Source organism: Astatotilapia calliptera, chromosome 13 (genome assembly GCF_964374335.1).
Source record: "Astatotilapia calliptera chromosome 13, fAstCal68.1, whole genome shotgun sequence".
NCBI lineage: Eukaryota > Metazoa > Chordata > Actinopteri > Cichliformes > Cichlidae > Astatotilapia > Astatotilapia calliptera.
In genome coordinates, this window is record NC_137434.1 from 15305174 (window position 1) to 15447101 (window position 141928).

Consider the following 141928-nt stretch of genomic DNA (forward strand, 5'->3'; position numbering starts at 1 on the left):
TTCAGGGCCTGTGGGGGAATTCCTGGCCCCTCCAGTAGACACAGCCTTTCCCCTGCTTACTTTATGGGAACAAGGGGGCAGGGCAAGTCAGATGGTTTTCCTCAGAAACTATTATGTGTTGATTCACTGTGAGGGGGCGTGTTTTACACTCCCACTGCTTCCTTCTTACTGGGAAGTGACTGTCGGGCTTACCGTACAGAGGGAGTGTATGAAAAACAGAGAGGAGGGAGGCTGATGGGTGATGTGAAAGGTGGCAAGATATTTAAGTGCTTCTTTCTGTGAATGTCAGACAGTGTGCTGCATCCATCCCTGGGACCTGGAGGACATTGGGGAGCGAGCAGAATGTGCAGGTGATTTGAGGAGGAATGTATATTTGCCGAGTTTGAAGAAGCCTGCTGCTTTCTTTCTGGTGAGATGGGACTGCGAAAGTGTGTTGTTTTTAAAGCTTGACTATGAAATAATCCTGGGAGGCCTTTATGAGGAGGTTTGTTTATGACATAACCAGGATCAGGAAAGGAAATCAATGAAACCGAGGTAAGTATATTAAAAGAAAACTCTCAGTATGGTCAAATCGAGTGTGTGGTTTTCAAAAAGCTTATACAAAATGACATGTGTTTTTTGGGTGTGTGGGGGGGGGTTGAACATTTTTTAATTAGGTCAAAGAAATGCTAACTTCTTCATTCTTTGAGCAAAAAGCAAATGAAGGCTTTTAAACCTGCCACACTGTGAATTTTTTTTGATGTAGACTTTGAAGAAACAGTTAATGATCTCATAGGGGATTGGCCTTGTCTAGTGATAGGCCGTAGAACCGGTTGTTTCCCAGTCCAACTGCCGGAAAGATATGAGTTTCCTGAACATACTCAGGTGTGGCCTTCCTTCGAAAGTTCATCGTGCTGTACTGTACCTTAAAAGAATGCACCATCATAATGGATAAACTTGGATTGAGATAACACAGACAAATTATCTTCACTGTATCTTCACTGTCAACATTGACTCCAGGCCTTGAATGAGGTGTGGGGTGGTGGGGGGTTTCTTTCTTTTTCTCTTGTTAAATAAAAGAGGCGAGTCTATCACAGTCAGTTAATAGCATACTTACTTTGCAGGGTTCAAAGATACGTCGACTAACTGTATGTCACTAATCACACAGTCCTAAAGCGCTTTTACTGGGAGTGTACTGCTGTAACTGATGAGTCATTTCATGCCTTGACCAGAGTACTATCACCACGATCTGATTCAGTGCTTCCAGTGGACAGACTTGCATTTCAGTAGTTTTGAAGCATTTCCAGGAACACAGATGAAAAAAAAAAAAAAGTTGGATTGCTCAAATGATCCTGAAACTCTCCATATGTTCTCTAACCACAGAATCGTTTCCGTTCTTGGGAGCTTGTTTCCCACTTTACTTTCATTTTCAACGTATAAAAAAACACCTCTTAACCCCTGCAAATTAACAGCATTTTTTTTTTTCAACGACTTCATACACCACTTTGTTAAGCAAATGTTAAATGTGACTAATCCCTTCAGTTGCCACAGTAATGACCTCTTGCTCAATCTTACTCTGGAAGAAGTACAGCTGACGTTATCATTTCATCATTACCCAGCCTTTCTTCAGAAATTGGGATCGGTAACCTAACCCCAACATGCTTCTCAACATGTGTCACTTAACTGCAGCCCACATTTATTGTGAAGTTTTTAGAGTTTACTAATTTTATTATTCTTATAGTTGGCTTTTTTTTTCATTATTTAATGGGAGATTTAATGAGATGTGAAAAGAGTTAGTATTGAAGTATGAGCTGTGTAAATCGATAAAGCCAAGGATCCAGAAGTGCCCGAAGAACAGATTTTAATGTGTGCTCTACTATGAGAACTGAATTCCATAGATGGTGACATCTTCAGGTGTCATCTATGGGCTCAGTTCTTTTGGCATGGTACTAGTTTGTCAGCCGTACGGCGCAGCACCAGAATGCCGAAGTTACCACCGTGTGAAATCAATAAAATAATGCTTGGTGTTAAGTTTGTATGGAGATTCCTGTGAATGAGGAGTTAATTTTTAATTGCACATATTATTGCTGTGAATAAAGCATACATTTTGAAATGACTAATGTGTTTCTCAGTATTATTATAAAGTGTCATTATGTATTGTTAATAAACCCAATCAAAAGTCAACCATATTTGTGGGGATTTAATTAATTAATAGCAATTTTTTAAAAGGAAAAATTATGGTAAAAAGTACGTCAGAAAGTTCAAGAGCTGCTCTGCTACGTATTTAATGCTGACATAATTTTACCAGCTCTTGCAGCATTTCGGCATTATTAAGCTATAGCCATGCTAAAGTTAAAAATGTTAAACACACACCCACACACACATATGTGTGTGTGTGTGCGTGTGTGTGTGTGCGTATGTTGCCTCTCATAAATGTTATTTTATTTTTTAACATTTTTAACTCCAACATGGCTATAGCTTAATAATTCCAAAATGCTGCAAGAGCTGGTAAAAGTATGTCAGTATTAAATACGTGCTTTCTTTTTGACTTAATTAATCGGTAATGTAAGTTTTGCCTTCAGTGCAAAAATCTGACGTACAACTTACAAAACACCACGTTTTTGTATAGTCATTCAGGACGGGAATGCTCACCTACATATATTGTAGTTATGTAGTTATGACACACCAGAACAGGTTTAAAGCAACTCATTTCTGGTATCAGCGTTGGCAACTCAAGTTAAATTAAGCAGTGTAGTGTTACACTTGGTGGGAATGAAAGACGTATGCAATTTCTATAATACTGTTATCACTAAATGACATTATGATGTGGGTCTTTGTAACCAGCACTGAAACAGTAAATATCAAGTGAATCATAGTGCTCACAGGGCTGCCACATCATTACATCTAAGCTACATTCAAAATGAAAGTGTATTAGCTATCTTTTCCTCTTCTTATCTACGCCCCGCATAAACCATGTCCCCTTTTGTTAATGCACCGTCCTTTTTAGTTTTAATTTGTGCCATTTGCAGTGGAGGCGTTCTCTCAAAACAGCTCCTAGATGTGTCTCTGAAAGTCAGTCTGGAAAAAGCCATGCACTGTACACAAAGTCCTTTGATAATGTCTGGAAGCGTCATGACAGGACAATACATCATTTCCAACCTCAACTAAGAAATCTCCCATTTTGGTGTGTGTGTGTGTGTGTGTGTGGGGGGGGGGGGGGTCCTTCAGGCTATACTCTTTTCTGGGACTTGTGCCACAGTGGTTAGAGTGGGACTGAAATCACAGAGAACATACTATACTACATTTGAACCAAATTTCACTTGGATAAACAGCATCACAGGATATAGTTCTTTAGGTTGTTATATAATATATAGCAGTAGTTACAAGTGTGCCACTGCATGTGTAGACTAAAGTGTGTAATAAGTCACAAAGAACATATGTGCAAAACAAGGTTGCCACCTCTTAGTGATGAGGAATCTTATATACAGCATTACTATGCTGTAACACTGTGTTTTGTTATTCATGCATTCACTCTATTGAAAGAAATGATTGTGTAGTAAACTTAGGGTCTCTTTAGAAATGTAATAGCTCTTTGGATTCATACTTTTCTCTAAAACAAATAATACTTCCCTCCCTTCTTGTTATCATTCATTTAGAATCCAAGAAAGCTTCTGCAATGAGAAAAATCTTGAATAAACTTTAATTACTATTCGCTGTTTGCATTTTTATTCAAAACATGGAACACACAGTGTAGTGTCTTAGTGACTGCTCAGTCATGGTCACATCTTGACTTGTTGACCTTTTCAAAGGAATAACGTTTCAGGCTGGTTTTGATTGAACTCTCTGACTCTAACTGATAAAGTAAATAAATAAAGTCTAAACAGTGGGTGGATGGTTATTGCATGGGAGTAAAGCGAGTAAGTACTTTAAACAAGTAAGTTGATTTTAATAGCATGTCAGTATTTCTATTATATGATGTGTTTTACCTTACTATAGTTCACACAAAGCTATTTACTTTTGGAGACTATCATTTTAAAGGACATACAGATTAAACAGTAAAAAAACCAAACAAACCCCCCCCCCCCCAAAAACGTTTGAATTATTTCCATTTAACACATTTAACGGCAAGTGAAAAAATCCTAAAATTTAATGCAAGACTTTATACAAGTAACAGACATTACATACTCTATTTGAAAGATTTTTTGCTGGTTATATTCTGTACATACACGTCACACGGGAGTTAAAAGATTTTTTCTCAGCAATGTATTTGAAAGAGTTTCTACTTTTTTGTTGGCTGTTTTTTGTTTTTTTGTCTTTTTAACTACCTAGCCATAATTTGCCTGCTTAAAAACATTAATACCCCAACCCTGAAAGTGCTTGTCCCCTTAACTATTTCATAAGCATCATTTCAGCCAATTACATTTATCCACAAATTCACACAACCGTTATCTTTATTTTCATTGGCTACAATATGCTGCCAGTCACTGACGCAATGGCCTTTCGCCAACCAATGGTAAGGTAGTTTCTTTGTAAAGGATGAGCAACAGGCGACTACCGAGTGGGGCAACAGAAAAGAGTTTATCGTTTGTTATTACACAGCAGTACTTGTCTGAAGCTTTTATGGTTTAGTTTAGCCTAATTTTGAACAAGTGGTAGTTGCCAACGGTAACTGTATATACGTTGTTTCTATAGAGTAACCCGGTTTATTCGAGGTCGTGGCATGGATGAGGTACGGCCTACCAGTGGTGCACAAGCCCACGGGCTGGTGCCGCTGTTTCCTCCTGGGCTGCAGGCTATCTATGGGGAATGTCGGCGACTTTATCCCGAGCAGGCAAACCCGCTTCAAGTAACAGCTATTGTAAAATATTGGTAAGTAACCCATGTTGCTGTTGCTCGTCTGACATGCGTGCGGGCATTATATTTGTACAATATATTTAATCTAAAAATAGCTAAATATTAGCCCAGAACTAGTTTAGCTTCCAAGCTAACATTGTAGCTAACCCAACATCCAGAAGCCATACTGTAGTTACTGTTATTCGGAAAGTTTGAGAATGTCTCTTCTAAGCCATACTGGCTTAAATCCAGCTTTTGAAATGTCTCTCACCACGTTTACACGTATAAATGACTTCCATTGTAACCCAGATGTCTTTACATTGGGGTGTCTACTCACAACAATAACAAAACTGTACATGGTTCTCATTCTTTGCTTCTCATAGGCTCGGTGGACCAGATCCGCTAGACTACATCAGTATGTATAGAAACGTAGGCTGTCCAGCTCAGGACGTCCAGGAGCATTGGCACTATGTGAGCTTTGGACTCAGTGACCTGTATGGGGATAACCGTGTTCATGAGTAAGTACTGTGTCAGTAACACAAATCTTGGTTTTTAAACGCCCCTCTGTGTGACCGTTTATTGAATGTGGGAAGTCATTTTGACCCATACAATATTTTAGTTTTCAGCCCTTTACTAAATGTCCCCTCCTGACCAACTGTGAACTCTGAATAGTTCGTTCATCTCAATAAGTATTTGGCTTTTCACAGCCCTCATGCATATACAAATAACACAAAAGTATAAGTGCTGACATTTTGTCAGTCCATTTTCTCATAAAGTTTGTTTGTCAGATTTACAGGGCCAGATGGACCAAGTGGGTTTGGCTTTGAGCTCACTTTTAGACTCAAAAGAGAGGTGGGGGAGACCGCACCTCCAACATGGCCAGCTGAGCTAATGCAAGGTTTGGCTCGCTATGTCTTCCAGTCAGGTAAGGGCACAAAGCAGTTCTGCAATTTATAAAAATGTTTGCATGGATAAAGGTCATATTAAAAGACAATCAAACAAAAGAATTGGAAGAGGTCAAAAACTTTATTGTGGGTAGTTTTGCAGCAAAAATATTTGTAGTAGTGCAGTAGCAAAGGGCTGATACAAGAGACAACCATTCATTTCATGCTAACATTCATGCTTAGGGCACCGCCATGCTGCCATCTTAAACAACAGAAACAAACTATATTAAGTTGTGATAATTCATCAAATTGAATGCCTTTCAGACTAAAAATAAATTTATTTTCATAAATAAATTTTGTTTTATTTTTGTTGATTTAAACATTGTATGGAAAATAACTCAGTACTCAGCAAAAGACTGGTTAAGTGGTTAAAAAAATAAATAGATCGTTGTACTGTGATGTCATAATTTTATTTTGACGTGGGTGATGTCTTTTGGGATATCTTCTCCATTCATAGAGCACCAGGTGTCACTCAAAGAGAATGGGAATAACGTTACTGTTATACTATTCCTTTCACTATTACCATATCTCAAACCAGTGTAGCGTCTGTGGGAGATTTTTAGACTGATGTGTTTCGCCTCTTTCAGACATGCATACCCTTCCATTAATCTGATAGCGTCATGTTGGCTTCATATATGAATGTGCACCCTGGTCAGTTCGCCATGAAGATTCAAACTGCAGGCTTACTGCAGATCAAGTTAAGTTTATGTATTGTGGACATGACACAGTCTAAATTGTGAGTTGCATTAACACGCACAAGGTTATGACTGTGCATGTCGCTGCAGTTAATACATTCTATCTAGATGATACATTTCTGGTCAGATCAATGTGCAAGAGTTTGAAATAGCCACTGGAGCCTTGTACAGTGGACAAAGAGCAAAGATGGCTGGAACTGAACCACCAACCTTTCACTTGCCACTGCACTGTGGGGCTGATATCATGGTTCTCTTATTACTGATCTGAATAAACAGTATCAAGACAGCCACTGAAACAGAAAGGTAAAGTTATTCCCGAAAGAGGGGATAGCTTGTTAAAAGAAATGCATATCATGCCTCTAGCAGTGTTCCAGAGATTTGAAGAATCTACGCAATGGTGCACTGATACTGGTTGGTGGCACATGGTGGCCCAAAATCTGACAGTTTGCTGTTTTGTTTTGTTTTGGTTTTTTTTCCATTTTGCAGCCATCTGTAAATTCTTGGTCATTCACTTAAAAATTTGTAACACAGTGTACTTATTTGTCACACGTTGTTTGTGGTCTAGCAAATGATTTAACTGCAAAGTTTTAATGTGATAACTCTCTATTGGCCAAGCAAAAACATGGTGGTGTGCCAAAGAATGTGTTCTTTGTAAAGGTAGCTTGAAATCCCAGTGATGCATGTAAACAAGCTTAACTAGAGGAGTCTGCTCTAGCTACAACACACATTTATGTGTGTTGTAGCTCTGGGTATTGAAAGGACATCTAATTTCCCTTTTGTTATCTTTTGCTGTTTTTAGTAGGATTGTTTTCACAAGTTACAAACAAGACAGTTGTGGTAGTGTGAATATATGTACTCTGCATGGGTGTATACACTGTTGCTAAGCTCCTTTGAATCCAAAATTTGTGTAAATAATGTAATTCGATAGACAAGAAGGGAGCATGCAGAAAGAGAAGACTTTTTACTCCAGACTCACCTCTACTCAGTCCTTCTCTGCTTTCCAGCTGGGGTCAATTTGTGTGTGGGTGGGCTAGGCCCCTAAGCTAAACGAATGCTGATTCCTGGCCATCTACCCCCCTCTCGTTTCTCCTGAAGCAAGTCTGGCGTGGGCGCGTGTTACCTCGCAAACAGTCAGATTAGCTTCTGCGGAAAAGTAGTTTTTATGGCTTTCTTTCCATATTTGGGTCTCATTTTGACTGTTTTTCCTCTTACTCATGCTACCTCTTTTTCTGATCTGCCTCCCCTCTTCTCATGTTGCTGGACCATTCCGTCAATGTTTATGTACAGTCAGATGATGAAATGTAGGATTGTTTGAGCAGCCATGACAGGGTGTCTGCTAGACAAATTATAATCCCATGATTTGTTTTTATTTTAAAAAATAATGTATTTTCTTTCTCTTCACTCATGCAGAAAACACATTTTGTAGTGGTGACCATGTATCGTGGCACAGTCCACTAGACAACAGTGAATCGCGTATCCAGCATATGTTGCTTACAGAAGACCCACAGATGCAACCGGTTCAGACGCCATTTGGCACAGTGAGTTTTCTCCAGGTGAGTTTTTAATGTCACTTGTCACTAGTGTAATCCACTTGACAGTAGGCTCAAAACGATTCTGTGTTGAGCTAATTAATGTAAGATTTGAGGTATTGTGTTTGTGTCTCTTTGAGTAGGTTTTTGCCTATGCTGGATTATGCAACCTATGTAAAAATTGTGTTGTGAAGTCCTTCAAAAGTCCAACAGCAGAGGATAGCGGTGACTGTAGCTCAGGGGGTAGAGCAGGTCATTTACTAATCAGAAGGTTGGTGGTTCGACTGGCTGTTCCAGTCTGCATGCCAAATATCCTTGGGCAAGATGCTAACCTCAAGTTGCTCTCAGATGCATCGGATTGAAAATGAATGTCTGTGAATGTTAGCTAGAAAGCACTTCCATGTGCTTGTGTGAATGGGTGAATGAGGAAAGTTGTATAAAGGGCTTTGAGTGCTCAGGCAGAGTAGAAATGGGCTATATAAGAACCAGTCCATTTACATTTTACATAGCTTAATGTCGATGATGCTGTTCATGGCTCACATAGTTGTTGGCTTAAAAGTGGCAGCAGAGTTCAGGTTGAACAGGAGAAGCGCAGAAATCAAAGATTTAAAAAAAAAGCCACAGACAGGTGGCTACAATGGATGCTTTTTATTCTTTTGTTTTTTTAGCTGATATAACTGTGTTTTATGGCTGAAGGACCAACAACGAAGAGTAGCTTGCAGACCTGTTGTTTGCGACACTGCCCCCTTGTGACTTTAAACGGCTGCAACAGTTGACTGTAGGCAAATGAGGAGAGGAACGCAGTATCAAAAATCCATCTTGAATTGTCAGATGATATTTTGGCATTTATTCAATATTATGTAATGTTACCCAATATTAATAAAATAGGTATGGGGTGTCTTACAACAGTTGGTGTAAAAACCATAAAATATGTGTCTCGTAGATTGTGGGAGTATGTACAGAGGAGCTGCAGGCGGCCCAACAGTGGAATGGACAGGGTATCCTGGAGCTGATGCGTGGAGTCAGAGTGTGAGTAGAACTGTGTAGCAGGTGATCTGGTCAAAGCTAGTTTTACTTTTTATTCTGTTGCTTAGCTTGGATTTACACGTAGGTGTTGATTAGTCAAACCTGCGTGTCATTTTTGTGTAGAACTCTCATGAAAGTCATCATTTGAAGTGGAAAGCATAACTTGACTTAAGCGTTACACACATATTTTTTCCCTTTTTAGTGCACTCCATATCTGGCGGATAAAATCGAAATGATTTACCTGCTCAGTCACAGTATTTTTCTCTTGTTTTTCTGTCTTTCCTTTTTTTTTTACAGTTGCCTGTAAATGGTCAATCAACTTGTAGGAACTGAGTTGAATAGAAAACACCATTATGTGAATGCCACTTTGTGCTCAGTTTGAGTACATTGTGAGCAGCAAGTGAGGAGCATAGTTACTAGTTAATTTATTAACTTGGTGTGTTTAACTTGAAGTTAATGCTGACCTGAACTAATGGTGATGCTTTTCCTGTGCACAGAGCCGGTGGCCCCTGGCTAATCACTGACATGAGGAGAGGAGAGACCATTTTTGAAATTGATCCACAGCTACAAGTAAGCTTTACTCAATTCTGCACCATGTTGCTTTTATACAGTATGACATAAAGAGGCATTTTTATGGTCTTTAATGATTTATTTATTTTGTGTTCTGTTTTTGGAAACATTTGTCATCGAAACTTAAGCATGATCAAAATCTACTGTTTTATATTTCTTTTAACTCTTCTGTAAAGAGTTAAGCTTAGTGTGACTCAAACGAAACCTGTTGCCACGCTATAGAAGATTAGAACAAGTAGCACTGTCTTGTGTCCTGTGGCTCTAGAGCAGGGATGTCAAACTCACTGTTGGGTAGACTCTGGCCCCCCAGGCCTTATGTTTGGCACGCCTTATCTACAGAAAGCATACAATAGGGTGTGAGCAGAGAAACTGTGGTACTGTGTCAGGTTGTCAGCAGAGGAGAAGTATTTGAGGGTAGTGCAGGACATTTATGAAGACAATGAGACAGGGGTGAGGTGTGCAGTAGGAGTGATAGATGGGTTCAAGAGACCCACTCTGTTGGTGGAGAGGTAGTGGCCCTAACAAAAAGACAAGGGGCTGAACTGGAGGTAGGAGACCTGAACATGCAAAGGTTTTCTTTGAGCGTGACCAGAAATGAGCATATCCTATGAGCATTGGATTAGAAATGAGCATATAAGAGCAGTTTCAAGACAAAGTTAGTGAGGCAACGAGATGGTTTGGACATGTGCAGAGGCGGGATAGTGGATGTATTGGACAAAGGATTTTAAATATAGAGCTGGCAGGCAGTAGGAAAATGGGAAGACCACCGAGAAGGTTAATGGATGTAGTGAAGGAGGACATGCAGAGGGTTGGTGTGACAAAGGAAGATGCTAGTGATAGGGTGAGATATTGGTAGATGGTCGTTGTGGCGGCCCCTAAAGGGAGCAGCCAAAAGAAGTAGTAGTGGTTGAAAAGAAACCATTTGAAGAGCTAATTGGTCCTGGTCAATGATTTGTTGATATTGGAAGCGAAATCTTCTACAAAGCACTTTAAAGGGAACCTTTTCTTCATTGATATTATTGTTTTTGGTTTGTTTTGCTGTCACAAGTTTTATCACCTCTTTTTTGCCTGTAGATATTTATGCATCGTTTTCATTTCTGAAGAAGTTGACGTTGTGTTTTATGTGAGCTTGTATTGACAATTTGTGTATATTTCTTGCCTATCTAAGCAGGAGAGAGTGGACCAGGGTATCGAGACAGAAGGCTCGAACCTGAGTGGGGTCAGCGCCAAGTGTGTGTGGGACGATCTGAGTCGGCCGCCAGAGGATGAGGAGGACAGTCGATCAATCTGCATTGGATCACAGCCACGCAGGCTCTCAGACAAAGGTATGCCAGCTTCCAAAGAAGCGCATACGATAGATACTCAAGCTGAGCAGAAATGCCTAACCTAATGAAATAATACTTGTTTCTGTCTTTGTTTGTGGGCTGACAGACACAGAGCAGATCAGGGAGACTCTGAGAAAAGGACTGGAGTTTAACAGCAAAGCAGCCCTACCACCTATCAACAGCCAGAAACAGAGCCACGAGAGACCGCAGTGAGTGTTCCTCCTACACTCCAGCACTCACAATCTTAACATGGGTTCAGCTCAGCACAAGGGTTGCGCCAGGATAACTCCCTCCCTCTTGTGCTGTGACTCAAATCCCCAGTGACATCTGAACTATCATCATCGTTCTTTCTTAGCTACCAGCATATTATGTTGCTGTGTTGCTATTCTGTTGCTGCTTTTCTGTGGAAGTTTGGGTCTTCTGCTGTATCAGGTAACTGCTTCATGAAAGGAGTTGCGAAATCTGTTTGTGTGCATGCGCACGTGTGTGTGTGTGTGTGTGTGTGTGTGCGTGTGTGTGCGTGTGTGTGCGTGTGTGTGTGTGTGCGTGCGCACGTGTGTGTGTGTGCGTGAGCCAAAAAGCTGCCTTTCCCTTCTTAGTTGTTTTCTAACAGACTCATCAGTGAACATACCATTTTCTGCTTCCTCACTGAAATTATTTTCTTCTTCTTTCTGTGTTTATCAGGAGTCGAAAGGACAGTTTGGAGAGTGAGAGCTCAGCAGCTATTGTTCCTCATGAGTTGGTCCGAACACGGCAGTTGGAGAGTGTCCATTTGAAATTCAACCAAGAGTCAGGCACACTGTTGCCCCTCTGCTTGCGGTAAAGCACCATTCTTCTTCTCCTACAACCGCTGGGCAAATTAACCCTTTCTGAATGTATGTGAGACCGAAAGGATACCCCAGATATTTATTTTGAACAGGTGTGGCCGAATATAATGGCATGTAGGACCACTAGTTCCTCAGGGGTGAATGAGGAGGTTTTCTGAAAGGCACCCTCAAATATCAGTTGAACTTCCTCCCACATGTACTTTGATATCACTTCAAAGTCTGAAGAAAATAACAAGTTAGCTGCTTTTTAGTGGGCCTAGTGTTATCATAAGTGAGCAGAATGTGAAACGGCTTAAAGTCGATATTAATGTTACCTGTAACATCAAAGAAGTGACATTCAGGAATTTAGTATTTGTTAACAGTGGACTGTTGGACGTAGACTCTGATCCTCTAGATTTGTCTAACATGTTTTGGTGTTTTTACATCTATTTCCTAGCTTTTCTTAAACAGAGAAGTCAACGAAGGTTATTAGTGTACATTGACAGAGCAACTGAATCAGTGCTGTCAACACAGCATGTGGAGCATGTCTGGCTCTCCTTCCTGCTCGCCTACACAGCAAGAAGTGTATCAAACAGCAGGAAGAGGATTTAGGACAAAGATAGTACATTAATACAGATTAGCAGATATAAATTCAATGTTAAAGTTACCTCCATATGTTCATGACAGTCACATGGTCTATAAATCCTTACCATTTCAGCCATCTTACATTGAAGAGAAAAAAAAATGTTAATCTTAAAATGAGAAAGAGAAGAGAGCCTGCACTTGGTGAAAGGAGTCCGTTATTGACAAAAAGAATGCAGCTATTGCCTCTAACGTGAGTTTTGGAAATCACAGTCCAGTAATATCTGGATTTTGTTTACTTTTTACTGGGGATGTAGGTGACATTTATAGGAATGTGTATAACCAAAGAAAATGCCATTTAAGCGGACTATCCGGTCGAAAGTCTCCTTTGTACCATTTCCCTCTAATGCTGAAGTGACAAATGGCAAACTTGCAATAGCAAACAATAAGATTTCTGATATACTCTGTAACTTGTGGAATTTACAATCCGTCTGGATTTTTTTTTTTTTTTTGTGGGAGGGGGGCATAGGTGACATTTATAGGAATGTGTGTAACCAAACAAAATGCCAACTGAGCGGACTATCCAATAGGAAGTCTCTTTCCCACCAGTTTCAACCTGCTTTATTTTTAAACTCATTTTTAGGAGAGAACAAGCTTAGAGTTACTGTACAGAGAGAGCTCTGTGTAAAAGGAGGAGAAATGTGTTGAGAACACAGTGTTATGTCCCAGTTATATGATACCGCAATGAAGGGCGATTATGTCATATTTCCTACAAACTGTCCTCTGTGATATTAATGAAACAAATCTTTTGGATCTTTTTTCTATTCCTCCCATTGAAAACTGCAGAACATAGTGTTTCTCTTAATTTAAATTCATTTAAATAATTAACTGACTTTAAATGTTTACGGTTATTTCTCTGAATTAGAAAGCACTCAACTCCTCAGCATCGACTAACAGATTTAGTTTAATTCTCGTGGTTATTTCAAGCATTTTGACCTTGATTTATTATCTTCAACAGGTCAGTTCTTTAAGGCTTCCTCTGATGCAAAATGGCAAACTGCCTTTCCTCAGTCACCACAAAAAAATTGTTCAGAAGATAAAAGGTTAAAGCTTATAAATTTTAAACGCTTACTAGCAATTTCTTTATGACATAAGAAATCTTGTTTTATGGCAAACATAAATGAAAACAAACACAACTTATGAGTGTAATCATGTGGTTAGTTCATAATGGATTGTGTTTGATCTTTTACAGGGGGCGGTTGCTCCACGGGAGACACTTCACATATAAAAGTATCAACGGAGACACGGCCATCACTTTTGTGTCTACAGGAGTTGAAGGTGCTTTTGCTACTGAAGAGCATCCCTATGCAGCCCATGGCCCCTGGCTTCAGGTACCCACACGGAAACTCTGACCTCTGGCTGTTGCGTTCCTGTTTAATGAGTTCATTTTCTAAATTCTGTTCTCCTTTCATAGATTTTGTTGACTGAAGAGTTTGTGGAGCAGATGCTCGGGGATTTACAGGAACTCAACACTCGTGATGAGGCAAGCAAAAACCCCTTGCAGGTTACCTTTTACTTTCAGTTTTAGGCACTGTGACTACATGCCTGGTATACCTTGCATGTGTTTTCTCTTTCTGCAGACAAAGTTGCCAAAGGAGTACAGCTGGCCAGAAAAGAAGCTAAAAATCTCTGTTCTACCAGACTCTGTGTTTGATAATCCACTCCAGTGAGACTGACACAGAGACACTTGCTCTTTTGAAAATGCCAAGAAAAAGACGTGTAAACATTTCCAGAGTGGACCATCAGAAACAGCAGACCTCCCTGGACTCTGAGAGGCTGTCAGAGCTTATAGATACGTTGTTCCCACTGTGGCTGGCCTCAACTGTTTCACTCAAAAAGATAATCTGAGGGATGAACTAAACATTTCTGACTGTTACCGCATTCTCAGACTAGCACCATTGTTTACAATATCTGTATGAGGCTTTTGAGACTATCAGACCAGCCAGTCCAGATGGTTGGCTTGTTAGAACAATCCTGTTGGTCAAACTGGATGCTGTCAGTCCTCCAGGTAGTTCAAAATATACATCACTAATGTAGTTGAGCATACATCCTGTGATCTCCTGACATGCTGTCTAAAGCAATAACTGAGCAGCAGTTCTCAAAAACACTTCTATTTATTCCAGTGGCCTTCGAAAGGGAAGAAGAATAACCAGTTTAAACATTTTTTATCAGTGTTGTTTTTAAACTGAGCTGATATGTATAGTATTTACAAATGCTGGACATTTTTCTCTGATATGTTTGTGGTCACGCCAAAGTTTGAACCATTTCTGTCTCAAATGTTTCATGTTTCAGGAACACTAGTCTGACAGTTAATCATTGTCTCATAGCCTGTTATTAACTGTCACTTTTTAAGTACCTGGCAAATGCTGCAGGTATAACCACCTCGATTGCTCCTCTGTGCCAAGATTATAACTCCAGTAATGAGTTAGGTTTTCTCACACAACACCCATGTGTAGTGTCACTGTTGTAGATGTTAATAGACTGTAATCTGTGATCATGGCCTCCTCAAGTGCAGTTTCCAGTGCCTACATATATGTAACATATGATTTGGATCAGTGGACCTGTTTAAAAATGAGTAAACCTCCACAGTGCCTTTCCCTCCAGCCGAAGGGGGGAAAAAATCCCAACATTTTTTCCGTGATTGTCAATGCAGCCTGAAGCTCCTGGATTGTTTGGACACATCATTTTGAATCGAGCCTGCTGCATTCACTCCCTTTTTCTGATACTGTTATTTCACTCCATATTCATGCCAAAAAAAGAAGACTACTTTTACTACAGCATTTTCCTACAGAAATGTACTCATAAAACATGATGTTACCGTTTTCTTTTTTTATTCAGAATGACAAATAAAATTTAGATTTTTTTTTGTACTGAATTTTTTAAGCACTATCTTATTGACTGAACTGGCTGATTGTAATCCCAAGTGCATTAAAGTGTGTATGTATGTATGTATTTACACAAATAAAGCTGGAACACTAATTCAGAAGTACTGTGGAACATTATTTTTGAATTTTTATTTATAATTTTTTTCTATTTTATTGTGATTTCCTGTAACGTGCAAAACAACAGTATTACACTTTTTCTGAAAGTAATTAAGTAAATTTATTATTTATGGCTATGTCTAGGTTTCGATTTTCAAACTTTCAGACTCCCAGAAGAGTAAAAAGCTCTGGTGGTCTACTTCAGGTGTGTCAAACGTGGATTGGTGGCACGGTGGTTAGCACTGTTGCCTAATTGGACAGACTGGACTCTTTGGAGTTCTGATCTGGCCCCTGAGTTCAATTCTTTCTGTGTGGAGTTTGCATGTTCTCCCTGTGTTTGCGTGGGTTCTCTCCGGGTACTCCGGCTTCCTCCCACCGTCCAAAGACATGCAGCTTGTGTGGATAGGTTAATTGGATAATCCAAATTGCCACTAGGTGTGAATGTGCGAGTGAATGTGAGTGTGAATGATTGTCTGTCCCTGTGTGTTGGCCCTGCGACAGACTGGCGAACTGTCCAGGGTGTACCCCGCCTTTCGCCCTATGACAGCTGGGATAGGCTCCAGCGCCCCCCGCGACCCTGAAAAAGATAAGCGGAAGCGAATGGATGGATGGATGGATAGTCGGGCTGGGATTCTTACTTCCAAATAAGCTTTACAGTCTGATGTTATTAAAATATACTTTTAAATAGATTGTTAATATTTGTGCAAACTCTTCTTAAGAAGTCTAATCTTATTAGTCAACCTAGGGCTGCCTCTGGCCCCCACGCTCACTTCATATTACACTTTTACAGGATGTCTGCGTCACTGCATAGTTTTAACACTCATCACTGTACATTTCACAACGCTATGTAAGAAAAAAAAAGACTAAAATTTATTTATTTATTTATTTTTTACCTAAAAAGAGTGACTAATTTGAAATCTACTCCACATTACCTTCCCATGTTTTCCACTCTTTTCCTCCCCACATGCACCAACCCTGTCACGGGCCCCTGGGGCTGGGGGTGTCGGGCTCTGCTTTGTCCCAGCCAGAGACTCTTCTTCTGCTTCAAAGCATGAAGAGCCACACAAACGCCTCCTGGTCTTTTACAGTCTGTCCGGTAGAGTTTGCTGTGGCCGTTCATTCGCCTTCCTCCTACCGGCTCCTCCCCGCCTGTGTATCAACTCCGTGACGGGTCACGTTATTGGAGGTCGGCAGTCGGTCGGTGTGGAAGCACTGCACTCTCTTCCGACGAGTGACTATCCTGCCTGTACTTACCATAAAATATTACTCAGAAGAGTTGACGGGAAAGCGAAACCAGACGAGAAAACCAGAGGGGGACTCTTATAAAATCCCGGCTTTGAGCGCTGCGACCGACAGAAGGCTGTAATCTGAAGCAAGAGGAGCGAGGATCTCACCGCGGACTGGATGACAAGCTCCACGGTATTATAGGTGCACCGGAGTCTGCCGACGACATGGAAGAGAAATAGTTGGTAACGTTACGCCTTTTCTTTTAAGAATACATCTGTTATGTTTCTGTGGGTTGCTGTGAGAAAAGCCGAGGAGTGCCTTCGCGTAATAAAATGTCAGTGTAACAGTTTATTTGACAAGAGTCACATTTGTTGTTCAGTGTCAAGTTCCCACTCGCTCTCAAAACGCCACAGCTTGTGTCGTCCTGTTCCCCAGCGAAGCCAAACATTACCCTGAAATATGAAGAAATGTAATTTATATATATTTATATATATTTGGTGTTGGGTTTCAGTGTAATGGCACTCTTTTGCTCTGAAAAGCAGGTTGTTACTACTTACTTTAAGCTTCATTTGTTAATTGCTGTGCCACTGTAATGCACTCCTAATAAGCCTGTAACTCAGTGCCCTGTGTGTTGGTTTGGCCTGTTTCCAATCTGTGCCATTTTAGTTGAATATAAGTGCAGTAAAAATTAAACTGTAATAGGCTCATTTTTTTAAAAAGCAGTGGTTCATTTAAACCAGTTCTTAAGCCTTTCCTTTGTTTTGTTTTGTTTTTCATCAGTTTGGATTCAGCCGAGGTCATGGATGCAAGCTGGAAAAACTGCTTCGAAGAGGAACTTCTGTGTCCCATTTGCCTGAATGTTTTCGACGAGCCCATCCAGCTGCCGTGCAAGCACAACTTCTGCAAGGGTTGCATCTCTGAGGCTTGGGCCAAAGACACCGCCGCGGTCCGCTGTCCAGAGTGCAACCATGACTACGACCAGAAGCCCACACTGGAGAAGAACTTCAAGCTCGCCAACATAGTGAAGCGCTTCAATGCTTTGAACACTGAGAAAGCCCCCCCTGTGCTGCACTGTGTCCTCTGCAGACGAGGGCCCCCGCTGCCCGTGCGGAAAGTCTGTCTGCGTTGTAAGGAGCCCTGCTGCCAAACTCATATCCAGACGCACCTACAGCAGCCGTGTGCGGCGCCGGGACACCTGTTAGTCGATGCTGAGGAGCTGAGCGCTTGGACCTGTCCCAGTCACGAGGAGTACAGGCTGCTCCACTGTGAGGAAGAGCAGGTGGCTCTGTGTCCGTTCTGCTGCATCTCTCACTGCACTAACCAAAGACACACAGTCTGCGATGTTGATACGCAACGCATACAAATGCAGGTACAAATGCGCACACGCACACACATACACACACACTCTCCTACAGGGCAATGAAAAGATTTCATTTGGTGCACACAATTCATGGGTAATTCTTTCAGTTCGCTAGTCTATAAAGGCCTTCTCTCTTTCCCTCCTCTTTAATCTGATGTAAAAGGACTGGACAGGTGAAAGCCACCCCTCTGGGTACATGGATAGCACACAAACACACATATATAGGCATACTTCACACACACACACACACGCTGCTTTTAACCTTGATCATACCACCCACTCTTTACCGCCACGCCTTCCCATTAGCAGCGCTGTGCCCTTCGGATAAGTGCTGTGATGCAATCTGCATCCACCGGAAACGATGACCTATGTGCGGTGAGGGGCGGAAACGCGTGTAGTTTGTTTATGTTAGCTGATCAGTTTCAGGGTTCCAGGGTTGGAATGCTATTTTAGGGACATTTAGCAGGGAGGAAGAGGTGGAAATGAATTGAGAGTAAGAGCAAAATAGATCCTAATCTGGTTACGAATTGGCAACAATTAAATAATGAGCGTGTCTTGGCAGCCTTGACCTCAGGATGCGTAAAGAAACGAGGGCCAGCATGCCATGGCTGCCACCGCCATGTGGGGTTTTCCTCACTTTATTTCTGTTTCTTTGCTTTTCTCAAGACTAACGCAAGTAGCAAGGTGTAAAAACAGCCACCCACACCTTAAACACATTCCTTCCCTTCTCCTCCCTATCTATGGAAGCAATCAGAAGCAGATTTGTTTTACAGTTTGCCCTCTCGTCGTCTTTTTGATACTATTTAGTGAAGGCATTATTCCACTTGGGGAAAGTTACACATATTTCTTTCCAGGGTAAGTTCTAAATCAGTTGACCCTGGTTCAGAGCTATTATTGGGACAAAAGATGTCTGTTCAGCCCTTTCCACAGCTGCTCTCTGTGCACACTCATATGCACACACCCAGCCATCTTTCTGTTCTTTCACAACTGTATTTTCACAGAGCATATTGCACTGTGGAGTCACACTGTCCATCCCTGGACCTTCAGGCATATAATACACAGTGATTTATTGAGAAAAAAAAGTGTTAATAGCAAAAACTGTTGTGCTCCGTGTGCTGGGTCATTTGTTAAAGTAATACGAGACCACAGTGTCTTCTCGTCATTATTTGCTGAGAGGTCGTTCTCCTTCGCAGAGCTGTGGTCTATTTTGGTCTTAAATTCCCCGGGCAGCACTCTTGTTGCTTTTGGGATAAACAAAGACACAAAACCGACGTAGCAATGTTTGTATCTTTTAGTTATCTTTGGCTCTCAAAGGAGACTTTTACATTAACCTTTTGCAGACATGCTGGTAATTTCGAGATGAGAAAAGAAGCGTAATATAATAGTAATGTTCTCCCTGGGACAAGCGGAGGAGGAGCCCTCCCACACAACCTCACCTTGGCTTTCTCAGGCACCTCAGCAGGAAACCGTCGCTCATGGAAGCTCTGCTGTTTGAAGCTTCGTGTATCTGGGCTGGAGTGAGTCAGATACCCAGAATACTGAGGGCAGGCCACTGACATCAGAAGTAGGGAATAGTTGTCAGTTGATTGTGAAAGAGGCTCTCTGTTCATTGAGCCTGAGGCTCCTCATTTAAACATGAGCTTCCTGGCAACCTGTGGGTGTCTGGATGCCTAAATAGGACAGTGGGGAAAGTGATCATTGGCGGGCTTAAGCTTGATAAAGGTAGGCTTTCATGCTGCTACACTGCCCCAGCCCCTCTGTGCTATTTCAAACACACAAGACAAAAAAAAGGAATTGGAGGAAACACGACAAAAAGAGGAAGACAGAGTTGCTGAGCAGAAGCATCAAGACACAGAAAAGCTGCTGCTATAATGTGAAGCCAGCTCACATAAAGCAGCTCACGCACCATTTACGATACTAATAACCCAACAAAGTGCTCTTTCCTGTTTTGTCAATGCAGCATTCACACTGAGCTCGTGTGCGCCGTGTTACCAAAGTGATGAATAATACCAGTGCACCGTCTTAAGTTCAAAGGCACTGAGGAGGCAGGACATGAAAAAGTGAAGGAAAGAAGAAACACAGGCAGCCAACTGACACAAGTCCACCAGTTTGCAGGGTAGTGTCAGCTGTTACGGTTACTATCAGGTTGTTTGAAGAGGAGTGTTTAACTAAACTGCCTCTTGTGTAAGCAAGATGTGGTGTTGAGATGGAGTACAGGTGTAGGATGTGTTACAACTGTGCGAAACAGGATTAAAGACTACGCTGCTGATTTTCAACGTAAAGCCCTGCCAATTACACGAGAAGTGTTCGCGCTCAGTGCTAGCTGCATCTGAGAAAAACACTCAAAACAACATTTCATTAGTGAACATGTAAAATCCACTAACTGAACACATCACAGTGTGCTCGTGGTTTCTATATGTGATCTCATTGTTGGTGCACAAAGCAGAACTTGATATGTTATGGTGAAACCACCAAAAGCTTTAGATAACGACTCTGACAAGTCATTTGGAACATGAACCAACACGAGGCATTAATAATGCTTAAACTGTAAAGTCCTTAATAGAAATGTGCCTCAACTTTAATTGGGAGAATTAAGAAGAATAGTCTTCGAGGTGTGTGGTACAGGGCTTGCTGCAGCCCTTGCTGAACTTATTGTTGTTCTTTCCATGAATGATATGAAAACCTCTGCAAGTGCAGCTGTTAATTACATTCACCCGCATGGCTGTATGATATAGGGCTTACTTCAACAGTTCACTTTATTTCTGCACACACACTCTATAGGTGTCAGTATAACAGCCCATTAAGCTGTACTCATAAAAATGTATTCTTGATTTCACTTGTGGGACCAATTTTTTAAAAACATAGTCAGCACTGCAGGGTGATGCAGCAGTTAATTCACGAACGAAATGCAGTGTTTTTCCTTCTCAGCACTTAAAGCTTCCCTCATCGATAGTTTTATAGCTACCGTGGATCAGAAACTGTGTAATGTTAGAGATGTCGCTGATAGAAATGACTCCGAAGCTCAAGTGTCAGTGGCAGTTCCCTCAGTTCAGCTGAGCTTTTGAGCATCTTTCAGTTAATTGATCCGGTTTTACTTATTTGGGTCACTCCCATCCACTACTTTTCCAGCTGTAGGAGACAGCTGTAGACAGCTTTGAGAAACCAGCTGTCCACTGCCTGCTCAGCATCAAATAGCAGAGTATCTCAGTCACATTAAAGTTTACAAATGTAGAGACTAGCTAACAGTAACAAGCAGTTAGAAGACAAATAGGGGTTGGAGTACACTAAAAACAGAGCAAAATTGGTGGCTAGTAATATTTTTAAACCTTTATTTAACCAAGAATGAAGTCTCGAGAGTTAGCATGTTTTGGAAGTGTCCTGGGCCAGTATAGGCGGCGTTAACTTCGGGTGCAGAGCTAAAGCTCCCAGAGAAAAGCTGCACAAGCACAGGAAGAGCATGTAAACTCCACACACAAGGGCCCTGCCCCAGGTTCAAATCCAGAACCCTCTTGGTTTGAGGCAATAGTGCTAACCACCAGACTACTACGCTGTCCCAAAATGAGTGCCTGGATAGAAATTTTGTCAGTTTTTGTGGCCAGCCTTAAAATATACTGAAGCAGTAGAAATACCACTTTTGGGTCTTTCCCATGTCAGTGCATTTACTCTCAGCTGCCCAAAATACATGTCATATAATCCACTCTGCTTCCTTTGAGTGTTAGGGGAGATAAACGTATTCCTGCTGTTTCCTAGGTGGACAAATCAGTAGTCTTCTTCACTCAAAAGAACTGTTCTGATAACAAGCATAAGTGAGTTATTATGGTACATTTGGCTACTATTTTATGCCATTTAGAGTCTTTCTTTGTTATTTTGTTGAAACTATATACACTGTTGAAAGTGTTCACTGTGGTAAACTATAGTGGCCAGCCTGTGGATGTCCATTAGACAGCACAACGTGAGTGTTGCAAGCAGCTGAAGAGGCCTGTTGCTGTGATACCACAATGTGACTACCCTGAGACTCACTCACTCGAGACCACAGGAATGTCCTCATTCTCCCTATCTCTCTCTCTTTTGGGCGAAACTTTTTTTTCTCCTTTTTCTTTTGGTTTCGCTCTCTTTTTGTATGTCTTTCTCACTCTCTTTCTATCCGTTCTTGGCATGTGCAAGCATCGCCTTTCCTCTCGTCCCCTTTCTCGGGTGCATGCTCATTGGGAGGGAGGGAGGAGACCTCGGCGCTGTGCACACAGACATGACAATCTGTCACTGACACACAGGCCAATGCAAACAATGGGAGCAATGCATGTGGCAAAATGAGAAAGTGCGGGGGGGTAGTGAGGCACCCCCGCTCCCTACATACACATGAGATTTCACATATGACTACATACACAAGACTTTGTTGCCATGACAGCAGGTTTTCTCTTATTTGGGTACGCGGCCTTTCCAATGCAGAAACAGTTCATTAAAAAGTCTACCTGCCCTCCCCTGTTTCTAGTTAGTTGTCAGTCTGTGACAGCAGATTGATTCCCAGCCTCTGCAGTAAATGGGGAAGGATTATGTTCAGTGGATTTTTTTAACTGGCTCTTGGCTCTTGTGTACCCACAGAGGAAGTAAGCTTGTCCCAACAATGGAGCTCATTTGACACAGCAGGGTCAGCGTCAAACTTTGGAGCAGTCAGAGAATGATTTGTGCAGCCATGTTTGCCTTTGCTCTCCGAATGCCTAAATGCATGTTCATGTCGCTGGCAGCTGACTGTGGAGAAAGTTGTCTCGATGCCTCGTGAAAAGCAGCTAGGTATGCTGCGGTCACAGCCGAGGCCCAAGTTTTTCAGAGTTTCTAAATGTATGGGTATCTTTGTTTTTAATTTTCAGGGCATCTTGTTGTGGTTCGCCTATCTAATCCATCCTATCTGTCATTCCTCCACAGGCCATGCTAATGAGGCAGCAAGACAGACTGGAAGGTCGTGTTCAGAACATCGATGAGCACCTCAACAAGCTGGAGTCAGACAAGACACTGATGAAGGTGCATTTTCAATTCCGAATGTTATGTGAATGTTATCAGCATGGGGGTTTGTGCTATAATTTTGTCTGCTGTAATGAAATTACTCTACCGTTTCTCACTCTTGGGAAATCAAAGGTAAATGTAACTTTAACTATGACTGGCAGGTGCAGCAAAGTGAAAATGGATTTAACAAACGACTTTCCCACTTTCATATTGAACAAGAACAGCATAGATTCCATAAAATTGTGTGTCTGTTAATAAAAATTGTAGTATCTGTTTGTTAACATCAGTACTTTTAGTCATTTAAAAATGCATTTCTGCGTGTAAACGTGCATACTTGTGTATCCTGTGACCACAGGATGCAGTGTCTGAACTGAAAGAGCGTGCAAGAGCCCAGTATCAGCGGATGCATGCGCTGCTAGAAGCAAACCAGGCTGAAACCATGCAGATGCTGGAGAGCACCTACAACTCGTACGTGAGGAAGAACTCCCAGCAGGTGCTGCAGCTCAACGAGAGGCGCCACGAAGCAGAAAAACTCCTGAGCTCAGTGCAAACATTCTTCCAAAAAGCAGGCAGTTTGAATTTCATGAAGGTACAACAAATCTGCAAATTGTTTTTTCTATTTATCGAACATGAACCTTTATCTCTATGACCCCTTTTCACAGTTCTTGCATCTGCATCAGACAGTGATACTTTTGAGGGATATAAAATGATGTTGTGATATGAAAGCATGCGCAGTAAACCCTGATGCATCTTATAATAACTGTTAGTGAGACATTTGAAGGTGTGTGGGAATGACCCGTGAAACTTTTGTTTTTTCGTTTCAGAATACAAAACCTTATCAGCTCCTCATGGACAGGTAAGAAGTTATTCTAAGATATTCATTTCTTTGGACTAACTCAGTGATGTTTTCATGCAAGCTTTTTAGTGCACTGATCATCATCTTTATTCATTGTGAGAAAAACAGCCAAACTATCAAATATGTCCTTGTACAACATTCAACTGTTGCGTTGTTTTCAGTGGAATTAGCTAAATGTAGCTTTAGCGGGTGTACTGGTAATAAAAGCAGGCAAAAAACAACAACAACTCCAACAGAGGTCAAGCAAGCGAAATATAAGCAAAGGTCAGAGAAAACAGCAGTAGAACAGATAAACCCATGTGTTTCCCCTATGATGTATAAATGGAAAATACTCTGTGATGAATTATTTCAAAAACCTGATCATAAGCAGGAGGGGTTGTCTCCTTGCCACATGTTATTTGCTTGTTTAATGGTGGGACTGGGTGAGCCTCACAGTTTTCTAACATGCTGCAGTGATTTTAACTATTCATTTGTCACTCCTGGCCTCAACAACTTTTTTTTAGCACTATGCATAGTGTTTTTAGCAAGTTAAACTTTGACCCTGCACACTACAGCCAATGGATCTACAGTCCCCTGGACAGCATGATTTTGGTGTGGATGTCCAGTCTGAGGTGGATGGGTTCACCTCAGACGTTCACTTGGCTGCAAAGTTTTTCCCGATAGTCTTCTTTCTGCCATATGGTGACATTTATCTTTGGCTGTCGGGGACTTTCAGTATATAGTCTTATTCACAACAATTTAGGCCTCATCTTACATCTTCCTAATATGCTAATATTAGCCTAACCATAGCGCTGTAGCTAGCTACCTCATGGCTAGCTACAGGTAGCAGGTAGGGTTGCCAACCGTCCCTTAAAATACGGAATCGTCCCGTATTTCGAAACAAAAGTACACGTCCCGTATTAAGCTAATAAGGGACGCACTTTGTCCCGTAATACAGTGAGAATCAAAAGTAGTCTATAAATGTTTATGGAATTAACGCTTTGTTTGAAAACATAATTCCCAGCCTCTCTCCTGCTTTGTGACCAATGAGCTGACAGCACACTTATGACAATTCGAGTATGACAATTCAGATTACCGCTCATCTCATTGGTCGAGGAAAGGTCGCTTGCGGCGAAAATACCGGAAGACAACAGATGACCACAACAAGAAGCATGGCCAACAGGGGAACAAACGCCGACTCTGCGGTGCAAGTCTCGGATGACAGTACACCTAAAGCTGGGCAGACACTGTGCGATTTTTTTCAGTCACGTTATTCAGCTCCTGCTCAAACTGCACGATTGACTCGCAGGGATTAGAAGTTGGTAGGTCACGATGTACTCTCACACTATACCGCCCGATGCTCTGATGCGACCTGAGTGCTCACACTGTGCCTCCATAACATGAAGGTTATAACAGAAAATCTGTCGCTCGCTCTCTCTCTCTGTCTTTCACTCACACAGACACACCACTACCATCAACTTTGCTAAATTGCTAATGAAAAACATTGATCAGGCAGCTGTGATTGAGCAGCAGTGTAAATCCAACTATTTTCACGGTTGTTGTGGTCGTGATCATTTTGTGATGCCACATCGAAAAGGCTCGGATGAGCTTTCCAAAGTTCTACAAGTTGTGCCTCCATCGCTTGTGTCCAGATCACACGCTGCACAGCCGTGCTGCGCCGTCTTTTTCACCAACGTTTACGTTTGCGCGCGAGCAGTGTGAGCGGCTGTGGTGAGAACCTCACGAGCGATTGATGATCGGGAGCTGGTCGTGAGGTGTTAATCACTTCTCGTTACCCCACGTATACTACACGACGCACGATGAAGGCCAAAATCGGTCCGATCACTCAAAAATCGGCTCAAAATGGGCCAAAAATCGCACAGTGTGAGCCCAGCATTAGAGCAGCAATGTTTGTTCCCCTCAGAGAAAGGGAAGAATGGGGAAAAGGAAAACACCTGGCTGGAAAACGTTAATATGGGCATGTGCAGTGAATATCAGCGCTATGTGGCCAGAAGTGTGATAATATAATTTATTTTGTGTAATAAACAACTGCAAGGATAGATGATTACAACAAATTGATGACTAATACATAAAAGTAATACATAGATGAATAATGATGATGAGTTATGATGCGTAATCATGGGAACAAGCGGGTTTACAAACAGGAGCAGCTGATTAGCATTAGAAAAGCTGAAATAATACCTCAACTGAAGCCAATTGTACTAAATGCACTAAATGTGCACTGTTACAAGAATGTTTTTCTTTCTATTGTTTTCTATTATTTTAAGTTAAGCAGGACAGAGTTCTTTTAAAGAAAGATTTACTTATATTCTCAAAAGTTAAGCATGACAGGCTTCTGTTTAAGAAAGAGACCTGTTTTATCGTGTTAATGTTGTCATTTTGAGCTAAAAATAAATGGCTAAATGATCATTTGTTTCACATGTGTTCATATCACAAAGAATAGAATATGCATCTACTTAAATCAACTTCAAGTCAAATGGTTAAAAAAATAATTTCACACACAAAAAAAGAGCTAGAAAATTCACCACACTGGGAAGGGTGAAGACAACTGGGTCGCCCGGCCCTGGCCACGAGGTGTCCCTTATTTATTTTTCAGGGAGTTGGCAACCCTAGTAGCAGGTCAATTGATGGTTTATTCATGTATAGGTTTATTTATGTAAATCACAACAACAGTTGTCTCAAGAAAGTATTCAACAATGAAGGAACCCCCTATTAGTAAGCACTTTGCAACAGTAAGAAGGAAAAACTTCCTTTTAACAGGAAGAAACTTTAGGCAGAACCAGGCTAAGGGAGGGGCAGCCATCTGCTACAAGTGGTTACGACTAAACATTCAAACATCCGTTATTAAGTTTGCAGTTTGTATTATGTCAAGAGGTATAGCATGGCTGTACTTTTTTTTTTCGTACTTCAGTAAAAACATGTTATCTCATTTGTAGGTGTCAGCTAGTTCACATCTAAAGCTGCATCTACACAGGAAGTGATTAGCACTTAAAGCTGATGGTTGATTGCTAGCAGACATGCCAGGTTCCGGTTGCATAGCTAACCGACCGATGTATTTACTGAGCTCTCACATGTCAATAACCACCATTCTGTGCAGTAATTGGTAGTGACCTCCCCTCAAAGTAGAAAATTGTTTTATCTTGACTTCACATCACCAGTGGTTAGTCAGGTGAAGTTGACAAACTTTCTAAGGTCTGTGCTCAACATGTCGATTCACAAATCTTGTGTTGAGGCAGATTAGCTTCTAACTCTGCTAGACCTTATTACTGGGAGAAAAGTCACACTAGTCATTTTATTGTTGAAAGAAGTTGGACTATTTTTAACTTAAGCATTTCAACATGTTATCGTTAGGGGTGAGTCGGTGCTTGTTTGCTTTTGGGAACTGATGGAGCATTTAGACTTGAAAGTCACTGGTTTTCAGACTCAACAAGGGGATATTTCCAAAAAGTTCTTACAATGGCCACTTCAAACTGGGTTTTAAAATGCCCAACCTTTGGCACCAGAACTTTTACAGTCTGTTGTAAAAACAGGTTTGTCTGTTTAGCCAATTTTGTAGCTGTATCAGTTTTAATAATGATTAAACTGGTGCAATGATTACAGTCAAACTTTGCATCCTATTTAATCATGCAGTGAGCTACCAATGGAAATAACCAAGCTAGCTAAGGTAGTGTTGATAACTTCGCAGCACTATCATCTTGTCCAAATTTAATCACAGCCAACTTTAAAAAAGAATATTTATATTTTTTAAATCTCAAAGTGCAGAGTGTCTCTAACAATTCGATACTAATGATTTTACTGTTGTGTTTCTTTTTACAGGTCAAACTCACATCTGAATAGCATTATCCCTCCAGTCAGAGTGGGCCAGCTCCACTCTCATCATTTGCTGTCCGACCTGTCAACAAAAGAGAAGAACTTGCGAAAAATGCTGGAGGGTAGGATTAAATTACAGAAAAATAACTATAGATGAGTTTTTCAGAGATGTATTATCATTAGAATTAGCACTCATCTCTCTGTCCTACCTCTACTTGTCATTCTCAGAACCGTTCAATGAGTCGCCTCTTCTGGAGATTGTGCAGTCTCACAGCAGCTCTGCTAGCTCCCAGTTGGGGACTAGTTCAGGAATACAGAAGAGGAAATACAGCATGGCGTTCCTGGAGGCTAACCCAGAAAACTCCCAGAATCCTCCACCTTTGCTCTACAGCAGCAAAAAACCCTTCCTGGCCAACCAAGGTCACCGGGCATCATCTGTATATGCCTCTGAAGTCCTCTCACAGAATCCTCACACTGGCCCTGGTCATAGTCGGCTCCTAGATACTTCAGCCCATCACATGGTGGGTCTAGGGTCCAGCTCTAGCCACCACTCAGGAACCATATTCCCATCCTCCCACTTCTCAAGTGTTGGTGCCTCACAACAAGCCGTGTACGAAGGGAGGAAAGTACTGATGTGTACTTGCTGCTCCAGGGCCCCTGCTGCTTGCGCCCGGCCTCCGTACCCAGCGTCGGACACCTTCCCCTCTGTGACCTCTCAGGAGTTTGCCCCACATGCCCCTCTACCTGCAAGTCAGCCACTGCAGCATTTTCCCATGAGGGGACTGATGGAAACATCGCAGACAGCCAGACATGCTGAATTCTATGGGCTGTACGGCCAGTCTTCAACCAAGCATTACGGGACCAAATAATAAACCCAAATCAGCATCCGTTCTGTTTTATTAGATCACGTTTGGCATCAAGAAGTTCCATGTTTGCTTTTTTTTTTCTCCTTTCCATTTTGATTCAGAGACGCAACCCCAGATTATATCTCCACACACCTTTATGACAATCACTCTTGACATTTATTTGAAACCATTTGGGGAGAACATGCCCTGTTAACTTGTGTAGCTCTGTTTACTCCCCGAATCACAGTGACAGTACTAATGATCTAATTTGAAAGCATTATTTATTGTCTGTTTCAGTTCGACTGGAAGTGCTAATGTGAATAATGTAGTCTTAAATCCATTCAAACTTAAGAAATGACATATTCTTCAGGGGTCCTGGCATGGGACTCCAGAGACTCCAGTGCCTAAAGAGACTGTTAACACACTTGTATTGTACTTGCAATTTCCTAACTCTTGATTAATTCCTGTTTGCAGCTGAAAGCATGCAGGGAGCCTCTCCATGCACTCCAAAGTCCATGTGGCTTTAGAAAAAAACAACAAAAAAAAAAACACTGGACTGCAAATGTTTTGTTTTTTTCCAGATTCAGGTTTTTCCATTAGTTTTTTTTTTTTTATAGAAGATTATGAATAAACCAAAATCTTTTGAATAAATAAAAAAGCATATTACATGACCTTTCATTGTATTTTGAGCACTGGTTTTCAAAAGTAATCCGCTGGGTATGCTAGTGTGTACTTTAAATCAGGTGACGCGCTGGTTATTTTAAACGCCGTGTCTGATTATAGTTTGAGGTCTATTTGTCCTAAGAAGCAAATTGTGCGATTTGTTTGGGTAAAGAGCTTTTCCAGGGTGACTCACTGAGTTACACATGAAAACAAAAAATAAAGAGAAGGTGTTACAGTGGTACATCCGACCCTGCTGCTGACCAGCAAAGCTTGTAAAACAGAGAGAGGGAAAAAAAGACACTGAAAGGCGGAGGAGGTTACAGAGCGGCCCACAGCAGGCCCATTATCTGCCAATTTAGGACAGTTCACTTCCTTGTCAGCATCCTGGTCTCTGGCAAAAATCTCTGTGTCATCCCTCTTTGTCTTGTTATTGGAGCTGGTTGTCAAGTTAGGTCAGAGAACAGGAATAACCAATGAGCAGCACCTTCCCTCTCCTCTCTCCCTTCCTCTATCATTTTCCAGAGCTCGATGCAGAGGAGGAGAGGAGGGTTAGAGCGGAGGATGATATAAGCGCAGAGTTTTAATGAGGATCTACTTATCTGTCACTCATACTCCTTTCATTGTTCCCCTCCCCCATTTAGCGAGATAGCAGGAGCGAGCTTGGGATGGTGGGGGCAGCAAAGTCAGGGTCGAGGGGGGAGTAGCAATGGTAAGGCACATCACTTATTTATAGGTTATAAAACCTTGCTCCCTCCTATATGGTCCAGTCTGCTTTTAGTTTTTTTAGTTGTTGTTTTTTTGTCTTCTTTGAAATCTGTTTCACTTCCATGATAACTCGGCCTCCCTTTAGCAGCAAATGCACGAGGGAGAGGAGTGAGAGGAGCTGAGGTTTAGTTACAGTGTGGCAATCTGACAATGTGCGTATGTGTGTGTTTGTGTGTAAGCCAATTAGCATTCCCCTTGTTCACTGTCCCTTCTCGCTCTGTGTGTGTGTGTGTGTTATTAATAAAACATACAGCAGATGTTCCAAAGGAGCATTTTATCCATATGATCATTTTTATTTATAGAGCCCTATTAAATCAACGATCCATTCTATAGAGCGGGGTTTGCATGTGCTGTTTTTCTTTTTTTGTTAGGTCTCATAAAAGAATTGGAAATTTTGTTGAATCGTTTTCTCGTGCATTGTGTTGCCCTGTCCTAACTACAGGCACAAACACGGGGCTGGACGAAAAGCCTCTATGGTATGCTTGTTCTTGGTTTGCGTTGCCTTGTGTGCGGGCTCTGTGCAGACGAGTTGAATCCTGTTTTATAAGTGAATGTGTGCTCAGGTGTCGCCACACAATCAGGCGGTTAGTGCGTTGCATCGTATATGTGCATAATTAGGCTTGTGTGAGAGCTCCGCGAGGTCACGTATAGGGTAAAGGCTGATGCGCTGACAGCTGTGCTCTGTTGTGGCAGGTGTGTCGGGGCTGTATATGTATGAGAACAACACGCCCGTGCCTGCAGCAGGACATGAGCCTGCAGTACGTGTGCTCAGTGTGCAGGAAACTGTGCAGCTGTTGTTTGTATGCTTTTGCCAGTGACTAGAGATATTGGAGTCAAGGTAGGAACTGTTTCTCTCTTTTTCTCCCCTGACATTTATTACTAATTCTGATCTTCAGGGTCTGTTTACCTATGATATGATCTTGATACTCTGACAAATGTTTGCAACCTCTAATGCCAGTAATAACTGCAATATTTGCATCACAGCCCGAGCTGAAAGTGAGACAGTGATTTGGAAAGTATTCAGGCACCCTTTTCTGTGTCAAGCCACACTAAACCACACGTTTCAGAGTGGTTAGTGAATGTATTACTGACTAAAAATCATTCATATAAGTAGTGTTCAGTTCTTTATACTTTTTACTTGTCCTTTGGCAATAATTGGAGCTTCTAGGCTACAATCTTTGCACACCTGGCTTAAGATAGTTTATTTTATTCTCTGTGACAGCTCTGTCAAAGTGGATAACAAACGTGTACAAACTGACAAGTTCAGATCTTGCCAAAGATGTTTTAAACGGTTTAATTCTGCTCCACTAGTTACAGTCTGAGACTTGTTTCGAAACCACTTTTCTTTTGGGTGTAATACAGATGTCAGCTTAAGGGATGCCGAAGTGACCTCTGTGATGACGAGTCAAAGAAATCTACAACCTCCCCAGTTTGTCTGGTAAGAGCAAGAGGATTGTGATGACAATAAATCCATGTCAGTAAACATATATCTGTTGATCATTCATTTATTAGAAGGAGGTACTCTTCCATGAATGTGCATACATAACTTAGTGTTTGTGTGTGTGTGTGGTTTCTGACCCACCCAGGACCAGAGAGAGTCTTTGCTGAGCTTCACAGATACTCCCACTGTAATCCAGAAACACCAGTATAACTGTCCCGAGAAAAGGAAATAGCACAGCAGTTCAGTCATCCCCAGAATGGCTGACCTTCCTCCCCTTGGCTTAAGACTTCCTTGTATTCCCAGCATTTTATTATATGTTTGGGGCTATTCCTCATCATCGATTGGGAGCAGTACAGAGAATTGATGGGGGGATGGATGACCTTTTGAACACTGGGTGACTGTTGTCATGAAAGGCGACTCCCACTCTCCCAAAGCCGATGCACTCTGGCGATGGTATCTTGCAAGACCTACATGCATTTAGCCAGAATCCTTTTCCTCATCCTTCCTGTCGGGCTTTCTGACCCCAGCTGCAAAGAAGACCATCCAACAGCAGTGCCTGTGTCCCACAAACACGATTCTACATGTTTGCTGAGTTTTTATTTTCAGACATCCTTTACATGTGATTTGAAACACATGAAGCAGACTGTTATGTGTCTTTTACTCAGAACTGCTCGCGTCTGGTGGCGGTCAAACTTCCTGCAGGTTCTCCGATCTCTACAGAAAACATCTGAAGTCTTCTTGCAATAAATGCTGAATTCTTGGTCACATACCAGACCAATTAAATATTTACTCAGACATCCTACTTAGTCTGGCTGACTCTAAGAAGAGCCCTGGTCATTCCGTTACTTGGGTGTTTCTCCTAATAACCACTCAAACCTTTATAAATGGATTTAGAACCAGCACCTCAATGCAGTTTCCAGTCATAATGGCTGCTATTGTCTTCCTGTGCAGTGTGAATTGTAGAAGCTTTATATACACAGGTGTGTGCCTTTCTAAACTATGGCTAATCAGTTTGCCAGTTTGCCACAGGTGGATTCCAGCAGAGCTCAAGGACAGTTAAAGTAAACAGGATGCACCTGACCACAATTTGGATTCCCACACAAAGGGTGCAATGACGTTCGTAAAGGAGAAAATGTTCTAAAATGATTTTACGTTATGTTCACAGTGAACACAATGGAGTGTGCAACAGCTGAACAGATCTAGTGAATTTTTTCAGCTGGGTACGGTTTGACTTCCTCTGTTACTCAGACCTTTGATTAGTATTATTGACATAGTCAGAAATGCATTTGCGCAGCTTCCAGCTTGTGTAACCGCCCTGCCTGTTCCAGTTCAGCGGTGGATATTAGAGGTGGCTGACATGGATGCATTATGTACTAACTTACAGTATGGCAGAAATGCATTTGTCACACAAAGCTTTAACAGTCCTTCCATTAACACTGACAGGAACATGAACATGCCCAGCTGAATGCATACGGAGCAGCCATTCATCAACCAAGCAGAATTCTAACCTTCATCTGATAAGACCTTTGAAATCTGTGCCAAAACTCTAATCCAGGATAGCAGTGCATACACACACACACACACAAGTGCACAAACATCAAAGACAAAAATCTGTAGCCAATGTTTATTGATCTGCAGGTCTATTTTTGCTCGGGGAAATCATTCTAACATAAACCAGCCCTCTGTCAAATTTGAGCTGCAGGGAAACAGGCAACATTCATGCAATGCATGTTAGAGTGAAGCAGTGAAAATAAGCAAAGGAAGATGTATAAATGCAGGTTAGCAGAATCAGTGGATGTGCATATATGTGTGTATATTTGTGTTTTTGGCTGTGTATATATGAAGACATGTGAGATCAGTGCTTTTGAACGTGTCAGAGATCTTTCACGGAGACAAGCTGGATTAATTAGAGACAGTACAAAGTGATGTCAGTCGTTGCCATAGGAACTTTGTGCTACACTAGTGACACACTCAAGTGTCAGAGGTGCAAACTATTAAAGTGTCTTTACTCTTGTACTCTTGGAGTGAACCATTGCGGGGGGGTTAAAGGTTGGTTTGGAAATGATCAAAATAAGAACTGTACTGAAATTTTACTTGAATGAAAACCTTTTTAAAGTCAAACTTGAACATCATTGTTGCAAATGGCAGCATTAAATGTGAGCTTTGTGGATTTCACTTTCAATTTGAGTTTCAGCCAAGTATTTACCAAACAAGCATCAGTTGCACTTTACCGTACATGCTGGTTTCTCAGGAAGACATGCAGTTACCTACTACTTCGTTAGCTATACCTCGCTAGTGACGTCTTGCTCCCCTTTTAATAGACAACACATATGAAAGGTGCTTATTGGATGGAGATCTGGTTACAGTGGAGGCAATTTTAGTGAACTCACTGTCATGTTCAAGAAGCCACTTGAGATGATTTAAGCTTTGTCACATGGTGTATTACCTAACTGGAAGCAGCCATCAGAAGATCGATACAGTGTGGTCATAAAAGGGTGGATGCACTGGCAGCAGTAATGCTCAGGTCGGCTGTGGTGTTTAAATTAAGCTCAGTTGTGTGCCCAGAAGACATCCATCACACCATTACACCATGAGCCTTAACCACTGAAGGCAGGATGGATTTATACCAGATTCTGAACCTATCCTGTGAATATTGCAGCTGAAACCTTGAATCTTGTTCCTGGCTAACAGGAGAAGCACCCAGTGTGGTCTTCTGCTGCTGCTTCACTGATGTTCATCTGCACAGCATGATTGTAACAAGTGGTTATTTGAATTACAGTTGCCTTCCTATCAACTCAAACCAGTCTGGCCATTCTCCTCTCACCTCTGACATCAACAAGGCACTTCCCCCCAGAGAATCTTACTATATATCCATTTTTATTTGACAGTGAAATATACTTTAGCTATGTTTTATGTTTTAAGCTATGATCTATGCATATATAACACAACATATGATAAATATATTATATATAATACAGAAAAAACAGGAAAACTCATAAATATAAGGAACTTGATACAGTTTCTGATTTAAATATTTATTCATTATTAGTGTTTGTTTTACAGGAGAATATATTTTAGATAGGATTAGGCTACAGATGTTAGTCATTAATGCCATGTTTACATAGTTCTCACTACAGTGGTTTTGGAAAACAAGCCAAACTGTTTAGCCCTCCTTGGCCTGTTGCTTTGTGTCCTGATTCACAACCCCAAAAAATAATTAACATTTTCTGATAGCATATGGTTCAGATTTGGCCTGGGTTATCATCCTAGATGAATGAGCCTTCGTAGGGTTAATAATCGTCCAGTTCATGCAGGATCGGGTCAGAGAAATGGTGAACAGCTGTGGGCTGACAAATGACACTTCCTTCATTACCAGCACAGCTGAACTTTGACCTCGCCGGTCGATGCATGTCAGACATGGTTTGTCCAGGACCTCCAAGTTCAGCAGGGTCTAGAGCTACGATCCAAACTGCACGTTTGCAGGATATAGTCATATTTTAAAGAGTCCTGTTCTGGCAGTGAAGACTGATGCTATGTTGTGTGATCTCTTCATATGCCATTGGTTCTCAGATGCGTTTTGCATGCCCATCTTCATATGCAGAAAAAAGCTAATAATGCCAAAAGAATTAATGTTAAATTTTAGCGAAGTAAATGTCATCACAATAACATTTTTGTCCTTTTTTCTTTTTAAATTTGCCCTATAAAAATCCTTTTCATTAAACTTAGTCAAATTACATATTTAACCTGCTCAGTCCCAACACGTATCAGTGCCTCTTTTCCCCACCCGTGAGGCCCAGCATCATCCACCAGCAGCTTTCTGTTTCGTTAGCTTTCAATGAGCTAATGAAAGAAATTAGTGACTCAGTATCAGTCATTTCTATGGTGAGCTAAGCTTTGGCAAAGATCAAGCTGGATGCTTTCTCCATTGTACTTCATGGTACTTTCCACTCACTGGTGACTAACAATGAATAAAATCACAAATCAACCATGTGGCTTACACATTTACCTGGGAGGAGACAGAAAATCCTCTGGATTTACATCAGGAAGAGCATCTGGCATAAAAAAGAAATCTGTCAAACTAAACATGCAGAGCTACTTGGTGTGGCAACACGGGTGTGGTGATCCCTTGTGAAAGTGTTTCAGTGAAAAAAAATGATGATATACTTCCACTGTCCCTCAAATGTCTGTGACGGTAAGGAGGGTTTCAGCAGTAGATTTGGCCTCCCTGTGTTAGTCAGTATATTGTCACAGACCCAAGCGCTGCTCTGGACACAGCTGTAACCTCTACTTGAAAGTGAGCGTTTAATGCCCCACGCAGATGCTGGACCATAAAACCCTGATAAGCAATAAAAGTGCTGCAAAGGTTCACAAAACTCCCACTCAGCACCGACCAGTTGGATGTGGTTTATGAGTCAGAAAATAAGAAGCAGCACCACCTGCTCCGAGTGAAGGTGACATTAACTAGTTGGAAGACTGTTACACGCTGATTTGCTGTGTGACGCATCACTGAGGTTTTTAAACTGTAGTGGTGTGGAATCTGGTGAATCTTCCCAAAAGGTGTGACACATACACTCATCCAAAATCCAGAGCAGGTAATGTAACGTCATGTGGGGTTAGTGCATGTGTTGTTTTTTCCCCTCACGGACTAGAGAAAAAGATGGCTTTACTGGTCTGCAGGTAGCAGAAAGCTGCCGTCAAGGGGTCAGGTGCCCATTTCTCAAGTCACCGTAGTGGCAGCATAGCTTGTGGTGGTGTTAGGCTTTTTCGGACATCTGGCAGTGCTGCTTGTAAGCAATCGCTCCCTCAGCTTTTCTTCTGTGGGACTGCTGCCCATCACTGTGAAGAGATGATCAGTATAGATGTCTGTGTTTAAAAGGATTTTACAATTTCCAACTCACTATAAAAAAAAATAAGTTGGCAAAACTTTGGACAGCAGTTTATGTATTTTGCAAGTAACCACTCGGTATGCATGGCTGTGTAGGTTCTCCAGTTCATGGTAGTCTTAAAGGCTTGAAAAAAGAAGGCAAACGGACTTCTTTAAGTGTGTGAAGACATTTCACCTCTCATCCAAGAGGCTTCTTCAATTCTAAAAACAAAAGGTGGAGAGTCTCAGGTATTTAACCCTTAGTGGGGGTTGTCCCCTTTGGAGGTGGTTGTTGACCTGCTGTTGATCATGTGTGTCATCACATGAATCAAGGTGTGGAAAAAGGCGTTGGTGATTACCATCACTGGGGTTAAGTGTGAAACCACTGTGAACCTTGCCCTACTATATAATGTGACCTTTGAGGTCACCTGAGGCTAAGTCTGAATCGGGTTTGAAGTGCGTGGGAAGGGTTCTCAAAGACTGCGTTGTAGGCGGCTGACAGTTGGTGTCTTGAAACACCACCACTGTTCAATGATGGTCGTTCACAGTAAAGGAGGACATGGATGACCTTTATGCTTTAAGTGCAGGTGTACAGCTGAGCTTCTATGATGAGCCATGTGTTTGTGGGGTGGCTGTCTGGTCTCTCCTGTGTAGCAATCCAAGTACTCCTCACTGCACTGCACAGCATACAGTCTTATTTAGCTTGTATTTGGGAGTTTTTTTCTCGGGATATAGTGTTTATTTCTAAAGATATGGCTGGATTTGAAGGGCATTGGTGGGTCATTCTTGGAGAAAATTCTCATGAGCTTCTCTGGTAAACCTGCTACCTGGGACTCTCCACCTTTTGTTCTTAGAACTGAAGACGCCTCTTTTATGAGAGGTGAAACATACTTAAGTCCAGGTACCTTTTCTGTTTAAAGCTCTTAAGAACCACACCCATCTAGTTAGAAAAACTAGATAGGTGTGTTGATGATGTGGCACATGGTATTACAAATCATAGGAACGAAGTAACATCCAGTGGCAAATACCAGGCTGTAAGTGGTTTCAGTTGGATATTTTAACCAGTAAGTCTGTGAGTATTTAATACATTAAAAAAAAAACTACAGACATACAAGTGGCCAAATTGGGAGTGCAGGTTTTTGCACTCATATTTCATCCTCAGAGGTGCTGCTCGGCTTGATAAAGTGAACAAAGCACGTCCAGCTGACAGTTGAGTCGGGTTCACCAATGATGTCCTTTTCCTCTTGTCTTATCTTTATGCACGCTGACTGACAACTTTTGAATGGACTTTGAATGGTTTACTGGCAAACGGCCGTTATCATTCAGATAAACTCTTATACAGTGAAGCATTTTAAGAAACACATTCAAAAGTGCATTATGTGTGATGAGGAAGCTCTCAAAGGCTGTATATTCAGATACATTCTAAGCACAATGGACATCAGTGAGGTTGAGTGAGGTGGCTCTGACCTGCAGGTTCAACAGTTCGCTCCAGCTACCCTGCAAAGATCGTGCCTTTACACAAAAGTACTCTTGCAGATAATATGAAGCTAATTCAGGATGCAAGCTGACTGTATCTGCCTTCATAAAACTTTTACTGTCCTCACTATTTTCATTCTCACCCTTCAAACACCCCGATCTCTCTATTGTTGGTGGTTTATGGACAACCTGGCGAGTACTGTTGCGCAGGCTAGTTAACTGCAGTTGGACGAATTTTTATGGACCCGTCTTTTTGCTTGTGGTTCTATTTTGTATCTCTCTGCTGCTTGTTTGTTGCTTTTACTTCCTTTCTGCCAAATTGAGTTTTGGATCTGATCATTTTGAAAATCTTTTATTACAGTTAAAGAGATATACTTTGGAACTGAATATGCACTGTCCGGCAAAATAAATGCCAACATGTTTCTTTTTACTGGAGAGTGCAGATAAGAGCCTCCCATTAGACTTGAGGTCTAGCTTCCGCTGCCTGAATATTTGGGATTGACCTTTTTTCTTTCTTTCCTGACAGCATTGGGCATATTCCAAGATGACAATGTTGAGATTTATCAGGCTTAAATTGTAAAAGGCTGGATCAGGAAGCTGATCCAGCCTTTTACATCACAATCATCCTTAGTGGAAGTCCCCTGGAGAGAGCTGAACCTGACTACCAAGATCCAACTGTTCAACTCCAGCTATAAAGTCAGTACTGCTCTACGGGGCTGAAACCTGGAAGACAAATAAAACCTCAAAAAGAGAAATCCAGACATTCCTCAACAGCCGTCTCAGGTTTCTCCACGTTCGCTGGCCAGACCCAATCAGTAACACCAAACTATGGAAAGGAACCTGTCAACTCTCAGTAGGAAATCAGGAAGAGAAGATGGTGCTGGGTAGGGTATGCTTTACGCCACAGGTGTTGAACTCCAGGCCTCGAGGGCCGGCAAAAAAGATGGGCTACAGCTGGAAAGAATGGCCCAGGACAGAAATCTCTGGAGACCTACCTTTGGCAGCGGTGACGGGCAGCAGTAGTAGTAGGATCGGTAACCATGAGACACAGACTGGACCACAGATGCTGACCACACTGAGAATCTTTAGGATGTGCTAGACAAGACTTTGAGCAGAGGTTCAGCTCTGAGCTAAATAAGAATATTTCAGATGGCTGTAGTTTCAGGAGCTTTAACAAAGACACTTGAGAAAAAACAAACAAACATCTTGATGCATACTCAATCATCCAGGTAAGTAAAGCTCCAAAAGTTGATTCTGTTAATCTGGACGTAGCGTTTTCAGTGGGAGAAATGTTTTGTCACTCATCCAAGTGACTTCTTCAGTCTCAGCCGACTGCTTCTTTTCGGTTTCTCCCACTGAAAACGCTACGTCCAGATGAACAGAATCAACTTTTGGAGAACAACAACAAAAAAAAAAAGCAGCGCTGGCCTAAATTGTACAAATTTTGCGAGCTAACAGAAAGCAAACCACAAACAGACAAACTGTGGATTTTATTTATTGTGCTGGGATTTCTCATTTATTTGGACAAAATTGCTTTCTTGTTCTGACTTTAAGTACAAATCTTCACATTTAGGATTGAAACATCACGTAGAAAAACAGTATTCTGATATTACAACTGGCAGGATGACACTCCTACGAATCAAGACGTGCGCACATCATCATCCGTCTGCACCACTCGGTTTGAGCTGGAACGCATTTTCTTTCCCGTCTGATAAGTGGACGACAACGTTTTTATTTATTTATTTTTTTACCAGATCGGCCTTTTTAAACAATACCGGGATCCGCTGGTGGTAAAAAGACACCTCTTCCACTACCTTCAGTGGTGACTGAATTATATACAGTATAAAACTGTGGGTAGCAAAAAAAACAAAAAAAACAAACAAAACAAAACAGTTCTTCTACAAGCGAGTTACACTGCTGCAATGCTCGCAGTGAGAAACAGAGGAGAGGCGAGAACATCAGAGCCAGTCGTGATTCCTCCGACTGCACCATTAGCTGCCACCACACACAGCGTTCTCGCGGCTGGTGTGGAAGAAGTGGGAACTTTGTAAAATGTGTCCGTCTGGTACAAAAAAAAGTGTTATTTCTTAAAATGCATCAGAGAGTGAGCCATTTCAGAAAAACAAAACAAAACCATCGGTGAACCCTCCACCTATTGCTTCTGCTTCTTCTTTGCTGGTTTGATAGCAGGCAGCTCTTCCTCTTCTTCTTCCTCCTCCTCCTCTTCTTCCTCAGACAAATTGGAGTCTTCGACCTGTGTGGCTGAGAAGATCAGGAGAAAATGTCAGCTCACCGTGTTACACCGAATCCTGGTACCACCATCTCGACTGCGTGTGCGAGACTTGGCCCTTAAATGTTCTGTTATTTTGTTTCATATTAAAAGAACAAAAGAATAAAAAAAAAAACAAAAAAAAAAAACATAGAAAATGGTGAACTCTTTAAGGGCCAGAAAGGTCGCTTTACTGAATGTGCCCTCACAGTTGACCCTCACGCACACACTAACTTGAAACAGCAGAAGAAATAAAATTGTAAGGTGTAAGTTGCAGATTTCTTTTACAAAGTTTTATTGCCCAGAGACATATTTAACCTTTTGTCTAGCAGGGTGAGGGAGCACCAAGGTTACTCCAGGTGTTTCACTATACAGGACGTTCATAGCATTCATCTGTATTGAAAATTAAATGCGTTTGGATCCCAAAGCCGCCGCTTTAGACTGTCGTTTTTCAAAGGCTGTGAGGTACAAAAGATCTTTTTCAAAATATCATAGGTGTTAAGCACTTAAGCCGAAGGCAACTAAGCTTGATTTTCAGGTTCACGTAGAAGTGTCAGGACCGCCTCCAAGGTGATAACCCCAGTGGAGGTTAAATACCTGGGATTCCCAATCAGCTTGTAGAACTGAAGAAGGCTCTTGTATGAGAGGGGGAACGTCTCGGGGTAGGGGGACTTAATTTGAGTAAACGTTCTTTTAAAAGTACGATGAATAAGCTGGAGCTGCTTATAAAACAAAATGAATGGGTTTGCATCAGAAGTTAGTGAGGGTCGTCTCTGATTATGTAGCTACACACACAAAAAAAAAGGGAAACTACTGTTACAGTCTTCAAATGACGATAGCGATACATGCTGAGAGGTCAAAACTCTTTGTTAAAGTTACGGAGGAATTGTTAAACATCTTCGTGGGGGGAAGAGTTTTAGGCAAACTAAACAAGCCCTGCCTCCCAGCAAATAAATAAGAATGAGGATCCATATTTATAGATGTTGTTCGGCACTGCTTTCACTTGTGTGCAAATCATTTCCCCCCAGTTATTAATTACAACGCCTTCACTTAAAATATAGAAAATTAAAAGCTGACACAGGATTTCAGCAGATTGTTTTATCCAAACTTTCTAGAAGAAAGCTCTTGATTTTTGAAACAAGGACATTATTCTTACATGTTATACCTACCAAAATTCATGCAGTTTAGAGTAATTCAGGGTTAGGGGTGACATATTGGAACTCAGAGGTTTGAATGTCTGGCTCTTTGCTTTATTTATTACGTCACACTGCGAAAAACTGTTGCCCATCCCTAATATAGACCAATAAGTCAACCAATCAACTACAGCCAAGCATTACTCTAATTAACTTCCTTAAATGTCAAGCAGAGCAATTTTTTTATAATCAGCTACAAATAAAAATACAAAATTCCTGCTGCATGTTTATTTGGGTCAGCCAACTCAGTTTGAAAAGCAGAGTACCTGCACTGGATCAGTTCCTATTATTCACTGATTACTATCATTTTGATATAAATACAATGAAGGGGCTGAAAACAGATGAGATATTGTCAGTGAGCTTCTTAGAATGTCAGTACTGGCAGTGTTAAAGTGTTAAAGCACAAAGAAAGTAGAGTATTACCAATAAGGTGTAGCCCACTGACAGAAACTGGCCCTGTGCCGGCCTTGAGTCGGATGGTGACTGGGGCTTTCAGCTCAAACTCTCCCAGACTCACCTGTCGACAGAAAGCATCAAAGTTAAGACAGATCAAACTTCAGCTGTGTGGCACATCAGCCTCAGTTTACACACCATGGGGAGACACTTGATGTGAAGGTTGGCAACGGGCACCGAGATCGTCTTTCCTTGGTGGTTCATGGCTGTCACCTCCACCACATTGCTCTCCTCCTTGGCACCGTTACCCAAGCAAACCTGCAGCAATCACAACACCGAACATCACTGTTGCGGACAGACTAAAGTGTGACTGACTGGTGTGTTCGTGCCGCTGGTAAATCCCAATGACGGTAACAAAACTGTACATACTGTTCTGAGTTCAAGGAAGTGCTCCAGGTCCTCCTCCTCATCTCCTTGGAAAGTGTAGAAAGGTACTTTGGAGGACAGCTCGCAACCTGGAATAACAGTAAGACCGGCAATTAAATGACAACGGATTTTATTAACCCCCCCCAAAAACAAAAAAACAAAAAACAAAACAACCCAAAACAAAATCCCCAGTAAAACAAGGAGGAAGAAATTTCTGTAGGAACATCACAGCAGAAACCCACGTGTGCGCCTACAGAACATCTCTGACAGACTGTTTAACAGGCCCTTACTGAACAGGAAGCTCTCCAGCCTGGATTGACCGCTCGGTCCCACGTCCGAGGATTCATCGTCGTGGAAAGACATTTTTCAGAAGCGGTAAAAGTTAAGTATTCTGCTGGGCTTTCCTGTCTAATGAGCTCTCCACGATAAATAACAAGCACGTCGCAGCCTACACGCGTGCCTGATACGTCATCAGTGCGCGCCCGTGCCTCCTTTTACAGAAATCAGGCGCTGCCGCTGCCTGAGTAAAGCACGTGATGAACTTCTCATTTACCTGAGCTGATTCACAGCGGTGGCTAATAAACTTAAAAACTATTGAACTTAATGTAAAATACAGTGAAATATAGAATATTACAGGTGAACAATACTATCTGCTAATGCTAATAATATCTGCTTAAACTTAGTCCCTTCAGAGCTGTCTTCGTGACATAGATTCACCCAGGGGGAAACCTTCCTCAGAGACTTTTGTCCATATTGACATTACAGCACCACACAGTTGCTGCACATCCATGATGGGAATCTCATGTTCCGTCACATCCCAGAGGTGCTCTGTTGTTGAAATCTGGTGACTGTGGAGGCCATTTAAGTGCAGTGAACTCAGTGTCATGTTCAAGATACCAGTTTGAGATGATTTGAGCTTTGTGACATTGAGTGTTATCCTGTTGGAAGCAGACATCAAAAATGGACATACTGTGGTCATAAAAGGATGGACATGGTCAGCAACAATACTCAGACTGGTGTTTAAATGATGCTCAGTTGGTACTAAGGGGCCCAAAGTGTGCAGAGAAAACACTCGTCACACCATTACCACCAGGAGCCTGAATCTTTGATACAAGGCAGGAATGAGCTCGTGCTTTCAGCTTTTTAACGCCAAATTCTGATCATACCATTACAAATGTTGCAGCAGAAATCCAGAATGTTTTTTCCAGTTCTGGCAATCTCATGTAACTTGCAGCCTTGGGTTCCTGCCCTTACTTGACATGAGTGGCACCCCAGCATGGTCTTCTGCTGCTGTAAGCCATCTGCTTCAGTGTTCAGAGATGCTCTTGTGCACACATTGGTTGTAAATCAGTGGTTATGGTTGTTTTCATATCAGCTCAAAAGCAGTCTGGCTATTCTCCTCTGACCTCAAGTCATTTCTACGTTTAAAAAAAAAACAAAAACAAACTGCTACTCACTGATTTTGATTTTTAAAACCACTTTCTATAAACCCTAGAAATTACTTTGGGAAAAATCCCAGTAGATAATCAGCTTCTGAATACTCAGTCCAGCCTGTCTGGCATCACAGATTGCACATTTCAAGTACTTTAAAAAAAATAAATAAATAAATAAATCACCTTTTAGCTCCATTCTGATGCTTGGTTTGATTTTGAGCAGGTATGTTGACCATGTCTACATGCCTAAAGGCACTGAGTTGCTGCCATGTGATTGGCCGATTAGATATTTGCCTTAATGACTAGTTGAACAGGTGTACCTAACCACTGGCTGTTGATTATTACATAATTGTTTGCAATAAAGATTCTTTTAACAAGGACATTAAACCAAAGGTCACTTCGACCCATCTGAACAGGTCAATATTCCTTTATGTAAAGATATTACTTTCCCTTTACTTCTAAAAACCTTACATGAAATCTTTCACTGCAGACAGGTATTAAAAAAATATTTCTAGATAAATAGTGGCGCACAGGACAAAGCAACAGTCACTTATCGTTTATTAGTTTTTCCATTTTATATACTTTACATACAAACTTTACAATGGAAAACTCACTTTAATGATCCCCCCACCCCTTAACTGAAAATCTACCACTGGAGCCCTTTCTCTTTCACAGCCAAGTATTAATCAAATCTAGTTGGCAGAGGAGAAAGCTCAAGCATCAGCAAACTGCAAAATGAACCATTTAAGACAAGTGTGAAAATTATACTGCTGTTTCAGCAGACAGATAGCAGATCCCGTGGGCGAGTTTCACACCTGGCTGACAGGTAAAACGGCTGTACAGGACAAGAGATTAACTAAACCAGCATCAGTTTCAATATAGAAAACAAAACAACACTTTATGATCGACAGAGTTTACAGACTCTCTGAGAACAACAGTATTATATTCATAGGGTTGAGTGGCATGCTTCTTCCTCTATGTAGCATGAAGATGAGTTTTTTTTTTCCCCCCCAGCATCTGCCACAACAAATCCATTACAACTCATGCACATTATGAATGCACAGTTTCAAAACATCACATTGGCAGGCAGCTACTGAGTAACAACCACAGATCCTCAGTTAACCGGTTAAACACTCCTATGAGTGACAGTGCTTTTTAAAAGAAAAGAAAAAATTCATAAAAGCAAATTATAGCTTTGACTTAAAAACACATTCAATGAAGAGCTTGTGAGGGAGGAAGGGTATGAATTTCGGCTCCAAACCACGTCAACTGAACTAAACAGTGTTGAAACCATTGCCATTTTCACATTTGGTGACAGGATTCAACAACCTCAGTGATCCCAAGAGCGCCTCGCTGAAACGCAGCTGAAAATACATGTACTGGTATGCAACGCTGAAACAAAGCATTAAGGGATGACATGAGTGAATTTGCCCGTCAGGTCTGGTGAAATGAGCAGTTTCATATTAGTGGAGGAACAGAAGATTTCGGATTCTTCATCATTTCAACCAAAAAGAAAAAAAACAAAACAAAAAAAACAAAGCAACGCAAAAAGCCTAACACATTTTGGTCCCGTGGTGTACTACTCTCAGGAAGTGTCGATTTAAACATTCGTGCTTTCAAACAGGAACGAAACAAACTGTGGTAAATTTGACATTTTAACTACGCAAAGTTAGAAAGACAAACATTTCAACAATATTAGATAAACATAGAATTTAACTTAACTAAAAATGGTACAATATCAGCTTAGTTTACTGAAGGGTTTCTGTGCTTGCGTTATGGATCTGGTAGAGCAAAAACCAAGACGCTTTACTGTGAGTGTGAGGCTACATCTCTGGAATTTGAAAAACAACAAGGTCAACGTGCCATCTCTAGCTGTGTTTGAAATTATAAGCTAAAATGATAAGGCAAGGAACAAAAAGGCAATGGCTGAAAAACATGTTAATGAACACATGAAAGCTTTTATTGCTTTCCAAATGTCTACTACTAGAACAGAAATTCAAAAGGACCTCTTTGACGTTTGCTTTGTTGGCCTGTGGCAACAATTTAATTCAGGGCTTGGCAAAACCTTAAAAAGCTACAACTGTTCACCCTTCATGTGTACACACACACACGGTGCTTCAGATCAATTTTGTCAGAAACACACTACCTAAAAAGGCATCCATCTCCAAGTATGTGGTGGAGCGACCGAAAATACCACGATGTGAAAACGAAAGGCAAACTCTCAAACAGCACTTCACATCCTGCATAAAGATGTTTCACCTAAGCCAACGACTATACCATTTCTCCATGTCACATCTGGGAAAGCAGGATGTAGCGGTAGTTACGACACTAGATGCGGGCTACCCTCATTTCACAGCTCAGCCTTCAGATACAGATGCCGATTTCAGGCATGCGGGTAAAATTCATGTAATGGCCACTGGATTTATTTAAAAAAAAAAAAAAAAAAAAAAAAAAAGGGAGGGGGGGGGGGGGAGGGGGGTTAAGAAGGTCTCAAGGAGTCATCTCTTCCTTCCTCCTAGGAAGGAATAGTGGGATCAGAGAAGGGGTTCCACTTATGTGTTACTGAGTGAAAGAGATTACAGATCACTCCTTGGCCTTCGACGTGCTGAATCCAGTAGAGCCAAAACATCTAAGGGGGGGAGGGGGGGGCACAGGCATCCGCTGTGCTGCCACACAAATCCTAAAAAGAGCCCAGATTGGTAACGTGATATAAAAATCACCATGAAAGTTTTCTCATGAAGGTAGCAAACACGTTTAAACTATGTCAACTCGCTCTGTCCGTCATTGTTGCAGGATGTTTCTTCAAAGGCTACGGCCCATAATGATGACGTCTTTAGGAAAGCCCTCCATTTTGGCCACTTCAAAGCATCCCAGCTTACTATAGAAGTCCAACATTCGCTTATCAGTCTGTCGAACCTTACAGAACGAGCCGTGGGATCCTGAGAGAGAAAGGACACAGAAAAGAGAACCAAAGTTCACTACCCTTGGTTTATTTACAGTAAATCTAAAAGGGGTAAAGAAGCCTTTATGATAAAAAACAGTCATCTAGGCTTCTAATCTTGTCGTTTTGGACTTTGGCCTCATGCACACATTACATGTAGATAAGTGAACCTTTGTTTTCCACTTTACTAAAACTTGAAAAATAAACTTAATGAATCAATACTTCTATGGAGTGGTTATGAGGCAGGGGGCTAAAGACACGATTGGCTGCTACCTACCGTTGGCCTTAAGAGAAGATAACAGACAGCCCATCATGCTTTTGGCCACACTGGGGTCAGTGACTTTGGCGTGAACGTCAACCTTGATGAGAGAGGGAAAGTTGGAGAGGAAAGAGTCCGGCAGACCCTCCTCCTCTTCATGGAAACTCAGTATCATCTTCTACAATAATGAAAGAGTGCTTTAGTAATCTTAATAAAAGGACGCACAATCATAACGCTCAATATTACGATAGAAAGAAATGGATTATAAGCATACCTCAGCCTCTGTGAGGTCCTTATCACAGTCAGGTTTGTGGTATTTCTCTTGCATGAAGGGAATCCAGCTCAACTTGCATTTCTTGATAAAGGGTTTAACATCTGCGGTGCCGAGAGCATAACCACAGATCCCTTCATCATCCTCCAACACAAACCCATAGTCCGAACTGAGTGTCAGGAGACCTCCTACTAACCTGTGAACACAGATCAAAGCCTTAATAAGGGGAATGGGGAAATGTGTGGACTGCAAACAAATGCATGTGCCTTTTCTTACCTGTCTCCTATGAGGTCAGGATCGTCATCAGAGAATGGTACATCCTCCGTGCCTTCACAGTACATCTCTTTACATATTTTATAGACTGCAGTCTGCATAATGAGACAGATAACAGCTGTTAATGAAACCGTTGCGTTCACACCAAGTTTAGCAACTTTAACTCTACTTGAATAAGTGACTCATAAGTTATATGGATTCTGCGAATTACTCAGCTTGCAGTTTACATTAATATTGGTCCAGACTTGTAGCTTTTCACTACAATCAATATAAAGACAAAAATCCATTATTTATAATAAATCCCACATTTTTTTATTTTATTTTTAAATTTAAACATCCCCTGTGAATGCAATGTTACAGTCTCATTTTTTGTTTCATTTGTTTTAATGTGTTCAACGCATGTCGGCAATACGCAGCTTCATGGTCATCAAAATTTGAAAAAGTGCTGAAGGCCTGGCAAAAACTGCTTATAGGGTGGGGTTTTTTTTTGCTAGATAATGTAATAAAGACTCAGAGGAACTAAATAAGTGACGAAATACAAAATATGGTCACATATTAGTTAGAAGGGATTTTCCAGAAGTAAATCAGTTTCATACAAAACATGTGGATGTCCAAGACAGACATGTTGCAGCTTCATCATTTTGTCACTTATGTGAAATGAGGGGAAGACGACAGGATACTTATACAAATATCTGAGGTCTGGTGACAAACTGTTTTGTGACATTTAATGAGCAAACCTAATCAATTAACAAGTAAACGTGCCAAAGCTAAAGAAATTCCTTCAAGACAAGACAATTTTGCCGTGCTTGACAACGGTTATAAAAAGGACTACAGGAGTGTGGCTTAACTAAAAAAAAACAAAACAAACAAAAACAACAAGTATCTCACCTCATCTTTGGGAAAGTACGGCCTTATGGTATAGATTTTTGAGGATGGCAATGAAGGTGGAGGTTGGTAGAAAAGATCGTTTGCCCCATCTATTGGCAACAATCGCTGTGGATATCAAAATAAGGAGGGTCAGTTTCACAGGGAAAAGGTGTCGTGCTAGTCTGGCTGACTGCCTCACTGTGTGTTTGCCAAGTTGAACCACTATCAACCCAAAAGGAACTAAAGACAGAAAAGTGCTTTGGAGTCTGAAGACAACTTGAGTATATAAACTGTTGTTCCTTGTTGACCTGACAGTGGACAACAAGAGCAAACCTCACTTCTTTCTCATTTTCGCTAAAGAAACAGCACCAACTACAAACAGACATTTGCAAACATAACAAAAAGAAAAAAAGGCTCGCGTTTTGGTCTGACTAAGGTTTTACTGGCTGAAGGAGATGCTCCTTTCCCTTTTGTAAGGCATCGCAATACTTCGCTGCGCAGGACCCTCCTGTTGAGAAAAATAATGATGCTAGCGCAGAAAGACCGAGAGAACTCCAAGCAACAAAAAACCAAAACGGGGAATTAAATGATTGCCAACTGAGTCACTCAACAGCATTTTGGTTGCCATTGGGAGTCTGGGCTGGAAACACCACTTTAGACTGGACTGATGTGTTTAATCATGGAATTCTCTCATCGCGTACATGCTTGCGTTCTCGCTGGCGCTGCGATGCTTGCGCGTGCGCTCGCAAAGGGCTGGCTTTGAGCGCTGTGCTTTCCTGCAAAGAAATGATATGTCATGAAAATAAAACCTAACCATACTCGCTTGCGCTGCATGCGCCAGGGAAAAGCAGCATCTCCTTCAGCAGTTGCTGAAAGAAACCAAAATTGATCAGAAGCAGCAACACAATCAGAAGATGCCACGCCAAACACTGGCTTTAAGTTTGTTTGTCTTTTTCCCCTCCCAGCATGGAATTCAGGTCACCCACTCCCCTCACAGATATTGCCAATATCCCAAAGTAATGCCAGGGCACAAACATATTTGGAGATCAAGTGGAGGGGATGGAGCCTGGATGTCGTGAGCATAACTCACTGCAATCAGCTCACCTTTGACAGACCAAACCCCTTCATACCTATGCACATAATACCATCGTCGCCTTTGCTCACAGCACTCTTTTTTCTCTCTTTCTCTTTTTTTTTTTTCCATTTGATTGCTGTAAATTCGGTGCATTAGATACCTGGAACTCTCCTGCTAGACCTCCCCTAAAGGCCCATGGCTCTTGGTCTCCTCTAAGGAACTGTGCTGAGGACTGACTACGACACCCTGTTAGGAGCAGAGCCAAGCGGACATTGTTACCACAGGATGGGGCTCTCTGATACAGATGAAGGGAGTGGGGAGATGAGAATGAAGGGGGTCATATATCTAATAGCAAAATATTTATGAATTTTTATTTTTTTTAATCATTAAAACATAAAAAAAGGACCCAATTTGGAATTATATGTAGAGAATATATTTTACAATCAAATGGGGCTCAAGCATCTAAAGCTTATATATGCTAGAAGGAATCTGGTGCAAGATGCACATTACTTTTACAAAAAACTGCTCTGCACCTTTGTAAATGCAAAACGTTACCCAAAAGCTCCATGTGACATGGTGTCCACGTGGCAAGTTATTTGATGCAGGTCTTTCATTTTCAGTGTTTCAGGAGGGTAATTCTCATTTGAGAAGCTGACAGACTTCATGACCAATACAGAGGGCGGGGGGGGGGGGGGGGGGGGGGATAAAAATAAAATAAAATCCGTCTATGGGCTACCAAAGTAAGCTTTAGCTGCCGTCACCCCACTGATATTAGCACCTTGTGTGAAGTCACATTCTCATTTTATCTGCCTTGTCACATGACGGGGGGGGGGGGGGGGGGGGGGTAGCACAAGTCATTAAAAACCAGGAAGACGAGAGGCAGCATGATCAGCATTTCCAGACTTAAAGGACCTCTCAGCTTATTATTAAAACCCAATCAATATAAAGACAAATGAGCAAGCTTCTGATTCAAGTTGCTAATAAAAACCAACCCCTGGTTGACAAGAAGCCCTGTCATGTGACCAGACAAATGCAGCGCGCGTGCAGGACACCTAACAGTGCTTTACATGTAAATCTCTCCCTGATACCTAAAACATTTCCTTTGATGAACTGACAACACAGCATACAGATGCAGCCACAGGAAGGAACTGGGAACCTGGATATCCAGATTAAAAACCACAAAGGGTACCGCAAAAGACTAGCCGATTATGTAGTGCAACGGCACCGATCCAGCACTGTGACATTTATGCAGAATAACATGGAACATTTGTTCTTTTGTCTTTCTGCCCCCCCCCCCCCCCTTTTTTTTTTAGGGTGAGTCCACTCAAATATTACATATTAAATATAAATAAAACCAAGTGTAAGGTCCCTTGAGTGAGTGCATCTGGCTGGTCTGAGCCAATTCTACAGGCCTACTGACAGAAACAAAAAAACAAGTTAGAGAAATGCTGCCAAAGAGAAATTTGGGAGTTAACACTTAGTATTCAGACTTTAAAATCGCTGCGCAAAATGTGACTTCATCCAGAGGGCAGCTTGCTTTCCTCCAAATCTTTCCTTTACTTTTAAATTTTTAGCTTTAAAATAAAACTACAAAGATCAATTTGATACATGAACATAAGAGACAACGCCTGCATATGCATACATCGGCCACTGTCGATCCAATAGCAGTAGAAACTTGTACTGTGGATTCTTCCATCTGTACATAGTGAAGGGAGAAAACAGTAGAAAATAGTTATTAGTAAGTGTTCTCAGTGCAATAACCAGGGAGGTTGTGACTAAGTGCCGGCTGCACAGCTTCCACTAGGGGGGAAAATATGGGGACTGATGAAATGAATGCTGATAGCAAAAGCAGAAGTCAATATTTGGGAACTTCATGCAGGTAACTATATTTATGGGGCTTTAACTTCTTTGGTGAGGCTTGAGCGTTTAAGACCATTTACTGAAGCATCAAGCCGGCAGTGTGGACTTTTAATGTGGATTTGCCAGTGTGGGTATGCTGCCTGCTGTGTACTGTGGGCCAGAGACCTCAGCTTTACCATATAGCCAGACAGGACAGAAACCTGTGAATGAAACTGGGTTACAGGGAGTAACCTACAGGCCATGCTGGTGCTTCAGACTAACAAACAAACACTCCATGAAAAGATGGAGATGTCATGAGAAGACTCCATGTCACTCATGCTGTATCACAGGACATCACCTGAAAGACTAATTTAAGAGAGAGATGAAAGTGGGAGGGAAAGAAAGAATATCCTCTTTTACAATGTGATGCATTCTCCTCTGATACAGAGTGAGCACATGATTCAGTAGCTTAAAAATCCAACAACCTTCTTGTAATATATGCATGCGATTCATATTAAGGACAATTTAGATATTTCTGATTCCTTGTTTATGCACCAGAATGGCCTTCCACAGTGAGTCAGTCAACTTGCTCTCCAAGCTCGCGTGCGCGCTAGGGCATGGAGGAAGGGAGGGGGGTTGGGATTTCCCCTGTGCCCATCCCCACAGACGGAGAAATGGAAGCAAGTGTCTGTGTGGGAACGCAGCAGTGATGTTACTGGATACACAGCAAGCAGCAGTAACCCTGCTGGGACATTTTCTCCACAGATACTCAGTTTAGACAAACATGGAGCAAATTGTTGTGGAATAAAAAGGGAGCACAGCAGCAGTGCAAGCAGCATTCAGTCAGATTAGAAAAAAGAAGAAAAAAATCAACAAATTAAAGCGCAATTAATAGATTTATATCCATTTAAATGTGATGCATTTGACCTAACCCATTTCTAAACTAATCAAATAACCTGCTACCAATTTCAGCTGGGGATATTTGCCAAAAACTAATCCTACATTAACTGATGCAGAAGATTAGAAATATTACTGTTATTCAGATTGTTGTCTCATATCATTCTTAAAAATAACATAGTCCAGGTCTAGAATGGAAACCATGCAGCTAAATGAGCCATCATTACACTGTTTGTTCTTTCATATTTTTTTTTTTTTTTTTTTTTTTAAAATGATGTGCTTTAGTAATTTGTATGCAACTGTGTTCCTGAGAATGGTAAAGGATTACAACACTTGAATGGACTCTACGCTAAACTACTGCTCTCTAAGAATAAGGACCCCGTGGTTCCCTTTATACATACCGAGCCACTGGACAAAAGACTTGACCATAGAAATGATGCTCTTGATGTCCCAGAGGTAAGAGTAGAGGTCATACAGGATGGTGCGGTTAGCTGTATTAGATAGCCGTGTGAACATCTGGATGACTGAGCAGCACATCTCCTCAAACTTTTCTGCCCGTGACTGCCATTCGGTCACCTGTGTTCAACACAATGTTTGAAAAAGATAAATACTGGTGGAAAACGCAAGCATTAAACCACTTAAGAGTTGTGGTAGCAGGAAGAACCCCCCCCCCCCCCCCAAAAAAAACCAAAAAAAAAAAACCCCCACTCATGTCACTTATGACATATCATATACAAGTGTCCCAATAGGCCATGAGTGTTGAAATTATTTACAACTGTACTTTTCCACTGTGACGTGTGAATATGTAACTAAAAGCAAAACAAGCTGCATAGAAAGGGAAGCCATAGTTTACACAAAAAGCACAGCACTAAACTGTAGTCCAAGCACACCATTTGCCGTCATAACCACACCACCCAATGGGCAGAATGGGTACTACACAGCCACCATTTTGTTTTCTGCACCATGAACAGCGTGGTTAGTTGATAACAGACTAGCCATCTAATGGACCTCCTTCTCTGAACACACTCCATGTGCGTGTTTCAGTAAAATCACCCACCTTTTCAGATTCTCTCCTCTTGCAGTTGACACTAACGACGCTGCTGTTGGCTCTTAGCCAGTTGAACTCCTTTAACATTTGCATGGCCTTGGGTCCATGTTCGTAAGGCAGATAAAAGAGCTCTGCCAGCAAGCACAGGTCCTCCAGGGTAAGAGGCTCTGCTGTGAACAGTGCCTTTTCGTTGGGCCCTGGTACAAACACTTCCTGTGGACCCAAATCAGCAATGAGACTTTGCAAGCATTTTAATTTGGTTTTTGCCTTCAAATGCAGATATAAAGGAGAAATGACTCACTAATGTTTGCAGCACCTGTTTGAGCTGATCATCTGTCTGCATAGGGGCGATATCATTACCAGAGTCCTCTTGAATTGACTCCTCAGGAGATTTGGACTCTGCCAGACTCTCTTTGTCTGTATCCATAGGTTTGAGGTCCTCGGCCATCTTGTCAGCTAAAATAGGACCTGCATGCTTCTCTTCTGGGTCGACTTCGGCTTCTGGCTCTGCCTCATCTTGCTTCTCAACCACCATCTCCATGGGCTCCTCATCTGAATCCTTCTTTTCCACCTCCACCTGCACATGCCCAGTAAAAAGTTAAAGTACCTGTAGATAGTCTGGTACAATCCTCTGTCTGGATTGTACCAGACTATAAAGAGAGGACAATTACTTTCATTATTAGCCCTTTAATCAATGACCCAATGGTTATTTTACTGGGTGATGAGCTGCATGAACAGAAAACAAGTACTTTTAGCAATTGAGTTAAGGTCACACAAGTGCTACAACTGTGTCATAATGCAAACTCCACCTCCTCTTCCTCCTGAGGTCTTTTTGCCAAAGGAAGTGAGATTGGATCCAGGCACAGAGCAGGCATTGCTGGAGACATGATGGGCTGCTGGAACACAGTTGTGACCGTTGTTGAGGAGCAAAGAGAGGGAGCAGTCATGGATGACACATCTATGCCCGTGCCTTTGGCACCACTCTGAGGCACCTGCCGGCCTGTGAGAACAGAGTGTCAGTGCATACGGTATGGTTTTTAGGCATTTCAGGTGATGCTGCTAAAAACTCTATTAACAAAAAAAATTAATGGAGATTAAACTTACTGTTGTATTGGTGAGGCACACCAAACTCCCCAAGCCATTCTGTGAGAGCCAGTTTTAGAGCAAGTTGTGGGCTATAGAGCATGTCTGTCTCAAGTTCTTCATCACTGCCTTCATTCTCCAACTTAATCTGGATAGAAACGGTGCTGTCCTCACCATCAGCTGGTAAAGGGGCAAGGTGGGGAGAGAAAAAACAGAGAAGTACATCCATTAATAATCTGGATTTCAGTGCAAGATGACAGTAACTTCATACTGAGAGTATACTGCATCAACACAAAATAAGCATTATACTGATAATGACACTTTTGGAAACTTTAAAATCCTTGTAACTAAAGATTGTGTACCTACCCATGACTTCAGACTTTGATATGAGGAGCTGAGGCCTAAACTTAATGAAAGGCGTTTAAGAAATCCAATGCTCAGGATTCTTTTCACTCCATGTGCGCTTGTATAAGCATTACTTAGCTTAAATAGATGTATAGTATATTAAAACCAGACTGCGGAAATGTTTTCCTAGTTTCGATAAACCTTACATCGGGTGTTACATTTCCCCAGCTAACTATAAGTACACCCCCACCCAAATTTTCAAAACCCTGTGTGTTTTATTTTTGTTAAATTACCCCTTTGCCTCAAAGGCATAAAGGGTTTTGATAAAATTATTTGATACTGATCTTCATTTTTCCCCTCCTTCCTTATTGCTTAATGAAGTACATTTTACCCACTCATTTCAAGCTGGATCTTTTCTGTCTGTGGTATGCTTTGAAATTTGCAGAATAACTAAACAAACAAAAGAAAGAAGTCTCTGTTGCTTACTCATGACCACATCCTTGCGCACACCGTTCATATTAGACTTGTACCAGGTGGCCAAAGTGTGGATTGCTACAAAGTTGGATTCAAACTCGCAGTTTGGATTGGTGAGGACTCCCTTCAGTCTGGGGATGAGCTCTGTGGAGCGGCCCTTGTAGGGACCCAAGAAAAGTCTCTTCTGGTCATAATCATTGGCATGAATATTGTCCCAGATTACTGGGGCTCTTCTCAGGATTTTTGACACCTCTTCAATAGACTCCACTGTGATGTCTTTGGAAACCACTTTGGGGCCTACAGAAAAGTCAACATATCCAAATAATTATTCTTTTTAAGTCTTCAACATAGACATGTATGAATAGGTTTGCAATTTCAAGGAAAACTGTTAGACTTGCCTGTCCATAGCACATCAATGTCAGGCAGGAGCTTCTCCCCTACTGTGTGGAGGTAAGGGGACTGAGGGACACTTGGGTAGCAAAATGTTCCACAGTACTCTGAATTTGACGGTGAGAAAAATAAGTGAGCAAGTAGCGCAAACACACACAAAATGAGCAAATAAGGCAGGTACAAAAAACAAGGAAAACAAGTTACCTGTGGGACAGAAGAGGAAGGTTTCAGGCTCGCCAAGATATTGGTAGATTTCATTGGTGATAGAAACCTGAGCGTGTGCAAAAGAACTGAACACTTCTTTATCAGCAGGGCACATGTTGTGGTCAATATCATCAAAAAGTAAGGCAAAGGACTTGCAGCCAAAGTGTGAAACCTGAAAGGGAAGAAATGACATAGTAAAATACAGAAAACTGCTGTAGATATCCATCAAGAAGGATTTCAATGTGTTCTTCATAAAAATGCTGCAATACCTGATCAAGTTTCCTCTTGAGTGCAGAAACCTCTTTTTGGTTGGAGAAGGTAATATCTAATCCAGGGGAAATGGCATAGATGAACTCTATCCCATGCTCATTAGCAGCACCGATTAAAGTCATGAGTTGCTCTAGGAGACAGGAGAAAGACAAAAGTGTAAATTATTGTGCATTTATAATTAATATGCAATTGGCTCACTTTAAAAGTATCATACAATCATTCCCCCGTCTCCCCAACGACATTCTTGGTAATCACCTGCTTCCTCCACTGAATACAGCTCCCTCCAGAACATTCTGTGTTTGCAGTCATCTTTGGGTGCGTAAAGGTATGTATTCAGTCCCCATTTCTGCTGCCTGTGAAAATCATTTTTTTCAGACTCATTAAAACAATCCGAGTTACCCTGCTATAATGCTGTCAACATGCAGTCTTAAATGATCCACAGTACCTCCTGAACAGCTCTTTCCTCTGTTCCATTGTCCATGGCCGCCCATAAAAGCCTGCGTTAGAAAACACGACATTCAGTTTCCACGCACCCTGCAGTCCTAATGTGCGTTTCCTGCATGCACAGCGAGCTGCTTAGTCGCTTCGACAGTTTGCCCCTTGGTGCCGACGTGCTTGAATCTGCTTAATACTGATCTTCTGAATTACTCAGGAATGTGCCCAAATAAAGACGTCCCTTTTAAATTCATGAAGTGTAGCACTGTGTTCATCATGTACAGACGGACAGCGGAATTACTGCAGCATTTCGACGCCTAGCTTCTGATTGTATGCGATTAACTAGATCGTGTTGTATATACACGTAAGCCTATGAAATTTTAAAGGGTAATTTTTTTTTATTAACCAGCATATTTGCATTTGAAGATACAAATTTATTATTTATTTATATATGTGACGATACCAAACTACATACATAATCTTTCTCCAACATTACCTTCCACGACTCCGCTTATAAATTTTCTGAGGCCCGTCGTTTCGACTCCGATCACAGTCTCTTCCACCGGGCCAGGGACCTCTGCACAAGGCTCTCCGGAGACTGGGCTGGGGCTCGGCTCACCATCCACTTGAGGAGTCTCTAACGTATTTTCTTTTTGAACCATTTTTCGACGTTTCGCTCGATACAAAAGTCACGAAATTTGCGACGAACCCAGGGAATATTTTCAAAATGTAGGTCAGCAGGCGAATGCTGCCAGGCAAACCTGGTGGAAATAAACCGCGTCACTCTGAGCCTAATGTTAGCTAACGCAAGGAATCTATCGAGTTTTCGAAACAAAGACCCTGACTGGTTTTACAAGCTGTGATATAAATTACTATCAGGTGATACAAATCATCATTTAGTTTGGCTAATATGTAAACAAAAACCAAACACTCGCTCGTGGCTGTCCGTGCATTTTCTCTTCTTTATGGGTGGATTTGACCTACTTTACGTCGTTTCTTCCTGTTTACACCAAGTGCGCATGCTCACGAAACCAGTTCAAACCAGTCACAACTAGATGTACGTGACAAAACACCGCAAAGATTTTACACAGTTAAAGATATAGCCTACACCTCAGTTCACGGCATGATAGGATTAGCCTCCTTTGTAACCAGTTGTGGGCAAAATGTACATCAAAATTATAACGACATCCGTTTTTTTTACTCAATACACTTAATAGTAGTCAGATATGTAGCAATAATGAAGCTAAATAACAGATTGGTTTATGCGTGATTACCCACAACATCATCAATCTCTCTCATTTATCAATGAGCGGGGATACAAAGTGTGCACGTATTTATCAAATACACAAGAGGGTGGCAATTATTCGCTCTGTTGGTCGACTGCGTTGAACATCTCGCCGGCTGTGTAATATCTTTAAATTCCAGCCCATATTAGGAATGCAGCTAAGCTCCAACACCACTTTCAAACAGGGGAGGTGCTGCTCATCTGTTTATGATCTGTGTCAGCAAAATGCGCATGCTTTGTTCCAAATCGTCAAGATAATCCAGTTATACTTTTCCACAGTACACAGCGCGCTTTACTACAATGACTACAAAACAGGGTTGCGAGTTTTCACAATATCCAGGGGGTGAGTCCAAAGATTAGGTCAACTAGTCAGGACAAAAAAATAAATTCAATGGCCCTGAATAGATTTGTACATGTTTTTTACACAGTCATTGATGCTAGCCAAGAAAAGTTAATGAAAGAATTGCATAAAGAGTAAAAAAAAAAAGAGTATCAAAAGGAATATAACAAATGATTAAAATAGTGGGTAGCTGTTATATCAAGATCCCTCTCCTATCAACATTTATAATAAATAGCAATAAAACAAACAAGTAGCTAACAATAAACAAATCTAAAAATGCCAACTATACACATATTAAAGCTTTATACAGATGTGCAAGGTTGCTTTGAGGTATTGCACTTGTGTTGTGTGGTGGTGGTGTTTATGTGTGAGAGGTGCTGATGTGCGTGTTCAGTACAGCTGATGGCTTGTGGAAAAAAACTGGAACAGTGTGTTAGTGTGTGTTAGTCCTGGTTTGGCTGGACCTGTAGCATCTCCCTGAGGGCAGTGGTCAAACAGGTGGATGTAGGATGGGTGGAGTCTCTGCAGTAGTTAAATGCATATCTTGAAGACCTTAGTGCCATATTATCCTAATAAAGCACTTTGCTCTCAGGCTGCAGGCCTACATGTGGTTCCTGGAGTTTCTAAAAGTAGAACAGGAGGCACAGCTTTCAGCTATGGAAGCTCATTTCCACCACTGAAGAAAAATTTCCATCCGTAGTCAAGATTTCAGGTTATCGCAGTAGTTCGACTTACTCCGTTCTCTGAGAAAATAACTTGATATTTGAAGTAAGTTAGTTGAAATTTGGAATTATGGATGGGGTTCAAAGTATTACGTTTTGGTTCAGTGGTGGAAACAAACTTTCATATTTAGCTATCAGGCCCCTCTCCAGTGGAATCAGCTCCCAGTTCAGATTTAGGAGGCAGACACCCTCTGTACCCTTTAAATGTGGCTAAAACCTTTGTTTTTGATAAAGCTTACAGTTTGGGCTGGATCAGGTTAGGGTGCCATAGGCTTAGTATGCTGTAGCCCTTGCTATGATGCGCTGTCACAGCACTTCGTGACAGTGCAGACTCATTAAATTGTTTGGGTTCTCTCCCCAATACAGTAAGATCTTTAACTTATGGTATAAAGTGACCTAAAAATGTAACTGAATAGAAAACTTTGCAGCACACATTAAAAATATGACAAAATCCATGCAACAGGCTTGTGGCAGTGTGACACCTAATATTAAACATGGCTCTTTTTCATTGGGGTAGTGCAGAAAGCTATGACAGGGAGAGAATTTCACCTTTTTAGAAAACACAATGATTACCACAGCAGGAAATGCTGGTTAAATCTCAAGTTTAACCAATGACATTAATAAGCACATTTAGCTGAACAGTTCTGGGGTTCTTTCATTTAGATCGTGGCTCAAAGAGTTGGCAGTTCGTCTTGTAACCGGCTCGAACCGTCTCGGTCATTGTGTCCTTGGGCAAGACACTTCACGTACCGCCTACTGGTGATGGCCAGAGGGGCCGATGGCGCGATATGGCAGCCTCGCCCCAGGGCAGCTGTGGCTACAACCGTAGCTTGCCTCCACCAGTGTGTGAATGTGAGAGTGAATGAATAGTGGAATTGTACAGCGCTTTGAGGGCCCCAAAAAGCGCTATATTAATACAATCCATTATTATTTATACCAGCCCACTGGGACGCTTAGCAGAAATGAGCCACTGCTATTGTACTCAACTCTTTTCTTCTTCAGAATTACAAAACTTGAATTGATGAATTCACTCGGACCCTGAAACCAAAGCACCAAGTCTGAACCATCACATATTCCATGAAATTAACAATTACATCACAGAAAAATTATAAATTCAAATTTAATTAAAAACAGTGAGAGAAAAAAAAAGAAAACTATTTTTCTTTTTTATTGAGGTCTGTAATACATTACAATGTAATACATCCTCCTCCCAATAATTAGGGAGCGCCATTCTACTTATTCCACCCTTTTAAAAACATTTCCCTCTCCATTCAATTCAAGTTCAATTGTATATTTAAATAAACTTTAAAAATTATTGTTGTATTTATTCCATTATTCAATTTTTTTGCCTCCTTTTGCTTTTTTCATTATAAATCTTCACTTCAATAGAAGGTGTTAGCTTGCAGAAACAACATTACAAAAAGAACAAAAAACAAATCTCTAATGCAACAGCTAAACTGTAAACAGTGTTGCAGGTGAGGAGCCATCGTCAGCTCTGAGGTAAATATCTGCTGCGTCCTGCTGCAGGCCTCTCGTTACCTCTTCTGATTCTGCTGGGCCTGCCTCAGTAAAGTGTCGAAGTCTAGTGCATGATACTTGCCTTTTGCAGGCGTTGGCTCGTACTCTCTACTCGAATCTGAAATGATTATAGAGACGGAATTGCATTAAAAATAAGAAGAGGAAAAAAAAAAAATCAAAGAGTTATGCAGAAACTTTTTTTGCATCTGGAAATTTAAAAGCATACCTAAGTCAGCATAGTTGCTCTGGCAGAACTGTCTCCTTCCACCGAAACAGAGATCAAACGGCAACTCGTCAGGCTTGCGCAGTTTACTTCCATTCTCAATCGCTGTGAAAGCATCCCTGGTGTTGTAATAAGTCACAAAGCCGTAGTTGTCCCTGTGGCAGATGACCAAAAGTTTAATTCCTCCTCATTTTTAGTTTGAGCAGAGAGGGCAGCAACAGGACTCGCACATAGCTTCAAGGTGTAACTTGCTTTTAAAAGAGCCACCTGGTGGTGATGCCAGGAAGCTCCAGTTATGAACAAGCCTGAATTTGCTTTAGCACTGTAGCTTGGCCTAAGAGGTCATAGACAAGACCAAGAAGGTTCAAAGACAGTGCAACTTTCTCATTTACAAAACCTTCCCAAAAGCTCTATGCTAAGAAAAAGTGGTGATGTAAGATGTTTGCATGTATAATACGAGGAGCTTACTTACCCATGGTCTCTAAAGTGCAGGGTACATTCTTCGATCTCGCCAAAATAGGAGAAGCGCTCTTTTAGTTCTTTTTGGGTCATCGTTCCCCGGATTTTACCAACGTAAACAACGCGGCGCTCCTCCTGGAAGAGAGTCCATCAGTTTTACATCATAACTACTGGAATCATTTCACTTAATTATACCTAGAATAATTAACTTACAATGGCTTTCTCCTTGCGTCTCTTCACCTCTTCCGCATTTGGCTTTGGAGCATGACCATAGCTGGGCCGATATGAGGGACTGAAGAAGAAAAGATGAAGCCTTTACTCGTCATTTCAAGGTTTCTCAAAGTATATGTAGGGCACAAATGAAACAGCTACCAAGAGAAGTCACAGTACTGTACCTGTACAATTGTCTGCCTTTACTCCACTGATCCCGTCTTTGAGGGGACCGAGATCGTGACCTGGAGCGACTCCAAGAGCCAGAACGAGAAGAAGAATAGGAATACCTTCTCCTTCTGGGAGGAGAGCGGGACACAGAAGGCTGATAGGAGGAACGGGACGAGGAGCTGGAACTGCTCTGGTGACGATACCTAAAAATCAAAAAGAAGGAAAAGGGAAATCATTACACATCAGTGAAGAGGTTTAATGCATCTGAATCAAACACATGTTTTGGGACAAACCTTTTCTTTGTTGGAGAGTGTGATCTAGATCGAGATCTAGAAGAATCGGAGTCTGACTCTGAACAGCTGGACATTGGACTGGGAGAATGATGTGATCTTTTTCTAGACCGACCTCTGGGCCTCTCTTCAGAACTACATCTGGGGCTGGGTGTGCGAGAAGCAGCATGGCGACGGTATGACCTTCCCAACGGACCTCTCCTCGGGCTCCTTTCCTTCAATTCAGTCTCTGGCCGAGTAGGAGAAGCATCTGGAGTCTCCATAACAGAGCTTTCGTCCAACCTATTTGCCTTGGGCTCCAGGGGCTTCACTGGACAAACTTGTGTTTTGGTTAAAACCGCCTGATTTATGGTAGATTGGAGAGATGATGCCAGGGCAGCTGGGGTTGTTTGTGTAGTGGTTGGAGTATGTTGCCTGATGGGTTTAATGGTGATAAAGGACTGCTGTTTAATATTCCAACGCTTGCCTGGCTCTGCAGTGGGAGTGCCTTTGTTGGGAAGGCAATAGTCATGATCCATGCACGCCAAATCGGGGGCTACAGTGGCAGCAGCGAGCGTGGGTTTGCTACGTGGCCTGACTGAGGGCAGAGGCCGAGCTTCTATCTGGATAACTTTGGAGGGGCTCGACTTGGAGGCTTCGGAGGCTTTGCTCTTCCCAAGCAGTGCCACAGCTGCCAGGGGTTTCCACATTTGATGAGGAGGAGTGGCTGGAGGTGTCAGAGCTGAAGCAGAGGGAAATATCATGAGTACTTCAGACTTCTGTATACACTGACATAAATGAAGCATTTGAGCAGACAAAACATCTCTAAATTAATCAAGTCAAAATGCTCATTTACCTGCAGTGCTTGAGATGTCACTAGCTTTTACACGTTCCACAACAGACTTCTCTGGAACCAGTTCGACACTGCTGAGCAAGCACAGGCGTATGTTAGTATATCAGCGGTAAACAGCGTAGGTCAAACCTCGGTGGTCTTCAGCCCAACCCGAGATGGCCCTTAGTGCTGCCAGGCACTGGCAGGATTTGCGGTAGGTCTTGGCATGAGGTGGGCTTGGACCACCTCCTCACATACACAATCTGTCACACAAATCAAACGGTTTTCACTCTCACAGACAGTTACTCACTCACACAGAGCAGCGTCAGGGCTGTAGGGTAACTCACCTCGAGTTTCCTACAGCTGCTGCTCTACCAGAGACCTCCGACACACATTGCTCCTCTTTGGCTGAAGGGGGAAGGAATAGAAAAGTTAGTGCATCGGTGCACAAAGTGAGGTTAAAAACTCTCAGTGGAAATGTTTTTAGTACAGGGCTTATTTTCCATAGGACTGAAAATAGTCAGCAGCTACATAAAGCGCATTTAAAAAAAACAAAACAAAACAAAAACAAACCCAAACACTTGACATAAGTCAGGCCTTGTACATCCACCCAAACAAAGACAGAAGGGCTCGAGTTAAATGGATTTGCAGACGGGGCAGAATTCCAGTAGCTGAGCAGACAAGTGCACAGAGCAGCTTCTCTGGCCCCTGCAGCATCCATCTCTCTTAAAGGGGAATGTTACAGTTAAAAACAGAGATGCCCCACTATCTTTGAATTTAAACAAACGGCTTGATTAGAAACACAAGCTTGGAATTCACCCATTTACCATAGTAACAGACCAACTACAAGGCAGTTCTTGTATGTGATTTGCAAACTAAAGGAAAGTTCATGCATGAACCCCTGTTAAGCACACATCTCCTGAAGTCAATCACAACTCCTACCCACTAATCCACTACTGCTAACCAAAGATGGGGCTGCAAGCTTGCATACTACATTGCACCATTACAAAACCAGGAAAACTGATCCTCTGACCACATTTAGCTTGGTACTTCACTATGTGACACACGGAGCTACTGGCCTAAACACCCATCTAATTATAATTCAAGGAAGTAAAATAAATCCGAGTGTGCAAAACGTTCAAACGAAACCTCTGAGATGGAGTGGATACAGAGAAAACTGAAGCATTATTAATTACCTTGGGTTTCCTCAAACTGCTCCAGTAAACTGGTCAGATCAGCAGCTTCAATACCTGTAAATAAAGGTCATTATGTGATTATAACAGAATGATGCTCATTTAAAGGCAAACTGCAGAGCTTTTTATTTTCTCTCATAGATATACTGCCAGCAATAGTGGATGCTCAAACAGTTTAATAACGTCAACATGTGTAAGTAAACCCAAATGATCAGGCTTCAGACACTTTGTTCTACTCGTGGCTCTGAATGAATTCACTGATAGTGGACATCATTAATATGGCCATCTCCACCTGGGGTGTGAGCACAGAAGCTCCACCCACCTGCTGTTCAAAGCTGTTGTTTACAAGAAGCAGCCAATCAGAAGAAAGCTGGCTTAAAGGGAGAGTGACCTTGACGATTCAGGAGTTAAAACTGCTCATTTTAAAAATCAGAGTGTGAAAGATTAAATAATGCTTAAAGTAGGCTTCAGTTCAGAGCTGTAGTTAAGCAGAGGCCAAAAACATGGCACTTTAAATGGGCAAAAAAGCCCCCCTTAAACTATTACATGTACTATAATGCAGTACACAAAAGCTCTTTTCACAGTAACACTCAAACTGAGCAGAACTACAGCGGAACAGAGAATAGACTGGACACAGGACAAAGGCTCAGCTGAAAACGTGACAGCCAGGAAACAGATTATTGTACGTAACAGTCCTGAAGAGCACAAATGGGTCGATTTTTAAAGTGACACTGTGCATTTTCCTGCTTTCTAACAGTAGACAATTTATAATTTCTAATATTGGATTCTTGCACATCAGCCTGCCACTGGAGCAGATTAAGCACAGTGAGTTCAAGTCAGCAAAGCTGTGGCACTGACAACAGTTTATAGCATATCAGTGAATTACTCTTGTCAAAGAAAGATAATACTTAAAAACAAAAAAGGAAAGAAGAGAAGGTATGAGAATGTTTCTACTCCTAAAAACAAACTAAAGCTTTTAAAACACAAGTTTAACTTTAAGCTCACCTATTTCACTTGTGAATGCTTCAATCAGCTCCTGTGTGGAACTCTTTGCTCTTTGGGCTTCCACTGGTGTTGTGGGTGTTTCTTTAGTTTCAGCAACAACTGGTTTTGTTTTTAGACTCTGGGAGTTCGAGAGACTAGCAGCTGGAGTGGAACACAGCTGGGTACCATCAGCTGTGGATTTGGAGGACTTGCTATCAGACGCAATGGTGATATTTAAGGAAGTGAGAGCAGTGACCTCAGGCACTTTCTGGGAAACCACAGTGGTCTTCTGGGGGACACTGGGAAGAGATCCAGTAGCAGCAGTGGGTTTTATTTCATCTGTAGTGGTTTTAAGAGTGGTCTTGGTGAGCTCTTCACACTTAGATACAGGCTGAGAGATGGGGACTCCATCTACTCCATCCATCCCTCCTGAAAGAGCAGGAGAACATTTCCCATCTACTGAAGATGCGAGCTGAGTGTTAGGAGCCCCAAAGTTTTTAGGCACATTAGGTGCTGCAAGCTGAGTAGTGATGTTTTGGGGCATGGCTGAATCTTTAACTACATTAGGGACCAGAACAGGATTTTTCTGAGGCAGACTGGGCGGTTCGGGTGTTTGTTGGGGTTTAGGAATTGAAGTAGCAGGTGAAACCTTGCTGGAAGGGGCAACCATGTAGGCAGGTGGAGCCAGCAGTGCCTCGGGGGTCGGTGGTGCACATGGTCCTCTTGGTTGCCACGCAGGTTTGACCTCCTCCACCTCCTTTTTTGCCGGCTGGGTGATGGGACGTCGAGGATCCTTGGGGCTTGGGTCAGGCAGGCAGGGAATAGGGGGAAGCTCTTTGGGAAGCTCTGGGAGGCTAGGCCACTTGGTGCTATTGTTGCGTTGCTTTTCCACTGGAGCAGGCCTTTTCTGTTGTCTAAGCCGTCTATACTCCTCTAAACTAAGTGCTTTGGGTTTGGGCTCTGGGACTGCCGGAGCCACGGGAGGGACAGCCTCACTAGCACTCAGCATCACCTCGCGAGTCACAGAGATGGGAGCAGCTGTCGGGATCTCTGAAGACACCGGAGAGAGGGAAACAGGGGGAGCTGCTAATACATTCACGAGCTCAGTGGGGGCTTGGACTGGCTGTTGTGAAGCTTCACTGGGATCCTGAGAACTCATTGTTGTGGGTGTATACCTGTCTTCACTCTTCCCAGGTTTAGCACTTAACAGCACTGTGTCCTGTCTAGAGGACAGAGATTTAACTTTAGTTTGTTGCACAGTCACTTCACTGATTACTGCTGTAGTGGAGGTCTGAGGTTGAGTTTCAGTTTGGCATAGCTCTTTTTCTTTAGGTTTTACCAGCGATGGAACTTGGGTTGAGGCAGCAGGAACTTTTGGGAGTTTTTGTTTCTTTTCTTCTTTGACAGATTTTCTTTTGGGCTCTTTGGGCAGTTCCTGTGCTGCATTTCTTATGGTGCCACTCCGAAGGACTCTTCCTTCCACAAGATAAGGATGAGACTGTTGCTTGCATTTCTTTTTCTTTTTCCTCCTGGATGGACTTTTCTCTTTAATTTCTTCCATTTGGCTCTTAACGGTCTTCTCATCTTTTACATCTAAACACACTCCTGTTATTTCTGGGGATGTGATTTTCATGGGTGCCTCGTTGACCGTTACATCGTCTTCGTCATCAACAACTATATGCTCTGAACTGTCTTCTGCTTCATCTGAAACTTTCTGCTCTTTTTCTGAAAGCTGCTCTTTAACTGGTAGATTTATGTCTGGGATGGCCAGGATGGGTTCTCCATTTTCCCCCCGGTCCACAACCTCAAGCACTATGCCTCCTTCCGGCATAATCTGTTCCCCTGCCTCATTCTCCACACATACCGACAAGCAGTAGGGTTGGATATGCCTGACCAGGTCGCCCAGGCTAATCGAGACACCGTCTTCATTTGTCTGTTCCAAGGTAAGAGGATGTAGGAAGGACAGAGCCTCCCAGTCTAACAGGTCAGCGTCAGGACATGAGTCAAGCCCAACTGGGCTCAGCGTGAGGGAGCTGTCTTCCTCTTCCTCCCCATCACTCCTCTGCATAGAGTTTTTCTGTATCCTAGGGAGGCTCTGAGTATAAATGGGAACATAACTATCTGGTTAAAATCTGCCTACAGTACAAGATTATTTACATTACTATAAATAGGAAGACGCTACCTTTCCAGTTGATAAAGGCCTAGATGGTGCGTCTTTCTCTGTAGGGGAACGTGATAAACCCAGTAATTTCCTGAGCTAGAGAGTGAACAAGAAAAAAAATACTGATGTTAACTTTAACAAACTAGCAAACAGGTATGTTCAGAATAACAGAGATTAGCAGAGCGTTCCACTCTGTCCTGTGCTCAAAGATCAGATTGGGGAATGTTGAGAGCAGAGATAATTTCAGACACATGTACAACTGCTGGGCACTAACCGGAGACTGTTCCCTGCCCCTTTGACCTGACAGCAGGTCTGAGTCAGGCAGTATGTCAAACGGAGACAGGTTCTCATCTTCTACATTGTCAAGAATCTCCGTCAAGGCTGTTAGCAGCGTGGCTTCGTTGTCATCATCTAGGACTTTGGACTATATAAAGGATCAAAACAAACAATTAGGTCAGAGTCTGGGACATTAGGTAGTGTAATATACAGAGCTTACAATACTGTATAACTCCTTGAAGTTGATGAAAACGTAATACTACACAATGTGAAGTTAGTCTTGCCTCTATTGTCGGTGTGTCCTCAAAGAAGGACAGATTTAAGCAGCTTTGAAGGGCCTCCAGAGTTTCTCCGGAGCTCAGCTCATCAGTCTAAAGAGGGGGAGAGCAAACAAATGTCAAATCTGAAATAAGCAGTCAAATCAATAACTAACTGTTGCTTTAAAAAGAAAGAAAGAAAGAAACCCATAAATGCACAAGTGAAAAAAAGAACTTCCACATTCCTCCAAACCTTTCAAGGCGAGGCACCATTGCAGTGTCACTAATGGACCACTGGGCTGCCTCACCATCACGAGTGGACTTGTGTCATTTCAAAAAACCACATAAAGAACAGTGTGCACAAAAGGTAAACAGAGAAACAGGTCAACAAATCTCATTCATTCATTTTCATGGCCGTGGCTCAAGTGAGGCATTTATAAACAAGAGCCTGAAAAGGAAACTTCAGCGGGCAAAGGAGGGCACATGTTTTTAATTCCAACTTGCAGGAGGAGGAAAAACAAAATAGCAGAGGCTATTCTGTACATAAACACAACTGGATCTGCTTTACAATTAATATAAATGTATGTATCCATCCATCCATGGATGGATGGATGAATTAAAAAAAAAGAAAGAAAAGAAAATCCTGAATCATTACTTAAATTATGCACATACTAGTAGCATGTTCTGTGAATACCAAGACCAGTTTGACCAGTGTAAAACGTATTAGCATGCGCTTTGATATAATGTTGGCTGACTTGGCGTAAAACTAATCTTCGGGTAATCTTCCAGAACCATAAACATGGCAATAACTTCTACAAACGGGCCCTCCTATCACTGGAAACATAACCGACAAAATTAACTTAATGTCGCCATGCAGTGGTCTAACAGAGCCCCACGTGTTTCTATCTACACATGCACACAGCGTGCAGACATGTTTGATCTTCGCCTCACCCCGTCCAACGACAGGCCACCCAAACCCACGTGTTGCACTACAACAAACCAGAAGCAGGGCCTTCAGCTCTTCTTCCACTGCTGGCTTAAATTCATGCGACTAAAAAGCAAAAATCTTCACTTTAATGCACAAATTAACACGTCAACGTGTTAACAAAACCACAGTTCGCGGACTCCGAGGGAACGGCTTGTGAGCTTTAATTTGACTGTCTCTCGTGCGCATGTGTGGGGGAATCCAACATGTGATCCCCCACTGAACCACATGTGTACACAGAGTTAAGTTTGAATGAAAACTTGCATATAACAGCAGTGCCAGTGTGAGTATGAGTACGTACAATGTTAGATATAAAACAGCATCATCATCATCATCATCCCTGAACTGTTGACACTTTACTGCAGAATGATAGGGCAAAGCATGTAAACTACACAGCTAAATTAATAAAGCATCAGATCAACTGTCGAGCAAATAACTCTGTTTACAAAACACTTATTTCAGTGGTTATTATATACACACTATATTGTATTAAGTTGAAGGACTGTAAAATAATCGGGCAGGGTTAATGCGATTTTTATTGCCACGTGTGTATCTGTGGATGAAGAGCAAGACTATCGGGTAAAAAGTGCAGCAAATGAGATTAAAAGCGTAATATTGATACCATCTACACAACTGGAGGCAATATCAGGCCAACTACTGATAACACTGCACAACTGTCACGATGATATTTAACCGCTTGTTGGCTTTATGTCAGAGAAAACCTGCCTCGTTCACTTAGCCAGCCGGCCAGCCAAGCTACACTGACTCACCAGCTAGCGTTACCAAACGTCCATGAATACAAGAAAATTTAACCAGCGAGCATTATTTATCAAAACATGAGACCACGGAGTCATAAAGCTGCAACAATCACTAAATAAGATGCGCCTTTTCAGTGAGTTATAGTTGTTATGCTACAGTTGCATCCACGTGTCACTTTCTCGTGCACAGTACATCCCGTACAGATGAGCACTCTGCCCCCCAAAAGTCACCCAAACACTACTAACAGTGGACCCAGATGCTAGGAAATAAAGAATAAAACATTTTCGTTACCTCGTCTAGTGTATCCAAAGGGAAAAAGTCCATATTGCACGCTGTTAAAGTCTCCTCGCCTGTTCCCCACCGCGCCGCCATCTTGGAGGTCTACTCCCTGCCCAGACTCGTTTCAGAATGAAAAGTAATGAATCAGAGGTGCACGCAGACCGGCTGGAGACACGTGGTGCAGCATTCCCGGCAAAATGACGCAGAGGGGGTCAGGGGTTGAGCGGCCACGTTTCTTTGTAGTTCCTGTAGTTCCAAACTAGCTCGCTACCCACGTTTTCAGCCTCATGAATGAATAGTCAATAGTCAGTTGCTGATGTAGTCCAAAGTGCTACAATGTCTCTCAAGAGAGATTTGGTACTTATGCGTCAAAGACAACGACGAAATAACAATGCCAAACTGTTTTTCTTTTTTCAGGCAGGTTTTAATCGGCCTTGTTTTTGCCAGTGAAGAATATCAGGTTATTATCAGGTTATTATCTCAAAATTTCAGCTTACTTACTGTGTATTTTTACATTTTTTGAAATATTTAATTGAAATTTTGAGATACTAACCTAAAATGCTGACTTACTGATGCACTGTTGATTCTCTATGTGCAGTTTTTAATTACAGCCTAAACAATATGAGTTTTGAGACCGATACCAATGCCAATATCTAGTATAATTTAAATATCATATATTGGCCTATATTTTTTTCTTTCTGACAGAAGAAACATAAACAGATTTCCCTAAACATTTGTTATGTATGGTTATTTACAAGCCTGTACTAAGATGTGGTGGTAATGTATTTGTGAATTACTTTGGATGACCTGGTTGTTGTTTGTGCCCTCTGGTGGACACACTGTGAAACAACATTGATAATATAGTTGAAGGGCAATTTTCCTGTCTCTCCTTTACTTTTAAAATTTTGATTTATAGGCCAAAGACGGTGGTATATTGGCAGAAAACTATTATTGGCCAATATATCAGTCGTGCTCTAGAATTTATGTTCCAATGGCCATAAGAATGAAGTTAATACAGATTATCCTTCAAAATAACTGCCCAAAATGACTAACCCAATCTGGGTTGGTCATATTGAGTAGCGGAAAACATTGCAGGTCAACCTGGCCTTTTGTTGAAATAATAGCTTATTATTCTTTCATTGCCTGTTTTTAATGATCTTTTTTGCTATGTTTTTTTTTAAATCAGGTTTTTAACATGGTTTACATTGCTATTAACCATGTTTTCATATTCTATTTTATTTTATTGTGACTATTCCTAGTTCTGACTTTGCTTGTCTGTCGTGTTTACACAGTATGGAGCATTAGAAAAATGAGAAACACCTGATTGAGAAATGACCCGAGGAGGAAGACAGAGGCATTGACCTAACCTGCAAATTCCTAAGATCTCGATTCAACTGAGCAACGACGGGATGCACCAGGACAAGCTTGATTAAGCGAGGCCCCATCCTTCACCCCACGTGTCCCAAACTATTTGTGTGATGTCTTTTAGCGTGCTGTTGGTAAGAATGCTTTCTCAAAGTAACCACATTAGTTTTGGACTGAACAGGTCAGCCACAATAAGAACGCCTCTCAAAATGGAAGACTTAAACATTTTACCAATGAGAGTTTGAAGATGTAGCAGTTTTATTTATCACAGAAGAGAATGCATCTGAAATACAGACAAACAGAGTAGCAAACCACAATGGAAGACCACAGAGTGTGCACATGTGTGCTTGTGGTTGGGCTCACCTTTAATCCATTTCTACCTTTGAGACACAGGGAATTGCCTATGGCTTTTCCTTGCCAATACAATAGGAATCCTAATGAGAAACACATCACCCCCACTTTTGTATTTGACCCAGTTTAATCTCTCCCTCTGTTTTGCCTATCTTCTTGTGCCTTTCATTTATTACTTCGCATGACAAAAGATTTCCACCATCGTCTTTTACTCACGTCACCAAAGCTCTGAGGGGAAGCACTATGTCTCTGCAGTGTGGTGTTTGGTTAGTCTGAGCGAGGTTGTCGCAGTGGTAATCTTTTGCGCAAACTTGATTTTGTACGTGGATTATTCTAAAGAGTGCGTTACAAAAACCATAACTCAAAATCAGAAAACAGAGTCTGACAAGAGCCCGTGACTTTACTGTAAAATCTTCATCAGTTGTGTGATTTGAGTGATTGTCCCCATCACTTGACCCAATATGTTACGTGCTATGTCGATAAAACATAGATGTAAATTACCTGCCGCTTTATTAGGTTATTTAGTCAATGACGTGTCAGCAGTGCAATGCATTTAGCCACGTAGACATGACTAAGATGACCTGCTGAAGTTCAAATCGAGCATCAGAATGGGAAGTAAGGTGATTTAAGCAGAAACAAGGTGCTGCTTAAAGATCAGGAGACTGACGCAAGAGTTTTCAGGAGCTTACCAAAGCTGGACAATAGAAGACTGGAAAATGTTGTCTGGTCTGATGAGTCTCAGTTTCTACTGCAGCATTTGGATGGTAGGGTCAGAATTTGGCATAAACAGCATGAAAGCATGGATCCATCCTGGTCACCTTACTACCACTTGACCATCCTTAAAAAGTTGCGGAGTACCTTAGCATTGACGCTGACCATGTTCAACTGTTTATATGTACCCAATTATCTTATGGCTACCCCCAGGAGGATAATGTGCCAAATTAAAGCTCAAATTACTTTCTTTAACATCCAACTGTGTGATGCTATCAGCAGCACCTTGTAAATCTATGCTGTGAAAAATGAGTAAAGGTGATCCAACCTGGCAAGATGTACCTAACAAAGTGGTAGATGAGTCTATTTAGGGAAAGATTGTTGTTCTTTTGCAGTGGCTGTGGTTAGCATATTTGATATTTGTGTCCATGTAAAAAAAAATGTTCACATTAAAACAGCAACATAAGTGCCCTCAAGTCCTGGAAAGCTCTCCCTACTTCCTTGTTTCCACGGTCACTGAAAGTAATTATAGGCTAAAACTGTGGGCGCCAGATGGGAAAGAAGCAAGAAACTGCATTTTAGCCACTGCCAACTGAACTGTTTGAAAAAACCCATATATATTAAGATCTTTTTATATTTGCTTGGAAACTCAACTGGAAATAATGTTCATTTTAGAAATGTTTGAGAGTCATTTAGGTTACCGTGTTGACTTCATGCCATGGGTTCTGTTTTTCAGTGTTAAACCAAACTTGAATTCACATATACTGAATCATGATTTGTTTCCCCTTGTAAGAGACCACTCAGCTAAAGGACATACAGACAGAGATACAACCTCAAAAACCCAAAACAAGAAAAATTATTTTACCGTGCTAACAAACTCAACCTATATACTAGCAGATTAAACCATTTTAAATGCAAAGGGGGAAAATACAGACCAAATGACTAAAATTAATTAAAATAAATCCTGTCAGCCCCAGACTGTGACAGCAGATGGTTCAGTCCATAATGATTTGCCTTTACATTACAACTAGCTCCACCCTCAATCTTGTTCTTTTTTTTTTTTTTTTTTTTTTTCTAAATGACATCAGAAACAGCAGTATGCGACATTACGTGATGGCAGAGCTTCAGTTCATCCTTTGTCATTTTTTTTTTTTTTTTTTTTTAATAAATAGGACAGGGGGAATGAATGAGAGAGAGAGGGGGAGAGAAAGAAAGAAAACCAAAGGGGAGAAGAGACGGTGAGAAGGGGGGGGAAGAGAGAGAGAAAAAAAAAACTCCTGGGTCACCTGTATGGAGAAAAACAAAACAAAACAAACAAACAAAAACAAACAGAGGAGACAGCAAACAACAAAGAGCAACATAATAATAGAGAAAACAAAGCACCATCACAATAAACTAGCTAGTCATAGATATCAGTATTTACTAAGTAATAAACGATATTGTGCAGCACGCAAGATAGACAGCGCACAGTGTGCTTTGAGGCAGCAGCCAAGAAAGCTTTAGTCCGCGTCTGTGAATACCCATGTGTGCATACCTGTGTGGATCAGCATGCTTGCATTCCAAAGGTTTCTCCATGTAATGATCTGCTAGGGAGTGTGGGGGGGCCACAGCCCCGTCCTCCAGGGTGTGAAGCGGGTATGGAGGAGATCAAAACTCCAGACATCCAGAGGCCCCCAGAACACAAGAGACCATGGAAGACCAACAGAGGGGCAGCCGTGCCACTGTCCCAGTAAGAGCCGAGGAGAGTCCCAGATGAGGGCTCGCCCAGCAGCCGCGGAGCAGAAGTCAGGGGGAGTTGCAGTGACGCGCCCGTGAGCTCCGCCGGCCCCCAGCTGCGCCTGAGTGACCGAGCCCTAGGCCGAGAGGCCGGGGGCACCCCACCTCCAAAGGGGCCCGAGCGAGCCCCAGGCCCCAGGCCCCAACAAGCGGCCGCCAAGGAGTGAGCCGGTGTGTACCCGGACGCCCACCCCCAGACACAAAGAACCACCAACACACCGACACCTGAGGGAGTCCGCCACCGGCAGGGGAAGTGGTGGTGGGTGGAGATAGGCCTCCAAACCTTGGAGGGCCTGAGGTGTCCCCAGAGAGGTGGCGTCTGATACCCAACCTGACATATAGACACAGACATACAGGCACACACAGACACAAACATCCATTCCCACCCTCATGCTCTCATATGCACTCACTCCACACTCAACCAACGTGGAGACAGACATAAAGAGACGCTGTACACACAATCACACTCCCCAAGCGTACTCTACAAACCGGGTCTAGGTACCCTTGCCCCTGGAGGGGGGAATTGCACCCAGACCCAGGTGGTGTTACCCTTTTCCCTGCGGTGGGGAGAGGCAGACCACCCCGACTCCGCAGCAGCAGGGAGGCCCCACACTCCAGACCGCAGTCGGACGGCCAACTCCTCCTACTAGCCCTCCCGCTCCAGCAGGCCGCAGAGAATGGGGGTGGGAGAAGACTCCAAACCTCCCTCCACCCGCTCATTGTAGTGTTGATGCATATGTGTTCTAAGGTGCAATTAAAACCCAGGAGGGCATGGAGCTACCTGCCAAGGAGCAGCAGGTAAGCGCATAGTCCCTCCTGCTAACCCTCAATGACTAAGTGTATTTAAAATTGAGAGGTGGGCAACGACGTCAGGGGTGAGGTATACACCCTGATGGTAATTTGGACTCCGTGATTGTGCCCACCCCCAAGATCCTATATGTATGTGTAATGAGAGTGTGAATAATGTGAATGTCTAAGTTGTGGGATAAAATTGAGGCAGAGGCAGCCAGAAGGGGACGGGGGGGGGGGGGTAGCCTCCTCTGCACCCTGGTGACATACCCCCACTCCAAGGCCCTGCATGTGTGGGTGGTTGTGGAGGAGCGGGAAGAGGGAGGCAGCTGGAGATGGGGAGGGAAGGAAGGGAGGGGCAGGTAACCCCTCCCTGGGGCCAGCTCCCCCGCTGACCCCAGTAGGCATTCCCACCCTCCGCGACCCGCCAGGGAAGGGGGGCCCAGGCCCATCAGACCGGGGCCCAGTGCAGTAGCGCCCCCCGGCTCCACAGAGCCCTGGACAGTCCACCCAACCCCACCACAGAGAAAACTGCACCCACCCCACCAACCACACATCTTCCAGACTACATAAGACAGTAAACGCCCAGGCTGAGATCTTCCTCCACCTCTCCTGTATCTCCCCCTCCTGCAGAGAGTTCCTGAGAGAAGAAAGCTCCTGCAAGATGTGACCATCCCCCCCACCAGTTGAAGAGCCCCCCAGGCGGCTCGATGCACCGGCGGCACCCTGCTCCAGGGCCGGGCCCCCATGCACCCACCCGCCCACAACCCCGGCAACACACCAACCAGGACCCGAGCCCCCGAGGCCCGGCCCGGGCCCCAGCCCAGAGACGGAGCGCCCCCAGAACCTCACGCCCATCCCTCAATCTTGTTCTGCTAAAACTAGGAGGGACTGGAGCAGGAGGCTGGACACTCACACAGGTAATTAAAAAAAGTGCCTTCTATAAATCAAATGTGTGTGCACATCAGTTAGAATACATTGTAGTGTGTTAAATTGTAATGAAACCAGTTACCCTAACTAACTTAGCTCTGTAATGGCAGTGGCTGCAAATGAACTCAATATATGAATGATGCTGGAGTGTGAAACCTTAAACCTGTATGTCCGATGTCATGCAACTGTAAAGATTGGACAAATATTACTAAAGTTGTATTTTATTTGTGTTTCAGATGGCATGTTAATGAAACACTGATCCCTCTAAAACAAAAAAAACAAAAAAAAGCTGACAACCACCAGTGCTCCCCCTCTGTCTTTGCTACATTCACAAGATTTTCAGAAAACTTGACCTCTTACCCTGACCAGGTATCAGTTTGAAACTCCTACACCGTCTCCTTTTTTGAGTTTCGCATCCGCAAACCTTGGTGTCAATATTGTCTGCTGGCCTGCCCGGCAGGGTGACGACGATACTCCATCAGCCTTTTACAGCTGAGGGGAAAACCTGGATATCAATTTGAAATTGGGTTTTGATGTTCCTGAGAAAACACACCGAACAAATATGTTTGTGCATGATGTGGAGGGAATTTTCAGCCTTGGTTAAGGTATGCAGTCTCTGATAGTTCTAGTATTTGAAGTAGGCCTACTGCTTTTTTTTAGTGTTTGAAAAGGTTGCAGTTCATCCTCTTGCTTTTCTTGTCCACATATGTCTGGGTGATGGATATTAAAATTTAGACTGTTTTTTTTCTACATAAAATTATATGCTAAATAGATGTAGGTATAGACAGAAAAAACAATGTCTGGAAAGAAGTGTTGCATATTTGTTCCTACAGTAATGTCTCTGCTTGCCACATGTTTGTCTTTCAACTTGAACGCCAGGGAATCTGTTTATTTTGCTGATTGTCATCAGCTTCACTTGTTGGCATCACTGCAAAGCACTGGCCTCATTGCACTTGCAGTGTTTCATATTATCCATGTCTTGACACAAAAGACAACAATTTCATTACTTGATGCTGACAGTTGTCCCCGCCCCCCTGCATTTAGAGTATAATAAACCTTCTCTGGCCCCAGTTTTCCAAGTTTCCTGAGACACAACAGACCCAAACAGTCTGCTTCTCATTATCTGTCATGTCCAAATGAGTCAGTGCTGCCCACGTTTCCTCTGTGTTTTCCTTCAGCGTATCAGCGGCTGTATACTGTACATCTGTGGGAGCTGTAGGACTTATGAGCTTGTCTGTGTGTTGGAGAGACAGGGAAAGAAAGGAACACCACTGTGCCCCAGCACACTCCCTAACTGCTACCTACCGCTGCTCTGCCGTTGCCATGGATACAGTGCCCTCTCTCTCCCCTCTCTCCTGTCTGTCGGTGGGTATGGAGGGATGGGGCTCGAAAGGAGAGGAGAGAAGTGGCTCTGGCTGCTGCCTCTGCGTCATATTCATACCAGTGCAGCTGAGAGCCCCCCACCACCACCACCACCATCACCCCCTCCCTCCTCTCATTTCCCCTCTTCCACCGCCTCCCGCCTCCTTCCTTCCTTCCTTCCCTCCCTCCTTCCTTCCTTCTCATCATCCAATTTGCACACTACTAGACCCCCACCCCCCCACCCCCCCACCCCCCAACCCATTTGTGTCTCCTATCTGCATCTGCTCATCACATTCTTCCTCCCTCACTCTCTCTCTGCTGGCCCAGCTTGGTTTCCTCTGCGTGGCTGGCCTGAGCGGACTTTTTCGCGCGAGTGTGGTAAGAGGAGAAAGAGGAAGACAAAGGTAAGCACAGATATGGAGGACATTTAAGAGTGTTTGTCTGTAAATGAGAGAGTGAGAGAGATAGTGGAGAAAAGAAAAGCGGGGGGGGGGGTAGAACACCTGGAAGACAAAAGAGTGAGAGGAAGGCGATGGTGGCACCAAGAGCCTTTCAAACATTTTAATAGATATTTATGAAGAATCAAGGTGCTCTGTGGAGTGTTTTTACACTGTGTAAAGACAACACACTAGGATGAGACGCATGCCTCAGTAAGCCAAGCTGGCAGCATGTCTGTGTGCAGGCACTTTGCTGTCTGTCACATAGTGTTATGGAACTGCTGCTGCTGCGTGCTCCCACAGTGGAGAGAAGGAGGCGAACAGAGGGGGGAACTTCATTATTCTCAGAGAGCTTTTTTGTGCAATGTGTTGACAGAGCGGGAATCTCTGCATCTGCACAAGCAGGGAGAGTGAGAGGCAGAGAGGAGAGTGAGAAAGAGGATGAACAACAGTGCAGTTAGTGCTGAAGCGCTCGGCTTCAAAGCATTATCACTCCTGGAAACAGGAGCCATTTCCAAAAATCCCATTCGCACACCCTCCCTGCTCTTTCTTCCCTCACGCTCTTTATTTCTGTTTGTTTTTCTTGCATTATTGGGGATGTCTCTGTTGTTCTCTCATATCTTGTGTTGCTCAGAGTTCACAAGTAGCAGGATGTTGTCTTGATGTCAAACCCACTGATCGCGACCATCGAGGTGCACAAAAACACTGAACTGTGACGAAACGGCAGATTGAGATGAGATGACTCCGAAAGACAAACACCGTTGAAACAAAAGACGCCAAAAAAAGTCTGTGTGTGAGAAGGGCAAATGAAAAGAGGAGGGGAGAAGACAAGTAAAGGGAAACGAGGACGCCCGCAGGGTTGTTCATTGTGTCTTGGTCCTAAGAGCAGTGTCTGTCTGACACTGTGTATGACATTTAACTGTGATGCGTCTGCCAGTGAGCTGCTGTGTTGGGAATGTGCCCGTCAGCTTTCATTTCTGTGGAGACAGTTGTTTGTCTTGTGTTGGCATATTGGTTGTGAGTGACAGAAAATGGAAAACAGAGGTTTGTTAAACGAGGCTTCAACTCACTTGGGAGTCCTTTGTTAATGCAGGGACAACACGGATATCATAGACCAGTGGTTATGTAGCCCACTATCAACAACCCCCCCCCCCCCCCCCCCCAAGTTTTTCACATAGTCCACACATATGTCATATTTTTAAACTAAATTTCAACCCAAACTAGGCAGCACTGTTTAAAAAAAAGAAAATGCTGTAAAATTGCCAGCTAACCTGTAACCTGGACTGCATGACATACACTATTCTACTGGCTTCTATTTTAGCCATTTATCTTCTACTTTAGCTGTTTACTAAACTTTTTACTTGTGCCTTTTGTAGCGATCAACCACTGATCCATTACTTTTGAGCTAACTGCTATCTATTTTTTGACTCTTCTGCGTTACTTTGTGTGCACCCTAACTCATTATGCTGCATTAAAAAAAAAAACAGTGCAAACTTTTTCCATGGTTTTCCAAATTCTGACTGGTAATGCAGAAATGGCCTCTGGGACACATGCATCTTTGTTTAAAAAAAAAAAAGTATTCTGCCCGATATTTACTGACGCAGTTATGACCCAGGCTCATTTCCTATCATCTTTAAACCTTTTCACCGTTTCCCGTTTAGTCTCAATAATTTGGTGATAATTCACCGCATAGACTTTCACCCATTTGACAGGATGAAGTAGATGAGCAACAAAGACATCTAAATTATGAGAGTCGGTTATGTGCTTGTGTGTTTGTGTAGTGATGTGTGAGATTATGAGATTATTGGCTCAGAGAGCAGGCACGCTTGGGCCAAGAGAAGTTGTGGGATGAAAGGAAAAGGAAACCAGTGAAATGGAGGAGGGAGAGGAAATGAATCACAATCACATCAAGCTGCAGAAAGGTCAAAGTAATATCAACAGAGTGAGGAGATTAAACTGACAGTTCAGTAAGATTAAAAAGCCAAAAAAAAGGAAAAAGAAGTAGGGTTTGCTGAACAGACGTTTGCAATGGAGTCAGACTGTTTACACTCAGCTCTTGGTTGTGGGCTTGTGCGCATTTGCGCACGCACGCGCCTCCTGCCTCCCATGGGTCTCCGGTGTCCCTGCGCTCCAGGTGGGCTTTGCATTTTTAATCGATACTGTCTGTAGTGATTAACACCCGCGTTTTCTCTGCAGCAGAAAAACAAAAGGAAGGAGAGGGAGACGGAAAGAGAGATGAAAATCTGTCATACATGAGGCACGGTGTGTGTGTGAGAGTGTGTTTGTGCATGCGTGTTTGTTTGGCGGTAATGACCCTCTGCCTCTGGGCTCCTACTGAGTATGTTTATCTCCCACAGCAGCACCGGGCAAAAATAGACGATGCATCACTGACACGCACGCGCACACACACACACCTTGTGCAGTTTCTCTTTTTCCTCTCCTTTGCTCTAATTGCCTCCCTCCTGCATTCTCCATTTCACACACGCTCCCTTGCTCCAGTCCATATTACTTACTCCAGTCTCACACACTCTTTTCTTCCTATTTCACTCCTTTCTCTATTTTCCCTCCCACTTGTGTTGCAATATGCCTATTAATGATGCAGCTAGAGCACCAGTGCCAACTTCCTGCCTCTGACGGAGAGAGAGAGGAGTGTAGTTGTGGTGTACATGCCCTGCTTTGTACCACTCCCTCTTATCTCTCCACCCCTCTGTCTGTGTTGTTTTCCTCAGAGTTGGCCCATGCGAGCAGCGTGTGGACTGAGTGCAGCTGTTTCGTTTAGAGAAGAACCCAACATGTGAGAAGATGTCTGTTGGAGGTTGTGCATGTCCCGGTGAGTGCCTACTCTCTCTTCTTTATCTCTTCCTGTCTCTGATCTCCCTCTTTCCTCCTCCGTCTCTGTGCTCAGTGGTGCTGTCAAAAGATGACTTATGTAAAAGTGCTGCAAACCCCCCTAGGGCCAACGTCAAGCTATGCGAGTGTGAGTTTGTGTGGGCATGCAGTGTGGCGGTGAATCCATGCTTCACTCGCAGCACATGTCCTAAAACAAGGTTATAGACTGAGGCTACCACACTTTAGGATTGAGTTGTTCAGCAGAGCCTCTCAGTCACGCTAGCCTGCTGTGCGGTTGATCAATGGCTCTTTGAGTTTTACCACATACAGAGACTGAGATATCAATAAGTACTCCATTTCTCAGCTTCATCTGGCCACTGTAGTTTTGCTTAACGGATATTAGGGCTCTTGTACATCTAGAAGAGTTGTTGGAACTCACTGCTTAGTGTCACATACATTTTAGATTTGTCCCGGGGGTCAGAACTGAATGAGGCAAAAGTACTTTAATTTACTTGCTTCAAAATGGTTTAAAGCTCCCTTGATGGATTTAAACTATTAATGAGGGTACTTAAGACTTAACCAACTTGCCTAGAGTTAAGCTACATTTGGGCTATTGCACAGCTCTTTGTCATTGTGACTTTGCATTTTGCATTCCTGCATGTCTTTCAGAAAATAAGACTTGCACTCTTAAGCTTTAACGGTTAGCTAAAGTATGGATTATAACCACAGAATTGAGTGTTATTGATATTCAGGATCTACAGTTGGCTCTTGTGCTACTCTATCAGAGCAAGAGGAAGAGCATCTAGTACAGTCGGAGTCTGTCTGCACATGTCAGTCTCTGGCAAGCAAAATGTTTTGGCAGTTTTTATCAAGTACATCTTCTAATCTGTTCTCTTCATGGTGTGTTTGATCCCCCTTTTTTTGACTTTGGAGCAATTTCTCTTTAAAAGTATCCCACTGAGAGCAGGCAGGCTACAGAGATGGTTGCCTTGCACACAGTGAAAAGCCTCACGGTGCCAGGGGACGGGCTCTGTGCATCACATTGGAAAAGATATCAGATAGAAATTGAATCGTAGCATCTGCTCGGGGGATTTTGGAGAGGGCAGATTGAATTAGGGTGTCAGTATCATTTTAATGGGGCTGCTCTGATTCATGGGCAATCAGCTATCAAATGGAGTAATATTAGGGCCTCTGCTTGATGTCCTTCTCTCAGATGTTTTTGTTTCTGTACTATCTAGGTTCTTTTCTCCCTCCTGTAGCATTTCAGTGACTCTGCCTCCTTCGTTCCCCCTGTTAACAGACCGTACTGTGGAGCAGAAACTTTTAATGACATCCACATGTTTTTGAAGGATGTACGGAGAACACGGTCCACCAGAGTGATCTGCCATGTGCATGCCGTGTACCACCGCTTAAACAGTCACAGACTTACATAGGCTTACACATGCGTGCTTGGAAAAATTTGCAGTGCAGGATGCAAGTACACTCGCTCGTTTGTGCACCATCACGAGGAGCCTGCTAGGACAAGTTTAGGCTGGTAGGTCTCACAAATAACCAGAGTCATGTTGATCCAAGCTGGTTTGCTGTTTCTCTTTCTCTCTCTCTCTCTCTCTGTCTCCCTCCCTGTGTCTGCATGCTGTAAATCATTATATTTGAAGGCTGGTTTGTTTACATTCTTGTATGTTCCTGAATGGGAGATCTTCCCCATCATTCCTGCATGAATCTACATTGTAAAAACAAGTTGTCTATAGTTCTAACATCATTTTCACATTTATTCGGTCAGAATTGCACAGATGTGTTTTGTTTTTTCACTAGGCATACTTGCTGTTTATAAGCCAGAATAAAGAACGGCATTCTCATGGCTGTCTAGCTCGGTGACAACCCTGTGACATCCTGCTGTTGTTGTGACTTTGCTGTGAATTAACCTTTTTAAGGCTTTGTTCCTTGCGTGAAGGAGATTCGTCCTAACACAGTGGAGCCAATCACATCCTTTGTTCAGGCTAAATGGTAAAAATAGATTGCTTGTGAGCTGAAGATACCCCCCCCATTCTCGCATGCACCCACTCAAGCATGCGCTCCCCTTTGCTCACCACTCTCTCCGTCTCTCACCCATCCCACTCTAACCCCTCCCTCCCATTTCTGCCTTCCTCATCTCACTCTCTCGCCCCTCTTCCTTTCCCTCTTTCACCCTCTCTTCCTCTCCCTTTCAGTCACTCCTTCATCCCTCGCCTACTGCCTTTTGCAGTAAAAGTGGCGTTACCTCATGCAGAAAGTCACGTGGTTCCTGATTAAAGAAAAGTGACTTAAAGCAGAGCCAAGATGGCAGCCAAACAGCTAGGATTTTTTTTTTTGTGTGATTACTGTTACACAACAACGTGACTCCTTCAGCTTTATCTCACTGAACTGAAAAGCCTGCCTCGCTTTCTTTTTCTCCTCAATTCTCTTGCTTCTTCTCCTTTCCCCGCCTCTCTCTATTCTACTGAGACTCTCAGATCTTGTTTGCTAGATCAAAATGGCTGTGTGTGCAGAGGCAGAGAGAAAGAAGGAATGCGTGGGAGACAGACAGAGATGCTGGGGGAGTCGGAGAATTTTTTTTTTTTTGTTGGGGGGGGGAGAGTGGAGATGAGCTGTAGTGATGTCACATCTGCTGCAGGCTGACAGGATGGCAAGAGAAAGCTGGCATGTGCCACCCAGCTGAAAACAGGGGGAGGATAGGGAGACATCGAAATGGGGAGGAAATTATTTTTCTATTGAAGCACACCTGTAATTGTAAAACATGTACAAGCTAGTGAAGACGACAGCAGACTGCTGTAAAAACAAAGTATAAGGAGAGCTGAAAACTATATCTTTGTGCCGCCTATGTGGACTCAACACCAGGAATGGTTTATTAATCCAACCAGATTTGTTTTTTCTCCCCCTTTTTATTAAATGTATCATGAATTATTCAACCTGTGCAAAGTAAAGTTGGTGTCAAGATGGGTTAGAGCGCTGAATGGCAAGCCTTATATTTGATCAGTTTTATGCAAATCAAGACTAATATTGAAACACTGACATTATTGAAGGGAGTTTTGCTGTAAGTTGTTTCTTCTGCTTCTAATTTTGGGTAAGAGAGTAAGTGATGTTGTGCATCGCTTTAAGTTTACATATTTCATTACAATTAAATGCTGTGTCTTTATACCCTTTTGGGGATTTCCATGCTTAGTCTCTAAATAATATCGTAGTCTGTCTTAGTTCTTAAGTTTAAACAGCTAAAATTTTATCTGGAGAACTTACCACCCCCACGAATTTCATTTCAGCAGGGAGACTGTGAAATTCATTTTAAAACCTAAAATTTTAACTCTTTCCAAGGAATTTGTTAATTCAGTCTGGCTGCAGGTCCGAGATCTGTGTTGTTGCTACTGTTCACGACACAGACCTTCACACAGACATGAGGTTTTTCTCTCTGTCGTTATCCTTTGCCATGTCTTGAACACACACTGTTAACTTCCTCTCGGTAAACCACAGCAGCATCCTCTGGGTGACGCCTGTGTTAGGACAGTCTCCTGCCTTGTTGCTATCACTTCCAGTCAGGTGTCACAACAGTTTCCCAGACAGGCTTATACTTCCACTGCGGTGTCTAAAAAAGCAGCAACAGGAATTGGAACATCCTCTTCTTCACCAGCTTTCTTCAGATTTCCTCAGTGCTGCTAAAAGCTCTTTTGTCACACGCTTGGTCAAAGTCGTAATGCATTTGAAGGGCCTGGAAAATGTTTTCGAGGCATAATTACATGTGGCTAGTGTGTGATGACCTACTTTGTTTATCAATATCAGTTTTTCCTAGTATATTATTTGCCTAAGCAAGCCAGAGTTTAAATAACCAATGAATAAATAAAAATGGAAAAACCTTTTTTTGCAACAATGAAACAAAGCACAGAAGTCGAGCAAGACAAAGCAGACTGAATGCAAGTCGGCCCAACTCTCTCTCTGTGTGTGCGTGTGCGTGTGTATAGATAGATAGATAGATATAAAAAAAAGACGATATATCGGTGTTTGTACACGAATACCTGTGCCGTTCAAAACCTCCTTTTCTGAGACCAAAATAGGACTTAGTTCCTGCGCTATGGTGCCTTTAATGTTATCACTGCCTGCCAGGTGACTATGTGCTAAATGTGACTCTTACCGAATACAGATTAAAGAGGATTCAGTTCAGAGTAATGCATGTGGTAATGCATATTGCCATGAAATCCACACTAATGGATTTTGTGCATATGTATATTGTTGATGATAGAATTTAATATACAACTACAGCGGAGCATGTACAAATTTGTTGTTATGGCCAAAATCAAATATTACTGTAAACTCCAGGACAGTAAATTCATTCTACTTTGAAGCATGAGATAAAAATTTTTTTCTTTTATCAGCATTTGCCAGCAGAGGGAGATGCTGTCCTTTCACACCTCTGTGCAAGTCCATCAAAACTGACTTGCACAAGGAGTTGATACACCAGCCAGCTTTGGTTTTGTTCAACAAGCGATCTCAAAGTTGGGCTTGTGTTATCACTAACAGATTAGACCACAGGTGGTGCATCCTTCTCTGAAAACTGCGTACAGCAGTGCCTGCTTTTTTTTTTTTTTTTTTTTTTGCATACAGTTTTACATATCTCTGCTCTATATATAACATAGGGTTTGTGCGCTGAGAGACGCTGGTGTGGGTCAGATGTGTTTACTGTACATCTCAAAAAGCATAGCTTCACTTCCCTAGGCTGCACTCCCGGCTTATAGAAATTCTAACTGACTGGCAGCTCAAGTGAAAGCCTCAACAAATGAGCTTAAAATGCACTTTGAGACCACAAATGGTTCTCTAGGCCTCAAATATATTGCTTGTAAACATTAGAGTGGTTATTGATTAAAAGTGAGGCTGCAGATTAGCCTACGCGAACTGAGGCTATGACGGGCACAGAGCTGTGGTTGAAAAGATTTGAGTCATCAGCCGCGTCAATCACTTTTAATAGGCCTTTACAAAGCTACAATTAAAAGCGCTATGTCGGTAGCAAGTCATAACTGATTTAATGGTATAAATAGGATGTTTGATTCACACTCCATGAAAAGAATAAAGGTTAAGGGGTTTTAAGATTGTGCAGGACTTGGATGACCACTAGTTTAAATGGGTCCAGCACTGCTAACACAGTGTTACTTTTACAGCATATTCTAAAAGGACTACTCATTCTTCATGAGTGATCATTATGACTGATTGACTGTTTCAGTGCCCTCACACAGAGCTTTCATAAATGGTCGGACACTCTGCGTGGGAAGTTGAGAAGAAATCATCTCAGACACTGCAGTTTCACGGGACATAATCCTGTCACTTTGATCCACAGTTAAAGTAGGAAAAAGACATATTTTATTGCAGCCATATCTGATCATGAAATCTGAGATTCAGCTTTTACTGAGCAGTAATGAAGTATATGTAACTTTTTAGATTAAAAATGCTTGAATGAGGGGAAAAAAAAAGTGCAGACATAATGATGCATTTTTTTTTCTTTTTGCAACACGTGGTTACTTGGTCAAGTATTAAGATATTTAATTATCTAGCACTGCAGTTAGGGAGCAATGTGGTGTGTTTTAAAAATCAGCCTGTTCACACACAATTTTAACAAAGTGAAGTGCAAGATAGTTAAATATCTGAGATATGTCACATGTAATACTTGGACAAAAAGATAGACTTGCAAGTGAGCTACATGTTTCAGTGTATTTCACTTGTGTGGCATCTTATTACAATGCTATTATAGACTATGACACTTTATGACTTGTAATAAATACAGTAGGCAAAGTGCAGATGGATATTTGATTGCATCAATGAAAGAAGAAAAAAGAGCTACCTTACCCTCCTAAACTCTGCTGACCCAAATATTATTCATACCCACTATACTTCAGCGCAGGGCTGGCACAGAAACGGCATGGCCCACAATGCTGTCAGACTGTGGAATAAGATTAAGTGAGACGGTTGTTCCTCGCAATGGGGACCCACCTTGTACTACACTGGGGGCCACTGGTCTACTGATGGGACAAATTGGGGGCCCCAATTTGTCTTGACTGGGGCCTGAGATTTTTGTCCCGGTCTGTGTGTAGGGATGGGCGGAGGAGCCTGGAGGAAGGCGGGGCCTTTGTTTGTTCGTGTCTCGGCTGGCAGGAACAAAGGGTCCGGTAGTAGTAGAACACAGTCCTCCAGACAAATGACATTTAAAACATATAAGCAGGAATTGCAAATTCACCAGAAGCGGGGAAGTAGCGGGAGTGTTTCAGTTCCCGTCGTCAGCTGTTTGGTTTAGGACCACAAGAGTACATTATCAGCGGCGGAGAATTCACCATCCAGCCGCTCCGGCTAGCAGCAAGGCTAGCTGGCTAGAAACACCGACCCGAGGTGTTGAGCAGCACCGCGTTTAGGTGGACGTTTCTCTGCAGGTAACTCAATCGAACTGGTATACCAGGTTAGCAGCATCACAGGTTCACAATATCCGCTGAAATTGATCGTAAACAGACACGGGGGGATAGGGAGCGGAGGGCGGTGATATTTAGCAAGTGGGTTAATAGCTTAGCAATGGCATCCGTTTTCTGCAAACGGTTAATGTTAATGAACGCGGCCCTGTGGTTCAGTTTACGCCTGGCCCGTGCTGTTAAAGTGGATGCTCGCGCATTTTTACAGGTATACTGCTCATGCATGTGAATACACGGAGCAATGAGGTGACACCAGAGAGCTGTGCAAATACGTTAGGAGTCTTGCACATAGCTTTGGATGTTTTATTGGCTGATGGCCATCCTCTGGATGCAGCTCTATTGTTTGCATTAAGCAGTTTGGGCGGACTGAACTGCATCAAAGTCCAGTTAAGTTAACCTTTTGTTAGCGTAGTGAAATATGCATCTCTCACCTTGTTAAAGTTTACTCTGTTCAAGGATGCTTAAGGACTGTAGTCATTTGTCAGTACGTGACATCCTTTAACCTCAGGTGCCTCTGAGCCTGTCTTTTCGTGTTAGTAGTTGTTTACATGCATAAGGATCTAATGATCTGCAGGGTTTTTTTTTTTTTTTAGATGGGTTAGTACTGCTGATTGAACCTCATATTTGTGTGTGTATTTATGTTAGAGGTGAGAATCCCCCATGTGTCAACATTTTTTTTTCCTCAGGGCCTTTGTTTTAAAATATCTTTGCATAATTTGATTGTAGCTTCATTGTAGCTGTTTCTGTTTTCACATTAAGGGTTGTGATTGAAGAAAGGTTGTTTTTTTTGTTTTTTCACAATAGAGATGTGATTTGTTACACTGGACATTATGTTTTGCACAAAGCTGTGGGATCAGCATCAAAATGAACAAAGGCTTATCATATGGGCCTGAATGCAGTCTGGGACTAATGGCTAGACTTGCTGGGGGTGGGTGTATAGGTCAGAGGTAATGTGTAGGGAACCATTGTTGGGTGGCCTTGAGCAAGATCAGCCTCATACTAATAGGGAGGAGAAGATGACCTACCATGACTCTTGAGAGTATACAGAAAGAAGGAAGAAAAGGGTGAAAGTAAATGGAGGAGGAGTTGTAGTAGTGTGTGGTGAAGGAGGACAATTAATGTTTTTCTCTCTCTGTTTGAACCTAACAATCACCATTTGAGAATTGGTGCACATGTAGATAACTCGATCAGTTCACAGAAAGTGGCAAAAATCTTACATTTACACCCCTCTATGGTTTTGGTTTGCATTAGCATGCATGGCGCTGGGAGTCCACGTTTCTCCCCCTGCTGGTTTTAATTAAGTACAGCCCCCTCTTTCCTATGCCAAGCAGACAGTGACCAACCGTTGTGCATAAATTGTAGGTCAAATTAACATTATGCAGGTGCCTGTTGGGAATACCACATTTACAGGCAGTGTAGGCATTGTTAAACAACTGGATACAAATGGGTTTTGCTGTTATTTAAATGTTGCTAATACCTGCCTATCAAAACATACTTTAAATTCCTCATGTTGGTGCCCCACTTCTGTGTCTGCTTCAAAGGGTAGGGGAACTGGAGGGTTGCTGTGACTGGCCGGTCTGACTCAGATTTCTAGGGGTTGTTTTCCTACAACCTGGGTATAAAATATCTTTTGAGACCCTAAAACTTGAAGCAGCTGTTTGTGTGGAGCCTTCTTGAGTAGATGTTTTCTCAGCACTGCCAGATTGTTTGAGCATGACTGTGTTATCTGGGCAGACAGGGGTTAACAACAGCCAGTGTAGGGATGGGGGGGGGGATGGGTATAGAAGAGGCAGCAAGAGGGGGGAGTCCAGCACACAGTGTAGAGAGGCATGGTTTTAGGTTCACATAGGGCTGTATGTTGAGAGGAGGGTCACCAGTAATGGTACAGGTGCCACAAAAATACAAAAAATATGCCAGTGGATCTGGTTTCCACTCATTTTGCAGTTTGTGTTTTCAGATGTCTACAGGTTAATAAATATACCCCCCCTCCCCAAAACAATCATTTGTTTTCTTGTCCATTTAGCAGATTGAAGGTGCATTAGATGATGAGAGCAGCAGGAAATTGTTATGGCAGTGGGCTTTTATTTGAACAAGTCTGAACAAAATCATCCAACATTAGATTACTGAGATGTTGCTGCGATTTGAATGAGCTAAATCCAAAGTAATCTAAATCTCCTTTAATTCTCTGCCCCCCCCCCCCCCCCCCCTCCTCCTCCTCCTCTGCTCCGGGGTTGTGTGCAGGCTGTTCGTCAAAGTCATTCAAGCTGTACTCTCCTAAGGAGCCCCCCAACGGCGGCAGCTTTCCCCCCTTCCACCCAGGCGCTATGCTGGACAGAGATGTGGGGTAGGTCTGAGCTGAGCTCTCAAGGGAAATTTGTGAATTCATTCAGCCAGTAAATTATGCCATTTGTTACCCTCTTGATGTCTTATCTTTTGACTTCTTGCAGGCTTCTTGTTTTTATTATAAAATCAGTTTTCTTGATGTTTACTTAAGAATATAAGACGTCTGTTTTTACATTTATTTATTTAATTTTAATAATATGGAGAGGTTATGAAATGCAATCTATTTGCAGAATGTTATTAAAGGCATACATGCTTGGTGGAGATTATCAATATCTTTTTTTTTTTTTTTTTTTTTGTCCTAGGCCTACACCCATGTATCCCCCCTCATACATGGAGCCTGGAATGGGGTGAGCACATTGATGCTTAAATAATTAATGCCATTTGATCCTGTTTTAGGTCAGAAGTCCTTTATATAGCATATACTGTTCAAAAATTTATGCTGCATTTAGTTTGAAGCTGCTCTTGGATTATTGCTTTTGTTTGCACTACGGGTGTAAGTGCACTGAAGCAGCCCCCACTGCAGGGTGTTGAATATCCCCATTTTCTGTTTCAGGAGACCCACACCGTATGGGAACCAGACAGACTACCGGATATATGAGCTGAACAAAAGATTACAGAACTGGACAGAGGTGAGAATCGTTTTGTATTTCACACAGTGTAGTAGCAACCCAACACAAACTGTTTCACAAAAACACAGAGCCTGTCTTTTATTTCCAAGCAGGAAATGTAATAAAGTCCTCGTAGAACTACATTTTGCAGATCCTGTAAACCACTTACCGGTACTGTTGCCCTATTTTTAGATTTCCCTCCCAACAGCTGTTGATGTGTAGGTAACCATGTTAGGGATTATGCGAGAAAATTAAGTCAGAACTCAGACTTGAGTTACATCCAGACTCTAATAGGATTATCTGATAAACCTGGCTAAAACATAATTGGAGTACCAACTGTTTCTATGCCTAAACGGGCAAAAGAGTAGCCATTATGTGTTGTTACGTTGTGAGGCTGTTTGCACACTACAGGAAATGCTACAGCTGGAAGAACTACTGGAATTGAGTTTTACTTTCAGGAAAGTGAATTGTTGGGTTTGGTTGCTTATCCAGGAAAACACACTTTAACATTTATCTTTAAGAAAATGCTTAAAGCTGCTGAATGACTATCATCTGAGGTGTCACAGGGTGAGATTCAGGTACACCATGGACAGGTCGCCAATCGCAGGGCTTTTTGCGTGCGTTTCATTCTGTTGTCCTGAGGAGTAGAAAGGTTATAGGAGAGGTGCAGGTATATGAATTTCTAGTTCTTGTTTTTTTCAAATGGCATCTGTTCTTCCTTTTGAACATGACCTATTTTAACATAACTCACTGCACATTTTGAGGAATCAAAAACTGAAAAATGTTTCTTCTTCTGCTCATAGGACTGTGACAATCTCTGGTGGGATGCCTTCACCACAGAGTTTTTTGAAGATGATGCTATGCTCACGATCACTTTCTGTCTGGAAGATGGTCCAAAACGATACAGTAAGAAATATGTTTTCAAAGAAATGATAGCTGCTTGTCATTGAATATGTTTTATTTTAACACCCTACAATAATAAAGAGAAAACCCCAACAATCAGGTGACCTGCTTATGAGCAAGCACTTGGCAACAGTGGGAATGAGAGACAGGACAAAAGACACACTGTAGAAAAGAACCAGAGATTAATAATAACTAATGATTAAATGCAGAGTGGTTTATAATCAGAGTGAAAAGAAGTAAGTGAAGAGGAAACACTTGCTGCATTATGGCAAGGCCCCAGCAGCCCAGAGCTATTGGAGCATAACTAAATAGGATTGAGGATCACCTGATCCAGCCCCAAATATAAGCTTTATCAAAAAGTAAGGTTTTAAGCCTAATCTTAAAAGTAGAGGGTGTCTCCTGAATCCAAACTGGGAGCTGGTTCCACAGGAGAGGGGCCTGAAAGCTGAAGGCTCTGCCTCCCATGCTACTTTTAAATGTCCTGCTGTCTAAGAGAAGAGTGGTCTGTTGGGGTTGTACCGTATTATAAGGTTTTTATAAATCAGATGACGGCTTTTTTTTTTTTTTTTTTTAATGTCCTGTCAGCTTTAAGCTTTTAACTTTGGCACATTTTGTCTGCAGCCATCGGCAGAACGTTGATTCCCCGGTACTTCAGAAGTATCTTTGAGGGGGGCGCCACTGAGCTCTTCTATGTTTTGAAGCATCCAAAGGAGTCGTTCCATAGTAACTTTGTGTCTCTCGATTGTGACCAGTGCACCATGGTGACCCAGAACGGCAAACCTATGTTTACACAGGTAATGCCAGTGTGGATAATAGACGCACAATTGTCTCTGAACCTTTTGTTGAGATGGTAACCCATGATCTCTGCTGTTTGATTTAGATTTGTGTTGAGGGCCGCCTGTACCTAGAGTTTATGTTTGACGACATGATGAGGATCAAGACGTGGCACTTCAGCATCAGACAACACAGAGAGGTCCTACCGAGGAGCATTTTGGCTATGCATGTGAGTTGCCGTGTAAACAAGCCCCTCTTTAATACTCAGATTCACGTACCGTGCGTGCAATTGGTCATTACTTGTTTGTTTTTTTCCCCCTATCCTCCAGGATCCCCAGATGCTTGATCAGCTGGCTAAAAATATCACCAGATGTGGGCTGTCCAACTCCACGCTCAACTACCTCCGTGTAAGCAAATTTCCTTCTTGATCTTGTTCTTTTTTTTTTTTCTTCTTTTTTTTGGTAACATATTGGTGAATTATCTGTGTTTGGAACAATCTAACATCTATCATTCAACTTTGGCCTCTCTCGTCTTCCCTTAAGCTATGTGTGATATTGGAACCCATGCAAGAATTGATGTCTAGGCATAAAACCTATAGTTTGAGCCCCAGAGACTGCCTGAAGACCTGCCTCTTCCAAAAGTGGCAAAGAATGGTAGCGCCTCCAGGTAACGCGTTTGAAATAGCCAGTGGCATTTATGATAGTTACCCTTTCAATTTAAGCTTTGAAGCACCCATACTAAAATCCAGCAGCTGCTGCGTGATAGTTTCTTATCTGTAAATGACCTAGAAACTAGTGATTTATAGAGATTTATGTGAAACATGTCTTTCTGTGCTTGTAGCTGAGCCTGCCAGACAAGCTCCAAACAAGCGGCGGAAAAGGAAGGTGTCCGGCGGGAGCACCGTGAGCTCTGGCGGAGGCAGCAATAACAACAGCAACAGTAAAAAGAAGAGTCCAGCCAACAGCTTTTCACTCTCCAGCCAGGTACCTGTAAGCATTACATCTACTTGACTTCTGTCTGCACCTCCAAACTTCAGCTGAGCAAGGCATGGGGGGGAAAAAAAGGGTGTAAGGGTTGGAAAGAAGGGCAGAGGGGTCAGAAAATTCTTTGTATGCGTATATTGGGTGGGAGCTGGGGTTGCTAGCATGTTTAGTTGTAGTACCAGGTTTGGGTGGAGGTAGGTCAGGGAGGCATTTGGACTCGGAGTTTGGTGGGATTAGGTTTTTGTGTGTGTGTGTGTGTGTGTGTGGGGGTGTGTGTGTGTGCGTGTGTGTGTGGTTTTGTTTTTTGTAATTCTACAGAGGATAGATTTAGGTTTTAGACCCCCTCATGTGATCCAGTGATGGGCAGTCCCTGGTCCTCTAGGGCCACAGGTTAAACGGTCTATCATATAGAGGAGGTACTACTGACCTCCGTCTCTGCTTAATATATTTTGGGTCTGTGGGGTAGGGTTAACCTTGCTCTGATTTCCAGTGGGATAGTTAGGCTTTCACTCTAAATCTGCCGTGTTATCCCGGTCTTAGAGTTACCACTGAGTCTATCAGAGCACGTGATTTCACACAGCACTGCTTGTTTGACTGAGCGAACGAGACCCGAGGTGGAATGAAAACCCCCGTGATGCAGCACTCAAGGATCAGGGATGCCCACTTCTGGCCAGTAGGAAAGGCTTCTCGACCCTGGTTCTCGGGACAGGGAGTCAGGGCCACATGGACTACTTAAATGTCTGAGTAGATGACCTGAACACACATTGTCCAGTTGTGATTTGGTTCAGAATAAGAGGACACTAAAATGGAAAGCTTTTAATACTTGGGTTCCCTTGATTTCCAGTATAATGACGTTCATAAAACAAATAAATGTAATGCTGGAATTGAGCCCAGTCAGATTGCACCTAAAGCAAAAACCAAAACGAAATGAACAACTACAGAGTTGAGTTCAGGGTTAGTGACCCATGCGTGCAGTCATTCCGCGCACCCCCCTGTATTATGGGGATAATTTGTACCGGCCCTTGCTGTCCCCTTTAGGATGTGATGATGGTGGGCGAGCCCACTCTGATGGGAGGGGAGTTTGGTGACGAGGACGAGCGTCTGATCACGCGGCTGGAGAACACGCAGTACGATGGGGCGAATGGCCTGGAGGATGAGGACAGTTTCAACAGCTCACCTGCACTGGGGGCACACTCGCCCTGGAACAACAAGGCACCCTCCAGTCAGGAGAGCAAGAATGACAACTCCCAGTCGTCCCAGTAGACGAGGGGGGTCCCAACTCGTTTTGTTTTTGTATTTTTTTTTTCTCCCCCCCCCAAAAAACTTACTGGGATCCACCTGAGCCAACATGCTAGCAAGAGGGGTCAGGGAGGGCGGCTTCGAGCGCTTATGTTGAGTTAATTTTTATTTGTGTTCTTTCATGATAAAAGGAGAGTGGGTGGTGAAATAGATTGACCAATCGAGCTTATTGCCATCACACAAAGGCCAGTTCAGCCACTCTACCTCCCTCACATGATCATTGGTGCTCAGCCTTGGCCCTAGTCTGCCCGGCTACAACCAGTCCTCTTAGTGGTGTGGTGAGTCTGGCGGGCTGGCAGTGTGCGTGTATGTGTGTTTACCCCCCCACCTCCCTCGTCCCGCAATCATCGCTCACCACAATGTTTGAGCCAGAGTTGGCGTGTCCGGTTGTCCGAGTGCTCGCAGCGGCGCCCATGTCAGCGGGTTCTTGTTCCAACCTCGGGTCTCTCAGGCGTGCGTTCCCGTCAGCCTCGCACGTCACTGTTTCTGTTGTGCTCATGTCACAGGGAAGGAATGCTTAGCTTTTATTTGACATGTTTTTGCAGGCTGCAGAAAACTGTGTGCACTCTTAGTATCAAAATTCAACGTTCGGTTTTTAAAAACTCAATTATTTGTTTTTGTAGGACCTGGTTGGAACAAAAACCTGTACAGTGCCGGAGCTTGAGGACCGGAGTTGAGAACCACTACGCTAAATCTTAAACACACACAAACACTGACAGACACACACCCATACACATACACACACATGCAAACACGCACACACTCACAGCAGTGCGCACACACTAACACGGTTACCTTACACCTTCAGCATAAAACGTTGAGGTACTGGAGAAAGGTGGTATGCAGCGTGTCTGGACCAGAGCACCAGGCGCTAACAGAAGTGTGTTTTTATTTTCTATGTTTTAGACTTGTTTTGATTTTGTTTTGTTTTTCAATTTTTTTGTAAACAATTTCTAAAAATAAACAGACAAGCAAGCCAACAAAAAACACCCCAGAATATTCTTTGCACTGTTTTCCACTATTAACGGCAATCTATTTTTCTTATGAATTGACGGTGTATTTTTTTTCCTTTTCTATTATTGCTAATGTAAGAACTGTAAACATCTGAAACCTGCAGTATATTAATGTAGAAATATTGCTGTTAGATCATTCTTATTGTGATGGTAAATAACTTTCATGTAAGTCTATCCTTGATATGTCATCCATGTGTCTCAGACATCCAGCTGTCATCTGGCCCATTGGCTTCAGTGCTAAACAGGCTGGAGACAACAGGGCCAGTGCTTAACTATCTGATGCGAGTTCAGAGTAGCACACTGGAAACCAGTTTCCCCAGGTAAATTTCCATCGAGCACCTGGTTCACATCTGTTGTCTTATCATCGCAGAACTGTTTGCTTTGTCTTCAGATCTCTATATTGGGGTGAGGGTCCTCTATTCAAAGAATATAATGATAGAAATCAAATTTGCTACTCAAATATTTTAAAAACAACTTTTGATGGGGTTGTAAAATAAAAAATAAGACTTTTGTATTAACTTAAGCTTCCCAGAAATGTTTTTAAGTACAATTAAGAAAGCTGCAGACCAAGGAGCTACATGTAAAGATTCTTATACTGTTTAAACGGCGCTGTTTTATGTTATATAATGAATCATTTGTTGGCTTTACTCCTCATGTTTGTGTCTGTGCTTGTATATTTTTAGGTAGTAATTTCTGTAAAAGTTATTCTATGTATTCCTCCCTAGAACTATGAGATACTCAATCTAATGTAAAGAGATGAAAAACCTCTTAAGTTTTTTGTTTTTTTTGTTTTTTTTTTTAAAAACGTGATTTTTAATGGTACAATCACTGACTTAAAAAACAATTTTTGCCCGCATTTTAGGAAACTGTATTTATTTTTCTATGTACTGATGTTCTGTTTAGGTTGAACCCACCTGTACAATATTCATGATGATATATGGAGGAATTTGTGGGGCTGCTGAGTCAGTTAATGCCAACGGAGGTCATTCTGTTGTGTTTCTTACGGAGATGCAGTTTGCACATTGTTCTGTTGGCTCAGTATTATCGAGGAGGAATTTAAATGCCATCGAGGGTGTGGAAGCGTCAGGTGTATTTGAAAACCAGTAAATGGCAACGGTGACAGAAAGTGTTGACCTCAAAGTCATCCAGTTGTATGCCTCAAGTTCCTTAGATGCTGGAAATGTGCCACAATGGTGCGACCTTTATTGAAATTTAATAGGATTGACCAAAACCTTTTAATTATAATACTTATGGTCTTGTTTTTAGGCTATTTGATGTCTGTTTTTCAGATAAATGTTAATATCTGAGAGATGAGTTTAACAAAAAAGGAAGGTTGACCACTGACATTGGATCTTACCCTTGGGGAAGTTGGTCTTAAAGCTGTGGTGTCAGGGTTTGCAGAGAAATAGGGAAAAAGTTGCCTGACAGCATCACCCAGATGCCGGCTAACAGCTGTTGCATGGTAATTTGTAGACTGTCCAGCAGGGGTCTCACAGAGCACATGAGTGCGCAGCCTGCCAGAAATTCCTCCATCGTTTTTGGCTGAAAAGCCATCTGTAAATCTACACTAGGCTGCAGGCTATTGTGTTGAAATCCTTATTCATCGTCTCCAGCACCCCTAGTCTACTTTTGTGGTGTTTCAGTTCAGCAGGCAGACACAGAATTGAATCTAGGAGCAACTTATCAACACCCTGTGTTTTCTGTTTGGGAAATATAAGGGTGTATGAGACAGAGATGAAATGGCAATGCACCCATAGCTGGCTCCTGTAGCACCTCATCATGGGGGTGGTTTTATATCTATATTTTTTTGCCAGGTTTCTGTCATTGATAATTCATGTATGGTATCAATAAAGATGAATTTTCACGGAAAAATGTTGTCTTTATTGCTGGTGATAGAGGAAGCTCTTTGGCGTTTTGTCACACATAGGTGACCGCACCCACAGCAAATCATCTGCAGCCATCTCATCTCACCGTGTCCCTTAAACCCGTCTGTCACACCAGCTCTGCATATCCGCCATAAATGTTCTCTGTGGTCTTCCCCTTTTTTCCCTCAGTTGCAGCTCTCGTGTCACCATACTTTTTTCCAATATCCACCATCCCTCTGTCTCAGCCTTGCCTCTCCGTTTGTCTCTAAACCACTTGACCTGATCTTATTTTCTTCAACTTTTCCATCTCCAGCTCATCCTCCTGTCTTGTTAGTGTCACTTTTGCTGCTATCCTCCTTTCACAAGTCAACACAAACCCTCCATGGCTTTGGATGGGTGACCCCAGGTATTTAAACTCATCTGCTTTCACTACCTGTGCTCCTCGTTTCTTCGTCGTTACACCTTTCTCCTTCTAATTCACACCCATGTGTTCAATCTTGCTTCTTAGTCATTCCTCTTCTCTCAGGAACTACTACTCTCACTACATACCCTCTGGAGACTCCTGCCTGACCTCATCTGTCAGCCTGTCCATCACCACCGCAAACAAGAAGGGGCTCAGAGCTGATTCCAGATGTAATCCTTGCCCCGCCTCGAGCCCGTCTGTCACTCCTACCATACACCTCACCACTAACTCCCTGCCCTCGTACATGTTGTGCACCACATACTTCTCTGCCACTCTTGACTTCCTCATGCAGTACCACAGTTCCTGTGTTGGCACCCTTTTACATGCTCTTTCTCTACATCCACTAATGCACTAATACTCCCTCTGACGTTTCTCTATACTTCCCCATTAAAGATTTTTCAAGCAAACATCACGTCTGTAGAGCTGTTTCTTGGCATAAAGCCTTACTGCTGCTCACTGATCACCTCTTCATAACTTACCTTCAACAACTTTTTCTCACAACTTCCTGTTTTGTTTTGTTTTTTTATTGGCTGTATACCTGCTGCATTGCATGTTAGAGAATCACCCACAACAAATAATAACTTCCTCAAAGCAGGATTTATTTTCCTCATTTACAGTTTTTGTTGTTGTGCTTTGGAAGAGTTCCTTTGCATGATGTACAGTTCAATATAATCCTTATTCATCTTACATAGCTGCCCTTTAGTTAATCCACTGTCTGAAATTTAAAAAAAAAAAGAAGAAGAAGAATTAAAATCGTTGTTTCCTTCAAACCTACCATCTTGCCTACTTTCTCCTGACTGTCTGCCCTTGGTAAACATGAGATTTGAACAGCAGGTGGGTGCGGTCCACTATTGTTTATTCACAGGTTATGGATATGTAAAATCTCTGTGGTAATACATACTCTTTAAAATCACTTGGCTCTGGAAAGAAAATTAACGTACAGACGAGCAGAATGGGTGCACAAGAGTTTTCTTGCTGAGACAGTGTGAAGACTAATATGAACAAGACACAGCAGCACTTGTTTTGAGTTTATAAATGCCAGATTATCCAAGCTGCATTTCCTGAGGTGAGTCATCTCTCTTTGTTTTTTTCCCCCCCCATTTTAAAAGAACTTCTTCACTATTTCTTGATTTCTGATGGCAGAAATTGTCAAAGTCTGTGTGGCTTTTATGTATATGTAGCCATAGTTACCCATAGGTTACCAATTAAGTAAAGATCGGCGCATGTCTTTGTTATTGATAACTGGCAGAAAATAAACTTAAGATACTGTAAAACAGGTTAAACAGAGAGTGTTGATTACATATTTAATTTTTTAAAGTACATTCAGTTTTGTTGCAATTTATCCTGAACTAACAAAAACTTCTTTAGTCACCAAATCACCCCTATGTTCACAAGCTGAAAGGAGAAGAAGGATCATGAGCGCTGACATAATAAACAGGATGAGTCACTGGTGTTGCCTTATCATTCACTGAATTCTTGCTGGTAAATGGAACATGCTGCCCTTATTGATGAAAAGTACTGTTATGTTGTTAATCTGCCCTCTTAGTTCTTGTTTAACTGAGAATTACATGACCTGTGATGTTATTTCAAGAGCACACAATTATTAAGGACAATCAGCAAGTCAAAGCACTGCAAGGTGTTGATGTCATCCTTGTATTAAAGCTACCTGACAGGGTTATAAACCGGAAAACCTAAAATTTTAGGTTATAGTAAAACACCTATAAGCAATCAGCAAATGATTGTTGACGTTGGACAGAAACTCTTTGAATTCTGTTTGCATTATGGAAATTAAATGCATTCCTATTTTACAATCCTTTCTTCGTTCCATGAATGCACCTTCTAAACAAGAAATACCCACCTCAGAAAGGTTATGCTTTGTTACACAGAGAGGGAAATGTTTTTCCTGCAAAATGTTTTAGAAAACGCTGTTGATTCTTTCCATGCAAAAATGTTAACAGTATGATCACAGTGGGGAATTCTACCCATGCAGGTGTGTAGTGGGACTTCCTTCTTGTGCAACTGTAAATAGTTTGTTGTCAAGTGTTGCTCAGTCTGTGTAAAAATTGTCCTGTCTTGACTTGTTGCCAACTCCAGACACAGTATCTTTTGACCAAAGTGAAAGTAATTTGTCAGCTGCTGTCAGTAATTTGCTCGATGTTGAAATATTTTGGAGAATTTTTTGGCAGGCTTTAGTCATTTTTCTTTCTTATCCCAAGCATGTCCTTTCCATCTTCCCCTACATGTTTGGGCTTTGCCCTTGCTTCCATTAAAGCCACACCTTGCGTTTCATATTGCAGATGTGAACTGATTCACTTGGGAGTGAACTTGGGTCGACGATGACTTTCTGTGATAAATAATTTCCTAATTTTAACACATTTTCTTGAAAACAATTTTGTTTTGTTGGTTTCTTTAGTTTTTCGCCTGTCTAGGCGCCACAAATTTAACTACAACTATACATGTTAAGAAAACATTTCCAAAACAAACAAGTCTGACATCCCTTACATGCATTTGAGAATACAGGAAACAAAATTAGTAAAATCTATTTTGTTTACCCCTATTATGACTCCTCCTTCCCCCTGACACACCACGCGTCGACCCTCCCTTTATCCCTCCTTCAGTCTATAATTTTACCTCCCTCTCTTCTCAGTGGCAGTTCTCTGCAAGTCAGCACACAGTCCACTTGATAACAAGACTGAGCATATTACATTTCTTTTGTGGGATTGGAGAGTCTCCTACTAATTCACCAGAGACTAGAGCAGCTCCTCGGTCCTTCAACGCTCAAGCCAAGAAAGGTATGTTTTCCAAATGACAAGATCCAAATGATCTCTCTTTGTCTTCTGCTTTCACACTCGGCTTCACTTTACGCTTCTGTTACTTCATGATTTTTACTCTCTTCACTTTGACCGCACTTTGTTCACATTCTTACCTCAGCTGCTGTTTAGACGTGGAGGACATGCTCAAACTCTTCCCAGCTGAGTGTCAGTATGTAAGGCAAATATCAGCAGACTGATAAAAGTGACGCATTTTAGAACGGGAAAAGAGAACTTTGTATTATCACGATAATATAATTTGCTTAAAAGAGCTCCACCTTCACAAACATTACAGTCATATTCAAGTGTTGCATGTGAGTTTCATGCATTGAAAATTGTTTTTATTCCGCTTATTCCTTTTTACTGTCTCCTGCTATGAATGACAAACATGGTTTAGGGTTAAACAGCAAGGATACAGGTACATGAGTCACATACCTATTTGTGTGTTTACACTATAAACATAGCAGGGACCGATTCCATGAAAGTATTCAGGCTTCATCTAATTTTTACCAACTTTTCCTGTGATTATGAAGGTCACTCCTTTGGGTCACAATTGAGGGTCTCTCGATAAGTATAGAATAACACAGAATCCTAAAGGGCACTGTTCTTATCAGAGACCTACATGCGCTGTATTCAGATTTCCCATTTTACAAAATGCCAGCAGTGTTTTTTTGCTTTCCCATTTCCTGGCTGTAACAAACTGTTCTGCTGTCTCTTTGTCTGTGTGACTCAGTCTGTGGCTTTATGCGTCTCTTCTTCAGTCTCTAATTTTTCTGCCTTGTGCGGATGCACCATGGTTTTATCAGTTTCATTGTGTTGTTTTCAGATGCTTCAAGGAAGAGCTTGCGCCATGAGTTGAGCTCTCTGTGGACCTGCCTTCTCCGACTGCTTTCACCTGCAAACATGGGGTTATACGGGAACATGAGGAACTTGTGCGGAGTAGTAGGAGTGGTGCTGCTCGGGCTCAGCCTGACCCAGCCTGTCCTTTCTCAAACTAGCTGTAAAGCAGATGTGGCCCCACAGAATTTTACCCAGCCTCACTACCACAATACAGCCAAAAATAATTCAAAAACAGGCTTTATGTCAGCAATAGTCCAATCCTTTCTCCACACAGTTGAGCCAAACGCCTTTTCTTCAGGTCAGTATCACCACCGACCTTTACTGCCTTACTTCTTCATGTAGCAACATGTCGAGCTACACACGCACAGAGCAGACAGGAAATATTCAAATCACAATAAAATCTTTGGCTTTCATGTTCTGCATGTCGCAAAATTTCCCTGTTTGGTTAAAGGTGACACACTATTACCCTGCACTCCTGCTCCGTGCTACAAAGAAACTAGACAAAAACATGATGGAATTGGTTAATCAGTAAGAAGTTAATGGGCATTCTTGCATTTTGCAGAGTGAATATTTAACCTTTAGGTGCTCTGTTGTTTGTAAGGTCCCGTATCCTGGCTCAGACGTGTGTGTGTCACATCTATTGTCTGTCCAATTGCTCCATAAACCTGTGTAATAATTTCTATGTAGTATTGATTTATGAAAAGAAGGCACGTTTACACGAAAGCCTGCCTTTCACCAGTTCAGACTGAATTTAAAAGCGACGATTATCAGTATTAGTATTAGATATGTTTATTGAGTAGATTTCGCACAATGACCACTTTAATCATTTATAAAGAGTCCGCTGATTTTTCCATCCTCATGAGGTCACCAGGGCTTAAACAAACAGCGTTTCATAAAAAAATAATAACTTAATGTTACGATAAGGATAAAATGCTGAACAGGGTTCTTACTTAGGAAAAAGCGATTAAGCCAGTGGTTATCAATTGGCAAATGTTTTATAAAATGCAAATTCATTTCAACATACTAAAGGACATTTAACATTTATCTGGTCTCCTGATCGACATGTCTTCTCAGTCACCTGTGCCTGCTGTTGTCCCTGTCAGACATTAAATGATAGGTTTTGTATTGTTGTTTTTGGTATCTAATGTTTTCTGAAAGCTAGACTGGTTTCCTGGTCACGGCAAGATGCAAGGTGTCAGGTTTCCACTTTTACAATGAGAAAGAATAAACGCGTGTGCAGAGCGAAAGACATATTGTCCTTCTAGCCTTTGTACAAATTGTGTGGATGACTAGGACAGAAACCAGCAGCATAGATTTGTATCGGCCACTCATGTACTAAAAAAAAAAAAATGTTTCTCTTTAATTTCTTTCCAGATTTGGTGGTCACGGTAGTCAAAGAGTTCCAACGTGGGCTGCCAGATCAAGCAACCATCAAAGAAGTAAGGCAGTGTACATGATTTCCACATATTTTACCGTAAACAGGAACTTTGTGCTAATAATAATAGAAAAGGCCACTCCGTCATTAGAGCTCTGACGGCTGTTATATGAGACTGTCTCAAAAAAAATCCCTTTGTGTTTTGTTCCAGTCCATTAAATGTACTAAAGCTCTTTGATCCACTTGATTGTGGACTGTCACCACAGTAAAGTAAATCCACAGTGTACTGATGTCTCACAGGTATTTGACGTCACAGCTGGCCACAAAGAACTGCTGCAGTTCTGCCGTCTTGGCTTTGAAACTGATATTTGTGACACCTTAACGCTAATACATATCGTTTGTATGTGTGTGGGCATGTTACGTGTTCAGATCCTGGTGCACAAAGTGGGTTTCTTGGTGTGTATTGCCATCGGGATCCTGTACATCGTCCTCATGCCCATAGTTGGATTCTTCCTGGCCTGCTGCCGCTGCTGTGGCAACTGCGGTGGGAAGATGTACCAGGAGCAGTCATCCTCCATTCACCGCTGCAGGAAAACACTCTACTGGTGTGCATTCGCCACCACCATCATTATCTTGTGAGTGTGTGTAGGCTGCTCTTGGGAGGTTTTGACCAGCGTAATGATGATGTGTTATCTGAAATTAGCAGTGAAGACAGCTTGAATGCACACGGCTCACTGCATCGCTCAGATCAACAATACGTTGGTGACATAAATTTAATTGTGTTTGTGTCTGTATGTGTTTTGCAGAGCTGGGAATGTCTGCATGTTCAGAAGTAACGAAGCCTTCAAAGTGAGCGTGGACAAGGGTCCAGGGGAGCTGATAAACACTATTGAAAATATTAACACCTTCTTCACCAATGTGCCTGAGGCAAGAGAACATTTCTGAAATGTGGAAATGCATTGTGACAGCATTTATTGGTACCGGCTGACTAACTGCTCTTGAACTTTATTCTTAACCGTAAACTGTTTTGTTAGTTCCTGTTACGGATTATTCACAGTAAGTGCTGCTCTCCTGCAATCCCTCTGCAGCTTTTGTGTGAGATGCAAACAGACCTCAGTTTTGAAGTCAGACCACTGATTAAATACCGACTCCGTTTTCCACATTGTCAATATACTTATCTGAAGTTACAAGAGACTGGGAAAAGGTTGGATGGAAAATGGGGCTGTTTGTTGTTCGTCACTTGCAAAAGCTGCTATGTATGATCAGCCAATGTAATCAGTCATCTCTGTTTGTTGTGTTGTGAACCATATCTTAAGTACACAGTCTGAAATAGTTCGTTTTTACTCCATTTCCAGCAAATTAACAGTGTTGTGGACAAGAGCAACAAAACTGTGGATGAGGTTAAAAAAAACCTGAAAGGTAAGAAAAAGGAACTAACAATGAAGGAGCAGAGGAACAACTATTGTACAACCAAACTGCTGCAATACATTTCCCACCCTTGTCACATGTTTAACCATTTCAAAACATGTTTTTCTGTCTTAGACATCGGAATCCAGTTGGGATCAGCGATCCAGAGTAAATTCAACGGTACCCTGCACAGAGCGTTGCGCTCCGTTAAACTTCTGGATCAAGGTATGAGCCATATCTGCATGCTGAGTCCTGCATCAGCGTGTTAATGAAAGTTCAAATGTAGATACCTGTCATGAGATTGGCAATAACAAAGCCACCCCCACCAAAAAACACAGTGTACAGTTTACTGTAAATGCTTTTCACCTTGGCATCCCTTTTATCTAGTTTTCCCTTAAACCTTTGCATTTGCTTTATTTACTTAGTTAGCTTTTTTAGTTTCTTTTTTTTAGCTAAGAAAAAAACAGACACAGAAGTACAGAAATAACAGTGCAAGTGCAATGCTTTGACTAGCTAAAAGAATTATGTTACATATAAGGTTGTTATAGTGAAACAAAACTAAACTAAAAACTAAAACTAGCTGTGAAACTAGCTTTTAAAAGGTTTTTATTGTAATACTTGTACTGATTTTCCTAAAGCTTAACCCTGACACATGCCCCTCATAGAGAAATAATTCAAAAGATTAAAGCTAACACCGAAACTAATAAAAAAGGAGAAAGATGCCCTGGAAACTAACTGACACCAAAGAAAGTGAAAAACAAAAATTCAAAAGGAAATCAAAATAAAAACTAATTAGATAACACAAAAATATAATAATTCTGGTTACATACTGATTTACAGGCTGACATTTTGAAACTTGGACAGTCGCGAGGGAGCCACACCCAAAAGCGTACCCTGCATACAATTAAAAAAAAATCTGGCCTATTAACTCTAAATTGGTTGAACAAAAAAATATCAAATATTATGTAAGACTTCTCACATTTTTGCAAGGAATTAGGAATCTGGAAAGTTTTCTCATAAGATTTCACACAATCTCACTTCTTTTTGAAACGAGAAACATCGCCCCCTGCTGGTCATTAGAATTCTGGCTCAAGGCACTTCCTTACTAACTTCACTTTTTAGACTCAGAGATTATAGGTTAAAAGCTGTGGATTTCCCAATCATACTGCTTTCTAACCCTTATATGAACTCTAATGATGTGCGTCTGCTGACAGTTTGGGTTAAAAAAGCTTCAAAACTAGTAAATAATCATATTTGGGACACAGTATACAGTATATAATAGTGTCTGGAGTGTTCCTCAGTCAGCTCATTCTTTGTTAGAAACCTTTATAGTTTATCTAAAGCATCTACATCAAAATCTCCTGTGGCTTTCAACAAGCAGCAGTGGTGAAGGGTTATCCTATAAAGCTGAAACCTAAGCTGTGGACATTCCGGTTCTCAGCAGCTCATTTGATCAGACTCTTTGTATTAAAAACATTTCCAGGATGTCAGCTCAGAGACACGGAGGCTCTGAATAGTATAAGGAACCTAGATATGTTTGTTTATTAATTTACAATCGTTTAATTTTAGTATATTAGTCTAGACACCGGAATATTCTCTTTTAAGGATCCACCTTTTCACTATGGGAATTTCAGCATTTCTTTTTAGCAAAAGCAGCTGAATCATTTGTTGACACACTTCTTTACAGAGCACATCCACTCTTAAAGTAACAGAGAGCAGGCTTAGTGCAGGATTGTAAAAAGAGGGTGGGTAAACAAATGTTCCTGTTGTTCATTGACTTGGCTTATGTGAGAATTTCCCATGAATTTTAGCTTCTTATATAGCTTTTACATTCAAAGGAAGGTAGCAGGGACACCCCCCCCCCCCCCCCATATAAACAGCCTTAGATGAATATTTATGTAGTGTATAAACACACACATAGAGACTAATATTTGTGTATTTGATTCATACGAGCAGAGATTCAAAACACCAGCCGTCAACTGAAGACGTTGAACTCGTCTTTGGTCCAGCTGCAGTCCAGCGCAGACCGCGTCCAGGCCAATATCACTGCTGTGAAAAGCAGCATCAATCAGACTTTATCCGATTCAAGATGCCAGAACTGTACCACACTAAGCCAAGTACTACAGTCACTAACAGTGGATACCACCATTGATGTAAGTACAGAGTTTGTGTTAACAAGATGACTCATTCCTGCTTTGTTGTTTCTTTCTGAATGGATGAATTGGTTCTGATTGACAAAGGCAAAAAAAAGAAACAGCTTCTGAATGTCATTCAAGGAAAACATGAGTCAGGTTCGACTTATCTACAGACAAAGAATCAGCCCTGTTAGTGGGTTTTATAATATATTATAATGAAGAACCAGGAAGAATCATTTTATGCAATCAAACACTGTCTGATGTCAGCCTGAGACAATGTGGCACATGATCATTTATGACTTTGTCTGAACAGCTGATCTGTCCTCTGTCCATCTGCTCCATGACACAAATGTTGGTTTTGCTGCAGTTTGCTGCCACCTTGTGTTAGTTTGAGGTCTGACATGTTGTTGCTGATAAAAAAAAAAAAAGGTTTGTTGTTTGTGTCTGTCATTGTTCTCTCTAGACTCGCGGCTTGAGCAAGTTTCAGTCCGCAGTGGATAAAGCCAACCAAGCTGATCTCACATCCCAAATCAACAAGGTGAGTGACATCTGCAGACAGAACAGCCTCAGAGAACACATCTGTTTTTCTCATGAGAAATGTCAGTGTTCCCAGCACACAGGCACACTGGTATTGTCTGGTCTTTGAAGGCTCACAAGGGAGTCTTGAAACAGTGAAATAGGATAAAGGGGCCTTCAGATACATTGTTATGCCTATTATTTCCTATGGTTTGCGCCATGCGATGAAAGACTTGCTGTTGCATTGAGCAAAGGGCAGTGCTGGGGTACTGTGATGTACATTTGCGTGACCAATAGAAACAAGAATTTGGGGCATTTGCTCAGCTGAGTGTTTCATATATTGCGCACAAAAGGAAAAGAAGCCAGAGGGTGCCTTACAGACACTATACAGACACTAGATCTTCACATGCAAGCACATGCAAAGGCTGTAGTTTTGAGGATTTTGAAGATTGACTTTTTCACTGAAAGAAAGGCAAATTCAATATTCACATCATTTTTAATGGAGGCATGTTAACAATATATTTAAACTATTTACATGATAACTCAGGTGGAGGAGTATTTCCAAAACATCCCCCAGACGGTGAACAATGAAACCAACAATATAGTTCAAAGTGAGTAAATGCTGCGGCTGTTGTAACAAACTTTCTGAACTAACTTCATTTTTTAAATATGTGTACTGCATGTGTTTGTGTGCATTACTGAGCTTGTGTGTTTTATTAGGCAGCACCAAACAGCTGGACAGCATACAAGCACAAATCAGTCAGTTTAAAAATTACTTCCCTGTATCTGCGCTGACGGATGTGTCTAGGACACTGAACACGACACAAACTGAAATCAAGAATATCTTGCCACAAATCAACAACGCCGAGTTTATCAGGCAAGAACCCCTGAAGTGCAAACTTGCTGTGTAATCAGTGGCAGAAATACCCACGACTCAGTCATCATGTGTGCATACTTCTTCAGATGGAGCGTGTGTGTGACCCTATGCTGTGTGGTCCTCCTGGTTGTGGTGTGCAACGTCCTGGGTTTGGTCCTGGGCCCTCTGGGTCTGAAACCAAAAGAAGACCCTATGAAGCGCTCCTGCACAGCGAACTGTGGAGGCATCTTCCTCATGATGTGAGTACTGGCTTTGAATGTTGGTTTCATGCCGAGGGGCCTGGTTCTTCTCTGACCTCTGACCTGGATGTATTTGCAGGAGTGCAGGTTTCAGCTTCCTCTTCTCCTGGCTGTTCATGATTGTAGTGATAATACTTTTCTTGGTGGGTGAAAATGTTTACACACTGGTCTGCCGACCCTGGAACAATGGACAACTGCTAAAGGTAGCGATATACACTCACACATGTACCTGCAGATACATGTACAGTGTATGTATATATATGTATGCTCTTCTCTTCTGTTCACAGTTAGTTGATAGTTCTGGCTTGATTCCATTGCCGCAAATAACTTTGTCTTCAGGAATGAAAATGAACATCAGTATCTCTGATATCTACAGGTATGTAATGCCAGATATACATGTTCCATGTAGTTTTTTAAAAAATGCTTAAGCAATAGAGCTAAAAAAAAAAAAAAACCCATTATGAAATGATTGGAGTCAGTAAAAACTGCAAACTGTGGATCTTGAGAAAAACTTTGGGATATATGAATAATGCACAATAAGCAAAATTTTGAAATACAGTAAATTTCCTTCTAATGTCATAATATCAGAGTTACAGTAGAGTCTGTGCACTTAAAACAATGAGTTAGTGACACTAATGTTATTGATGCTGTTCTAAAAATACTCAGCTCCTACTCCAGAAAATCTGAGGTATTACCAGTCGTAATAGCACCGTGACTCAAAATGGGAAACTTTAAATGGGCGTAATTCATGAAAATCATTTTTAAAACCCTGTGGCGCTTCAATCACATATTGACTGTTTTATTTAAACACAGTAGTTGTGTACAGAGTCAAAATAACGTGTCGTTGGCAGTACTACACATTTAGCCCGGTCCCCCAAACATATCTCTCTGTTTAGGAAAATGAATTCAAATGTGCTTCTTTAAAACTTTCATTCTGATTAGCAATTTTTTTTTTCAGAAACTGTGAGGAAAACCAGGCTCTGTGGACAGCACTCAATTTGTCCCAAATCATAGACCTTGGCAACCTGCTAAACGTGTCAAAAGTGAGCTTCCTTGCCACCCTTTCAAACAAATGAAGACAACCCTATGTGAATTAAGCATACCAGATTGTTTTGTTATGCTGACTGGATCAAAATGATGAAATACATTTTTTCTCTCTCTCCCTGGTCACCCGCAGTACACAGGAAGTGTCCAACAGGACTTTGAGAACACAAATATCTCTCTGCCCTCGGTCGCTTTTCTGAGTGATGACATTAAAAACCAATTACAAGATATCTCCACTGAAGCTAAAAAATTTGATTTCACTGCTATCATGCAGCAGGTATGCCTTTTTTTGTGTGGATCACTAACTGTCATTAGATGATTGTGTGTGTACATGTTAAAGTAATCTTATTACTTATCTCCCTCAGATGAACGCCATTTCCAGCATCAATCTGAATACAACAGCAAATAACCTCAATAGTTTAGCTGATGCTCAAGTGAGTGGAATCTTTTACACTTTATTACAAACTAATGTGACTTTGATTTATGTCCTAACCAAACCAACCTCTGGCCTGTTTGTAGCCTGATCCTGATATTAAACAACAATTCAAAAATGAGGCTAATATTGTCAGGATGATCCAGGCTGACATAGACACAAATATCAAGCCACAGCTGGTAAGTTCTGTTCTTCCTTTCTTTCTCTCCTTATCTCCTTATTCTGGGAGTTGTTTTATTCTTTTGTTGGTTATCGGAATTTAAAAAGAGAAATCGACTGCTTTTGCCCATAGACAAATGTGAATTCAAGCCTCAAGGGCCTTCAAACCACTACAGACAAAGTCAATGTGAGTATGCCCTGAGCAGTCAAACGCAGAACTCATTCTCTCTATTTTTTCATTCTCATCCTCTTATTTGTTTTAAATTTATTTTTCATGTATTTATTTTTTCTCATGCTTGCCTTTTTGGCTCTTTCAGGGAACGGTGGAGGAGGTGCTGAGCAATGTGCAAGCAGCACAAGACTTTCTCAAAACAAATGCAACTCGGATTGTAAAGAATGTGAGTAGAGGCACGAGTCACATGAGCTGGAAGAAAAGTGCTCCATGTGGTCGGTCAGTTATTTAGCCACTGGCAACAGGGGGGGAGGAGGTGCAGTGAGTATTGATGTGCTGCTTGTAGTGGAAGCAATGTTCTTACTAGTTCCACAACCACATGGGTTAGGGTGGACATAGCAACTCGTTGCCTTGAAGATTATTTCTAAGCGCCGTCTTTTGTCATGTGAAAGTTGTCTTAGGAGCCTTAAAAACAAAAACGGTTGCTTTCACTGTGTCATAGAAGAAGGTTTAAAAAAATAGCCCAAACTAGCCCTGCAGAAACCACATTTGCTTCCTACCTGAGTAAATAAGCGACACTGGCCTTCAGTTTAAGAGATAAGGCTGACACTGTTATAATTATCATCTATTATCTGTAAATATCAGCTGTCTTCCCTAAACTACCTGTCGCAGTCAGTTTAAATTCTGCCCTTCTACACTGAGGACAAATTCTGAAGAAAAAAACCCGTTCAGGGCTATTTCCATCACAGTATGATGGACCCACTGATCCCTCATGACCTGTCAGTGTAAAGAAGGGAGAAAACACAAGGAACTGACCCCATTTTTTTGTGCCCACCTAGGAAAGCAAAACATTTCTGGACTGTCAGCTGCATTACTTCATTGCTTACACTGACTGGGCCAAACTTATGGTAAAGTCTAACCCAATCTTTGCCTGTACTTGTTGAAATAAATGCCCTGTGCTTGTACAGGTGCCGGAGCTTACCTTTTCTAGTGTTAGTAATCTGTATGCAATCTTCCCTCAGATCACGCAGCAGGTGGGCCGCTGTGGGCCGGTGGCAGGAGCTTTAGACTCTGTTGATGTCATTGTCTGTGCATACATGGTGGAATCTCTGGTGAGGATCACATCTTCCACCTAGCAAAATACACCCTGAAGAGGAATATAAATTTAACATAACTAAACTTTCATTTGCTGTTTTTGTTTGTATTTGTATGAAGCCTGCATGGTCTTAAGCTGCCTGTTCTCTCTTCAGAATGCCTTCTGGTTCAGTTTGGGATGGTGCATAATGTTCTTCATCCCCGGCATCATCTTTTCTATCAAGCTGGCCAAGTACTACAGGAGAATGAAGGAATCGGATTTCTTTGAGTAAGAAAAAAAAAGCAAAGAAAATGCACGGGTCAAAATGACGTGACAGATTAATTTGACGGTGGTTGTATGTGTCTGACTTTGACTCTTCATGTCTCTTTTCAGAAACCACATTACCGTGAACCAGATCCCGCGGGCGCAGATGAAACAATGAGAAAGATGGCATTCTCGCAGAGCTGCTTTAAAAGACTGCAGGCGCAAATGTTGCTTTGCCTTACAAACTAAAAACATATGGTGCACTCAGGCACAGATGTGGCATATTGTCACTCTGATGAAAAGTCTGAAAAATCCAGTTTTCACCACAAGGTGGAAACTCAAAAGCAACTTATGAAATGTCCTACACTGCACATACAATAATGTTTCACACGGCATCTTTAAAATAACTCAGGGGTACACAGGGCATAAGGGAAACTGCAGGGATTGGTTTTATCATAGCAAATTTAAAGTCCTGTATTACAATTAGAGTTTTTATAAGTTTTTCAAGTTTTTATACAGGTTTCATATGCATTTCATATGTGAACAGAGCTGCTTTATACATTTGCATGAATGCTGGTGTGCAGCTCCATGAATGTGACTCTAACGTGTGCCTAATCATTTCTAACTCAGTTATAAATTGTAACTGAACTAATGCTGAAAATTAAAACCACAACACTTGTGTTTTTGCTAACTACACAGAACCACTACATTTTTTGTTTTGTTAACATTATGTTGCTGTGAACTGATTTTGAGAGATGTTTTGAATTTATGCTGATTTATAGATAGATGTAGATTTATGGATTTGTAATCGATACTGTTGCTACACAGCACTTTATATCATCTGTTCTGCTCGAACATGATTCAACCATAGCTAATGTTTCTATAAACTGCTAGTTTAACAAGTTCTCTTTTCTTTTTCCTTTTTCTTTTTACTGGTCTTTATGTTCATGCTGACTTATTTGACTCTCTTCACAAACAATTAAAAAACAAAACAACAGATGATATGATCTGATCATATTTACACAGGCCCACTGATTATATAGCATTGTGGATTGTTTAGGTTGATGACTGGTGTGTCTTGTGACCATTCGCAGACATCTACTCACTCGTGTGACACAGGATGGATTACCATCAATGAAACTGGTTTTAATTGGCTGAAAACTAAAATGCCATGGTTTAACTTTCATTTGAAGATGTTAGAAACTGCTTTATTGAGGCTTTTTTTAAGAACAGGAAGTTTTTTGGGCACCTGGACTGAGGTTTAGGGGAGTGAAACAGTGTGACTGCAATGAAGTAACACCAAGCAACAGGAAATATTACAGCAACACTGTATGGGTGTCAAACTTAGTTCATCTAAAGGCCATGTGGAAAATGAGAATATTGGCCACTTCCTGTTTTCTTTCTTCTTTTTTCTTTGCATATTTGCCACACTTGTATGTTTCAGATCAAACAAAATCTAATATTAACAAAAAATAACTGGAGTAAATAGAAAATGCAGTTATAAACGAGGATTTCATTCATTACGGGAAAGAAATTATTCAAACCTACCTGGTGTTGTGTAAAAAATGAAATGCCTCTCACGTGAAATCACAGATTAACTGTGATTAACCACATTTTTTTGGAAGCTAAGTGCAATGTCACTAACTATAATCACAAAGTAAAAAGGCTAAACGATCAACAAAAATGTAACACATCATGCTGAGAAAAAAACAGTTGAGAAACAAAGTCACTGACGTATCGATCTTGAAAGAATTACAAACCTGTTTCCGAGACTTTGGGAATCCAGGAAATCGCAGTGTGTCCCCAAATGGAGGAAACTTGGAATAGTGGTGAACCTTGCCAGGAGTGTCCGGCTTACCAAAATTACTTCAAAAGCTTATCAGCAAATCATCCAGGAGATCACAAAAGAACTAAGAGCAGCATCTACACAACTGGAGGCCTCAGTTTAACATGAAGGTACATCTCACATTTGCAGAAAACATCCTGTGGACTGATGAGAAAAGGTGAATTTTGGAAGGCTTCAGTTCTGTTCCATGAGAAGTAAGGACTCATCTGCAGATACTGCAAATGCTCGATTGTAGTTATTCGTGCCCAGATGTTACGTTTAGGGGACAATGACTTTTTCACACAGGGAGAGTTAGGTTTGGATAACCATTTCCCTTAATTATGTAAAATGTTTGATGCTAAAAATTCATGATTATGCACCCCCCCCAAAAAAAGAACAAAAACAAACAAACAAACAAACAAACAAAAAAGCAAAGAGGGAAAATACTTTTTTCACAGCACTGGTAAATCAATTTCAAACTTTTAAGCTTGAATTAAAAGAAACAAACGCTTGTGCAGCTGCATACCTCTTTTTGTATAGATATTTTCTGACGCATTCCCATCTTGGCGCCTTATGTCTGCTATACATAAATTCAAATATGAAAATGATGATGCAAATCATGTTCTCTGATAACCAGGAATTGGTTAATGGCAGATACACACCCTTCTGTCTCCTTCTACCAAGGGTTTCATCCACAAACTTGTTAGCTTGCAGGTGCTGTTGAGGCCTTACACAGAAGCCTAATTTGAAATGTTAAAGGGATGGGTTTTGAATTTGCAAGTCTTATACTCAACACCATGCATCCTCTTCTGCTTATCAAATTCATGGTCGCAGGTGGTGTGGTATCCCAGCTACCACACCCTAGACAGGTCAGCAGTCTCTCAAAGGGCTAACACAGACATTTCATTACACAAAAACTTAGGACATAAAAAAATGTAGGTTTACAATACCTAAAGGCAGTGAAAACAAAACAACACCCATGACCTGTAGGCCTGTGAGAACCAAAAGGTTTTAAGTCTGGTTTTGAACGTATGCACAGATGTAATTGATCTCAGATCAGCAGACAGACAGCTCCACAGTAACTGAAAGCAGGCTCAGCAGACTGAGATGCGAGGCGAGAACAGTTACAAGATCTGAACCTGATGACCCGATAGGTCTTAAAGGTGATTCTATATTGCACTGAGAGCCACTGAAATGCCTTCAATACAGGTTTCCATGTACCTGTAAGGATTCTGGCTGCTGCATTTTGAATAAGCTGAAGACGTCCTACTGATGATTTGAGTCCTGCAAATAGAGCGTTGCTATAATTTCCCCTACTTGATATGAACAAATGGACCAATATCTCTAAATTGGTTTATGAAAAGTGGCATCCCTGTGCAGAATGATGGACGCTAAGATTCACTGCTCAAACTTTCAAATAATGAGATCAGTGTACAGCTTATAATTAAAAGCTAAGAGCTCAGCATTTACACTCACTCCAGTTTCTAGGTTTCTGCGTAATGTCAAAGCGGATAGCTACCTTTATCACCTGCTAAAAGGTTTGAAAATGATCAAAAACATTTTACCCCCTGCATACTTCTGATCGTGAAATGTTTTAAAAAGTGCTCTAATGTGGCCATCCCTCTACTGATGCATTCACTTTAGTTGCTCTGCAGGATGCAGTCAGCTGCTCAAAGGCAAGCAAAGGACAGAACAGCAGGGAGAGCCTGCCAGCATCTGTTTAGACGAATTACAGTTTACAGGATGCCATCTATAATTAGAACAAGTGAATCGATGGCATTACAGCACTGGCACCTTGTAATAAGAGACGGTGGAGTCAGCAAAAATCAATTAGATGAAAAAAAGTGACATAAAGTGAAGGAGAAAGACAGGAGGGGGGAAATAATTGGCCGAGGGATGGTAGGTATCATGTTATGCAGGCTCCTGCACCTCCCTCTCCACTGTTTTGACTCCTACTACCCTCTGCGTCTTTAGCACTTTTTTTTTTACCTTCACATCCTCATGCGGAAACCACCTATTTGCTGTGAGGGACACACATGCACTGTGCGTCCTCGCTTTACTTTTTGCAAGCACTGTAAATGTTTTGTCTCTGTTCAGAATGCTTAAACGGAACAAACATTCCTCGTGCAGGCCTTGAATGTGGAAATATTTCAGCATATTTACACACCTAAATACTTCCTCTGTACCCCACACACACACACAAGTGCAGCTGTAAGTGGATTTGCCATGGACGAAAAGGGATACGGTGAAACTCTAATGGGGCAGTGGATCAAATGAATCAAATAATTTTCAGGCTGGGTTAAACTGTAAATACAGGTAAAAACATGTAAGGACATACTGGTCTTGACATTTCAATTGTCTGTTGTGTAGCTAACTTGCAAAGCAGCGTCTCACAAGATCACAAGACCATCTGGCATGTTGAGTTCTCTCTGCACAAGGGTAAAAGGAATATGCCAACAGATCTAGACAAACCAGAACTACATTATTCTGTGGGAAGGAGGACTTGGCAGGCAGATACCAATGACATGTTTTGGAAAGTGCAATAAAATGACCTGACAGACACACAAATTGTTAACCGCCTGCTGTCTATCACTTCCCTATTCATCACGGAGCTCTGTAGCAGTATGGCTTAATCTAAAACAAAACAACAAATCAAAACTTTTACAAGATACCAAAGTGCAATCAAAACTCCAACGTCAACAACACTGCATGTTACAAGCAGCACGTCTCGCGAGGCTGTTAAAAGAAACCGTATTATTATAACCGCAAATGAGCAGGAAATTACACATAAAACTCTGGACGGCAAAGTCGTGTTTTATCTTCAGTTTAATAGCATACAGCATCTTTTCATAAATACTTACGCGTTCTTCAACAAATACTGCCTAAAAATTAGCATCACCGAAAGTACAAAGTTGTCACGTGGATGTGAAATTTTGTTAGGCCGGTGCAGGAGGAGCCAACAGCAACTTGAAGCAAAGGTTAAGGCGAGTGAATATTAACATCAGAAACAGTCGTGACGTTAGGCTCAGTGGCCTCTGTGGGGAAGTCAGGGAGTTCCCAGTGAATCTGAGACGAGTCGAAACATATCTGGAATGACTGCCGCTTGATTAAATGGACTTGAGAAAGATATCAGAAAGCTGTTAGGGGTTAGGGGCAGTAGCCCTTTCATACCAAGAGCTGATTAAAGTTTAGAAATGCGTACGTCTTCAAAATATGACTAAGAGTGAAAAGACAGCTGAGCTATGACACTACCCTGTAAATTCGAAGAAGCACCGTAAAAGGCACGCAGGTTTTTCTGCAGCATTTAGAGTCTGATTGTCACTGAATACCTAAGACATGTCTGACTTTCCCAAAACCTCACCCAAACAGGACCTTGGTTTATCATTTTAGTAGTCTTCCAAAGATTGGTACATAATAAATAGGCAGAAGAGTGAAATATTATGGACAGAGACTTAACTTTGACTATAACAAGCTTAACAGGCTGCTCCAACAGAAGGCACTAAGCACAACAGGAACACAAATACACACTTGTTTTTGGCACTTAATCAGAAAAAACCCCAAAGCAGAGGCACAACCAATACTGACTGTTGTCATATAAAAGTGCAGCTGGTGACAGAGCATAACCAGCAGTGGCGATAAGACCGAGGGGCTATCATCTCTAATAACATTACCCTCACCGGGTTCATAAAGGAGGACATGCATGACCTTATGCAAGCAGCAGGGTGCCTGTGTGAGTCACAATCTGTCCCACAAGCACTTGAATTTTAACAGAATTACTGCTAAAATTGAATTTAAAGTTGAACTGTGAGTTGCTTTTACTGGGTACTCTGTCTGGTATGTCCAAGGAGTCGGCTGAGAGGGAGCAGAGGAGACAAGATGGAGCCTAGAGTGACCCCCCCCCCCCCCAAAAAAAGATGACAGGAATGGAAAAATGGAAGCAAAAGAAAGTCACGTAGATTGTTTTGGTTTACAGATTTGAGTCACTTAAAACCAAACAGAAGCCATCAGCATAAATGTGAAACCAAAAGCCAGTAAAAGAAATCCTGATCTCCTTCCTTCTTCCCTGCTCTGCCAAACCATACCTAGCTTAAAACAACCCACAAAGGTCAGCTTGTCTGAATTCAGACTATTAGATTACTCACTGCATAAACGCACTTGAGCAAGTAAAAGGAAGCTATACTCGGCTATAATTAGCCAACATCTATTTTTAAAAAAGGGAACACACCTTTGTATAAAACCCAGCAACAGGAGTTAGTGGCTTTTGTGTTTGCTGTTCTGATATAATACAAGAACATCCGCATTCAGGACTTAATCAGTGCGAAGCTGAGAGCGGGGTGGAGCATAAAGGCAGAGGCAGATGCCATTTTGGTTCAGGAATAACCGGCTCTGTTTCACTGAGCACTTACATACTATATTGTGTTAATACCGCTACCCTTTGATAGGATTCCTATACAGGTTAAAGTTACGCAATGCAAGAACATTCTCATCGACGTGCAGTTAAGGCTGAAAAGATAAATAACACTGTAGATACAGTTTATACACATAAAGAGTAGGGATGCACCGATCCGACTTTTCTTTGAGATATCTGCAGATACAGAGTATCGACAATAAATTATTAAGCTGCACTTGTCACGCAGAGGATTCATTTACTTATATGTAAAGTAACATGAAGCAAATAAACAACTCAGTTACTGAAATGAGACATAAAAACAGGGACTCCTGCCATCTAGGAAACTAAGCTGAATAAACACAAATATCTTAAAAAAAAAAAAGAAGTATTTTAATATTGTATACAACTAATTTATGTGCAGCTGTTTCATTTCAGCTTCACGTCAAAGTCTCCACTGCATTTTCTCTCCTCTGCTCTTGTGGCGAAGGAGACAGACAGGCCAAGTGAAGAAGACGTTAACCGTATTGACCGCAATAAGCTCCTTAGAGCAAAATGTTCATGCGCACATAATAATAACAAATAAACTGAGATATACACTGATCTGAAATCTTTGCCACAGATGCCCGATCCATCAGATCTGTGCATCCCCATTTAAACACTTAAATTTACCTGCAGTTATTACACTGGTAGGATCTTCAGTAGTCATTTAATATTTTCTAGTAGTCACATTTCAACAGTTTAAAAACAAAACAAAACAAGAAATACGATCTTATTATATATTATTACATATTATTCTGTTTTATAATATGATTGTCATCACACCGATTTACACTTCGGTCAGATTATGTGTTGAAGGGAGTATAAAGACAGTTTTGTTCTTCATTCATTCTTCTTCAAACTGTGTTAGCAGGTAGAGCCACCCTCTGCCTTTGAATAGCTGTTTGTGTGCAGGTCTGCTGTTCAGGGGTTTCTGCAAGAAGAGCTGGGGTGATGTTGTTGCACAGATCAGAGTCTGCACTGGGGTCTGTGACACTGCCGCTCTGCTCAGTGGGCTGGCGAGGCAGTGCAGGAGGGGGGAATGACGGTGACTGGAGGATGTCCACGTAGCGCTGGCTAGGCTTGGTCTCCCTCTGCAACACTTTTCTCAGCAGTGGTTTCAATAGCCCAACGGTCACCTGAGTACTGTGGGGGTCTGTGAAAGGAGGAGTAGAAGAGGTTGAACTGGACGCCAGGAAAGATGAGGAGTGGGAGGGAGTGTTGGGAGAGGGGAGGTTTTTCAGGACCATGTTCAGGATGGTGGTGAAGGTGAAATCCTCAGGGCAAAGTGTCCACAGCAAGTCCAGGTAGGGATCCAGGTCTCTGTGATGGGCCACCTCGCACAACAAAATAGTGAAAATCTCCTTGTTGAGCAGCGGACTCTGTTTACAGCACTTCTGGGCCACCTGGGTGACCCGATACCACTGCTTCTTGCTCATGAGGATCCGCAGAGCCTGTAGGATTGCGTTGGGTCTCCCACTCACCAGCAGCAGCTCCACCTCTAGGTCCTGCTGCTGGTCTCTGTCTGGGTTTAAGCTGGACAGAAGGTACAGTGCTCGTTTATATAGTGGCACGTTGCTTTCATTGCAGTCCCCTCCTCTCCCACTAGAAAAACTCCAAGAGGAAGCCGCCAGGCCCAGACCCAACCCCGTCGAGCCCTGCTCCTTCTGGGCGAGCTCGAGGAATCTGGGCAGCCAGCTGGGCTGGAAATGAAAAACTGACCTGCAGAGGAGCTCAAACACAGGCAAGGCAGCTGAGGAAGTGGAGGTTGTAGATTTTCCTTTACAGTTTGTAAAGTAATCGACCTTAAGGCTGCGATTGTGTTTTGGTCCCCCATTGGTTAATGACAGGGAGGCTACAGGGCTGGATGACAGACCAGCACTGAGAACAGTTTTCCACACATCAGGGGGAGCTCTGCTGGACAGAAATCCTTCACCGTTGTAGTGTAGCTGCAGAGCAGACTGCGCCGCCTTCCAACCCTCGGAGGGAAAGATGCTGAAGATGGAGTTGAGGTACAGCAGAGCCTCTTTATCCAACTCAGGAGACGACAGAAGCCTCAATACTTCTTTCTCAACTAGACTCTCACACATTGCCTCCACCTCTTTAACACTACCCCTCACTAAAGTCCCCTTCACTTCCTCCAGCGAAACCAGAGCCTTGAGCTCAGCCTCAAGAGAACCCATTAGCTTGTCTTGCCCTGTGATACATCCACCTCCTCCATTCTGGGACAGCTGTGCTCCCTTTTGCTTGAAGCCTGCGCTGAGGTAGCTGAAGAGGATGGAGGCTAAAGAGATGGGAGCCTGGAATCTCCCCCCTTTCTTCAGCGAGTCCACGGTGAGCGGGGTGCTGCTCAGGCTCCTCTGCTGGTAGTATTTACAGGCCTCTTCAAAGACAGCTTCTACCAGGAGGGCTCCAGGATGAATACTCTCCACTGTACTGAAACCAGGAGACTTTATTCTGAAGCTGCAGTCTCTGGAGTCCGTCCCCCTGCTCACCACTACAAAAAGTCCAGTTTCTGAGAGTAGGTGAGGTGTACACATATCTGCCCTGTTTGTATATAATAATGCTTCACTCATCAGCACAATCTTTTCCAGCTCTCTGCCACAGTTCAAGTCTATCAGATGCAGGTTTTGCCCCATAATTAGTGCCAGGGTGTCCTCATACATACCAAGGCTAGTGTGAGTGCTGTAATTTACCAAACAGTTGTCTTCTAGTTTGTATACTTGCCGCAGGACCCCGTCTTTTTGCAGGAGACAGAGCCAGCCTGTGCTGAGCAGCAGGAGGAGGCCTCCACAGGCTGTGGGTGAGAAGCTGCAGATCTCAGGTGGCTCAAGAGGAGACAAATATCCTAAGCAATCGATTACCAGCTTCATAAAGTCAGACTCTTTAGCTGAAAGCTTTTTAAGGGGGGTGTTTTTACATGTGGTGCTGACTGTAAAGGAGTCATAGCGAGGGGACCAGGAGAGGAAGAATTTGGAGATGTTCAACAGCGGCTTCGACTTCAAGTCAGGAAGAAGGTGCACATATTCCCCTGAGCTGACCACAGTAAAGTCAGGATTATTGTGGAGGGCGATTTTCACCCCTCCCAAGCTGACAGCCGTCTCGTTCACCTCAAAGTCACGTCTGCAAACACAGTATCTCAACTTATTCCTTGTGGCGCTGAGGACAGGGGAGCTTTCTGACGGCGGCCGCTCCTCGCACCAGATGATAAGATTAGAGCAAGCACAGACAGATACCACTTTAGCCCGGGGACTGTTGCACAACTGTGATGTCTGCAGGAGATGCCAGCCAGACTTGCACTCCTGGAACTTCCAAAACTCAACTTTCCCACTTTCATAAACCACTGCCACGACCGCTGCACCGCTGCTGCTGCCGCCGCCGTGATGCTCCAGATAGAAAATATCCACGATGGGCACGTTTACGCACAAATCCAGTTTCTTCTGGTTAGGAGCCAGCTGGGGTCTTTCATACTTGTCAAAAGTCACAAGACTGACCTTAGGCTTGCGGAGGACGACATGGATGTGACGTCCATCTGGGCTCATGCGAACACTGTTTATCTGCTCGTTGTTATTCAGACTGAGTATCTCTGTCAGCTCTTTACCGTGAGAAAAGTCCCCGAAATCTGACAGCTGCTTCAACACCAACCCCGCCATATTTCTCCGTTTCCACACCGAGCAGCAGCCCGTAAATACTTTGCCACAGCGTATTAACTAGCCTGCTAGCTTCTGTGGCACATAATCGGGGTCCAGAGTAGCTAACTGAATGGCATCCCGTTAATCTTCATCCTCAAGGTCCGTGCGTGGACAGACGTCCTTCGACAGCCGTCGTCCCCGGTAACGCCATGTCTGTCGACGACAATGAAGGCAAACAGTTCGCTAAAACTGACCTCTGGGTAAGTTTTAATCGAGAAAGGCGCTCTACTCATTCCACTGCTATGCTAGCGCTCCCCTAACATCACGGGATTGTTAATTTCCGGATACTCGGGCTGTTTTGCATAAGAGGAGGAGCCACGGCTGCAAAGATCGTGAGCGAGCAGAAGGAAGAGCGACAGCAGAGCAAAAGCGATACATATAGTACAAGAAATGGTGACGAGATCCGGTACATACGTTTGGAAACTCTTCTTTAATATTACTGACAGCACTTAATTAAACTTATTAGAATGTGTTGAATGTGAAAGCTGGAACACGCAAACACAAAAACTGTGATACGTACTGCTTATGTCTATGGAATAAGAAGTGTAACTTTAGTTATTGTACTTGTTTCGTCTTATTTTGTTACGTTATGTTATACATATTGATATCACCTAGTAGCCTGTGCAGTCTTATAATATGACTTTACTCTGAATTTATTGTATTATTAATTACTTCAATTAATCACTTCAATATTTTTATAACACAGGGGTGGGCAATTAATTTCCCCAAGTATCTGTCTGTCTGTCTGTCTGTCTGTCTGTCTGTCTATTGTAGTGATTGGACAGTACGTTTTTCTCACTAACTACAGCACTGGAAACATAGCTGGCAACTAAATTGAGCAGGGTTTGTGCACTAGTACAAACCCTGCACTCACCCAGTTCATTCTGTAGTCTTAGTCTTAGTGAATCACTTGCTTACTTTGTTGTTTGTATACATGATTTGCAGGTACATCCATTTTCCCCCAATAGAGAAACAATGGAGTAACTTTGGAGCTTCAATAACAGTTCGATATTGTCTGAATAACATTCAGACAATGTTCAGTTTGGCCTGAAGTGTCACCTTGAGCAAGAGATTGAATTGCTTTCTGTTCCAGCTTGATAGCAGACTTTAACCTCTACCTTTGAAAGGTCAAGCAAATCAAAAGTACATGGCCCTTTGGAAATCAGTCCTTCCACAAGAAACATTATGAGAGAGACACAAATAGAAACTTGGTGGTAGATGTTTTTAAAAACTTTAATTTTTGAAAATAGGTGCAGACCTTTTAAGGATTTTTTTCGCAGATTTGACTGGTGCTTGTTTACATGCAATTATTATGCCCCAGTTTATGCTGAAGTTTATTTAAACAATGCATCAAAATCACTATCCACATATGTGCGTGGGGGCATTTCAAAATGGCTGTCAGTGAGGACTGTGGTTCCACATGTTGTTGCAGTGCATTAAGAAAAATAAGGGCAGGGAATTTGCTCAGCAACGCTGGTGCTGGAAATAGCTTAAACACACATGAAGAACGAATGCTTTTCTGCTCGGACAGCTTTCTTAAAAGGTTGTTTTTAAACCAGTACGATGTAACTATGGAAACCAATGTACCTCCATGGATCTGGTGGCAAGAGTCCATCTTTACTGGCACAAAGCGAGAAACTACTCTAGCACATCCGTGTTCATTTTGGCAAAAGGGTGCGAAAAGCGACCGCCGGCCAATAAACAGTCTCACCAGAGTTCATACAAACCTGAGAAAGTGACTCACTTAAATCAGCATCCAAAGGCCGAGCCAGCTCGAATACCACGTGTGTGGTTGCAGGAGGATTTGAAAGGTGATGTTGGTCAGGCTTAGTGTCTGTAAACAAACAGCCTGGTAGGTATTTCAAAAACAGCTAACATAGCACACACAGGTAGAAAAAAACAATTTTGCCTTGGATAGAAAATACAGTTTATTACACTGGGAGTGAAAGGCTCAGCGGTGACTCAGTGGAAGTGAATGTCTGCAAGTTATTGAGGCCATGTTTACTGCCTTAGCAAATTTCAGGAGCTATCAAGTTAGCCCACTCTGAAGCTTTGCTGAAGCTTATCTTAGAAGCATTTTAGCGAGAAAAACAAATCTAAGAAGGTGCTGATTACAATAATTTCCTTGAGTGTTCAAGCAGCTCTAAATTTTGCTGCTTTTATTTTTATAAATTAGTCAAGTTGTCCACAGAGACAAAACATACACGCGGTCTCGAGTGAAGTCTCAGTATTGTGATAAAATGTGGGCTTCTATGATAAAATTAAGGCCTGTTGAGCTTGTCTGTGTTTGATAATATTAACCAAATCAACAGGAAACCTTGTGATACCAATAGCATAATTAAATCATGCTGAAACTTCCACTGCCTGCCCCTAAATTGAGCTATCTGTTGCACAATCATATTTATGAGATTTTACTCCAGGTCAGTCTTTGCTAAATTTTAAACCACTAGATAAAAGTTTTTGCTCTGGCATGTGCAGTAGTTCACCTGATATCCAGGAGGAGGCAGTATTGATCTTCAATCGCTGCACTTTGGTGACTTTAAAGTTCAGAGTACAAAATAATGAAAAGAATATCTGTGAAAAGTGCCCACTGAGGTATGTGGATGATGTTTTTCTTATTCTCACTCTTACCCCGAGTGCACAAATGCACCGAATCTTACTCTAAAGCACGCCAGACAGCACTCGCTGTGTCTTTCAATTATTATCACATGTCTGCACAGAGCCAGCATCACAAGGCTGATGTCTTCTCTCGACCGCAGTTAGCTCAACCGGTCCCTTAAATCTCATGACTTTTATTGTTTCTATTTTACATCACTGCATCCAAGCAGTTCGAGCTTTCCAGTAAAACCTGCGGTAATCCTGATATGGCTGGATGAGAGACATGTTTTTTTAAATTAATTTTCCACCTACGTTTGACCAACTAGGTGATCCAAAACAACGATGTGTTAGTTACAAAAGCTGCATCTTTACACCATACTCAAATTCACATATTCTTCTGTTAGTGTCTGAAATTACAAGGGGACAAAGTTTGAGGAAAAGTGTGATATTTGGCTTTTACCTCCTTGACCTAGCTGAAGAGTAACTCAGGGTCGCCTTTTCAAAGCTTTAAGCTCCTATAGGCTAACTCCGCTGTGCCAGAAACCACTTTAAAGGAGACAGGCTACCCATTCATAGTAGTCTGTGTGCCTGTGTATTTATGTCCTATTATGTCTCTGTGTCATTGCTGATAAAAATATATGGATGCAGTATGTTATTGGAACAGTATATTTAAGCCTAGTCGCCTACAGACAGGCTTGCTTTGGACCAAAAGAAAAAACCCGCCTTCTATTAGAGAGTGTGTTTAGTCTGCTGTGCTGTAGACAGGAAGATAAAGTGCTTGTCTGGAGACGCAAAGAGGGCTGGATGCAGAGGAGATTTCCTTTTTGAGTTATAAGGCTCAGAAAAGAAAACCAGTGGCTACAAATGTTCGGTGCTCAGGGTACAGAAGATGCCTGTCAGCTTCACTTCAGTGTAGATTTGGTTTCATTTGAGGTCAATTCAGGGGTAAAAATTGCCTGTGCAGGAGGGATATTTGTCGCCCTGCTTGGGCTTTGAGTGAGAGGCGACTTCCGTGCATCTGTTTCAAATGAAAGTTGCAGCTGTCAGTCTCCTGTCTGCTGTGAGAACACGTGGATATTACTGTCAGTTTGCTCTGGCTGTTGAAAAGCTGTCATGTCCGCTGCCTCTCTGCCTCTCTTTAGTTAGCTTCACTGGGGAATGTTGTCTCGAGCTTCAGGGGTCTCTCACTGATTCTCCTCTGCGCTGACATGCAGCCCTGCTGTGGGAGATGAAGTCGTCCATCATTTTTTAAAAAACAAATATGCGCACAAATGATAATCAAGAATAAAGGGATCTAAATGCTGCTTGTCACATAGGATTGTGCGGAATATTAAACAAGAAGCTGAAATGTAAGGATTTTTGGTAGCATTACTAAAATATTTAAAGTTTTAATGCATTTGGAGAACTAGAAAATTAAATAACCGCTATAAATCTGTAAGAAAAATGTTCCTCATATGGATTTTTTTTTAAATAGTTGAGAGTAATTCTTTGCCTTGAAAGGCAAATCTTTTTCTATCTACAGCTTATTTTTCAGAGCACTTCCCAGCAGCATCTATATTAAGGACTGTGTCTTCTTCTTCGTCTTCTTCTTTCGGCTACACCCTGCACCACAGCTGACCATCTGCCTCCATCTCACCCTATCCCTTACATCCTCTTCTTTCACACCAACCCTCTGCATTTCCTTCTTCACTACTTCCATGAATCGTCTCCATAGTCTTCCTCTTTTCCGCCTGCTTGGCTGCTCCATCTTCAAAATTATCCACTATCCCTCCTCTGCACACGTCCAAGTGGAAATCCTTTCTTCTGTAACCCTTAGTTTGGCCTCTTGTCTTTTTGTTAGTGCCAAAATGTTTATTGGCCCTGATTATGGCCTAATGGAGAAAACTGATCTTAGCAAAATCCTTGAAATGAAACTTCTGACGTTCCTAAAACAAACTCCACGGAGAGGTTGTGGCGGTGCAGACAGATCTGTAGCACTGTCGCTCATAAAAGACACTCCGCCTCATTGGCTGATTAGATAACATACCATTTACAATTGGCTGTCCCTCCGCATTTAGCTGCGGCTCTTATCTCAATGATCCATACCCCGGCTCTGAACAGCAGTAGCATTAGCTCTCACATCACACTATTAATCGGATTCATAGCCCTTGGCTCATTGCAGGCTGTGCTCCTTTTTTGGGAGCTATTTTCCTCTCCTGTTTGTTTCTTATCTCTGCATCTAGTCTTCATAAAAAAGCACACAAAATGACCCTTGTCATTGCAGCTGCAATACTGTCTGTGACCATGGATTGGCAGTATGTGCATTAATGGTGCAGCAGCTCAAACTGGTCATGAGAGGATAAAAGAAGGTCACGCCATCACAGTTTACAGAACACTGACTGAACTGTATCTGTAATGTGTATCTAAGGGGCCAGAGTATATATACTTCACCATCAGATCCTCCTTCAGTCGGTGATTGTGACAAGCCAGTAACCTAACTCCATTTCCTTTGTGTTTTATAGCTATAGAAACAGGTGTGAGTCACTGCGCTCGCTGCTGCTTTGACTGCACAAAGTCTCACTGGAAGAGACTAGAAGATCAAAGAACAGGATTTGGCTTTGTCCTCCTTGATTTCCTGTTCATTTCACCTCACTGCCTCTTCATTAATCAAACTCAAATTATATCAAGGTCTCACTCAACCTCTGGTATTTATGCTCTTGGCTCTCTCTTTCCTCTACAACTTCAGTTTTGCCTGTCTTTCCCTCTGCTTCCATCTCTGTCCGAGCCACAGACATAATTGCTGTTGAGATAAACTCTCAGATGAAATTTCTTCTTTTTGTCTCTCAAAACCATCGTCCCCTCAACGTCGAGCACTCAAACGGGTATCAGTCTAACCTTTGATCACACAGAGCGTCTTCTCCCCGTTGTTGGCCTAATTTAACTACACCTGTATCCACAAAGCCTTGATGCTGTAACTTAAAAGACCTTCACCTTTGCTACAGTCTGAGGTGAATTTGACAGCGTGTCAGCATGAGCCGAGTCTGACTTTCTTTGTGTGCGAAATGTGTGTTGAGCACATTTTCTCTTGCAGGGAGAGAAAAGCAAAACCTGGGATGAACCCGTATGTGACGAGGGTCAGGCGATGAGCTGTGAAATTATTATGCCGTGCCTCATCATTAGAACCCGGTGACATTTTAAACTGTTTGTGTGTGCTTTCAACAATTTCCTTTATATGCCTGCAATCTTTTATAGGTGGTAATAATGGCCCAGACAGAGAAGCGGTACCAGCAACATCTGTTTACATGCACTGTCTCCCTTCTCTTTCCCTCCCATCTCTTTTGGCTGCTCTTCTTAATTGAACTGTACGTTCTGCTCTTAGACGTCTGCATAATGCAGTTTTCTTCCTCATCCAGCAAGCTGCCAGACAGCTGCCATCAGATCATAGTCAGCCTGCAACTAAAAAAACCTTGATTTTCCTGGTAAACCTGCTGACTTTTCCCTTGCTAATTACATTTAGAATCACTTTAATTAATTCCTAATCTGTGTCATACAATTGTTTTTTTTTTACTTTAATAGTTTCCCCCTATCTATTTTAGTCTCTATTAGGAACATTTTAATGACCAAGTTAGCTTCACATTTTTCTTTTTTCAGTAATTGCAGTGATGTTGTTGAAAAAAAAATATTTTTGGGACAAAGAACAAAAAATAGATCCATGTTGAAACACACTTCAATACTGTTACAGTCTCCATTGCACTTAAATTTCTACCAACATGTTGGCCTTTCCCACTTTCACTTTTACCCACAACTGAAACAGTTAAGTTTAATGTGCCCAAATGGTCGGCATGTTTACATCATAACTGTCTCACTGGGTGCAGGGTTAAAACTCCCGACAGCATTATGCGCTGGCCTTAATCAAGCGTGGTATTGAGCATTACCAGCTTAGGCATGCTGTACTGTGGCTTCCTGGGGAGGATAAGAAGTCTGATTTCTCCTTTATGTGATATCACATCATTCCTCCCTCACTCCTCTGAATATGCATGTATTCCTCCTAAAAAGATAACCATACTTCATTCAAACTGGAGAGGCAGGAGGTGCTTCCGGTCCAGTTGTTTAAATCTTGCTAGATGTATTGCTGCTATTATGGCTATTCTAGCCACTTCATCGAACTACTGCAACATCTGGTGTCTGCTTACCCTGAGAATTTGGCACAAAGAGTGCGGCCAACATAGTTTTAAACAATGACCTTTAATATCTGCAATTTTGTCTCTGTACACCTCCACAGTGGATTTTAAATCTGGATGTGGTTAACCTTCAGAGTTTCAGCTTTTCTTAAACAAAATTACAGACATTTTTGTACATCGTCTCTCATTTTCAGACGCTCAAAACTAAAAGCACAGACAAAGGAGTATTCTTAATACTTGAGTGACAGATCACAGCATTTCTTGATATTCTTTGGACATCACTGAATGCTATGTTTCCTCTGAAGATGGAAACACAGCTACTTGTTTGTGGGTCGTTCTTCGCTGAATTTAGTACTTAATAACAGAAAAGCAAGCTCTTTTGGTCTGAGATCAGGTGACTGACTTGAGCATTGACTGATATCACATTCTTTGCTTTGAGAATCTCATGGGTTATTTTTTCAGTATGCTTTAGGTCATTATCCATTTTCACTGTGAAGTGGCGTCCAATCATTTTTGCAGCATTTGGGTCGCTCTGAGCAGAGTTTATAGTCCTGTACACTTCAGAATTCTATCAGCAGTCACATCATCAGTAAACACTGATGACCCAATTCAAAAACCACTGGTTGCAATTTTTGATTGTAACCAGTGGTTTTCACCTCACTGTAAACCCTTTGTGTTTACATCCATGAAGGTGCCTCTTGATTTTTGACTTTGATAATGGTATGTATGCCTCATTGAGAGTATTCTCAACTTGGTTATAGGTATTGTAATTTTTTTTTTAAATGAAATAATTCTGTGATCATTCACTTCAGTTGTCTTTTGTAGTTGCTGGCCAGTGCTTTAATGTTTTTTAAGAATGGGTACGGGATTGTTCATTTGGCCACTCTTAAAGGTTTTCTTTTCTTAATTTGATCTTTTTTTAATTTAATTTAAATTTTTTTTTAGGTTTACAGCCTAATGATCGTCTCCTTCAGCTGCATTAACGACTGTTTGAACTGCCTTTTAAGAGTTCCAGCAAACAGCTGCCAAAGAGAAGTTCAACATTTGGAATCAACTCCCAATCTTTTATCTGCTTAATTTCTCATGGAATAACAAGGGAATAGGTCTCAACTAGCCAAGAAACTGCTTGTCAGTTAATTGTCCAATTAATTTTGAACCCCTCAAGCAAAAAAAAAAATCCCCCAAAACCCAGCTGTAATTTATAAACTGCTAGTGCAATACTTTTGTTAAACACCTCAAAGATGAAAGTCATACATTCTTTGATTTTAAATCCATTGTGGTGCTGTACAGATGAAAATTACAAGACATTGTCAGTGTCCAGATAGTTGTCAAGCTAACTATTGCTGCAGAAGAAGTGGTGCTGTGTAATCATACCATAAACGTCAGCAAGACAAATACCAGAGACATATATATCATGAAAAATAGTCTGTGGGTTTGTTTGTACTGTATGTGAGGTGTCAGCAAGCTTACAGCATTGCACTTAGTACAGGGAAAGATCAAAAATGACAAGACTGGACTACAGCACATTTGCTGGTTGTGAAGTTCTACAGGGGATACATGTATGCTACCAGTCTGCACATTCTACAAATGCTCTTTAATCTGTCATTCACGATATGTTTTAATATAGCTGCTGTGTGCTGCCATTTAAAGTCTGTGGATTTTAAAGTAAAGCTAAAAGCACCACTGCAGGGAATTCACATTATGATCACCATTTCTTACAAAAAAGCCCTTTTTTTCTTTCTTAAAAATAGAAGTGAAAATGGAAATTACAGTTACACTGGAGCTCCAGATAAAAGCACATTGAAGGGTCATTTGGACACATCAGTGTTGAAATTGCTCCCGTATAAAACCATTAAGTATGCACCCCATAAATACAGATAAATCAGTATTTTGCAGTGATAGTAGACCTGAGACTTTGCATTATCTTGGTTGAAGGAATTCAGGTACATATGGCCACACAGTGTACATTAAAGACTCTTTTAGTTATTTGCTGTTTGGCTGCATCTCTTGAGGAAATGGCTTTGACACTGTTGGCCTTTGCTTGATAAATTAGGTCCCTGGGAAGACATTCAACATTACACTGCACATTCATTATGACTTAACCACAGGCCATATAGAAAAAAAAGTGCTATATGACCACACATTAGGTGGGCATTGTCAGAAACATTATAAACCACAAAGATTCCTTAGAGTGTTTGAGAAAAGCTGTAGCCCGGTCAACAACACTTAGCAGTAACAATATTCAAATTCAGTCCACACCTATATGTTACCTGTGCACAGGCCGTTTCCTCTTAATTGGCTTCCATCAGTAGACACTGCAAAATCTAGACACCATGGGAGTAAAGAGGAATGGGTTCAGAGATGCAGCACACCTCTTAATTGGAAGAACGTGCTTCTCAGGGGACAGAAGAGATAGGTGGAGAGTTTCACTATGGATATAATTATTTCCTGTGGGCAGCAGAGAAGCCGGGAGCAGACCTGATCATGCAGGGGTTAAAGGCGGAGAGAGGGAGAGGAGGGAGGCATCAGGGGATGAAGAAGGCAGATACCTTGAGACTCATTTGTGGAGAGAAAGGGATGCCAAACGCTCTTGGACCTCAATCGATGTCCATCTCCTTCTCTCTCCTGCCTCTCTCTGTCAGCGTGTTGCCTCTTTAGTTTTGCCTCTGAACTTTTTAGCCTGCAGAGCTTCAGGTGAGAAGAAACTATCTCAACCGCTGTCCTGATTTTATTCCTTAATTCCTGTAATTCAACCCAATCTCTCTGCCAGGGCTGGGTAACAAACCTAAACTCTGTGTTTGTACTTTGTACTAAGTGAGACCCCCCCCCCCCCCTTTTTTTTTTTAAATTTAACTTAATCATGGAAAAAGTGCTGATGTAACTTTCAAAGTGACCTCCAATTCAGTAGGCTAGCTTCAGCATCCTGTTGTTCAAGTCTGACCTCATATACAGATGGTTGGACTGGACTTGTTAGTGCCATATTAGAATCCAGTGGGTAACCATTTTATTTAATGTGATGGGTTAAGTTTATGAACAGTGAGCAGAAAGACATAATAGATATAGGACCGATACAGGTCTTTTACAGCTGGTACTGATATTTAGCCTTTTAAAAATTGGATGCATTATCTGACATTTTTCTTTTAGACACACAAAATATAAACTGATTTCCCTAACATTTGCTATCTGTAGTTATTTATTTACTTTTGTGCACTCTGCCAACCTCTTCTCAGATCAGCTGGTTGTTTTCTTCATGGCATTCCAAACGTGTTAGCAACAGGGGAGTGCAGAGTGCCCTCTGGTGGGCAGAATATGCAATGTCAACATTTATGATAGAGTTGAAGGGTGTTTCTTCCATCTCTTCTTTACTTTTTAAATTTTCATGTATGAGCTATAATACATGCAAATACTGATAAATCAGCAAATAGCTCCTGTCGGCCAATATTGGGTCTGCGCTTCAGCAGGCCCGCTAGTTCAGAGACTTATCACCCATGAAGAAAGCAAGACGAACAGTTTAACCGGTTTTACTTGCTAGCAAGGGGAGGATCTCAGAGCAGCCCCTCTGCCCTCGGTCTCAGACCACTCCAAAGAACCAGCACCCCCCTGCAGCCTTTTATTCTGTGACACACAGTTTCACAAACACCCACTGTAAACCTCCCCTGTGGTGCACCATAAAACTAAGGCACTGAGTGTGTGTGTGTATGCATGTATGAGCGTGTGTGTGTGTGTGTGTGTGTGTGTGTGTATGCACGTGAGTGAGTGTCTCTCTGTGTGACTTCCTGTTGACAGAGGGTCATCTCCCCTCACCCTGTATAGTGCTTAGCTTCCTCTAACGGTTTACCATATACAAACACAGGTGAGGACATAAATGGCAGGAAGTAAAACATCCTCACTAAATAAGGACAGAGAATCTTCACACAGGATGTCCCTACAGTTAAACACTACAGCCAATTACCTCCCCCACATAGATGTAGGCCGGGGAGGATGATAGAGGATGAAATAAAGTTTAGAAATTTAAGTAAAAGAATGACAACATTTAACAATTTCAACCTAACAGCCAATAATATCGATGTTAACCAAATAAATTAAAAAACAAATCACTATACTAGTAGGACATATCCTAGCTTACTGTCTCTTGTATTTGAATTCACTATAGTTGTAGTCGATGTATGTTCCTCAAAGTAAGACACTGAAACTAAGTGATTCTGTCATTGCTTGGGTTTTGATCTGTCATCACTTTGTCCCTAATTCCTCCTCTTTTGCGACCTCTTCTTCTGTTCTTTGAAACTATTGTTGTCAGTATGCCCGTTTTTCTCATTTGTTCCTTCTTTATCCACTTTGCTTCTTAATGTTTTGTCATTCTCTTCCAAGCCTTTTCATATTGCTTTTGTCATACCCATTAGTCCTTAGCATACAATCAATATCTGGTCTTACAGCTCTGATACAACACAAGTGCTGAAAGAAATAAGTAAGGGATAAAAGAAAGTGTGAGACTTGTCTCTTACTGTAGCTGCTGTTTCTGAGAGCCTAATTTTCTCTGAACAACCCGCTGGTTATTGATTGAAACTTTAAAATAGAAATTTGCACTAAATACTAACTTTTAAATTGTCACCTCTGGTTTCATTGATCTATTAGGTTAGTGCATAGCTTCAAAACATCTACCCTTCAAATGAGGCTCATACTGACCAGCTGGATTTAGGAGTGGTGCAGCACTCGTAGATTTATAGTTGTGAATCCTGTTTTGGGTCAACAAGGGCTTCGAGAGGGAGGAGAGCCGGTGTCTGAGGTGTAAATTAGACTGTAGATCAGGGAAAGTGGCTGACACTCATGCTGCAGGCCTGATGAATGGATAATGGTGCCTCTGTTCCAAAGAGCCCTTGGCATATGGCAAATAAACCAGCATGCACACGTGGAGGGCCAGCAGACAGACAAGTGGGCACACATACAAAACACGCACACTATTTCTGTTCTGCGCCAAGAAGCTGTAGACAGGAGCAACTTAAAGTGAATACAAAGCATAAGCTTGAGATGAAGAGCTTTTGCTTGGTCACCGGAAAATACTGTTTCTCCTATACAGTTTGTAAAGGATGACATTGCAGAGGAAAAATTATGTTTCACTCATGAGACTAATCATTACAACCATAACCAATTTTCTCTAAAACATGTGAACATTTAACAGAACACCTTTGTTAGTGCTCATGTTAAACAACTCTCTTTAATATACATGACACAAAATGCAAAACTCAAGTCCAGAACTACATTCTGTTTTTACTTTGTTTCCTAAAATTGTTAAAAATTGTAGATTAACATTCAAGAGACATATTTCATTCGTCTGTTTAGATTTTCTATTACTTTTTTCCTTGAATATGCCATACTTCGCCCGTTCTTTGAATTACTGTGATGCAGTTGGATAGATAGTAATAGTAATACTGAATAGATAAAAACCTACTTGCAGCATGTTGCTAAACGATTATTGTTAATTAATCTGCTTAACACTCCATTACATTTACAAGAAATTGTAATCCCCACAGCGCTAACGCCTGAGGCTAAAGATGGGAAAGTCTCCAGGATCACTAAAAAGGAAAGTTTCGCTGGCTGACCGGCCAGGTCACGCCCCTAGGCATGTGCTGCTGACTGAGTAAGGATTTCCCCCTTTTCTTTCTTACTGGATGAGATACTGAGGCAAAATAATGTGCAGTTCTATTTGTGTTTTATAATCAGAAATTTTTCAATAAAAGTTATTTAAGGAGATATTTGCAGAAAGTTAAGTTAAGATCAGAATCAGAATACTTTGTTAATCCCGAAGGAAATTATAGATTAAAGATAACAAATACTATAAATATTGGAAAGCCTAGTTTTTTTAAATTTCATTATTGTTTGACTCGGTCTGTTGCTTTGGCTGGTTTTCTCATGGTGGATCAGATGGCTGCAGATCAGCAGCATGATTGGGTGTAAAAAGAGCAACTTAAAGAGGCAGAGTTTATCAGAAGTAAAGGTGGGCAGAGGTTCAGCAATCAGCAAAAACATGCATCTACAAAATGTAGAACAATTTCAGAATAATCTTCCTCAGTGTAAAATTGTGAAGACTTTGAATATCTCATCCTTTACAGTACAGTAAAAGGCTGAAAATCAGTATTAGATGACCATGATTGTTGGATTTCAAGGAGCACTGCATTAAAACTATGTACGATTCCATTGTAGAAATTAGTGCATGGGTTCAGGAACACTTTGTGAAATCATTATCCAGGAGCACAGTGTGGCTTCTTCTTTACAAGTTCTAACATGTAAAGACAAATCCATTCACTAACATGATTTAGAAACACGTCCCTCTTCTTTGGGACAAAGCTAATTTAAAAAGACATCCAGATGACACACTGCGTCTATTCCAACACTGTTGCTTTGTAGCAGTAGAGTCCAGGTCCTGAACTGGCCTGCCTGCAGTCCAGACCTCTTCACCTATAGAATCTAATAGCAGACAGGAATGGGACAGCATTCATCTCTCAAATGTTCATCAGCTGGTCTCACCAGTTGTCACATGTTTGTGGACTGTTGTTAAAAGAAGAGGGGATGCTACACAGTGGTAAATATGGCTATATCCCACCCTTTTTGGGATATGGCCATATTTTATTGTTCCCATTAAATTCAAAATGAGCTCACATTTTCTTTCTTTCTCAGTTTGAATGTTTGCTATGTTTCTATGCTGTATAGTGAACAAAATATGGGTTTATAAGATTTACTTTACTTTTTTTGTTTACATTTTACACAGCATCCTAGTTGTTTGGAATTGGAGTTGTACAATATTTCACCTTCTTACTAAAATCTGTTGGCAAAGGAAGCCAGCCAAGATGCTCATCTAAACCAAAATCCGCACAAGTACAACTGTTTTGGAAAAAAACCTGTTGTTTAATTGTAGAAATGTTGGTTATTGGAGAGACATGTTACAAAGTAACATTATCAATTTGGACTGTAATATCATCTGATTGCATGAAATTTAGCCAAACTTCAATCCTCAGCTTGCTGAAATGTGAAATCTAAGCTAAGCTAAGGGTGACGTCACAACAGCTTCAGTGGGTTTTTAAATATTTCTCTAATATGGTGAAATTGTCTTATTCTTTCAGTCGTCTTGTTGTCACATTTGTACGGAGAGTTTGCGTTTGTGTGGGTTCTCTCCGGGTACTCCGGCTTCCTCCCACAGTCCAAAGACATGCAGTTATTGGGGTTAGGTTAATTGGTGATTCTAGGTTGTCCATAGGTGTGAATGTGAGTGCAAATGGTTGTCTGTCTCTCTGTGTTCCCCTCGTGTACCCTGCCTCTCACCCTATGGTAGCTAGGACAGGCTCCTGCTCCAGGATCAAATCATTAGGGGAATAAAAGAATTAGAACAACACTGTGTAACACTCAAAGGTTTAGACCACATTGTTCTCTTTTTCCTCTGAAGTGCAAAGATAAAGGATGGAGTTCTAGTAAGAGGAGTAGGTGAGAGTGGATGTCGGACACATTTGAGATAGCTGTTTTTACCTCCTCTTCACTTGATAGCCATCACTTTCTAAATCTCCATCGAGCTGCAACAGTGACTCAGGCAGTATCTTAGGTAACTGAAAAGACAAAAGCAGCAATGCACGGCTGATATAAACTGCCACATTGTTACATATAATCTCACCCTCCAATCTAACAGACACATTCATTATCTTGATAAAAGATTTAACTGATTTTACATGAATTATCATTTTTGTAATAGGACCAGAAAACCACATTTCATGGCATGCTGGGTGTATGCGATAACATTTTTTCAATAATCTGACAAATTGGAGCCCAAATATATAATGTCACTATGGTTGGTGATTGATGATGTTTATATCCAAGAGCAATGACGGCAACAGATGCTGTGATTAAGCTCAAATTGTGACACACACAGACACACAGACACAGACAGTGAACAGAGGCATGCTTGTGATGCTTATGATATTCTTCCGATTTTTCCAAGTATATGACAGACACATTAATATATAAACTGCTCTTAACTATTTGATGAGAGCTCTAGTAATGCTTAGTATATTAAATTATATAAATAAGACTGTAATAAAAAGATGGACACAGTGACTCCACATGTTAGTTTTTGGGGCTTTGAAGCTTCGAATATAATTTTAACTGTTGCCATCTTGTTTTTTAGAGCAATTGTAACCATATTTGGATGGGAGGATGAGGTGCAGACTTATAAACTAACACAAGCTATATCATAATGGCTCACAAATACTAAACTCTAGTACTAAACTCTAGTATTTCTAATCTTTAATAATTGTATTAAAAATGCTACCTAAGACAACAACAAAAACATAAATATGCTTTAGAGATACTGGAATTTGCCTGCAAGTCAAAGTGGCCACAAAAACTCTTTTTTTGTACCACATTGCAATACATTCGATTTACTCTGTGCTTCTCCCTTCTGTAAATACTTGCCATTATACAACAGCCTGTTCAGAGCATATGATTTTTTTTTATAGTAAAACTTACTTTTCATTTGTTAAATTGTCAAAACATACAAACAAAATCATCAAAATCATCCACTAAATCACTTTACTGCTGATAATATATTTATATAGGCAATGTACTACATATAAACTGGACATGCACACTGACTACATACTCAAATGCTTGGGCTAATCAAGGCAAGAGGTATCACAGTAACTGACACTCCTTGGTGCAATGTGTAGTTTGTATAACAGTGTTGTGTACTGATGCCATCTATTGTGGTGACCTTCCTGTCATTTTCAATGATTCAGAAAAGTTTATTCAGATAAAATCTAATGTTTGCTGTGAAGATAATGTGGTGGCTTTGAGGGACTTTCCATAAGTAGGTGTTGTTTGCCCTGATTCTGTGGCAGGGATTTCACTGCTCTCTGTGCTGGAAAAGTGTCTGACAATGAGTTGGCAGTGACGCCATCGGCAGAGCGGGGTAAACGTGGGCTGCAGTCTAATACCATGGCATTAGCTGCTGAAACTGGGACTGAAGGATTTGATTGCTCACTAGGCTAATATCTGGGGAGATGACAAGTTATGGGCCAGATTGATTTCAAATGCTGTGTGACTAATATGAGAGGGGTTTTCCAAAGCTTACTCAGTGCATGTTCGGTTCCCTGTCATCACCAGCCAACTGAATATTATTCCTTCAGCGTAAAATGCCGAGAAAACGTCAGTTTTCGTTGGAATTTGCCATTTACTGTTTTGGAAGATGTGCGTATAAAAGCAGCACTTGAATCACTTATTGATCTCTGTCCTTTGAGTTAATAAAACACCCATGTATGCCTTTAAATTGTTTTATGATCAGTCGAATCTTATTATTAATCACTTGATGTAAACACTCAGAGAGGACACTGATAACAGCTGCTTATTGTCTTCAGTATAATGCACCACACATCAAATGCAAGCATCAAAATATGTGTGACAGAGCAAAGTTTTTTGTAGGCTTCTTGGATTTAGTCAGTATCTTAATCAGACATCTAACTGTCTGAAAGCTTTAATACAAAAATAATCTGGTGGGACATCAGTATGATAAGTTGGTGTGTGTCAGGATGTTTTAAAATAGCATAAAATTAAAAAAAGACAGGAAAATAAGCGATATTAATTCTCTTTTAATTACAACGTGCTATCAACTTAACAGAAAGTGTTAGATTAAGAGGATAGAATCAGTATTAGTGTATATACACTGTATGTAAGGCTTACATGCCTCAGGGCAGCATCTGGGTTTTGAGGCTAGATCTCAACTGGAGTCTGATCCTGACTCTTTTTCGTTTTTAAGTGCCAGAAGAAAAAGAAAAAAAGAATTTCACTAACATTTTCTTGTACTGATGGGCACAAAGTCTTGTGTTCTTGAAAGACAGCATGATAGAAGTTCACCAAAGGGAAATGCTTTGGTTTATAATGTTTGATCACGATCAAACATTATCTTTCATGTCATGTAAAATGCACATATGAAACAGCTTCATGTGCAGCATGTGCATGCTCTCCTGTGAATACTTTGTGGATGGGTAAGCAGTCTGAATGTATTATAAAAACTGCTGTAGTATATATACATATTAGAGAGTGTAAATATTTTGCTAAAAGCTCAAGAATAAGTGTGATTTGATGTAATGGACTTATGTTTTATTGTAATTCAAAATGAGTATAATTTCAGTGATGCGGAGGCAGAGGACTAAGTTATAATGGCCAGATAAAACATGCTTTAATCAACAAAGCTGTGAGCATATAAAGGAGAACGAGAACTGCCTTAGAGGTCAGTTTAGTGGCTAATGAGCCACAATGATTAAAGCTCTTTTGAGTGCAAGTAACCTAATGATTTTATATATTTCAGTGATTCGGTTAAAACCACCGGTAATACACATATGGACTAACTATACAGAATTTCCTCCTTATTTGTGAGCTGTGGTCAGTGGCCATTTTATACAGTATGGCTCACATCACTGTGAATTGGATTTGGACTCTTATTTAACACCAATATTATATTTAAAGACTGAAAGTGTTAGCCAAGGGAGAATTAGGCAACATTTTATATAGTTTTTTACTTTACTTTAGCTTTAAAGTGATTAACAGTTATTTTACTGGATTATAATGGACCTTGGGCTTCTCTCTCCCACTGCTCTGTCTTTCTCTTTCTGGGCTGTGAGCAGTTTCATGTAGAGGCCCTCGACATGCTCAACCAAGCATTAACGCTTCACTTTACATGTCACACCCATCCACCCACCGACAAACACACACACGCACGCATGCACACACACAAGGATCCATGCACACACAGAATACTGACTTCTCATCCAACTGACAAGCTGTCTGATGCACTTCATCCTTAAAAACACCCGTCAAGTCTATCCCAACTCACTGCCACCCCACCTCGCTCTCACACACATACGTAGAGGCAGCCATAGAGAGAGCACACCAGTTCACTAAATGTAGCTGCACAGACACAGACGCAGGATGCTGAGATTCAGTGAGCTAAGAGAACTCTCTCCAATTATCCCTGAGGATACCAAGATATGTATGCGTGTCTGTATGTGTGAGAGAGTGTGTGACTATGGCCGTGTGCATGCTTATGGATGACTTTCTGTTCTGCCTGGTGATCATTAGAGAAGCACTGAACTGCAACAGATCCTGTGGAGAGCGGCAGAGGGAAGCAAGAGGTGAAAGAGGGAATGAACCTTTCTTCTCTAAAAAATGAAAACAGTTTTGTCTGACTTAGTTGGACTTATTGGGAGACAGTGTTGTCTCAGGATTTGAGGCTTGTTTACGTGGCAATTTGTTATCTGTTCCCGATATTACTGGTAGCTATCGTCAGAGCAGACATAGCTATGACTGGATAGACAGTTTGTCCTGCTTTATTTAAAAAATCGGGTATTCTTTAGTATCTATTAATCTGCAACATCTCCCATACAACATGTGTACCTGTGGCTGTGCTGTGATAAGAGACTGATACTAGCAAAAGCCTGGGAAATGCAACATTGTGTATCTTCTCTGATTAGCTCTATAGTGTCATAAGCAGACACACAAACGCTGTCAACAGCAGCATTGTGTACACATAAAAAAAAAAAAATCTATGTATAACTGAGCTGTTGTCATCCAGGGACACCATATCTTCATGGACAAACATAAAATCCACACAAAAAGGAGACAAATTGAAAAAAATGTTACATGGTGCCTCATTCAGTACAGCACAGCAGATTTAAGGCAGAACAACAGAGGTGTGGTACTAATAATGCGCTGATACAGGAAGTGACTGCAAATTCCTGCTTGTTTCCATGCACCTGTTTTTATGCAGATATTCAATTTGCACATCAAAGAGCCTGAGCAGAAATGCTGAAAATTAAACAAAAAGACATTAAGTGTGGCTGATGTGTAAAAGTTGGTATAGAAACAGAAATGTGATGTGCTGTGAATAACAAATAAATAGCTGTAATGTGGTTTAAATGAAAGTTTTACATCAAAATTGCTCCAAGGGAATCTCCAAGAGGATAACAATCGACAAATTTGACTAGAAAAAACATAGATTTAGGGACATTAATGTCAATGCACCTCATTTCTAATGTTCACATAACAGCAGTGGGAATGTTTTTGCCCATTTCTTGACATTTGTTCAGTGTTTGCCCCAAATGTATATGGAAACTTTACAAGTAGCTATTGTATTCTGTTTTTCTCTCATTACTGTTGCTCCTATTTTGCCCAATAACATTATGGATTACTCATTTCTAGTTAGACAAATCAAAGTGGCTATTTTGGAAAAGGTGGACCAAAACTCAATCAGAGATAATTCTAAAACATAACCTCAAACACCCAAAAATCGCTGAATCCTTGGTCTCATTTATTTATTCCAGACTAATTTAAAGTGGATTCTTTGCTAAACAAACAAGGAGAAAAACATTCCTCTGAAAATGATGATGACTGAAAATGAATATGAAGAAATGAGGTGTGACTGAAGACTGTGGCATAGTGATGTAGGTAAAACATACAAGTCCCAAGCCACCTCCTCCAGATTATCTCGAGGAGGACACCAAAGCATTCGATGTGCAGAAGGCATCCTAGTCAGACGCCCAAACCACTCCAACTGGCTCCTTTCGATGTGGTAACAGCTCTTCCTTCTTGAACGAGCAAACTCCTCACCCTATTGCTAAAGAAGAGCCCAGACACCCTTCAGAGGAATCTCATTTCCGCCACGTTTCTCCAATGTAATTCTTTCGGTCATGACCCAGAGCTATTTTTGGTAATTGCTTTTGGTGAGCGTCAGGTGAATGTGTATATACTTGTGTGCCCTTAAAGGTAAGTGTGCATGAAGGCTTTTGTCTAGTGGTTCAATATAGACTCATGTGTCACATGGATTACATTCTTTAATACTCTGTGAAATCTGAAAATAAGTGGACTGATGGGTTTTATTGTCCTATAGGTACTCATCTTCTGCACATCTCTCTGTTTACATGAAGCTTTGTTTGTGGTGTATTCTCAGTGGCATCAAAGGAGCAATTTGAGGCACATTGTGGGAGATAAAATAATGATCATTGCTTTTCCAGTGATAGTACAGCCATTCTGTACTGCTGAACACAGATAATGTCCCCATCCATCCCACTCTGCAAAGATGCACAGGAGTAAACATGCAAAGGATAATACACAATCATGAACGCCTTCTTTTTTCTTATTGTCTTGTATTCCCCCACATATGGACAACAACATTCTCCAAGGTTCTGTTAGGACTTATTAAAGTTTATATTTCTTTTGCTGTTGACACCAGTGACTTGGGTCAGACCCAATACAGCAGGGAGTCTGTTTTAGTTTAATGAGGAACCAGGGCCTCCCTTATTGGCACATCTATTCCTGCACTGTGGTTCATGCTCCTTTTATTATGCTCATAAGGGCAAAGGGTCCTTGATGCAAATAGAGAACATACTTAAGCAGATGGGGACCGCATTTGAAATGACAGGTACAGTGTTTCTTAATGTTCAGACATCATGGGGCTGTCTTCTTTCCCCCCCGCTTGCTAAAAATTACATTAGTGTCATTGTTTCACCTTGAAAGCTTGTTTACTGTCCAAGTGATTTTGCAGGAGCTATTAGAGCAGCCATTAATTAGTGTCACTCCGAGTTAACGTAGGAGGTTCTCAGGCTGTGCTTGGCTTTTTCCCAAAACAAGAGCACGGACACTAAAATTGTTGCGTAGGACAGTACAAGCTTAATAGTGTTTGTGTGGCTTGTTGCTTGCATGCTTAATGATATAGCAAATCAAAATATCTACTTACACTCCAGTCTTTTGTTTTTGTACATTCATCTCATACATTTCCATCTTTTGTGCTCAAAGGATTTCTTCTTTTACTTCCAGACCTAACATGACATTTGTTAAAAATCTTCCTCATCGTTTGACAGTTACACCTTACTGTAATCACGTTACATTTTTCATTAAAGCAGTAATGCAATGAGTTACTGTACTAAATTTGGTATTTACAAGAATGTTACAATTATGGAGTTACTTGCATTACAGAGGTTCTTAAATTATGTGGATACCCAATGGATAGAAAAAACAACAACAAAAAACGACCACTACTATTATTTTGAGAAAAAAAGTCAAAATGGAGATTGACATTGTTGTTTCAAGCCAAACAACTGCCACGGCTCCCTTACCCTCTACAAAATGGATTGTTCAGATAAGTTAGTGAAACAAAAAACCCTCCAAACCACCTGTTTTATTGTGTCTTGTGATATAATAATCATCCTCTATATTACATGAGAGTGTAACCATTGGTATTCTTGCGTCTGTCCATAGCTAGTTATTTCATTTTGTACAAATCCGGTCAACTCTTCCAAGGTTTTGTGGCTTTTCCTTCTGACCACATGCAGATTTCCGTACAGTCTTTTCAACGCCCTCATGCTTATCTACACACTGTGTTTATATGCTAAAAATAATTGCATTGTAACTAAAGTATGATTTTACTAACTCATCTATACAATGCATTTTGCAGGAGGCAGCTGTGGAAGTTTGTCTTGAAACAGTTTTAATCTCCAAATATTGACTTTATTATCAAGATAAACAATGAAATATTTTTTTCTTAATGAGGCCCAAATACTCCTTTGTAGATTTCAGTTCGTGTGCAGGAAGAAGAGCAGTTTACAGCTTTTCAGGAGCCAAAAAAGGGCAAAAGCACGATGGTAAAGTGCAGGACGGAAACAGTTCCATTATAATGCTAACACAACTTTGGCTCTTTACGAGCATCTGCACAGACAACCTGCTAATGCAAAGCTAGCCAACAACCCAGAGTGATGATAAATCTAAGGGTATGCCAATCACAACCCAGTAGCCAGACCCTGAACACGCGTAACAAACACATGAGCAGTCAGGCTTGCAGTTTCCGTTTCTAACATGGACAGGATTGCTTTGAAGTCTCTTTGTGGTGGCTTTCATCTTTGCTTTGTGTTGTTGGTATTGTGTTCATACTTTAATACTAAAAGAGAGAGCCTGTGTGCCCTCAAGAGGAGAAGGATTTGTATTGGTGTGTGGGACTGTAGCCTATAGGTTCATATGGTTAATGAGACAATGCCTTTCAGGACATTTTATGAGAAAATAATGTAATGACTAGTGTAACAAATTACTTTCTCCAGAAAGTAATTAACATACTGCATTACTTTTCTTCAGTGGTGACCTCAACACTGCACTGCACTTAGATTTATTTGGAAGAAAACCCCATTTCACTCACTTCAAATGATCATGATGTTTTTTCAAAATGAGAAGAACCCAAATGAGGAAACAAGTTTAACAAACAAAACACAAGCTTTAATGACTACAGCTATCAGGAAAATCACAAAGTGCAGAAGGGGCGATGCAAAGACAAACTTACCACTGAAAGCGGGAGAGACGAGACATACATGTAGGATAAGTTAGGCGTAGCTGAAAATAGCCGACAGAGGGGAAACTAATGAGGGTGAACACAATCGTAACCAGGGATGCAAAAATGCAAATAAAGTGAATATCAGAGTCAGAAAGCACACAGAAAGACAAAACAGAGGGAGACATATGATACAAAACTGCCAAAAAGGCAGAAAGCGAGGTGCGAAGGTGGACCCAAAAGCAGACTCGATACACGACTGATTCAAGCTTTAACTGATTTTATTTCACACAGGAATTATCAATGGCAGAGTGACTTGGA

At 41.7% G+C, this 141928-nt stretch overlaps 8 protein-coding genes, 1 long non-coding RNA gene and 1 other non-coding gene across 23 annotated transcripts; 5 read left to right on the forward strand and 5 right to left on the reverse strand.

Annotated features, from left to right (window-relative positions):
- Positions 1 to 294: 294 nt before the first annotated feature.
- Positions 295 to 15328, forward strand: sufu (suppressor of fused homolog (Drosophila)). 4 transcript variants are annotated; one of them, XM_026190412.2, is made up of 13 exons: positions 295 to 534; positions 4672 to 4848; positions 5196 to 5330; positions 5601 to 5737; positions 7862 to 8004; positions 8924 to 9009; positions 9504 to 9576; positions 10745 to 10901; positions 11008 to 11110; positions 11586 to 11720; positions 13542 to 13680; positions 13764 to 13832; positions 13930 to 15328. In XM_026190412.2, the coding sequence occupies exons 1-13, from the start codon at positions 524 to 526 to the stop codon at positions 14017 to 14019; spliced, it is 1455 nt and encodes a 484-aa protein (XP_026046197.1). In that variant the 5' UTR covers positions 295 to 523; the 3' UTR covers positions 14020 to 15328. The 4 variants fall into 4 exon arrangements, 3 of the variants coding, with proteins under 3 accessions (XP_026046197.1, XP_026046199.2, XP_080144099.1); XM_026190414.2 differs by having other exon boundaries at positions 328 to 350; XM_080287973.1 differs by having other exon boundaries at positions 328 to 350; positions 10748 to 10901.
- Positions 15329 to 16659: 1331 nt separating this feature from the next.
- trim8a (tripartite motif containing 8a) lies at positions 16660 to 29097 on the forward strand. The gene is made up of 7 exons (XM_026190339.2): positions 16660 to 16799; positions 17338 to 17926; positions 22838 to 22933; positions 23271 to 23504; positions 23740 to 23771; positions 27588 to 27703; positions 27810 to 29097. Exons 2-7 carry the CDS (start codon positions 17357 to 17359, stop codon positions 28448 to 28450), a joined length of 1689 nt encoding a protein of 562 aa, XP_026046124.1. The 5' UTR covers positions 16660 to 16799; positions 17338 to 17356; the 3' UTR covers positions 28451 to 29097.
- A 1328-nt stretch (positions 29098 to 30425) lies between these two features.
- On the forward strand, positions 30426 to 32097 carry LOC145419703 (uncharacterized). The gene is made up of 3 exons (XR_013901027.1): positions 30426 to 30692; positions 31217 to 31292; positions 31441 to 32097. It is a non-coding gene; the product is annotated as an uncharacterized LOC145419703 (long non-coding RNA).
- Positions 32098 to 39114: 7017 nt separating this feature from the next.
- npm3 (nucleophosmin/nucleoplasmin, 3) lies at positions 39115 to 42409 on the reverse strand. Its single transcript, XM_026190105.2, has 5 exons — positions 42207 to 42409; positions 41920 to 42005; positions 41689 to 41808; positions 41521 to 41614; positions 39115 to 39897 (listed from the first exon to the last, which is right to left on the reverse strand). The coding sequence occupies exons 1-5, from the start codon at positions 42277 to 42279 to the stop codon at positions 39788 to 39790; spliced, it is 483 nt and encodes a 160-aa protein (XP_026045890.2). The 5' UTR covers positions 42280 to 42409; the 3' UTR covers positions 39115 to 39787.
- A 2878-nt stretch (positions 42410 to 45287) lies between these two features.
- On the reverse strand, positions 45288 to 57045 carry oga (O-GlcNAcase). 5 transcript variants are annotated; one of them, XM_080287972.1, is made up of 19 exons: positions 56517 to 57045; positions 56031 to 56082; positions 55841 to 55938; positions 55585 to 55715; positions 55316 to 55487; positions 55120 to 55218; positions 54734 to 55018; positions 53924 to 54082; positions 53636 to 53819; positions 53121 to 53397; positions 52829 to 53032; positions 52173 to 52347; positions 50678 to 50731; positions 49196 to 49281; positions 47982 to 48086; positions 47097 to 47188; positions 46824 to 47016; positions 46568 to 46727; positions 45288 to 46288 (listed from the first exon to the last, which is right to left on the reverse strand). In XM_080287972.1, exons 1-19 carry the CDS (start codon positions 56680 to 56682, stop codon positions 46152 to 46154), a joined length of 2829 nt encoding a protein of 942 aa, XP_080144098.1. In that variant the 5' UTR covers positions 56683 to 57045; the 3' UTR covers positions 45288 to 46151. The 5 variants fall into 5 exon arrangements, with proteins under 5 accessions (XP_080144098.1, XP_026045591.2, XP_026045589.2 ...); XM_026189806.2 differs by having other exon boundaries at positions 53136 to 53396; positions 53629 to 53819; XM_026189804.2 differs by having other exon boundaries at positions 53121 to 53396; positions 53629 to 53819.
- Positions 57046 to 59519: 2474 nt separating this feature from the next.
- pprc1 (PPARG related coactivator 1) lies at positions 59520 to 69113 on the reverse strand. Of its 2 annotated transcripts, none has more exons than XM_026189545.2 (14): positions 68956 to 69113; positions 66948 to 67034; positions 66662 to 66811; positions 66409 to 66483; positions 64248 to 66321; positions 63246 to 63299; positions 62397 to 62457; positions 62074 to 62141; positions 61242 to 61959; positions 60963 to 61151; positions 60781 to 60859; positions 60581 to 60702; positions 60112 to 60263; positions 59520 to 60003 (listed from the first exon to the last, which is right to left on the reverse strand). In XM_026189545.2, the coding sequence occupies exons 1-14, from the start codon at positions 69034 to 69036 to the stop codon at positions 59903 to 59905; spliced, it is 4011 nt and encodes a 1336-aa protein (XP_026045330.2). In that variant the 5' UTR covers positions 69037 to 69113; the 3' UTR covers positions 59520 to 59902. The 2 variants fall into 2 exon arrangements, with proteins under 2 accessions (XP_026045330.2, XP_026045329.2); XM_026189544.2 differs by having other exon boundaries at positions 62074 to 62144.
- Positions 60348 to 60487, reverse strand: LOC113035580 (small nucleolar RNA SNORA50). The gene has a single exon (XR_003274365.1). It is a non-coding gene; the product is annotated as a small nucleolar RNA SNORA50 (small nucleolar RNA).
- A 7376-nt stretch (positions 69114 to 76489) lies between the features above and the next one.
- On the forward strand, positions 76490 to 94680 carry ldb1a (LIM domain binding 1a). 6 transcript variants are annotated; one of them, XM_026189550.2, is made up of 12 exons: positions 76490 to 76631; positions 79394 to 79494; positions 88205 to 88307; positions 88609 to 88653; positions 88860 to 88935; positions 89718 to 89820; positions 90439 to 90611; positions 90698 to 90820; positions 90921 to 90998; positions 91134 to 91257; positions 91432 to 91580; positions 93497 to 94680. In XM_026189550.2, exons 2-12 carry the CDS (start codon positions 79467 to 79469, stop codon positions 93548 to 93550), a joined length of 1056 nt encoding a protein of 351 aa, XP_026045335.1. In that variant the 5' UTR covers positions 76490 to 76631; positions 79394 to 79466; the 3' UTR covers positions 93551 to 94680. The 6 variants fall into 6 exon arrangements, with proteins under 6 accessions (XP_026045335.1, XP_026045336.1, XP_026045331.1 ...); XM_026189551.2 differs by having other exon boundaries at positions 91432 to 91574; XM_026189546.2 differs by lacking the exon at positions 93497 to 94680 and adding an exon at positions 92613 to 93003.
- A 4182-nt stretch (positions 94681 to 98862) lies between these two features.
- On the forward strand, positions 98863 to 110557 carry prom2 (prominin 2). Its single transcript, XM_026190781.2, has 24 exons — positions 98863 to 99006; positions 99851 to 100162; positions 101239 to 101303; positions 101669 to 101874; positions 102046 to 102166; positions 102595 to 102658; positions 102782 to 102871; positions 104603 to 104799; positions 105245 to 105319; positions 105845 to 105908; positions 106018 to 106174; positions 106261 to 106413; positions 106493 to 106616; positions 106701 to 106789; positions 107372 to 107456; positions 107591 to 107734; positions 107823 to 107891; positions 107977 to 108069; positions 108183 to 108236; positions 108367 to 108447; positions 109061 to 109129; positions 109244 to 109333; positions 109472 to 109584; positions 109690 to 110557. The coding sequence occupies exons 2-24, from the start codon at positions 99928 to 99930 to the stop codon at positions 109736 to 109738; spliced, it is 2487 nt and encodes an 828-aa protein (XP_026046566.2). The 5' UTR covers positions 98863 to 99006; positions 99851 to 99927; the 3' UTR covers positions 109739 to 110557.
- Positions 110558 to 116462: 5905 nt separating this feature from the next.
- hps6 (HPS6 biogenesis of lysosomal organelles complex 2 subunit 3) lies at positions 116463 to 119779 on the reverse strand. The gene has a single exon (XM_026190708.2). The coding sequence runs from the start codon at positions 119462 to 119464 to the stop codon at positions 116669 to 116671; it is 2796 nt and encodes a 931-aa protein (XP_026046493.2). The 5' UTR covers positions 119465 to 119779; the 3' UTR covers positions 116463 to 116668.
- Positions 119780 to 141928: the final 22149 nt, after the last annotated feature.

Bases quoted from the DNA above. Each gene is read 5' to 3' on its own strand.
- sufu (XM_026190412.2), top strand. The intron at 5,738-7,861 runs GTAAGGGCACAA...TCACTCATGCAG, and splicing joins TCGCTATGTCTTCCAGTCAG to AAAACACATTTTGTAGTGGT. The intron at 13,681-13,763 runs GTACCCACACGG...CTCCTTTCATAG, and splicing joins CCCATGGCCCCTGGCTTCAG to ATTTTGTTGACTGAAGAGTT.
- trim8a (XM_026190339.2), top strand. From the start codon at position 17,357: ATGGATGCAAGCTGGAAAAACTGCTTCGAAGAGGAACTTCTGTGTCCC. The intron at 17,927-22,837 runs GTACAAATGCGC...ATTCCTCCACAG, and splicing joins CGCAACGCATACAAATGCAG to GCCATGCTAATGAGGCAGCA. The intron at 23,772-27,587 runs GTAAGAAGTTAT...TTCTTTTTACAG, and splicing joins TATCAGCTCCTCATGGACAG to GTCAAACTCACATCTGAATA.
- npm3 (XM_026190105.2), bottom strand. From the start codon at position 42,279: ATGTCTTTCCACGACGATGAATCCTCGGACGTGGGACCGAGCGGTCAA. The intron at 41,615-41,688 runs GTGTGTAAACTG...TTCTGTCGACAG, and splicing joins ACATCAAGTGTCTCCCCATG to GTGAGTCTGGGAGAGTTTGA. The intron at 39,898-41,520 runs GTAATACTCTAC...TGATCTTCTCAG, and splicing joins CAGTGGGCTACACCTTATTG to CCACACAGGTCGAAGACTCC.
- oga (XM_026189804.2), bottom strand. From the start codon at position 56,682: ATGGTTCAAAAAGAAAATACGTTAGAGACTCCTCAAGTGGATGGTGAG. The intron at 52,348-52,828 runs GTGGGTGATTTT...TGTTGAACACAG, and splicing joins AGAGGAGAGAATCTGAAAAG to GTGACCGAATGGCAGTCACG. The intron at 46,728-46,823 runs GTATGCTTATAA...TCATTATTGTAG, and splicing joins AGGACCTCACAGAGGCTGAG to AAGATGATACTGAGTTTCCA.
- pprc1 (XM_026189544.2), bottom strand. From the start codon at position 69,036: ATGGCGGCGCGGTGGGGAACAGGCGAGGAGACTTTAACAGCGTGCAAT. The intron at 61,960-62,073 runs GTAAATGAGCAT...CCTCTGCTTCAG, and splicing joins TGACATCTCAAGCACTGCAG to CTCTGACACCTCCAGCCACT. The intron at 60,703-60,780 runs GTAAGTTAATTA...ACTCTCTTCCAG, and splicing joins GACGCAAGGAGAAAGCCATT to GAGGAGCGCCGCGTTGTTTA.
- ldb1a (XM_026189546.2), top strand. From the start codon at position 79,467: ATGTCTGTTGGAGGTTGTGCATGTCCCG. The intron at 89,821-90,438 runs GTAAGAAATATG...TTTTGTCTGCAG, and splicing joins AGATGGTCCAAAACGATACA to CCATCGGCAGAACGTTGATT. The intron at 90,999-91,133 runs GTAAGCAAATTT...TCTTCCCTTAAG, and splicing joins CCACGCTCAACTACCTCCGT to CTATGTGTGATATTGGAACC.
- prom2 (XM_026190781.2), top strand. From the start codon at position 99,928: ATGGGGTTATACGGGAACATGAGGAACTTGTGCGGAGTAGTAGGAGTG. The intron at 106,790-107,371 runs GTATGTAATGCC...TTTTTTTTTCAG, and splicing joins AGTATCTCTGATATCTACAG to AAACTGTGAGGAAAACCAGG. The intron at 107,735-107,822 runs GTATGCCTTTTT...TATCTCCCTCAG, and splicing joins TCACTGCTATCATGCAGCAG to ATGAACGCCATTTCCAGCAT.
- hps6 (XM_026190708.2), bottom strand. From the start codon at position 119,464: ATGGCGGGGTTGGTGTTGAAGCAGCTGTCAGATTTCGGGGACTTTTCT.